The sequence below is a fragment of the Neoarius graeffei genome, chromosome 14 (assembly GCF_027579695.1).
Source record: "Neoarius graeffei isolate fNeoGra1 chromosome 14, fNeoGra1.pri, whole genome shotgun sequence".
Taxonomy (NCBI): domain Eukaryota; kingdom Metazoa; phylum Chordata; class Actinopteri; order Siluriformes; family Ariidae; genus Neoarius; species Neoarius graeffei.
In genome coordinates, this window is record NC_083582.1 from 54,972,295 (window position 1) to 55,097,818 (window position 125,524).

The 125,524-nt window shown below is 41.1% G+C and overlaps 4 protein-coding genes across 4 annotated transcripts in view; 2 read left to right on the forward strand and 2 right to left on the reverse strand.

The window, feature by feature from the left end:
- Positions 1–21,182: 21,182 nt before the first annotated feature.
- On the reverse strand, positions 21,183–43,784 carry rab40b (RAB40B, member RAS oncogene family). Its single transcript, XM_060940061.1, has 6 exons — positions 43,207–43,784; positions 29,558–29,618; positions 28,874–28,934; positions 26,359–26,436; positions 25,947–26,169; positions 21,183–22,192 (listed from the first exon to the last, which is right to left on the reverse strand). Exons 1-6 carry the CDS (start codon positions 43,346–43,348, stop codon positions 21,921–21,923), a joined length of 837 nt encoding a protein of 278 aa, XP_060796044.1. The 5' UTR covers positions 43,349–43,784; the 3' UTR covers positions 21,183–21,920.
- Positions 43,785–50,867: 7,083 nt separating this feature from the next.
- On the reverse strand, positions 50,868–59,812 carry LOC132897794 (cytochrome c oxidase assembly protein COX11, mitochondrial). Its single transcript, XM_060939022.1, has 5 exons — positions 59,687–59,812; positions 54,358–54,719; positions 54,070–54,225; positions 53,803–53,928; positions 50,868–51,285 (listed from the first exon to the last, which is right to left on the reverse strand). Exons 2-5 carry the CDS (start codon positions 54,658–54,660, stop codon positions 51,103–51,105), a joined length of 768 nt encoding a protein of 255 aa, XP_060795005.1. The 5' UTR covers positions 54,661–54,719; positions 59,687–59,812; the 3' UTR covers positions 50,868–51,102.
- Positions 59,813–64,427: 4,615 nt separating this feature from the next.
- On the forward strand, positions 64,428–115,873 carry stxbp4 (syntaxin binding protein 4). The gene is made up of 22 exons (XM_060939023.1): positions 64,428–64,489; positions 65,672–65,745; positions 65,978–66,073; positions 66,161–66,230; positions 66,435–66,509; positions 68,098–68,189; positions 68,553–68,652; positions 69,016–69,148; positions 69,297–69,403; positions 69,498–69,726; positions 73,315–73,393; positions 77,470–77,573; positions 78,025–78,121; positions 78,296–78,408; positions 78,865–78,954; positions 80,222–80,287; positions 87,401–87,577; positions 88,920–89,033; positions 89,705–89,751; positions 103,255–103,397; positions 115,444–115,501; positions 115,714–115,873. Exons 1-22 carry the CDS (start codon positions 64,428–64,430, stop codon positions 115,820–115,822), a joined length of 2,235 nt encoding a protein of 744 aa, XP_060795006.1. The 3' UTR covers positions 115,823–115,873.
- A 9,462-nt stretch (positions 115,874–125,335) lies between these two features.
- Positions 125,336–125,524, forward strand: part of hlfb (HLF transcription factor, PAR bZIP family member b) — a 6,152-nt gene continuing 5,963 nt past the window's right edge. Inside the window, exon 1 of the mRNA XM_060940062.1 lies at positions 125,336–125,524. This exon is cut by the window's right edge and continues 242 nt beyond it. The gene's annotated coding sequence lies outside the window, so the exon portion shown is untranslated.

Consider the following 125,524-nt stretch of genomic DNA (forward strand, 5'->3'; position numbering starts at 1 on the left):
GGAGTTTGCATGTTCTCCCCGTGTCCGCGTGGGTTTTCTCCGGGTGCTCCGGTTTCCCCCACAGTCCAAAGACATGCAGGTTAGGTTAACTGGTGACTCTAAATTGACCGTAGGTGTGAGTGTGAATGGCTGTCTGTGTCTATGTGTCAGCCCTGTGATGACCTGGCGACTTGTCCAGGGTGTATCCCGCCTTTCGCCCGTAGTCAGCTGGGATAGGCTCCAGCTTGCCTGCGACCCTGTAGAACAGGATAAAGCGGCTAGAGATAATGAGATGAGATGAGATGCTGGACAGTCACACATCAACTCTGATTATTTTCATACATTATACTGCATTGTTTAAAAAAATCCATGTCACAGTCATATTCTCTTCATCCCAGCAGATTACTACTCACCTACACAACAGTAAAATAAGCATATGAAAGCAGCTTGGTAAGTCTGCTTCAAAAACCATACACCTGACATGATAGTAATTACATTCCCGTCTAACTGGAATAAATAAGATGGGTTTCAACATTGATAATGGCAACTCCATTACCAGTTATTACCTGCTTGGCAACGTGGACTGAAGCAGACGTTAACTGATGCATTAGACACCCTACAAATACATCTGCATGCAAATTAAACTATAAAATGTTGACGCAGTTTCTTCCTCTCAAGCGTACAACAAAATCTAATAACTACAAATAGTAAATATTTATATGAGCCAAGCCTTCGGAAAAAGTTAGGAAAGCTTTCAGATTTGGTGCTCGTACGGTACCTACTTTCACAGCTGCATGTATAATAAAGGAGAATTTGTTGATAGTTTATATAAAGTTTGTGTGAGATTCATTTATTGAACAGGTATGCGTGGTTCATATAAACCACAATGTCGGCATGGACAATGACAATGATGCACACACAAAACATTCTTCAAGGTTACACACAGGCATCAGAGGACACACAGATGCACAATTGCATGCAGATGTAGACTCACAAGCTATTACATGAACGCTATGTAGTCATATGTATTTGTCAAGCTCTCAGATTTCCCTTATGAATATATAATAAATCCTAAAAGCTTGAGCAAATTCATAAACCATGCAGCTTTCTCCACTGTGACCTTGTCTGGTTTGATGTAGTACACTGTATATTTGCAATAAATGTGATGATAATCATAATCTTTATTTGGATTATATCTTGAGCAAGTCCTTATATTATATTAATAGGAATAGTTGCTCTAAATAAACACACAACAGTTTGTGTCTGCCTTTGCCATACGTATTTAATTGTCCTCTCCTGCATGAATTGCATCCCTTCACATGAGACAGTTTGGCTGTAACTAATCCTTAGTCAAGTATTTGTTCCGGTTAAAGACATACATGTAGTCATGACATATAGTTCTTTTTAAGATACATACTTTACACATGAAAACTTTGCTTGTACTCAAATACCTATAAATATAACCATGTAGTCTTATGGCATTAACATTTATGTAAATTAAATACCGGACATCATGTTCATAAATAAAAAAATATTGCTAATGACATTACAATCCTCAGTGTGTGTTACTCCATTTATAACAACTCTGCTGCCTGCATTGCATTTCCTTCTGTCTAGGAATACTATTACTATAAGCTGACAGCGAGCAGCACACCTGTTACCGCACTATAAGTCCTGCTACACAGACATCACCTTTGAAATGCAAAAACAGTCTCTCTGTGCAAACAGCAGGTACAGCAGCGACTCTGGAGCATCAGCCGACGCATCCCAAATCGAGATCTGTGTTAATATCCATGGCTCATATGCACATACAGAAGGAGGGTGTTTGCTTACCTGCACCGGCTGAATGCATCCGAGCCTGACCTCGAGCAGTATGCACTTTCTCTGCAAGTGTCTTGGGTTCCCTTTTTTCTCCCCTCCTTTTTTGTCTCTCTCCTTTGTTGATCTCTCTCTCTCTCTCTCTCTTGCTGTCACTCTCTTTCTCTTCTCGCACTTCTAGCACCAATTCACTGGTGTATCAGCAGAAGACCTTGCAGGGGCTGAGATCCTTGGCACAACAAAAGTTGTGTCTGGTGAGGACAAAAAAGGGAAGGAGGAGTTTTTGAGGGAGAAGTGTCCCAAAAAAAGGAGAACGGCAGATGTTGGCAGATTCATTGCCTCACGATGGCAGCAAGCAGTATCTGGAAGACTGCAGTTGAGATTTTTGACTAGGAAAAGGTACGAGTGCAGGTGGCAAGGTGAACCGAGTTGAGAATGGAGAGTCCCTGCCAGGACTGTGTGTGAATATACGTGTGTATCTGTCTGAGAGAAAGAATAAAATTTTCATGATTTTTTTTAAATTTTATTTGCCCTTGGTCATCAGTTTTAGTGTCTGGATTTGTGTGAATGGCGTGCAGTAAATTGCCATATTTACAATAAATCTTTAGGTTTTAAGTGATTTTGTGTATTCATAAGGAAAAAAAAACCAATGTGTTAACTCATACACTGAATGTGAGAATGTTTACTCCAGACCAACCCTTCATCATAAATTAGCCACTACTTTCTTTTCTGTCACTAATCTACTTCTCTAGCCTTGAGGGAAAATAATGCTAAAGGACAAGGAGACTTTAAACAACAACAACAATAGTCAATAATTTAAAAAGATGATGACAAATGAGAGAGATGGTGTGATGTCTGACCTCTTCTATTCCAGCTGCTGTTGTCTTTTCTGAAAAGTGAAGCAAAAGTCCATGCAGATGTAGTGTATCTTGGCAAAGTGAAGTTTTTTTTTTTTTTTACAGCTTCCACCCTTTTCAGTGAGGATATGATTTGGTCCAAAATCCAGAAAGTTAATTTAGTCACACAGAAACAGATTCAGTCATTTAGCTGTGATTTTCCTAAAGCTGTGGCTCCAGTTTCTCAGTCCAGAACCAGTGCAGCAGTGACGATGGAAATGCATGAATAAAGGAGCAGGTTGTGGAGTTTTCGGTCTGTGTCCAGGTTCTGTGGTTCTGTGCTTCAGTGGCATGTCAGGGATGTTCAGGCACTTGCTGCTCCCCATGCGATGTAACAGCTTCTGAGCCCTGATAATCTTGCTGTACGGATTTATCCTCCTCTCCTCCCTCCCATGCTTCCTCCTCACTACCACACTCTACACCCCTCCCCTTTCTCCATCTCTCTCACTACCTGAGCCCCTCCCCATCACTGATTCTATACTCGTACTCATTAATGGAGTTCTATCTATCTATCTATCTATCTATCTATCTATCTATCTATCTATCTATCTATCTATCTATCTATTAACATGCATTGCTACTTCTCCCGGTGTACCTCTGTGGCTTATGAAGTTTTGGAATTTTAGCCCCTCTCCTTTCTTCCTTTATTTCCTTTTTTTTGGTGATGACTATAAAGGTTGGTCTTCCATTTTGTGGATTTTCTCCGTAATCCCTTTTTACCACCTGCACTGCCCGACACACACACACACACACACACACACACACACACACACACACACACACACACACACACACACACACACACACCTTTCTGACCTTGCTGGTTTCTCCTATCAAATATAGTTTGTTTTCTTCAGACATACTCCAATCTCACCCTTCAAAATTTGCAGTCCCTGTCTGGCCTTTACAAAAATCAACATATACAATTTGCTGAGTTAAATCATATAATTCTTTTTGTCCATGATAAATATTGTGGTTTGGGAAAGTAAGAAAATGTCATATGTAATCAAGCTTTTTTTAGTCTGTCTATAATGACGTGTAAAAATAAATCTGCTTAATGCTTTGATATCCTTTACTTCTCCTTTACAGTTGAGGAAAAAACCTGAGACACTGTCATGTTACTCTTAATACTGTTTTTCACAATAGTCAGGTGTTTCTCTCTTCTTTTTCATTTTAACAGCCCCCCCATTCCCCTTCCATTTTCTACCCTGAATTCAAAGGAAAGTCTGTAGATTGTCTGAAGTTCTTTGTTCATCGCATATCTTTTAATGAAAGCTAAAAATGCAGTTGAGTTATTTTTGAGCAGACCAGGTGATGACATGTGAACAGACCAAAGCAAGTCATATAACATAAATACATGACTTTTGTGACTTGCTTTGGTCTGTTCACAAAGTCATACTGAACTTCTTTTATACTAATTTCTAAAAAAGATTATTCTATTTTATCATCCCATATACACTAGGATTAGTTTTCAAATGGCTGGCTCATGACCGATTTAGTGGATTTGTGGCAGTAATTCTTGATTTAACTAATAAGCTAATATAAACTGAGACTCATTAGTTGTGTTAGAGAAAACAAAATGTTTACTGCAATGTATACATTTTATTTTGTACCAAACTAAAAGATGCACAATTACATGTCTGTCAGCTTAAAGATATTATAATCAATCAAACTGAAAGGAGAACAGTGGGCAAGTTATAATGATGATGGCATTTCACTGCTGTTCTGTGTTTCTGGAACATAGCTGGTGGCCATTTCTGTGCAGCATGTAATGACTAATTCAGTGCAGTCCAACTAACACATAGCACTACTATCCATTGCTTTGAGCTATAATAAATTCATTCATTAATTAATTCATTCATCTTCAGTATGCATTTCATGCTGGTAGTGGACTTGGCATCTATCTTTGGGAACACTGGGCGGCACGGTGGTGTAGTGGTTAGCACTGGTGCCTCACAGCAAGAAGGTTCTAGGTTTGAGTCCAGCAGCCAACGGGGGCCTTTCTGTGTGGAGTTTGCATGTTCTCCAGTGTCCGCGTGGGTTTCCTCCGGGTGCTCCGGTTTCCCCCACAGTCCAAAGACATGCAGGTTAGGCTAATTGGTGGCTTTAAATTGACCGTAGGTGTGAGTGTGAATGGTTGTTTGTCTCTATGCACCAGCCCTGCAATGATCTGGCGACTTATCCAGGGTGTACCCCACCTCTCGCCCATAGTCAGCTGGGATAGGCTCCAACTTGCCTGTGACCCTGCACAGGATAAGTGGTTATAGATAATGGATGGATGCATGAGAACACTGGTCATGATACAGGAATACACCCTGGATAAACACCTGTTGCTATAATAAATGTCTTGTTTTTGTAGTGATCAAAACAGTATGATCTCACAGTTGTCAATTTGTACAGTTTATATCCCTCAAGCCATGTGAAAAGTTAGGAAAATTAAGTTAGCATTCAAAGGTTTTCTTACAATTTTGTTTGAAGTCAGAAAAAGCAAGCACCCTTGCAGAATTAAATACATTTAACTTGCATTCTATACAAGTTATTATATTGTAATGTTATCAGTAAGTCATAACAACAGCAATCCATCCATCCATTATCTGTAGCCACTTATCCTATTCTACAGGGTCACAGGTAAGCTGGAGCCTATGCCAGCTGACTATGGGCGAGAGGCGGGGTACACCCTGGACAAGTTGCCAGGTCATTGCAGGGCTGACTCATAGAGACACACAACCATTTACACTCACGGTCAATTTAGAGCCACTAATTAGCCTAACCTGCATGTCTTTGGACCATGGGGAAAACCGGAGCACCCAGAGGAAACCCAGGCCGGCTGCTGGGCTTGAACCCAGGACCTTCTTGCTGTGAGGTAACAGTGCTAACCACTACACCACCGTGCCGCCAACAACAGTGATATATGTTGTAATGTTCCAGGAACCAGTATTATGCAGGGTCACGTGCTATGACACAATTATGTAAGTCCTGGGTCCTTCGAGTACACTTCTTGTCACATGGAAAAGCCTTCAAAAAAAGCTTTGGTGTGGTCTGGTGTTCTCACGTGGCTAAGGTAGAGTCTGTCAGTCTGTCAGGTCTCTCAGCAGTAGAGTGCAGCACACCCCAGGCAACAGCTGCCTGACTCAGTGCATCAGATGGACTGTGAGAGAGAGAGAGAAAATAGAAAGGGTCTGGAAATATACAAATACTGCTGTTCATTGTGACATATTTTGCTGCATATTTTTTGTAAATCTATAATTAGAAAGTCTTTGTTGAGAAAAACACTAGAAAAAAAATAATGAATTAGGGCTAACCCTGCAGCCAAATTTCCAGGAGTAACATCTGACTGCTGGTTTGATCAGTGGGAGCCATAAAAGTTTGCAAATGTTAATTTGGAGACTTGAACGTATTAGGCAATATCAAACTTACATTGATTACATCAATTTTGAGTCAATTAAACATTTGTTCATGGTTTTCCTTTGAAAAAAATGTTAAGGTCCATTCTAGGGATCAATCTAACACTAAATTAGTCATTTTGAAACATTTTAAGAAATATCATGGCAGTCTCTAAAATCTTGGTCAACTGCATACAATGAAGCTGAATGTTTCTGAGTGGCTTGGTGGTGTAGTGTGGAGCGTTGGCACTTCACACCTCCAGGGTCCTGAGCTCAGGTTACTGTCTGTCTGGAGTTTCCCAAGTTTAATCTGTGTTTTTTTTTTTTTTATTGATTTCTTCCAAGTTCTCTGGTTTCCTCCCACTTCCCACAGTGGACTGACATGTCATTTAGGATGTGTCTTGCACACGGTATTCCTAGGATAGGCTCTGGATCCAACGCAACCCTGATCATTAGTGAATAATTAAAGGAGCATCATGGTAACTAGGAGAAGAACACAATCTTGTTTCCCATCGCATCTTCTTGCTCTCATCTATAGGACTTAAACCAAAAAGGAGTATTATGATTCCTTTATGGCTCTTTAATACAGTTGATGATGACTCTGTGACTGCAGACAACTGTCACTATTTTTCGCACTCTTCTGAGCAGGACCATCACCGTCCCACACTTACCGCCTCTAATCCCTGGTGTATTAAACCCAGAAATGGATTAAAAGCTTCTTTTCATATTCATCTATTTATTTCTAAGGCTGATTGATCTTTCATATCAAGTGTTGAAAATTTACACCTGATTTAGCCAAATACTTTCACAAATGTTACTTTGTGTTCCCTATTTTATGTTCAGGCATTAAATTTATTTTCAAATCTTCCCAATATCATGAACAAAATGACTTAGGAGCTTAATATTGAAGCAGAGTATTTGGAAATGAAAGAGATTAGTGAAGGTGTGAATCCTCTCTTGACTAAACATGAGGCTGTTCACAGCTCAGTCTGTGCACAGATTTTTGCCACACTTCCTATGTGACACATTTAGGTTCCAAAAATACTTTCTGTATTTCTCTTGATCCTCCACTATGATACATCTGTACTGAATGTCTTTCTCCACTGCTCCATCTGCTGACTGGTGATACTGGAGTAAACAGAAAACTTCACAATAATACATAATTGACTCTTGTACATCAGCAACTACGAATGGATAATCTATGCAAAAACAAAGTCTTGTCTGTACACCAAAAAAAAAATTGGAGTGAGATTTACTCAAGAAAAGCAAGATAACAATCTTGACACATAAAGTCTTCATAAATATAACTAAGCATATTTTAGGTAAGGTTTACACCTGATAAAAAATATCTGCACAAAAATTGTAGGTAAAATTAACTCGCAGTTTTCTTTCTTATAAGTAAATTTTACTCAAACTTGAGTTAAGTTGCACAAATAAAACAAGTAAACCAAACTTTTGTTTCTCTAGTTTGAGAAAATTTTACTTTTCTATTTTTTTACGAGAGTCAAATCTCAGTAATGTAAAGAAGTACACATACTTAAAGTTAGCATTACTGCTTATTTGCCACTAACATCTTAATGGTTCCAACCAGAAGTAGCAATCAAATGGATAAATGCACTTGCAAAATTGTTGAATGAAAAAAGGATTCTAAGTTGAATGAACAAATTTCCCTTCTAATTGTTCAAGTAACTAAAAAAAAAAAATAGTTGAGACGCCTTTCCTTGGCCACAAGTTCATAGGAATTGGAAAATTAAGTTAAGTGAACTTATATATTCAAGTGCTGATTGACGCCCCTTAACCAATGCCACTGCGCATGCGCACTTCACAAGTTCGAAAGTTTCAACGGTCGGGTGGAGTGAGAAATCCGTGGAAACTGACACGAGACGTTGTATAGGAGTCTAGAGTAAGCTTTCCTCAACAGAGGCCAGGGAATTCCCTCCTTGTATGTCGGTATTTGTTTCTGTTTGTGTAATAATAGGCAAAGTGAAGTAGAACTTAAGTGTTGAGAGGTTTGTGTTAACTAAAAAATGTAATGCACACTAAATCATTGTAAAAAAAAAAAATAGTCAAGCCAACTTAAAAATGTAACGCAACCTTCTGCCAAAGGATTTTGAGTAAACTCAACTTAGAACCATGATGCGCCAACTTGCTCTTCTAAGTTAATTGGCATTATTATTTCAATTTATTTCAACTAAACAATTTGTTGGACTGAACTTCTAAAGGCAAGTTGTGGCTCAGGTGGATAAGGTGCCATACCATAATTCTAGGGACCTGGGTTTGATTCTGACTTAAGGTCATTTCCCTGTCTCTGCAGTGTCCTATCCAATAATGGTGGAAAAGGCCCCCAAAAAAGAATAATTTAGGATAACTTAATGTTTTTTGTGCCAACTTGCTTTTCCAAGTTAATTGGAATGATTATTTCAATTTATTTCAACGTCATAATTTGAATGCACTGAACTTGCTAAATAAAGTAAGGTCAACATAAAATACTCATCTGTGTCGACTTAAAAGAGCAAGTCAGCACAACTATTTGGCCCGGAGTTGAGTTTACTCAAAATCCTTTGGCAGCAGGTTGCGTTACATTTTTAAGTTGGCTTGACTAATTTTTTTTTACAGTGTGGCAGAACTAATATGACTACTTAACACACATTCATATAAAACACTCTCTCTCTCTCTCTCTCTCTCTCTCTCTCTCTCAAACATACATCTGACTGAGAAACTAAGAATGAACCAAGAAAACTTTACAGCAACAGTTAATCTTTCAAAACCTTTCATAATAGAATAGCCTTATGCCTTAAAGCCAACACAAAATAAGAAACATTGACCACAACCCACGCATAATGTTCAAAAAGTAATGTTTAAAGTGCAAAGACATACACAAATCAAGTTCAAAACAATACCCCTACTTTTGCATACAATCCCTTCAAATAAACGTTACTTCTTTTTTTTCTAGTTTTGTAATCACTTGCAAAATAACTATAACCCAGTAAAGTAAGTCAAATATATAGTTTTGGTTTATATATATATATGTGTGTGTGTGTGTGTGTGTGTGTGTGTGTACATCAATTATTTTAATACAGAACTTTAAGCAATTGTGGGAAATAAGGCTGGACCAGCGGACATTTACTGGTAATTTTCGCATTTGTCCATCTGTATTTCAAAAGCATCAAACTGGATGGCCCATGAAAAATTTTATAGATATGGGTCTACTTCTAATTTTCTTACAAATGTTACACTGGGCCAATACATTATGTCATAACACAGCCTGTGAAATGGGGGCCCCCGCAGGCCCGTCTTTAAAAATTCATAACTCGGCCACCGATGGACCTAGCCTTGCCAAACTTTACAGGCACCTTCCTTTCCCTGAGCCCTTTCAAACCAGCACAGGCACTGCCCAATCTGACATCAGCAGCAAGCGTGGCCTGATCCAACGTCAGCAGCAAGCGTACAAGCCCTTGCTCCAGCTGCTCGCACGTGCAAGGATTTAAAAATGCATAACTCGGCCACCGAAGGTCCTAGCCCCGTCAAAATCTACAGGCACCTCCCATTCCCCGAGCTCTTTTGAACCAGCCAGGCACAGCCCGGTACAACCATGCTTCAGCTCATTATTCACCCCCAAAACCTCTGCGTGAGCGCTGCTTACTGAAAACTTTAATATGAGCCATGGCTCAAGCCATCCTTTAAAAATTCATAACTCAGCCACCGAAGGTCCTAGCCCCACCAAAATTTACAGGCACATCCCTCTCTCCAAGTGGCACACTAAATAAGACAATAACAATACACTCAGGATTCACTGTTGTTTTTATTGCACGATGCAGTTGAGCTAGTGTTTTAGGGTTGGCAGTATCTGATTAATCCAGTGAGTTGATTAAGAGTTCAGTTTACATGAAACTTTGCAGTACAGTATTATGTTAAGTGCCAAACTGCCAATCAGCAGTTATGTTGTTATTATTATGTGCATTTTTAAAAATTCATAATAAGAATGACAGTCAGTCATATGCTTTGAAAGATGTAGATTTATATTTTCATAGAGTTTATATTTTCTAAGTTCTAGTCCAGCAGATTTTAGTCTGAATGCTAAATTATATGACCATTTCTAGTTTTGAGTCATTTTAAAATTCATTTTGTTACAAAGTTACTTGGAACCTCGTACTCAAAATTTTAACTCTATTATGTAAGAATAGTTGTATAGTTAATTACTAAATTTCTGATAGACTTATTATAAACATAGTATAAAAATAATCATTGTTGACATAATGTTTCATGAGTGTTATTATAGTACCTACAGTGGTGCTTGAAAGTTTCTGAACCCTTTAGAATTTTCTATATTTCTACATAAATATGACCTAAAACATCATCAGATTTTCACACAAGTCCTAAAAGTAGATAAAGAGAACCCAGTTAAACAAATGAGACAAAAATATTATACTTGGTCATTTATTTATTGAGGAAAATGATCCAATATTACATATCTGTGAGTGGCAAAAGTATGTGAACATCTAGGATTAGCAGTTAATTTGAAGGTGAAATTAGAGTCAGGTGTTTTCAATCAATGGGATGACAATCAGGTGTGAGTGGGCACCCTGTTTTATTTAAAGAGCAGGGATCTATCAAAGTCTGATCTTCACAACACGTTTGTGGAAGTGTATTATGGCACAAACAAAGGAGATTTCTGAGGACCTGAGAAAAAGTGTTGTTGATGCTCATCAGGCTGGAAAAGGTGACAAAACCGTTTCAAAAGAGTTTGGACTCCACCAATCCACAGTCAGACAGATTGTGTACAAATGGAGGAAATTCAAGACCACTGTTACCCTCCCCAGGAGTGGTTGATCAACAAAGATCACTCCAAGAGCAAGGCGTGTAATAGTCAACGAGGTCACAAAGGACCCCAGGGTAACTTCTAAGCAACTGAAGGCCTCTCTCACATTGGCTAATGTTAATGTTCGTGAGTCCACCATCAGGAGAACACGGAACAGCAATGGTGTGCATGGCAGGGTTGCAAGGTGAAAGCCACTGCTCTCCAAAAAGAACATTGCTGCTCATCTGCAGTTTGCTAAAGATCACGTGGACAAGCCAGAAGGCTATTGGAAAATGTTTTGTGGACGGATGAGACCAAACTAGAACTTTTTGGTTTCAATGAGAAGCGTTATGTTTGGAGAAGGGAAAACACTGTATTCCAGTATAAGAACCTTATCCCATCTGTGAAACATGGTGGTGGTAGTATCATGGTTTGGGCCTGTTTTGCTGCATCTGGGCCAGGACGGTTTGCCATCATTGATGGAACAATGAATTCTGAATTATACCAGCAAATTCTAAAGGAAAATGTCAGGACATCTGTCCATGAACTGAATCTCAAGAGAAGGTGGGTCATGCAGCAAGACAACGACCCTAAGCACACAAGTCCTTCTACCAAAGAATGATGAAAGAAGAATAAAGTTAATGTTTTGGAATGGCCAAGTCAAAGTCCTGACCTTACTCCAATCGAAATGTTGTGGAAGGACCTGAAGCAAGCAGTTCATGTGAGGAAACCCACCAACATCCCAGAGTTGAAGCTGTTCTGTACGGAGGAATGGGCTAAAATTCCTCCAAGCCGGTGTGCAGGACTGATCAACAGGTACCAGAAATGTTTAGTTGCAGTTATTGCTGCACAAGGGGGTCACACCACATACTGAAAGCAAAGGTTCACATACTTTTGCCACTCACAGATATGTAATATTGGATCATTTTCCTCAATAAATAAATGACCAAGTGTAATATTTTGTCTCATTTGTTTAACTGGGTTCTCTTTATCTACTTTTAGGACTTGTGTGAAAATCTGATGTTGTTTTAGGTCATATTTATGCAGAAATATAGAACATTCTAAAGGGTTCACAAACTTTCAAGCACCACTGTATATCTGAGTACCAGTAAGTTGTAACCAACTAGAACATCCTTGGCCTCCCATACTTTTTTTTCTAGACATGGAACTGACCTGTGTGTGCTACTGTTTTCTTGGGTATAACTTTAAGCATGTTTTTCTTGAATCTTCTGACATTTTCTTGTAAATTATATTCAATTTGTAGTGTAATTAGCAACTAATGTCTAGTGTAATTTGGCCTTTGCAGATCACAAAAATGTGCCTGGAAATAGCTGAGAAGCCATCTCCAGGCATCTGAAGCCCTTCAGCTTCTGGGGCCCAAAGGCGGGCCCCGGACCCCCGGCCGCGTTGTTCCAGGCCTTTGGCCCATCATTTGGACAGGCTTAAATTTGGATGGACAGACAACATTTCAGACTTGTCTGTCCTGTGAGTCTCCTTAAAATTCCTTATTTCCTACACTTAAGTAATCCTATTGATATGCTTTCATTTGTAAAAATCACAGATTTCTTTTTGTTATACTTACTGAACCACTGAATAATTTTTTTCAACGTAGCAGCCATTTTTAAACTCCACCCCTTATGCATATTAGCTCACCCTATTAGCTGGAGTGCCAGGAATATGCAAATGACCTCATGAATATTTATGTTAAGTTGCTTTGGTGCTCAAGCTGTGAGAGTCACCCTTTTCTTCTGGTGGAGTGCATGGCACATCAGAACTCAAAATATTTCTGAAACCTTTAGATAAAAAAAAATAAATAAACCTTGTTCATTTAAAACCATAAAAGGTTCAAAAATAAATACAACCCCAAATCATCAAAAGTTGGAATGGTATGGAAAATGCAAATAAAAAAAGAAAGCAGTGATTTCTAAATTTACTTTGAATAGTATTTCAGTACAGACAGCATGAACCCAAGATATTTAATGTTTTGTCTGGTCAACTTCATTTAATTTGTTAATATACATGCATTCCTGCGTTTCAGGCCTGCAATACATTCCAAAAAAGTTGGGATGGGGTAATTTAGGACTAGTAATGAGGAAAAACAATTAAATAATGATGTGATTTGAAACAGGTGATGTCACCAAGTGATTGTACTCATGATTTGGTACAAAATCCGTAACAGGAAAGGCCAAATCTTTGAGGAGCAAAGGCTGAGGATCTCCAGTTTGTCATCAAATGCATAAGAAAATAATTGAAATGTTTAATAAAAGCAATGTTCCTCAAAGAAAGATATGAAGTGATTTGGATATTTCACCCTCTATGGTGCATAATATCATTCAATCATTTTTTTTTAGACAATGAATATCCTGAGTGAGTTCATTTGGAGAAAACACCGCTCATGAAAAATTCTTGCCCAATATTGTGGCTCAAAGTAAACTTCTTTGATTAGAATATTAGTAGTTACTAATTAATTTTTCCCCCTTTTCCAACCTTTACTACAAACAGCGACTTGGCAGGAGCCCTTTTCTTCTTTTCACGCTTATGCCATTCCAGATTATTATTATTATTATTATTATTATTGTTGTTGTTGTTGTTATATTTTTTTTTTCAGGACGTGCACACTCCCATTTTGTTATCTAATTTCCATAATAATTATCTTAAAATACTTTGGCACAGTTCTGTTAAACTGGAATGAGACTGAAAATGATTTTGGCAAGAAGAGACAAATAATGCACAGCACATCTCTCTCTCTCTCTGACAAGGGCAGAGTAGTTATTTGGATCAAAATGACCAAAAATTGACAACTGGACAAGTTTAATGATCATAAAGCCTGAGGTGGCCCTTTCAGAAAGTGTTTTTTTTTTTCCCCTACTGGCCAGATGGCAGTCTGCTAGGCTGATGAGTTTTGGCTCAGTGTGCACAGACACACCTGCAGACTGTCTGTCTGTAGCTTCTGTTCGCCACACTTGGAGAGATGAGGGTGAGGACAAGACAAAGTGGTCAAAATATATTGACTCAATAGCACCATTTGAACATCACTGCCTGTAGTGAACATCTAAAAACACCAGTTTGCAATGGGTCCACTGTGGGTATCAAGTTGTCTGGATATTTGCAAATTAATCTGTTAATCTCTTTGAACCAAATCTATTCGGAGGCCAAATAGTTCTCATTCTCATTGCCATTTAAAACAATACCAGTGCTCCCATGTGAAGTTGAAATCTGATACAATCTCTTGTACACTCCTGAAACCTGTAGCATTCGGGTTTGTATAAGCTCACAAACACTGATAAATGTCCACTTTTGCTTCTGTTTTAGATGTTTTGGTCAAGCATTACAGCTTTAAAATGGTTCTGTCCTCAGCATTACTTTGTCAGGGTGGATTTAAGTGTTTCTGGATCTGTAAATAACTCTATATAGAGTGTACATAGAGTGTTTTGGTAAACTGGGATGTATGGATGCTGTCAGTCCCCACTCGCTTGCTCACTCAAGTTTGTTGACGGTGTAGTGGCTGGCTGCTTTATGTCCCGGGGCTCCCTCATGCCTGTGTTACCTTCTGGCTCTCTCCTTTTAGTTATGCTGTCATAGTTAGTTGCCGGAGTCCCTGCTTGTACTCGGTGCAATATGTATACTGCTCCTACTTATTCAGGTGACATTGGGCATACCTAACAACCTGTGTTTTCTTTCCCTCCCCCCCACCCCAAATCTGTCCCTCTGAGTTACATGGAGTCAACAGGAAATCTTTTGGTGGAGACCTCGACTGGCTATCGTAGCCTGCAGGGAATCGGCCGTCAGACATTCTGTTGCATGTCCCAGACCCGGTGAAATGTAACTGAATTGTCTGGGCCAGCCCTAAGGGTCCCATCTGCATCTCATCATTGCTGAGGAGTGTGCTCCCATCACCCAATCAAGCATCCAGCCAGAGCAGGTCATGATATTTTTTACCATATTAACATGCCATTGTTGTGTGTTATGCCTGATGTAAAGACTCTCGTCTCTGCGAGCCTACCACACAGATTTAATACTTGTCATTTTTAGGGCATACCTAACAACCTGTGTTTTCTTTCCCCCCCCAATCTGTCCCTCTGAGTTACATGTTGATCCTGGGATTGAGATGCTGGCCTCTTCTGCCCCTCGGACCTGCTTGATCCATCCTGGTGCCCTGTGTCTGGTCGGAGTTTTATCGCACCGCTCCTGTGAAGGACCCCATTAGGACAGTTGAGGGTTATACCTGTTAAAACTGTTAATATTATAGTCAGGCTGTCTGTTGTTGCCCAAATGAGGATGGGTTCCCTTTTGAGTTTGGTTCCTCTCGAGATTTCTTCCTCATGTCATCTGAGGGAGTTTTTCCTTGCCACCGTCGCCACAGGCTTGCTCATTGGGGATAGATTAGGGATAAAATTAGCTCATGTTTTAAGTCGTTCAAATTCTGTAAAGCTGCTTTGCGACAATGTTTATTGTTAAAAGCGCTATACAAATAAACTTGATTTGATTTGATTATATACAGTGGTGTAGTGGTTAGCACTGTCACCTCACAGCAAGAAGGTTCTGGGTTCAAGCCCAGCAGCCAACGGGGGCCTTTCTGTGTGGAGTTTGCATGTTCTCCCTCTGGGTGCTCCGTTCCCCCCACAATTTCCCACAATTCAAAGACATACAGTTAGGTTAACATGGGGTGGCCTTGGGCTGAAGTGCCCTTGAGCAAGGCACCTAACCCCCAACGGCTCAGTGGGCGCTATAGCATGGCTGCCCACTAGGGTTGCCACCTGTGTCTGACAAAAATCCTGGACATTTCAACCATCCAATTGACCTTTTTGCTTGTAAGCAACGGCGCCCTTCGCACATCTAACCCAAGACAAAAATCGCCCTTCTACGCTGAAATTGTATTGCTCTAATTAGTAAAAATGACGCTTTTGCTAGTTATTTGTTTAGTTAATTGCTTTACATAATAAAGCAGATCTTCATTATTTTGGTTTATTTCCAACAGTTTTTGGCTGTGGACACCTGGGAGCAGTAGTGGGCACAGGTAAAAGGGGAATACATAATTAAGTTCTGTTTGTTTGCTTATGTGGAATAAAAATAATTTTTCATTGTATCTAAGAATACCTGAATGTAACAATGTAAGGTGTAGTGTCAAACAGCTTACCTGATTGCTTAGAGTGTGGTGTGTGCTTTGCCTGTGCCTCTGCTGCTTGCTGCTCTTGGCTAAACAAATACATAGGAGGACATGTAACTGATATAACTGGGCACATACAGGAGTATGTACTACACTACACTATTTCATTTAATTCACCAAAACCTTACCTAATCTTCCATTTATATTTGGTGTTTTTCTTTGCTGCTGCTATGAGTCCTGGCTGATTTTCAATGAATGTCTTGAACTCAGTACAGGACAACTGAAAGTTTAGCCTGACTTGAAGCTCAGCCTTCACCATTGCAACAGAGAGTCTGTTTCTTTTATCAGTCCAAGCATCCTCCATTGCCCCTTTTCCACCAAAGCAGTTCCAGGGCTGGTTCGGGGCCAGTGCTTAGTTTGGAACCGGGTTTTCTGTTTCCACTGACAAAGAACTGGCTCTGGGGCCACAAAAACCGGTTCCAGGCTAGCACCAACTCTCTGCTGGGCCAGAGGAAAGAACCGCTTACGTCAGCGGGGGGGCGGAGTTGTTAAGACCAACAACAATAACAAGACCGCGAAAGATCGCCATTTTTAGGCGATGAGAAGCAGCAGCTGTACAAACGCGAAGTCAGCCATCATCATTATTATTGCTGTTGTTGCTGCTGCTGCTGCTTCCGTGTTGTTTTTGCTTTGATATTCGCGCCAAGGTTTATGCAAACGTAGCGACGTAAGTGACGTATACAGCGACGTAAGTGACGTATACAGCGACGTAATGACGTGGCTCCGCTTAGCACGGCGAGCTCGGAAAAGCAAACTGGTTCTCAGCTGGCTCGCAAGTTGAAATACACATTTTGCCCATTATGTACAAAAAACCGGGACATTCAGTGTCCCGGATTTTTTTTTTTTTCCGGGACAGACCATGAAAATCCGGGACAATCAGGAAAAACCGGGACAGGTGGCAACACTACTGCCCACTGCTCTGGGTATGTGTGTGTGCATGTCTGTGTTCACTGCTTCAGATGGGTTAAATGCAGAGAGGAATTTCACTGTGCTTAAGTGTACATGTGCTATATTCCTGCCCTTCAGCTGTTTCAGAACTTGTGTGTTTAAGCTTGTCGATTAATTTCCTGTCACTTCTTTCTTTCTTTCTACATCTTATGCATGCGTAATTCAGCATTAAAATCCCACAGACTGTATTATTTGCAAGAACCCCACATTATTAAGTCATGTCTATGTTACTTCTGATTTACTTGCAAATTCCGTATTTCTCAATGGAAGTGACTGGAAGTGACTGGCACACTTTCATTCCATATTTTAGATGTCTTCTTGAAGAGCCAGCAAAGTTCAAGCCATTCGCTGAACACACAACACAGTAATGTGGCAAGTATGCCATCTGCTGGCTCTTCAGCTCAAAACAATGATCTGGTAAGAGACTGAACATCTTTTAGAGAAATTACTGTATATAAAATATTTGTTTGCAATACTCTATCACATGATTTCTGTACTGCCAGTGAATAAACATTACCGGGTTTCAACAAAATGCTTGCAGTATATATGATTATTGTCAACTGTGATCTTAAGTTCAAAGGGGTAGTTTGTAATAAAACTGTTTATAGACCTATAATAATGATGCATACTGCTACTACTACTACAACGTACTACTACTACTACTACCACTAATAATAATAATAATAATAATAATAAAGTTAAATTTCTATAGCACCTTTCACAATCCCAAAGTCGCTTTACAGGAAGGAGAGGAAGAAAAAAGGACTAAGCAGTAAGAGAGGAAGAGAAATGTTCATGGAAGAGATAAGTCTTGAATTGAGATTTGAAAGTAGAAAAAGAAGAGCAGTCATGAAGAGACTGAGGAAAGGCATTCCAGAGTTTGGGGGCAATGGCACTGAAGGATCTGCCCCCTGTGGTGGAAAGTCTGGTGCGTGGGACAGCAAGGAAGTTGTTGCTAGAAGTCCTTAATGAGTGAGTGCAGATGTAGGGGGGTCAATGAAAGATAATTAAAATGTGTTTTGCAACATTACAATGGAATAAGTTTTGCTAATTTCTTCAGACTTAAGACTTTGGTTTACTTTTTTTATTCTCACTAGGATATTAGCTCTGCCCCACCAAGAACAGAGCTGCTCCGTCCTGCCACAACTCAACTAGTTTTAACAGAGAGTGGATCAGTTCAAGTGAAAGTTAAAAAAAAATATATTATTATTATTAAACTGGGGGCAGCACAGTGGTGTAGTGGTTAGCATGGTCGCCTCACAGCAAGAAGGTCCTGGGTTCAAGCCTAGTGGCTGGCAAGGGCCTTTCTGTGTGGAGCTTGCATGTTCTTCCTGTGTCTGTGTGGGTTTCCTCCGGGTGCTCTGGTTTTTCTCACAGTCCAAAGAATGCAGGTTAGGCTAATTGGTGGCTCTAAATTGACCGTAGGTGTGAATGGTTGTCTGTGTCTATGTGTCAGCCCTGCGATAACCTGGCGACTTGTCCAGGGTGTACCCCATCTCTTGCCCATAGTCAGCTGGGATAGGCTCCAGCTTGCCTGCGACCCTGTAGAACAGGACAAGCAGCTACAGATAATGGACGGATATTATTAAACTGTAACAAATAGCTCAATATACTATAAGCGTGACAAAACAAGCAAAAAAAAGTGTCATGGCTTTTCTTAACAGAATTTAAGATGTTAAAGGATATTTTCATATTTTGTCACGCTGTAGTTAAAGAAATAATAGTCTGCACATATCTGGAGCAATTATCAGCAGCTTGTGGGATCTGGGCATGATATGAAATCAAAAGATCTCAGCTGAGTTTTTTTTTTTTTTCAGGAAATCTGGGCTGAGGGACGTCTCATCTCATTATCTCTAGCCACTTTATCCTGTCCTACAGGGTCGCAGGCAAGCTGGAGCCTATCCCAGCTGACTATGGGCGAAAGGCAGGGTACACCCTGGACGAGTCACCAGGTCATCACAGGACTGACACATAGACACAGACAACCATTCACACTCACATTCACACCTACGGTCAATTTAGAGTCACCAGTTAACCTAACCTGCATGTCTTTGGACTGTGGGGGAAACCGGAGCACCTGGAGGAAACCCACGCGGACACGGGGAGAACATGCAAACTCCGCACAGAAAGGCCCTCGCCGGCCACGGGGCTCGAACCCGGACCTTCTTGCTGTGAGGAGACAGTGCTAACCACTACACCACCGTGCCGCCGGCTGAGGGACGTGCTATACTTTATCATCCTAATAAACTGCTCTGTAGGGCTGAGGTGTGCTGAAATGGCTGCATCCTAAAGAGTATCCAGCAAACACGCCCCAAGATTCAGCCTGACTCAAGACTCATGGATCTTCTAGTCAGTGCCCCAGGGTTTTGACTTTTTACAACACTGAAAGGGTGTAGCTTTCTAACTTATGTTGCTCTGCAATAACAGACTAATATATAGCAGTTTAATTTTTCTACCTTTATAGTTATAGTATAAAATTTATTGTGTAGGGTTCCTATACTCAGAACCAAGGCAAGTTGTACATAAAATATTTAAGAGACTTGAGAAATACTGTTCTATATGGCTTTATTTTAGACACAGTCACTGGATATGAGGAGTCACATGCTCTGATCGACTACTCTACTACTAGGCTATCAGCTCATATACCGTGAGTAAATGGCGGAGCGCGTTTCTGAACCACCCGCCGAGGACAAAATGAAAACTCTACTTGAAAACAAAACCCCAAAAAAGCAACAAAATATGGAATAAAAGTATTTGATGGTAAGAAAGTATTTTTATTTTTCAACAATTATAACATTTTTCACAAATTGCTACCCTCATTTTGCCCGTTTGTTTACATTCTAAGCAGAAGTGATTTTGTCAGATGTTTTGTATAAAGTTTTTATTTATTGAATTTGTAAAAAATAAAAAAATGTTCCGTTTCTCAAAATCCAGTGAATGTGGATATAATAAAACAGTTATTCCACTCAATCTAGTCATACATGGCTTATAGGCAACTCAGCACTACGCACCTCATCGGCTATCAGCTCATGTACGACTCAATTTCGTGGAATAACTTAAGTATACAAAAATCCCTGGAAATTTACACCAAGGCATAAATGGCACAAACCTTTGGAGGTGGCAGTGACAAGAATCGGTGAGTAGCAGGTGGATAAAATACTGTTGTGGCAAAGAGTGGCACTTTTGCAGACAAAACATGCTTCACTGGAAAGAACAACATTCAGTACATGTTTGAGTACATCATCTGGCCTCTTATGCCACTGAATTTCACGGTTAACCTAACTATGCTACTTATGATGAAATAATATACACTAAGTAACTTTAAAAACGCACATTGATAAAACTTGCTGAATTCGTGCTGAGTTTATCTCAAGAAGAAAAGAAATATATCACAATGGAAAAATAACTTCGTTCCGCCCGAATAAGTTCCAAATCTGTGCTCAAATCAGAATTTAAGGGAGTTGTACTCAATAACGTACAATATGACTCGGGTAGTCAATGACATGGACAGGCTTTAATTTTCAAACAAATTTTGCATACACTGTACACACACAATCTTGCCTATAAATACCCGGGGGAAATGATGGGAAAATTGTCATTATTGAAAATGCCAAGCCCGGCACTTCGGTGTTCATCATTCGACCATTTTCCGTTTGAGTCAGCGTTACAGACAGACGGGGAGCACCAGGGATCGTCCACGCCCTGGTCAGCCTCGAGTCACGACGCCAGTTCAGGATCAGCACATCAGGCTAGCTCACCTCCGTGACAGATTCCTGACACCCTCAGTCACTGCTGCTGAGACCCCTGGACGACACAGACCCAGAATCTCCAGCATGACGGGCCGAACATGGACCAACTGTCACTTTGAATTTTTTTATTGTGAATTAATTCTTGAGTTTGACAATAAATGTCCTTTATCGATGTTTCAAGATGTGTGTGCATTACATACAATATCATAAATTTCAAATATATGCATGGATCTAAAGTGATATCGTGTTGAATTCCATTGTGCGTTTTTAAAGTTACTTAGTATATGTGAAACATAACAGTAATACCTCGTCAGTTGCAAAGCTGGGGTGTGCAAACTTTTGCACACAATTTTAATGTTCTTGACCTGGAATAAAGTGATAACTTGATTGATGCATGAAAAAAATAAATCAAGCAGATGAAATCTGGTTGGTAACAAACACACTTTTATTAAAAAGAAGAAACCTGATAGCTAGTTAGGAATCACTGTTGATCTGCAGTGTATTTGAAATATTAGTGTTGAATTGGTAACAAAACGTGTTAGCACTGATAAGCTTCTTCAGTCTCCCATGTCTTTGGTGTCACTCCATATAAAATATTACAATACTGGTCACTGTTCATGTGCATTACAATAATTAAGAATAACAACATCGTATCAAACAACATGACTTAAATACACAATACAAAGAGGTGCATTTCTCAACACTGACGTTCTTTCAATGCATGTACCCTGAAGAGCATTAGAATAAGAGTAAGAAAACAAGCTGGTATTATCAACTAGGTCCACTGTAAAAAGAGAGATTTAAAAACAGGACTGCTTTCACTGCCACTGTGCTTAGTCTGAGTCCAGTAAAACCGTTTATGTCCTCAAAGCTAAACTGCAGTGCCAACATAGTTTAATCCCATCATCAATTACAAACAGGATGAAATATTCTGTACATATATGAACAACACGGTGATGTAATGGCTTGACACTAATCCTTTTTAAACGTCTGTTCAATCTCTTTGAGCAATCACGTTGAGATATAGATACAGATGAAGGACGCATCCCAGGCATCTAATGAAAATATTATGGACACTGTTAGCCACTGGGAAGCATCTTTCACGTCAGTGAAACTCTATAGACTTCAAGTCGTGAACTGTAACTGTGTGTCGATGCTGTGGGTGCAGACCGTGTCATTCAACTATGATATCTTGCATGTGGTCCTTGTACAGCTTTGTGACGGGCTCAGGGGTGGGTAGATGAGTTTGGATTTCTTCGTTCCGTTCCTCTTCGCGCCGCTGCTGGCTATGACGGAGTAGGAGCGTCCGTGCATCATACGGGCGTTGAGGCCGTTGGCCATGGAGAAGGACTTCAGGTGACTCTTTAAGGCAACAGGAAGTGGGAGTTTGTCCACCAGGTGCACAGGGGTGCAGGAGACGATGGATCGGCAGCACAGATCCTGCAGACTCAACACTGCACACAGACAGAGACGCACACAATCTGATGATACACTCCCTACCGTACATTGCTCAATGCTTATTGAGTGTCCATGTCTTCAAAAGATATGCGACTTGTTTGCCTGCAAACAAAACAATACTTCTGTATTATAAAATGTGCTCAGTGACAGCTGGAGGTGATATTAGAAGGGAAGTTAAAATCTAATATCCATCAATAGCAATGAAGCCATTAGGGCTGAGTAATGCATTATATAAGAAAGCATCACTGGTGAGACAATAAGAATGGTGTGGGGGAAAAAAATATCAGACTCACTTTTTTTTTTTTTGTTAAAGCGTGTATTGCTCTACTCAGTGGCAAACTGTTACTATTAGAGCTGGGACTTCAGCTCAGCCAAACCTTACTCAGATACACCTAAAAAGCAACAGGGCAAAAGATTTTGCAAGGGATTAGCAGCAGGCTGCCAGGTCGTGCCACTGTGTGCAGCTGTCGATGTTGATTTTAAAAGTAACTAAGCAAATTACATAGGGAAATGAATACTTAAAGTGCCATTCCACCATTGGATGTATTCTCATCTCATCTCATTATCTGTAGCCGCTTTATCCTGTTCTACAGGGTCGCAGGCAAGCTGGAGCCTATCCCAGCTGACTACGGGCGAAAGGTGGGGTACACCCTGGACAAGTCGCCAGGTCATCACAGGGCTGACACATAGACACAGACAACCATTCACACTCACATTCACACCTACGGTCAATTTAGAGTCACCAGTTAACCTAACCTGCATGTCTTTGGACTGTGGGGGAAACCGGAGCACCCGGAGGAAACCCACGCGGACACGGGGAGAACATGCAAACTCCACACAGAAAGGCCCTTGCCGGCCCCGGGGCTCGAACCCAGGACCTTCTTGCTGTGAGACGACAGCGCTAACCACTACACCACCGTGCCGCCTGGATGTATTCTTTGGCATAAAATACAATATATTTTATGACATGACTAGACAGAGAAATCTTTTAGCTTCAAAATGATATATCAAACATAATTTTTTGACAACGACAAGTATATTAATTTTGCGACCAAAGTCACCTACCCTTTTAATTTCCACGCGGTAGTGAAACGTGATGTCATCGGCAGGTTCCCCTTCTTGTGTACCACGTCACGTGTGACGTGGCACAGATTATCAGCAATGGCGGATAGAACGCGATTTCCACTTGTCGATTGCTGTGCCGATATTCACCATCGACCGTCTCCTTTGGGCATCACTTGCTATTTTCCTTCACTTCTTTTCCGAAGCTGACAATCGCGTTCTATCCGCCATTGCTGATAATCTGTGCCACGTCACACGTGACGTGGTACACAAGAAGGGGAACCTGCCGATGACATCACGTTTCACTACTGTGCGGAAATTAAAAGGGCAGGTGACTTTGGTCGCAAAATTAATATACTTGTCGTTGTCAAAAAATTATGTTTGATATATCATTTTGAAGCTAAAAGATTTCTCTGTCTAGTCATGTTGTCATAAAATATATTGTATTTTATGCCAAAAAAAATACATCCAATGGTGGAATGGCACTTTAAGTAGGAGTGAAAAATACTGTGCCGAGTGTACATAGAAGAAGAACAGGCCAGAGACAGAAATCTTAGTTTCTCGGTCGTTAGCCTGTGCTACTTGCTCTTGAGAACACTGGCTTGACCGCTTTAACAACATTTGCCAACACTACTGATGAACGATTCACGGTTAAGCTAGCGCTGGCCTTTGAGAAGGCAGAGGGTGATAAATTTTTGGTCCCTCTCACTATAAATCAAAATCTGATTGGTTAATTCATCGGTCACTTCCTACATAAACATACACTGCCATGGCCTTCTGTCCCGCCAATGAAGTCCTAACCAGTGAGTGAGCCAGCTCTAAACTCTTCTCAGCCTAGAGACAACAAACAAAAAAAAAATAAATTATAAATAAATAAATAAATAATCTCATCGGATAACTCAATTTTAATGCTTGCAGGACAGTAACCCTTTCATTTCTGAAGCAAATTTGATAGAAAATGAGGCCGAATTATAATTATTCTCTTCTGATTTTAATGACATTGTGAAAGAATGAAAGAAATTAAATAATATAACATTTGAAATGCTGATATGTCTGGGCCTTTCTGAAGGCCTAAGAAGGCTCTGATGGTTCCCCTCTGGCTTTACTGTTTTCATGCTGTTTTCCTCCAAACATCAGGCGCAGGAATCAGAAAAGCTGTAACCTTTCATTCAAACCAAATAAAGATACTAAACTCAGTTCTCTTGTCTATCTTTTTGCGTCAGTTGGACAGTGTTGTACTTTGAGCAATGCTCAGTTCATTATCTCATCTCATTATCTCTAGCTGCTTTATCCTGTTCTACAGGGTCGCAGGCAAGCTGGAGCCTATCCCAGCTGACTACGGGCGAAAGGCGGGGTACACCCTGGACAAGTCGCCAGGTCATCACAGGGCTGACACATAGACACAGACAACCATTCACACTCACATTCACACCTACGGTCAATTTAGAGTCACCAGTTAACCTAACCTGCATGTCTTTGGACTGTGGGGGAAACCGGAGCACCCGGAGGAAACCCACGCGGACACGGGGAGAACATGCAAACTCCGCACAGAAAGGCCCTCGCCGGCCACGGGGCTCGAACCCGGACCTTCTTGCTGTGAGGCGACAGAGCTAACCACTACACCACCGTGCCGCCCCCAGTTCATTATACTCATGACTATTTCACACGCGCTTTCTCAATCATTGCTGGTGACGTTATGGATGTGTCAGCGACACGAGCTGAAAATATCAGCACCAGTGCGGATGAAGTGTAGGGGGTGTTTGACTCCGTGTCGTTACCTGATTTCAACTGTACTGTCACTAGCTGCCTTCAGCCTTAAGACTTCCATTAAGAGCAAAGAATATGATACGGATGCAAAAACCACCCCAGACCATTTTTTTTTTTTTTACTGTATTTTGATAAAACGTTTACTATTGGCCCCTGGGATGGTTTTTGTTTCAAAAGTATGGAACATGATTTTATTCTGTTTTACAATAATTTTAAGACAGAACACATTTAAGTCAACCAGGAACTTAAGACACAGCCGTAAACAGAGCATGCATCTGTTGGTTTTTTAGGCTGTTAAAAGGACTCACTTGGGATAAACTTCTTACCCATTAGTGTGAAAACTGTAAGTAAATAAAGGCTGGCTTGGGTTATTAGGATATATTAAAAACAAAAAGCTTATTTATTGTTCATGACCACAGCCAAAACAAAACTTTAAGGCTTACAGCCACAAAACCAACCCTAAACTACCTTCTGTAATCATTTCATTCTGTTTATGTTGGATCAAACAGCCTTGCTTAAATCCCAGGCCATTACTTTGGAATTTAACCACTGGGTGTCTCCAAAGTGGCTGCCGAAGTTTTGCATGCTTTTGGTTTACGAAGCATTCTTTTGTTGCATATGTAATTACCGTGTAAAGTTATGAGGTCATTTACTAATAACTAAATGAGATTTGAAACTAAGCCTGTTTAAGTTTATTTAAAAATACATTCCAGAAGACTGCACTTTACATATTTTGTGGATGTGGACATGCGTTTCTTATTAATGCGCTTAAAAAATAATAATAATAAAAAATAAAAAAAATCCCCAACACCTTTCTTTGGTCTTCTATTTAAATTCCTACCTTCACACGCAATGCAATTAAACTCCCAAGCTATTGTGATACTTTAGGCTGTGAATAATTAAATAGTTTGGTGCTGGTACCTTTGTTAGGTCTCCAGAGTCTCTCCATGCCGTGGCGCATTAGAACTATGCGAGCCAACTCCGTGAAGGACTCTGTGATGTTGAAGTTACACAGAGGGCTGACTTCGAAAAACGTGACACCCAGCCGCTCAGCAAAGGCTTGGGCATTTTCAGTCGTCACCTGACGTTTGTAGGCCAAGTGCAGACGGTTCCCCACCAGGATCTTAGGGACTCCAGGTGCATGCTGGGTATTAATTTAAAATTAAAAAAAAAAAAGCCACATGTAAACAAAGACACAAGCAGTCTTTCACAATTTTCTGCACCTCATGCTGTACACACACACGATGATTCCCATACTCATTTCATATTACAGCACAGATTTGCTATGAAAAACAAACGAAAGCAGAAGAATAGGAAGGAATTGATGTTTTACCTCATCAATCTCTTTAATCCATCTGTCAATTCCATCAAAGGACCACCGATTTGTAATGTCATATACAAGGATAACACCCTGTGAAAACCACACGCTGCATTACATTAGATATACAGTATTAGAGTTTGACATTATATAAATACAGTATATATTGAATCCTTCATTTTGATTGGTCAGATGACTGCGTGATGATTAACGATCCTGATTAATTTTCTAGAAAAGCAGCTCTGACAGTACTGATGGCTGCCAGGTTTATATTAATGCTCATGTATAGTAACAGCCAATTCACAGGTACTTATATGACGGACGCCCCATGATGATCTTAAAGTGCTGATGACACGTTTTTGACATCTTTGGCGATGTTTTATAACATAACATAAAAAGTAATTCCCGATGATCCATATATTAATTCACGAAGGTGCCTATTTTACAAGTTATGATGATAAACGCGGCTATTTGGGCAAATTTGACAAGGCTGCGGCACCCAGGAGACGGAGGAGGAGGAGGAGCTATATGACGTCAGCGAAAGAACCTTCCTCCTAACTTACCAGTTTGTTGTTGCGACAGGTGTTCAGTTTATCATTATTAGTATTTTTATTAGACATTATTATATATATAGTTATTATGCCTTCGCGTTGTGTTGCCGGCTTTTGCTCCAAAACCTACAAGGATGGGGTAAGTTTATTCAAGTTTCCCAGAGATCCCGAGCTGCATGCGAAGTGGGTGAAGCAAGTCAGGCGCACTCGTGACAAGTGGGAGCCCTCACCAACATCCGTCCTGTGCTCTGAACACTTCGATTTGGATTGTTTTGACACCCTTCCCAGCTTAAAAGAATCTCTTGGGCATGCAGTTGAGCACAAACGTGTGTTACTACCATCAGCAGTGCCTACACAGTGTTGCCAGACTGGGAGGTTTCCTGCCCAGTTGGGCGGTTTCAAGTGCATTTTGAACATATTTTGGGCTGGAAAACGTCAGCAGTATCTGTTGCCAGATACTGCTGAAGTTTTCCAGCCCAAAATATGTTCAAAACCCACCAAAATGCACTTGAAACCGCGCAACTGGGCGGGAAACCTCCCAATCTGGCAACACTGCCAGTATTCCGGAGGGGGTCTACTAGTAGCTATGCCGGATACAAAGACAGTCCTCCTGTCAGAACATGTGTTGTGAAACGACATAAGATAAAGGTACATAGAGCTATAGATTCTACATGATAATCATAAATGTAATCATAAAGTCAGCGTGATATCAGTCATGTATTTGCTTGTGAAAGCTTGCGGCTTTCATGTAACTGCCACCTAGCAACGAGAGGCAAAGGGTAAAGAGGGTAGGCTATCATAGATTCTATTCGGAAGAGATCAACACAATTCTAGACTCCCAGAAGAGGAAGAGCTAGCACTAGAGAGTTCACCGGCGTTTTCATGTGCCATTTCCATTGAGTAGAACCAGAGCAGAACAACCAGTGAACCGCAGCGTGTTCTCCCGCTGACGTCACAACATGACCGCGAGCCACGGACCCAGTTTTCTTGCGCTGTGCAATTAAAAGTTGGATATTCGCGTAACAACAGCTTCTTTTCACGTAATTATAACAGAAATCTAGCATGTTTGCCATGTTGTATAGTTTATTTAAGAAATTGCATAGAGTCATGTTCGTGTCATCAGCACTTTAAGACAATAATAAACTGATAAAAAATATATATGTTATTTAACAAAGAAAAGAATCATTGATATGGTCACGGGGAAGGAAATGTTTCCTCCGTGAGAAAAGGCTTCAGGACAGAGGACTTTCTGGTTTCTTAGTAACATGACAAGCTGTGCATTTTAATTTCAAGCAAGATAGGGGGAGGAGGAGGATGGAAAAAAAAAAAAGACCGGTAAGGGAATGACTGTTTAAAGCTGCTCTAATGTAAAGCAATAACAGGGACTGACTTGTCTCGCAAACGTTCGACAACATTAAAAAGTTAATAAAAATCAAAGTGTCGTTCATTAATAAATTAAAAAGTTGTAAGCACTGGCAATTTGCCGTGGCAGAACAGCAATAAAACTTGTCAGAATATACTGTTATCACACCACCCTGTTTTATTCATCCTATTAACCTCCCAGGTAGCACAGAACTCTGAAGGTTATAGAGTATACCCACTTACTTTATGAACGCTTTAATGAGAGATCCAGTAATATTTCTTTATTAGCTCCTACAGAGCGGACATACCCAGTTTACCCTGTGCATAAAATAGCACACAAAGAGTGGTGTGACGATTTCCTCTCATTGTGGACAAGATTATGACACGTGTGTATGGGCCTGACCACGGGAAATGTCACATTAACAGCAGCGACCCACCCCTGTTTAACCACATACCACACAGTTTGAACAGGAACTGCTGATCTCTGGGTGGAGCGTTTCAAAACTCTGGATGAATTCAACAACTCCTCCAACACACAATGCCCAAATCCTCCCTCTCTCCCTCAGCTTGTTTTTCAAATGTAAGAGATTTACTGGGAAACCCATCCGAGAGCGTACCTGTGCTCCTCTGGAGTAAGAACGGAATATGGTGCAGAAACGCCCCTGTCCAGATGTGTCCCTGCAAAATAAACACCATCACTCTCAATCAGTGAAGTATTCTTGTGCTATGGAAAACGAGCGCGTCCACGGGCCAACAGCAGTTCAGATATTTCTCTGGCTTCATTCTGTCCTGTGCTTTGGAAAATAAATGGGTTCTGGGGGATAGTGAGCAGAAGCTAGACATACAGTACATGCCTCTACAAGCATCTCATCACTATGGATAAAAGCATGAATTATTTGTAATCTTTCTTCACTTAAGTGCTTCATGCATGGATATACAGTGCAAGTAATAAATTTACGGTGGACTAAATATTTACATAGTTCAATATAAAACTTGCGGGAATGCTTGGCTGAACGTTTCGACAGTGATGGTATAATTTCCATACTTGGGCTCATACACAGATTTCTGGCATATGATCATACTGCAAAAACCACGGAGCACTGCAGAATATTCTGCTCATGATGCTACAACTGCAGCAACAAAAATAACTGTTTAATGGATCCAAATATTATTACATAACACAATATATATTTTATTTAAATTTTGTGCATTTTTTTAAAAACATGTACGAGATACTTGGACTTCTGTCTAATTTATTTCATAAACTGAGAGTGAACTCATTCTGATGGTGATCTACTCACCAAAGCTGCAGTTTGACTCTACGCCCATCAAGCAGTATGGTGGTGGTTTTACAGTCAATCCCTGGAGAAGAAAACATAATTGAAAGGTGAGTATCCTATGTACACTGCCTGGCAAAAATACTTAAGCCTTTGATTGGATAATTACTGCAGTGATCAATGTGTTTCAGGTGGCAATATTATTTCAACCCTAACTGATGCAGTGAGTAGTTTCTCATTTCTTAAATAAATAAATAAATAAATAAATAAATAAACGCCAGAAGACGTATCCTGTGGTCATGGCAAAGATGTTACAGTGTTTCAGAAGGGTCAAATTATTGGCCTGCTTCAAACAAAGAAAACAACTAAGGAGATTATCAAAATTACTGGAACTGGGTGAAGAACTGGCCAACGCATTATTAAAACCAAAAGAAAACCACTTGTTAATGAGGCTAATCAGAAAAAAAGGCCTCAATTTACTAGGGAGCATAAAGATTAGATTTTGGAGCAACTGAAAAAGGTTATGTGATCCAATTCGTCCAGATTTATCCTATTCCAGACTGATGGGTACGTCAGGATAAGACAGGAAGCACAGGAAATGATGCACCCTTCACGCACAGTGCAGTTTTATAATCTGGGGTGGATTCAGTTGGTCAGGTCGAGGCTCAGTAACATTATGCAGCAATAAAATAAAAAGTCAGTTGACTATCTGAATGTACCGAGTTACCAGGTAATCCTATCAATGGATTCTTTCTTCCTTGATGGCACAAGCATTAAATTAGAGCTCAAATTGCAACAGAGTGGTTCAGGGAACATGAGGAACCATTTTCACACATGAACTCCCTACAGCCTAGGTCGCAACCGGCCGTACGTGCTCCTACGGCCGGGCTACGTTAGTCTGGTTAACACCAGACCATATCACAAGTGAAATATGGTCTGGAATCCGCCTATTGAATTTCTCGTAGGGGAGGTGTGGTTTACGATTGTCAACGGCCGTTTATTGGACGTTGCGAATGTCTATCATTTGGCGTATACGTAGCCCATGGCCAATCATGGCAGTTGTACCCGGTGACGTAGTTAGAGCGATGAAGAAGACGAAGAAGAGAAGAGAAGAGAAAGAGAAGGCAAAACAAAAATAGGAAAACAATGGCACCGAACGATTACTGCCGTTTGTGCAAGACAAAGCTTGATCGAAAGTTTGGTTCGTATCGCTCGCCGCCATGTTAAATGTGATCCGTAAACAGTCCCAAATAAACTACAAGCTTCCGTTTGTCGAGTAGTATGCGTCACCATCTTTCCACCCCTCCCCACTCTCTGATTGGCTCCCTAACTCAGGCGAGCCTTTAGACCATAGTTTCCATGCTGTCTTTTCAGATCGGAACGATTGTGCAAAGCAGCATGGGATTTCCCAGGCTAGGGCTACGTGCAAAAAACGAAAGAAACGCACGGAGGGCACGCGTGTGACGTGCTGATTTTCGAGCCGTAGACTGGCTGCAGAAGTTCTTTGTCATGTTAAACAAACTCTACGGGCGCTTACGTTTTTTTCAGGTTGCAAGACAAACTTACGGCCAACGTGCGTCTTTCTCCACAAACAAAAAAACCGCAGCGATTTGGGAAACGCCAAAAATCGTGCGGCCAAAAAATCGTATGTCCGGTTGTGACCTAGGCTTACCACAGAGTCCTGACCTTAACCACACTGAAAATCTTTGGGATGTGCTGGAGAAGACTTTACAGAGCAGTTCAACTGTCCAGTCATCAAGACAAGATCTCGGCAAAAAATATAATGCAACTCTGGATGGAAATAAATGTCGTGACGTTGCATACAGTTGTTGAAACAATGCCATGGCAACTGTGTGCTATAATCAAGACAAAAAGTGGTCCAATTAAATATTAGTGTGTGCGAAATTATTTTGGCCAGGTGGTGTAATTAATTATGAACATTTAGGTAATGATTTACATTCAGATTTTCTTACCTAAAAATATTCACTACAGTGGTGCTTGAAAGTTTGTGAACCCTTGAGAAATTTCTATATTTTTGCATAAATATGATCTAAAACATCATCAGATTTTCACACAAGTCCTAAAAGTAGATAAAGAGAACCCAGTTAAACAAATGAGACAAAAATATTATACTTGGTCATTTATTTATTTATTGAGGAAAATGATCCAATATTACATATCTGTGAGTGGCAAAAGCATGTGAACCTTTGCTTTCAGTATCTGGTGTGACCCCCTTGTGCAGCAATAACTGCAACTAAACGTTTCTGGTACCTGTTGATCAGTCCTGCACACCGGCTTGGAGGAATTTTAGCCCATTCCTCCGTACAGAACAGCTTCAACTCTGGGATGTTGGTGGGTTTCCTCATATGAACTGCTCGCTTCAGGTCCTTCCACAACATTTCGATTGGATTAAGGTCAGGACTTTGACTTGGCCATTCCAAAACATTAACTTTATTCTTCTTTAACCATTCTTTGGTAGAACGACTTGTGTGCTTAGGGTCGTTGTCTTGCTGCATGACCCACCTTCTCTTGAGATTCAGTTCATGGACAGATATCCTGACATTTTCCTTTAGAATTCACTGCTATAATTCAGAATCCATTGTTCCATCAATGATGGCAAGCCGTCCTGGCCCAGATGCAGCAAAACAGGCCCAAACCATGATACTACCACCACCATGTTTCACAGATGGGATAAGGTTCTTATGCTGGAATGCAGTGTTTTCCTTTCTCCAAACATAATGCTTCTCATTTAAACCAAAAAGTTCTATTTTTGTCTCATCCGTCCACAAAACATTTTTCCAATAGCCTTCTGGCTTGTCCACGTGATCTTTAGCAAACTGCAGACGAGCAACAATGTTCTTTTTGGAGAGCAGTGGCTTTCTCCTTGCAACCCTGCCATGCACACCACTGTTGTTCAATGTTCTCCTGATAGTGGACTCATGAACATTAACATTAGCCAATGTGAGAGAGACCGTCAGTTGCTTAGAAGTTACCCTGGGGTCCTTTGTGACCTTGCCGACTATTATGGCCCTTTTCCACTACCCTTTTTCAGCTCACTTCAGCCCGACACGGCTCGCGTTTCGACTACCTCAGAGCAGCACGACTCAGCTCGCTTCAGCCCTACTCAGCACCCAAAACTCGCACGGTTTTGGAGTAGGGCTGAAGCGAGCCAAACCGAGCCGAGTGGGGCTAGGGGCGTGAGGAGACACTCCCCTGTGCACTGATTGGTGAGGAGGAGTGTCCTCACATGCCCACACACGCCCCGCGAGCACGCTGGGATCTGTAAACACCGTAAACCCGGAAGAAGAAGAATTAAGAATTACGAGAATTTCTGAAGCCTTATGCGCCTCGCCTCATCTATACGCTCTTGCCAGTATCTGTTGGAGGTGTTGGTGACAACAAGCCACAGCACCAAGACCAGCAACACTAACAACTCCAGGTCCTCCATGTTTATTGTTTATTATCCGGGTCGTGAGACTACCGCTTAAAAGGTCACTGATGTCACTGTTTGCGCCGCCTAACAACATCATGTGACGTCCACCCACTTTCGCTAACTCCACCCAATGTGTCCACCCACTTCCAGCCAGCACGGTTCAGCGCGGTTGTAGTCGAAATGCAACTCCAACAGCCCCACTCAGCCCAACTCAGCATGGCACGGCTCAGCCCAACTCAGCTCCGTTGGTAGTGGAAAAGCGGCATTGCACGCCTTGCTCTTGGAGTGATCTTTGTTGGTCGACCACTCCTGGGGAGGGTAACAATGGTCTTGAATTTCCTCCATTTGTACACAATCTGTCTGACTGTGGATTGGTGGAGTCCAAACTCTTTAGAGATGGTTTTGTAACCTTTTCCAGCCTGATGAGCATCAACAACGCTTTTTCTGAGGTCCTCAGAAATCTCCTTTGTTCGTACCGATACATTTTCACAAACATGTGTTGTGAAGATCAGACTTTGATAGATCCCTGTTCTTTAAATAAAACAGGGTGCCCACTCACACCTGATTGTCATCCCATTGATTGAAAACACCTGACTCTAATTTCACCTTCAAATTAACTGCTAATCCTAGAGGTTCACATACTTTTGCCACTCACAGATATGTAATATTGGATCATTTTCCTCAATAAATAAATGACCAAGTATAATATTTTTGTCTCATTTGTTTAACTGGGTTCTCTTCATCTACTTTCTGGACTTGTGTGAAAATCTGATGATGTTTTAGGTCATATTTATGCAGAAATATAGAAAATTCTAAAGGGTTCACAAATTTTCAAGCACCACTGTACACAAGTTAACATTATATCACAGCAATATGAAATTCTCAAGTCTGATTAATCAGACACAACATTGCTCTGTCAGTTCTGGCTGTGAGGCAGATCACAGGTTGACATTTGGTTTATATGCACTTGTTCTATTATTTTGTTTCTACAGTAACAGCTAAGCAAGTGTATGATTTGAGGGAATGTAAGTGATAACAGGAATCGAGCAGTCATGCAAGAATAAATATAAACTTACCAAAAAAAAAAAAAAAAGTACATCAGTATTGAATTAATATAATTGTTGGCAAACTGGCAACACTTTGGGATGCACTGTTATAGAAAAATCAACTTCAGGATAGTAACGTCATCACAGAATAATCACAGCCACTGATATGACAGTTCCTATAACAGCATGTTCTGAAGTGTTTTGTTCTTCACTTGATGAAGTCTGAACTCCAGCGTTAATGCACCATTACATCACAGGCATTTAGCAGATGCTCTTATCCAGACCAATGTACAACATACCCAGAGCAGCTTGGGGAGCATTTGGAGGTTAGGTACCTTGCTGGTCTAGGGAATCAAACCAGCAACCTTTGGGACCCAAAACTGCTTCTCTAACAATTAGGCCATAGCTGCTCCACTACTACCATAAGTAACAAACAAAGTAACAGAAACTGAGGCCCTGTCCACACGGCAACGGATTCAGGTGAATCTGATAAAATTGTTTATCGTTTCGGCCTGGCGTCCACACGGCACCGGCGTTTTGGGTGCCCCAAAACGAACTCTTTTGAGAACGGGTTCCAGAGTGGAAAAATCTGGCAACGGCGTCGTTGCGAAGTCATCTGGATGAGTAGGACGGATTTGTTTACGATGACATCACAACCACATGACTGTCAGTGCTTCATGCCGGGTAGAAGTGTAACGAACTCGATGCGAGTTGTCAACAAATCCTATAACTTGGTTCATGAAACGCGCTTACAAAATATTTTCACTGCTTTCCAAAAGCAAAAACAATCCCGCCAGCAAAAATAGGGAAAAAAAAAAAGGAGCGATCTCACCTCTTCAGATGTTGGTTTAAGTCCGACAATACATTCCTCAAAAAGGGCATAGAAGAACAAAGTAATCCATCAACGTGTAGCATTCAATTTATTCCGGACCATTAAAGAATTCTGGAGGATATCAGAATGTTGGCGTACCGGCTTCCATCTACCCCCATTCATTCCTCTTTCCGCGTCTTTCGTTTTACGCTACTGATTAATAATCAAAACTTTATGTGGCTGATGCTACAGAAGAAGGGGTTTATGCGCATGTGTCTACTTCTATTGTTCTGGTGTCTCCGATGGGACCGTCTTACAGCGCACGTAGAGGTGTGGCATGTGTATTGCATCGTTTTCAGCAAGTGTTGCGTTGCCATATGTACCTATTTTACTGATCCGTTGCCCACGTGGACGCAATATTTTAAAAAAAAATTCTCGTTGCCATTGTCGTGTGGATGTAGCCTTAAAGTTCATTTTGTTCAAATGTTAACTAAAATGCGCTAACCATTTTTCTCATGTATATATAAAAATAAATCCACATTTGCATAAATTAAATAATAGCACGTCGGTAAATACTGACATGACAAGCATAACTTTGGTCAATGAGCATAAAGAGTGGAACTCGCCATTCCAGCATTTAGACATGCAACATTTTGGATATTTAAGTTATTCCATGAAATTGAGTTGTACATGAGCTGATAGCTTTCCACAGTCACTGGATTTTGAGAAACAGCATTTTTCTTCTTAGCAAATTCGAGAAATAAAACTTTATACAAACCGTCCGACAAAATCATTTCTGCTTAGCGGACACGTGACAAATTGCATACGTGTGTAGTAAAATATTAAAATTTTATTTTTCTTTGAGGTTTTGAACCAATTTTTTTTTAAATTCCAAGAAATTTTAAATGCTTAAAGATGAAGAATTTAAACAAACTGGCGAAATTACAGTAGCAATTTGTGAAAAATGCTATTATAATAATAATAATAATAATAATAAATTATTATTGAAAAAAAAAGATATGCTCTTACCATCAAATACTCTCATTCCATATTTTGTTGCTTTATTTTTTGGGGTTCTGTTTTCGAGTAGCTTTTATTTCGCCCTCGGCTGGTTCAGCAACATGCTCCGCCATTTTGTTTTTCTCTACTCATGGTATACGAGCTGATAGCCTTGTAGTAGAGTAGCCAAATCAGAGTGCACGATTGCTCATATCCAGTGAATGTGGATATAATAAATTACCTATATACTTATTTTTAGGGGCGGCATGGTGGTGTAGTGGTTAGCGCTGTCGCCTCACAGCAAGAAGGTCCGGGTTCGAGCCCCGTGGCCGGCGAGGGCCTTTCTGTGTGGAGTTTGCATGTTCTCCCCGTGTCCGCGTGGGTTTCCTCCGGGTGCTCCGGTTTCCCCCACAGTCCAAAGACATGCAGGTTAGGTTAACTGGTGACTCTAAATTGACCGTAGGTGTGAATGTGAGTGTGAATGGTTGTCTGTGTCTATGTGTCAGCCCTGTGATGACCTGGCGACTTGTCCAGGGTGTACCCCGCCTTTCGCCCGTAGTCAGCTGGGATAGGCTCCAGCTTGCCTATGACCCTGTAGAACAGGATAAAGCGGCTAGAGATAATGAGATGAGATACTTATTTTTACTCAAGGATGACATGAATATTGGTGAAAGCAGGTATTCGTTATTTGGCTTCTTTGGTTCAGTGTTTAGGCAAACATCAATTAATACGATGGTTGACTATTTACCAATTTTTATTGCTTATACATTTTGAGGTTCAGGATTTGTTATTGATAACCAATTCAAAAAAAAAAAAAGTCTTAATGTAAACCATTAAGACTTCAGAAATATCTGAAGTACAATTCAGAGTATACTTCAGATATGGTAAAATTTACTTTTATTAATTATACAAAGCTCAACAAAGATAAAAATAAAAATGCAAAAATAGGGAAACAAATGTCTATTTTAATTGCTTCACAATTCATTCAGTGTTCCACTGCTCACACCAAGCTATCTTTGGGCAACCACAACTAACAAAGGAAACACTTCAGATGCTTCTTTTTTAGTAGTACTTGGTGTCATATCTGTGAGGTTTTTGGCTCCAAACACAAAACACACACAATGATTACTTGGACTACATTCCTTGAGGACAGCCAGACTGAAATCCAATGCTGTGGATATATACTCTTATCTTTGAGGCATATCTAAGTGACAGGTCTGGGTTACGGATCAGTCACTGTCTGAATGGTGCCATCATAATCTCCGCAGGCATTAAGGTGAGCCTGAGACGTGGAAACCAGAACCAGTCTGAAGATATGCATTAAACAGAACATGTCTTTATACAGAACAGTGCACAAGTCAGTTAAACTTTTTAGCAGAACATGATGCGATCCATGATAAATGACCAGTCGTCAGGGATTTTAGAAAAATAAAATGAAGGCCTTCCTTTTTGAAACAGTGGATTTAAATTAAATATTTCATTTAGTTAAATATTTCGCAATGAACCACAGCAGTCCAACTGACAACAAGGTTTGATGGTTTAGGTTTTATAACGAGGGACAGCAGGCTTTCGTCTAAACGGGGCAATAGGGGCGCTGCGCCCTCTTACTCTCGGTGTGCGCCCCCTTACCGACTCTGTGAAAACATCCCAGCAACACTACGTGACAATGTGTCTGATCATCAAATACGTTATAATTGCTCCAAAAATGTTCCAATCATAGTAGATACACCGCCAGACGGTGCAAAAACAATCCGAATTGGCGTTTTCCAGACTGAGGCGCCATGTTGTTTAGTTGTTTACTTGTCGCGGCTGCTCTCGCGAGATTTGACATGGGTTACATACAAGGTCAGCTGACTTGTAGAGCGAGATTTCTCAAGACTGAATGACCTTTCACTCTACGGCGTGGGAACTTTTGACAGAAGTAGTTCGCGAGTTGTTTTTGTTGACACTTGGGCATTTAAAGATGTCATCCCGCGGCACGAAGCGGAAGAAAGCCAAAGACTGTCCGGGGCAGAAGAAGATTACGTCTTTCTTTTTCAATGTTGACAGACAATTTGTTACAATTTCCCTCTCAGACAGCCTCAGAATGTCCCATTGGAGCATTTTTCAAAGGCTTTGCACGGCGGGGGGGGACAACCGGCACCCCCCCCCCGCTTCGCTCCCTCGCCATGGTGAGTGCCCTCATACTAAATTTTTCTAGAAAAAACCCTGGACAGTAAAACAAAAAAAAAAAATCCAAGTGCCTATTTCTATATTGGAACACATTAACAAACAAACAAGCAACCAATTCGCAAAATGTCTTCAAAAATCAGGCTGTTGAGAAGCTTTGTAATATTAACCCACGTGATTTGTGTCCAAAATTCTGACTGCAAAATGCAGCCTTCCTGTTTGTGTAGGCAACCTCTGATTCATCGACAGATTTTTTTTTTTCTCTCTCTTCACACCAACTTGCTCCATCTCCCTGTACAATTATTCAGTCCACATCTTTTCTCTTCCTTCACAGAACACAGCAACAAGGCCTGGTCATTATCTGAAAGGATGACACACAGACAACCAACTGGAGAGAGGTGGTAGGAAGCTGCAATCTGAGGTACTGTAGGTGATGACGTTCTCGAGCTCAGACTCACAGAGCCATCACCAGCACACACTCGCTGGTACAACAAAACAGACCAAACCACAACACAAACTCCCTTTGTGTTCCCTCCATCTTTGAAGAGAAGGATCGTTTTATTAACCAAGTAGCACAAACAAGCCAGAGTTTTCTCCGTCTGACCTTAGTGTTAAGTTCAGATAAAAACGCTGAAGAGAAACGTTTGGCTTAAGCCTCAGCTCTGAGGTTTCTTTCACAGCTTTGCATGTTGAAAGCTGAGAAGCTTCATTTGTTGATGACGCACTGAGGAACAGGCCATGGAGAAAGGCATCTTTCTATAAACATTCATTCTGAGAACACAGCCTTCCAAACAGGGTCACACAAAAGTGCTTAGACAAACATCTGTATATTCTACGCTTGTATTGCCAGCAAACCTTGGCTGTGTTCACACTCCCACTTGGTTCATCTTGTTTAGTGCCTGAGTGCAGAAGAAAGCAGAGTTATGTAAGTGGTTATGACAATCATAATTGTGCCAGACAGAAAAGAGCCTTCTGTGAGCTGGCAGGTCCGCACGGTTATCATCTACCCCATATTAAATCCAATCTGTTAAACTAAATCACAGGACTGTAGCCCTAGTGTACTCACTATCTGGCTCTTGAATATCTTAGAGAGTCTGGTTTCAGAATAATACTATCTTGGCAGCTACATGTGGAGGCCTAAGGAGGAAAAACGATGCCAAAGATGAGGCACGGTGCATGAATCAACTGTGAAATTTCAAGGCATGGAGGAAGAGGGTGGCATAATGTTCTATGTATGCATCACTCTCCCACCAGGAATCTAATCTTGGATCTGTTTGGATTCAGTATATCCTGTGTCAATAACAAAGTGCAATAGGCTTGTCTGTTTGTAATTGCTGATCAAAGGTTCTACATGAAGCAAATCCAACCGGCAACTCTTCTGACATGTAACTGTAATAAATCGTCCGTTTCCTTGTCTGCATTTAACACCTACAAAATAAAACATTGCGTTGCTGGGCTGAACATGAAACGGCTATGAAAGGGATTCTTTGCTCTTTGACATGGAACAAAGCAGGCTGTGATTCACAGTAAACGTTGACAGACGTAACTAAGTCAATCAATCTGTCATCAATCTCCCATCCTACACATCGGCATTGTAATCCATCATGTGTAAATGAGTCAGAGTGCTCCAGTAACACTTGGACTTTGATAAAGTGCATTCTGAAGATGACCCTTGTTAAAACTAAGTGAAATACTAGGCATTTTAAAGATTGCAACAATTCATGATGCAATAGGTCACGCTGACAATGGAACAGAAGGCAACAGCGCATCTGAACAATCCTAATGTTTACAAAAGGACTACAGATGGTGGATGGGTCACATTTTAACAGGAGCAAAACAAGCTCATGTGGAGCTGTGTCAGGAAAACGCAGACTTAAAATAGGTCAGAAGAGGTCTGTTCTACCAAGATATTTGTAACAAACAAACAATCTCTACACACATATACCCCAACCACACATCTGAGGAGACAATTTATAAACAGGGTTTAGTAGATGCCACCATTTCCATCTTTTACATCATTTTCCCTTTGGTGTTTCACTGAAACGCACAGGTCTCAGAGGAGCAGTTCTTATCCCGAGCAGGCCATCTGCTACCAGAGTTCAAGTCCTAATCGTAAGTCACTCTCTGGTCCCTAATCTTTATGTACATGCATGGTGAGTGAACTATCAACTTAGCCATTATCTGTAGCCGCTTATCCTGTTCTACAGGGTCGCAGGCAAGCTGGAGCCTATCCCAGCTGACTATGGGCAAGAGGCAGCGTACACCCTGGATAAGTCGCCAGGCTATTGCAGAGCTCGCACACAGAGACAAACAACCATTTCATACCTACAGTCAATTTAGAGCCACCAATTAGCCTAACCTACATGCCTTTGGACTGTGGGGGAAACCGGAGCACCCAGAGGAAACCCATGCGGACACGGGAAGAACATGCAAACTCCACACAGAAAGGCCCTCGCCAGCTGCTGGGCTCGAACCCAGGACCTTCTTGCTGTGAGGCGACAGCGCTAACCACTACACCACCGTACCGCCTGATGAGATAACGTTTCCAGAGAGAGAGAGAGAGAGAGAGAGAGAGACAAAAAAAAAAGGCCATGTATTGCTCCCTGGACTGTTTCTATCTGTTTATTGTAAGCTACAGCACCTCATTGTATCTACAATCACACTGAAGTTAGGATTACAATATAAGAGTGACAGGAAACCTTTTGGGAGATGTTTAAGGAACTTTTTTGGACCTACATTTGAAAAGTACCTGGAAATAAACTTATCGATCATGGATGTACACAAAGAGCTTCTCAGGGGAAAAAAATAAACAAACAAACAAACTCACTCACAACACAAAAGTAGGCATGGAAAAGGAGAAAAAAAAGGGGGGGCACAAAAACACAATACATCTTAGTGAGGTCTATGCTTGAGAAAATGTCATAGTTCATATCACAATGCTGAATATCTCCTACACTATTACTAGTTTTTTTTTTTTTTAATTCTCTCTTATGTTCTCCTTTAATGCTTCCATAAAGTACAGATAAACCACATCATTTTACTGAACTTTTTTGGACCTACACTTTAACAATACCTGGAAATAAACTTATCGATCATGGATGTACACAAAGAGCTTCTCAGGGGGAAAAAAAAACAAGAAAGAAACCTTTATTCGTCACATGCACACTTCAAGCACAGTGAAATTCATCCTCTGCATTTAACCCATCTGAAGCAGTGAACACACACATGCACACACTCAGAGCAGTAGGCAGCCACACCAGAGCGCCCGGAGAGCAGTCAGGGGTTCGGTATCCTGCTCAAGGGCACCTCAGCCCAAAGCCGCCCCATGTCAACCTAATTGCATGTCTTTGAATTGAAAAGGAAACCCACGCAGACACGGGGAGAACATGCAAACTCTACACAGAAAGGCCCTCGCCGGCTGCTGGGTTCGAACCTGGAACCTTCTTGCTGTGAGGTGACCGTGCTAACCACTACACTACGCAAAACAAAACAAAAAAACCCCAATACAGCTTAGTGAGATCTCATCTCATCTCATTATCTCTAGCCGCTTTATTGGCAAGCTGGAGCCTATCCCAGCTGACTACGGGCGAAAGGCGGGGTACACCCTGGACAAGTCGCCAGGTCATCACAGGGCTGACACATAGACACAGACAACCATTCACACTCATTCACACCTACGAACAATTTAGAGTCACCAGTTAACCTAACCTGCATGTCTTTGGACTGTGGGGGAAACCGGCGCACCCGGAGGAAACCCACGCGGACATGGGGAGAACATGCAAACTCCACACAGAAAGGCCCTCGCCGGTCACGGGGCTCGAACCCGGACCTTCTTGCTGTGAGGTGACAGCGCTAACCACTACACCACCGTGCCGCCCTTAGTGAGATCTATGCTTCAGAAATGTCTTATAGTTGATAATCACAATGCTGAATATCTCCTACACTATTACTAGGTTTTTTTTAAATTCTCTCTTATGTTCTCCTTTAATGCTTCCATAAAGTACAGATAAACCACATCATTTTACTGAACTTTTTTGAACCTACACTTTAACAGTACCTGGAAATAAACTTATCGATCATGGATGTACACAAAGAGCTTCTCAGGGGGAAAAAAAAAACAAGAAAGAAACCTTTATTCGTCACATGCACACTTCAAGCACAGTGAAATTCATCCTCTGCATTTAACCCATCTGAAGCAGTGAACACACACATGCACACACCCAGAGCAGTGGGCAGCCACACCAGAGCGCCCGGGGAGCAGTCAGGGGTTCGGTACCCTGCTCAAGGGCACCTCAGCCCAAGGCCGCCCCACGTCAACCTAACTGCATGTCTTTGAATTGAAAAGGAAACCTACGCAGACACGGGGAGAACATGCAAACTCTACACAGAAAGGCCCTCGCCGGCTGCTGGGTTCGAACCCGGAACCTTCTTGCTGTGAGGCGACAGTGCTAACCACTACACAAAATAAATAAATAAATAAATAAATATTGGGGGGCGGCACGGTGGTGTAGTGGTTAGCACTGTCGCCTCACAGCAAGAAGGTCCTGGGTTCAAGCCCCGGGGCCGGCGAGGGCCCTTCTGTGTGGAGTTTGCATGTTCTCCCCGTGTCCGCGTGGGTTTCCTCCGGGTGCTCCGGTTTCCCCCACAGTCCAAAGACATGCAGGTTAGGTTAACTGGTGACTCTAAATTGACCGTAGGTGTGAATGTGAGTGTGAATGGTTGTCTGTGTCTATGTGTCAGCCCTGTGATGACCTGGCGACTTGTCCATGGTGTACCCCGCCTTTCGCCCGTGGTCAGCTGGGATAGGCTCCAGCTTGCCTGCGACCCTGTAGAACAGGATAAAGCGGCTAGAGATAATGAGATGAGATGAGATAAATATTGGGGGGGGGGCACAAAAAAAAAAAACACAATACAGCTTAGTGAGATCTATGCTTCAGAAATGTCTTATAATTGATATCACAATGCTGAATATCTCCTACACTATTACTAGTTTTTTTTTTTTAATTCTCTCTTATGTTCTCCTTTAATGCTTCCATAAACTACAGATAAACCACATCATTTTACTGAACTTTTTTGGACCTACACTTCAACAATACCTGGAAATAAATGTCCCCGTCATGGATGTACACAAAGATGTTCTCAGGAAGGAAAAAATAAATGAATAAATAAATAAGACAACACAAAAGTAGATAGTGAATTATCTTTAATGACTCACCCATGTTATATCCATAAGGAGATTCTGTAGCTCCATCCTGCAAACTGGCCAAAATCTCTCCCTTGCCCACATCACTGTCTCCCACTAGCAGGAATTTCAACAGGAAATCGTACGCTTTAGCTGGACTGCTCCTGTGGCTCATCTTCACCGAGAGCTCACTCCCATGGCTCAGTATGGAGCGGCATCGTTTATTTCCTTTACTCGGTCTGACTCTGTCTTTTTCTCCAGAGCTTTCGTTGAGTATCTTTTGCTCGACGCTTCACTTTATTTCCCACACACACACACACACACACACACACAGAGTACAGCTTGTTCTGATATCGGTGATGCTGTCGAGGAATTACCTTCTCCTCACTGGGAATAAAGACACCGCGACGGCTACATCAGCTAACCACTGTTTATACATTTCTCTCAACATTCGTGTGAACTACAGCTTATTCCTCCACACGGACACAACATCACCTCCTTCCACTCTGCGCGCATAAAACTTATGCTTTCTTTATCTGCTTTGTTTTGGCTTCCCAGTCCATTGAAGTTGATCTGCTAAGATTCCACTGTAGCTCCTCTCAGCCAGAAGGGGGAGGGGGGAAGGAAAAAAAAAAAAAGGAAGGTCGTCCCAAGCTCGATCCTGATTGGCTCTTCTCTGGAGTTGCTAGGGCAACTCTGTCCTTTCAGTAGTTATAAAACGTGTCCATCAAAATCCATATCTGCGTTTTAAGGATAAGGAGTGGGCGTGGTGAACAGCGTCGAGCCCTTATAAGCGCTGATTCCGGTGCAGTAGTGACGTCAGTGACTCAGTTCATTTCAAAGCGCATGAGCGCTTTGTCAGACTGATCCCGGGTCAGAGCGCGCTCTCCGCTCCGCGCGCAACGTGTTGGGTTTGTTGTTTTCCGGGGTCTGAAGAATGACGTAGACTCCTGGAGCACAATACCAGACGTTATCGTTTTTGTTTTGTTTTGTATTGTGGTCGAAAACAATTCACAAAGTTCTAATCAAGAGTCAGGACTGACATGGAGATGGGGATGAATTTTATACCAGTGATTAAAAAAATAATACTAATGAAAGAAAAGATCAAAGGAAAAAATGTATATATTCTCCTTAACCTGGCTTTTACAATGGATTACGTCATTATCACTCAAAATATCAGTTAGCAACATTCCATTAATGATATTTGGGTCTACATTTAGTAGGCTTGGACGTATCGGGGATGTCATCATCATCATCATCATAACAAACAAACAAACAAACAAACAAACAAACAAAGCTCTGAGCTTAGAGATTACAAAATCCTGTTTTAATATTCGATTCCGCGGAGTCGTTAAATATTCCCTCAACGACTGTTAACAATAACCAACTGGATTTTTTTAATAAGCTATAAATGAAATTAAATGGTGTCACTGTGCATTACACTCACTATGAGTGAATGGTTACACATGGTTAAAATGGCTCTTGTGCAATACTATCTGGGTAATACTAGTAATAATACCTTTGTAATACACTTATGTTAACTATATATCTGCAAACCTGTTAATTTATGCAAATTTGTTAATTTTTTTATCTCTAAATTTATAGTTTATATATCCTTTATTGCATTCTTGGTACTTTTGCACTACTCCTTCACTGCCTTATCTTTTTCTCTTTATATATTTTGCTGCTGTAACGATGTAAATTTCCCCTTGTGGGATAATAAAAGGCTAGCTTATCTTATGAGGTCACATCTACACTTGCTGCTTAGCCAAGCTCCTAAGCTCACTTTGTGGGTTGTAAACAGAAACATTGATAAGCTTAAACTCTGTATCTGGGCATATCATTATCGCACCTTCATCTCTTATGTTTATCAATGTACCATCTTCCATTGATCGCTTGAGCTTGTTTCACTCCAGTCTGGCTCATGTGATGTTATGTAAGGAAGGGAAATGTCTCTAATGTCTACAGTTGCGTAATCTTCCAAATCATACAACTCCGAGACTCCTTGTCCTTACGACAGATAAGCTATATTATAATGTATCATATCGCATTATTATCAAACATAAGCCTGTAACAGCTTATACATAATACTATACTGTACAGTATAATACAAATCTATGGACTTATTTCTCAGCGAATTGCTTCAAAACAGAAACGTGCGTCTGTTTCGCCATCTAGTGTTCAGACAGAAGTCATTCAACTTACATGACCTTCAGTACTCGGATGGGTTGGTCATTCATTCATTCATTCATTCATTCATTCATTCATTCAAGAACACAACAATACAATACAACGTCTCGTAGAGGAAAAAAAACAAGCATATTTCACAGACTTTTTTATAGTGCAATAATAATATAGTATTTTTTACAACCCCGATTCCATAAAAGTTGGGACAAAGTACAAATTGTAAATAAAAACTGAATGCAATAATTTACAAATCTCAAAAACTGATATTGTATTCACAATAGAACATAGACAACATATCAAATGTCGAAAGTGAGACATTTTGAAATTTCATGCCAAATATTGGCTCATTTGAAATTTCATGATAGCAACACATCTCAAAAAAGTTGGGACAGGGGCAATAAGAGGCTGGAAAAGTTAAAGGTACAAAAAAGGAACAGCTGGAGGACCAAATTGCAACTCATTAGGTCAATTGGCAATAGGTCATTAATATGACTGGGTGTAAAAAGAGCATCTTGGAGTGGCAGCTACTCTCGGAAGTAAAGATGGGAAGAGGATCACCAATCCCCCTAATTCTGCGCCGACAAATAGTGGAGCAATATCAGAAAGGAGTTCGACAGTGTAAAATTGCAAAGAGTTTGAACATACCATCATCTACAGTGCATAATATCATCAAAAGATTCAGAGAATCTGGAAGAATCTCTGTGCGTAAGGGTCAAGGCCAGAAAACCATACTGGGTGCCCGTGATCTTCGGGCCCTTAGACGGCACTGCATCACATACAGGCATGCTTCTGTATTGGAAATCACAAAATGGGCTCAGGAATATTTCCAGAGAACATTATCTGTGAACACAATTCACCGTGCCATCCGCCGTTGCCAGCTAAAACTCTATAGTTCAAAGAAGAAGCCGTATCTAAACATGATCCAGAAGCGCAGGCGTCTTCTCTGGGCCAAGGCTCATTTAAAATGGACTGTGGCAAAGTGGAAAACTGTTCTGTGGTCAGACGAATCAAAATTTGAAGTTCTTTATGGAAATCAGGGACGCCGTGTCATTCGGACTAAAGAGGAGAAGGACGACCCAAGTTGTTGTCAGCGCTCAGTTCAGAAGCCTGCATCTCTGATGGTATGGGGTTGCATTAGTGCGTGTGGCATGGGCAGCTTACACATCTGGAAAGACACCATCAATGCTGAAAGGTATATCCAGGTTCTAGAGCAACATATGCTCCCATCCAGACGACGTCTCTTTCAGGGAAGACCTTGCATTTTCCAACATGACAATGCCAAACCACATACTGCATCAATTACAGCATCATGGCTGTGTAGAAGAAGGGTCCGGGTACTGAACTGGCCAGCCTGCAGTCCAGATCTTTCACCCATAGAAAACATTTGGCGCATCATAAAACGGAAAATACGACAAAAAAGACCTAAGACAGTTGAGCAACTAGAATCCTACATTAGACAAGAATGGGTTAACATTCCTATCCCTAAACTTGAGCAACTTGTCTCCTCAGTCCCCAGACGTTTACAGACTGTTGTAAAGAGAAAAGGGGATGTCTCACAGTGGTAAACATGGCCTTGTCCCAACTTTTTTGAGATGTGTTGTTGTCATGAAATTTAAAAATCACTTAATTTTTCTCTTTAAATGATACATTTTCTCAGTTTAAACATTTGATATGTCATCTATGTTCTATTCTGAATAAAATATGGAATTTTGAAACTTCCACATCATTGCATCCCGTTTTTATTTACAATTTGTACTTTTCTCCCAACTTTTTTGGAATCGGGGTTGTATCTTTTATTTTATAAAATAATATATAAAAATACTACATTATTATTTTATAGTACAATAAGAGTACAAACAACAACAACAAAAACTAGGGGGCATAATATTAAAAAAAAAAAGGAGCCACACCATACAACTGGAAATGGGTTAAAACAATAATGACTTAGAAATCTGATGAGAAATACTTCCAGCCACCTTCCAGTCTTTTAAACCAAGTAATACAGAATAGTACAATTTGAATTCATTCATAAAACAGGAAAATGAGGGTTTGTTTCCTCTCCATTTGCTATAACGGATGTGATATTTGGCTAAAAGTAAGACTATGTTAACAATTTTGGAGTTAGATGGGCTTAAATTATCCATATACAGTTAGGTCCATATATATTTGGACACTGACACAAATTTTGTTTTTTTACCTGTTTACTGAAACATATTCAAGTTATAGTTATATAATGGACATGGACATAAAGTCCAGACTTTCAGCTTTCATTTGAGGGTATCCACATTAAAATTGGATGAAGGGTTTAGGAGTTTCAGCTCCTTAACATGTGCCACCCTGTTTTTAAAGGGACCAAAAGTAATTGGACAGTTAACTCAAAGGCTATTTCACGGGCAGGTGTAGGCAATTCCTTCGTTATGTCATTCGCAATTAAGCAGATAAAAGGCCTGGAGTTGATTTAAGGTATGGTGCTTGCATTTGGAAGATTTTGCTGTGAAGAAAACATGCGGTCAAAGGAGCTCTCCATGCAGGTGAAACAAGCCATCCTTAAGCTGCGAAAACAGAAAAAACTTATCCGAGAAATTGCTACAATATTAGGAGTGGCAAAATCTACAGTTTGGTACATCCTGAGAAAGAAAGAAAGCACTGGTGAACTAATCAATGCAAAAAGACCTGGACACCCACAGACGACAACAGTGGTGGATGATCACAGAATAATTTCCATGGTGAAGAAAAACCCCTTCGCAACAGCCAACCAAGTGAACAACACTCTCCAGGAGGTAGGCGTATCAATATCCAAATCTACCATAAAGAGAAGACTGCATGAAAGTAAATACAGAGGGTTCACTGCACGGTGCAAGCCACTCATAAGCCTCAAGAATAAAAAGGCTAGATTGGACTTTGTTAAAAAACATCTAAAAAAGCCAGCACAGTTCTGCAAGAACATTCTTTGGACAGATGAAACCAAGATCAACCTCTACCAGAATGATGGAAAGAAAAAAAGTATGGCGAAGGCGTGGTACAGCTCATGATCCAAAGCATACCACGTCATCTGTAAAACACGGCGGAGGCAGTGTGATGGCTTGGGCATGCATGGCTGCCAGTGGCACTGGGTCACTAGTGTTTATTGATGATGTGACACAGGACAGAAGCAGCCAGATGAATTCTGAGGTATTCAGAAACATACTGTGTGCTCAAATGAAGGGATTCAAATGCAGTCAAACTGATTGGTCGGCGTTTCATAATACAGATGGACAATGACCCAAAACATAAAGCCAAAGCAACCCAGGAGTTTATTAAAGCAAAGAAGTGGAATATTCTTGAATGGCCAAGTCAGTCACCTGATCTCAACCCAATTGAGCATGCATTTCACTTGTTAAAGACTAAACTTCAGACAGAAAGGCCCACAAACAAACAGCAACTGAAAACCGCTGCAGTAAAGGCCTGGCAGAGCATTAAAAAAGAGGAAACACAGTGTCTGGTGATGTCCATGAGTTCAAGACTTCAGGCAGTCATTGCCAACAAAGGGTTTTCAACCAAGTATTAGAAATGAACATTTTATTTACAATTATTTAATTTGTCCAATTACTTTTGAGCCCCTGAAATGAAGGGATTGTGTTTAAAAAATGCTTTAGTTCCTCAGATTTTTATGCAATCATTTTGTTCAACCCACTGAATTAAAGCTGAAAGTCTGAACTTCAACTGCATCTGAATTGTTTTGTTCAAAATTCATTGTGGTAATGTACGGAACCAAAATTAAAAAAAATGTTGTCTCTGTCCAAATATTTATGGACCTAACTGTAAAATAAAATAAAATATGAGTAATACTTAATGAAGGAATATTATATTTAAGAGATACAGTTTCTTATTCAACCAAAAAAGTTAAAGGTCCCATGGCATGAAATTTTCACTTTCTGAGGTTTTTTAACGTTAAAATGAGTTCCTCTGACCTTCTTAAGTCACCCCAGTGGCTAGAAATTTCATAATGTGTAAACCAAACTATGCCCAACATTTGAGAATGGCACGTCAAAACGGCGCGTTGATAAACTCTTCCCTTGCCTACGTCAGCAAGGGAGATGATCCCCACGCCCCCCCTCTGGATTCCCACCCACTGTATGGATTGCCCGCCCAGCTCAAAAGTTGCCACCAAACATGGAAGTTGCGCTGTACATGGATGTGACAACACAGAAAGCAGTCTGTTTTTACTGCCGACGGGAGAGCCCCTGAAGACGCAGTGGCTTAATTTTATTTACTTCAATAATACGCCGTCGAGTCTACCTAAGACGGTGTATGTTTGTCGGAAGCATTTTCCTGATGAATGTTTCCACAACTTGGGACAGTACAGGGCAGGTTTTGCACATCAACTGTCACTGAAGCCTGGGTCCGTACCAAGCATCCCTGCCGCATCAGCCACAAACACTGAACAAGTAAGTGTATAACTGTTAAGTCATTTTGCCGTGTTTTAAAATCGGTGCCACGTTAGCCTTGCAATGGCTACATTAGCTGTGCAGCTAACCGCTTCCTGCAGTTAGCCAGGTACTCTGCGCTACAAAACCAAAAAGCATCCAGCATGCTCTGTTATAATAGCCAATCAAAACAGTTTTTACAAAGACACCCACATTCTTTTTTTTAAGTCACTCGTTCATTTTATTTGTTTGTTCAATAAAAACCCAAACATTTGTTGAATTTATTTTATTTCCTCGCGTCGCACCTTAATGACGTCAGCGCGCGGTATTTTTCCCTTCGCGGTTTGTTCCTTCTCTCTCGCCATAGTAAGACACCCACATCCACTTGTTTTGACCCACTGGAGGTAGCGTCACAGTGCTGTTAGCCAATCAGAGGTGACACGTTTACATGTCATGAATATTAATGATAAGACCCGCCCCCACCCTCTACCCTTCCCCGCCTCCTGCTTCTCATTAGCAAAACGACGCACTAGGAAAAGCGCTGAAATGGGGCTTTCTCCCAGGAGGCTATATCTACGTTCCAAGGGTTCATTTCGAGAAAGGCTGCGGATATAACATCCAGAAACCTCCACGAGCCCGTTTAAAGCATCAACAAACCACCATGCCATGGGACCTTTAAGTCCAATGGCATGAAAAGAACAAATGCTCCAGGGTTTCGTCATCAGAATTACAAAAGGTGCACAAATCAACGACAAATTTAAATCTTTGCTTAAGAAATTGGGCTATTGGATATATATTATTGATTATTTTAAAGTGAGTCTCTTTGACTTTAGGTGGAATAGGCGATTTTATGAATTTTGAATGAACGTTAGTCATAATGGATTGTGTATATTAGGCGATTTCTTGAAAAAAAAAAAGCTCTGCTATAATCATGGTAAATCTTTTGTTTCATAGCATCATTAATTAGTCTGTTGTTGCACTTACCATCTATTAACTTGCAATCATTCAGTTTTAAAGCTGGTAATGATGTAGTCACGTCAGAGTATAAAAGGGTATTTCTGATTAACTGAAACAGAGATAAAGGGATCAACTCTGTAAACCTTATTGAAATCCCTATAGGAACACCAACTCGGGTGATTTATTGCACTGTAGAAGTCATCATGTACATTACAGCATTTCAGTGGTAATTCAAGTAGAGCATCAGAAAATAGTCAGTGCATTAGCTTCAGTCTGAACATACTGACAAGAATAAAAAAGGCTTTAGCAACTGACCATTCTCGAAATATGGTTTATTTGAAATGTTAAATCTCGGAATTATACAGTATGTGCTACTGGTTTAACTGTAGCCAGGAAGGGGTAGCGTCTGTCCTTCTTTGGCTTCAAAAAAGGTATAAGAGAGTGTAATTGTGTCAACTCGAGCCATCCTGGGATCGTCATCAAACTCTGGGTCAATGTAAAAGAAAACAGGCATGTCCACCTCTTCCTGAGGGTTTAACCTCTGTTCTTCAAAGCAGAAGCACTGTATTGGACAAAAACACTCAGCTTAGTTTAATGGAAGCAATAAGAAGAGGAACTTAAAAACAACACAAAACATATAGAAAAATCTAGAATGGGAATGAATGGGAAATTTTATAGCTAATATGATCTTTAAGGGCGTCCAAGATTTATTCTGTACTAAATTCTGAGTTGACTTGCTTTTAGTTTAAACATCTTTCATCAACATTTGTTTCCTACATTACCCATAATGCCATTCAACTACCTGTTGATAGTGTTGCCAGTGGGATTGAGCCTACATATTTTGAGCTTCATCTCTAAAGAGAATGATGCAGTGGCACTTTAGTCCTTTAGTCTGTCCAGGTCTCTTACCTGCTCATCTGTATCCTCTGCTCAAATAGATCAGGTTCCAAAGCTTCAACTTTCACACTGATAAGATCATTAACACCATCATGCTTGTCATCTCGTGGCTTACCAACTAGCCAAGCTGAGTCTTTGCTGTAACTTAATGCAACAGCTTTGTAGAGCTGTAATGCATTCTAATACTTCGAGTCTAACAGGTTGTCTCTTCTCCTTTGAGATCACTAAACATTTTTCTCTTATTAAAAGCTATTGTAAAGCCATCAAGCCAATGTCCCTCTGTGATGTCAGAGTGGCACACAACCGTAAACTTGTTACAGGAATAACAAAAATACAGAACCAACCAACAAATTAGAACCAGAATCAGTAAACATATCACTATTTCAAAATAAATATATTTCATGTTTTTTGGGGGAGGAATTTTCTTTTTCTCTGAAAAAAAAAAAAGGAGCATAAAAAATAAACCCAAGTTAAAAAAACAAAATAAAACAAAACACCCCCCCCCCCCCAAAAAAAAAAATGTAACTAGAACTGTGAGTAAACTCACTATAGAATACCCTTTGCTTATGAGCCCGTCATCATATATTGCCATATGTAAGGGAATAAATTGAATTATCTCCCCTTTGAAACATCGGACCAGGACTATTTTCCTTCATGCACATCTTCAGGTGGTATACTGCAACTCTGTAAAGTTTCATCAAAATCCATCAAACTGTTTAGGAGGAGTTGTGCTTACAAGACACATGGACAGACGGACAGGGTGATTCCTATATTACTATATAAAGGACTATATAGCGAGCTCATTGGTAAAATGAAAAAACGCTTTCAGACACTAGTCCGTCACGCTGGTATTTATGTCATTACTGTTGCACAATTAAAATGTGCCATATCAGCCGGCTGGTGGGTTTTCAAAATAATAAATACATGCATGTATTTTTGTGATAAATACATATTACACATTATAAATACAATAATTAATAAATACAAAGTACCTGCATCTTTCAGGCTTTTTTTTTTTTTAAATCAAGGCTGAATACTTTCTTCTTTGCTGCTGCCTTTTATTAAATCACATTTGAGACATTTAATTTGACTTCTTTCAGCGCAACCGCAATGCATAATGGGATACATTGCTTGGTCAGTGACCATCGGTTGTACACTACTTTTCGTGATGCATTGTGGGATACTTTGAGTGCACTATTTAGGGTGTAATAATCCTCACTATCGTGTCGGACAGCACTACAAAATGGCATCCTCACTATATAGTGCCCTATGGAGCTCTTGCAGTCACGTGACCGAATCCCGGCTGGAATGTAAACAGCCGCCATCTTGTCGGTCAACAACACAGCTGAATATTGTTGCACTCGTGTACAAAATGGATCAATTTCAACCGATGGACTACACGGCTCATTTTTCTAATGAACAGATAATTAGATACATGTCTAAAATAAACGACCTACAGATTAGTGACCCTTATCGATTACCGGACGTAGTTTTCACGACCGTGTCAGTGGATATTGAATTGCCAGAGGTGGAATACCCAGATGTGTATAATTACCTCATTAACTTTCCCTCGCTGTTCAGTGGTGAAGCACTGCGTGCTTATAAATCTCTGGACAGTTATCTTTACAGAAATTCAGGATTTGTCAGCCCCCCTCAGATGTGGCATCTTGTAAACAAGAAAATAACAATCCTCATTGGACGGGTAAGTCACTTAAGTATTGAGTACTAGTACTGATACTAGATATATCAGTTGTATCTCGTATAGCACTGACCAGCCGATAATGGTTGAATATTTTATATTATCAGTTCGATCAAGTATCAGTAATCTATCACTATTACTGTATATATGGTATACCTGATAGCAGCAATCCATTTTGCACGCCTGTCAGGGTCCCGTGGCAGCCTATGAAACTTTCTTCCCGATTTCTGACCTCTCCTGTTGTGGCATTTATATGCCATACAACTCTCCGGCACTGTGGCACGGTAATATTTGCAGATTTGGGCGAAAAACAACGAAAGTCAGTGTCGGTAAATTGCGATGGCGGAAATATGGCGTTTGACCGACAAGATGGCGTCTGTTTACAGTCTGGATCGGCTGTGACGTCACATGCAAGTGGACTATACAGTGAGTAGGGAGCGATTTTGGACACAGGGCATTATTATGTTACATTCTCTACATTACCTGAATCTTGTTGAAGTACTGTCCAGCTTCAAATGGTACAACATTGTATGTAGCGATTCCTATCACAGGTTTATCCGTGGGATTCTGGGCTGTGTAAAATGCCAGGGCAGTTTCTCCTGGCACAATCTGAAAAAAAAACAAGCACTCAGGTCAATCTAGAATGAAAGAAAGCTCTACATGACCGGTCTCATCGACATTACTATTATGATGATTGTATGAATATTAATTTAAAAGCACAAAATATTAAGTAATAATTCATCATCGCACATAGATCTCTGACTGTTGAGGACGAAAGTTCCACTGGAGGCTGGCGTGTGTGTCAGCATTGAAGGTGACTTTAAGAATGCGGTCCTTAACCGGCTTCATTGTCTCCACTAAATCTGTATCGTGTCCTGCTGTCGCTGTGCCTCCCAGTCCAGATGCCTGAGGGACAAAACGGATCATTGCTAAACCATCTGCAATCAATTTGGTTACAGAAGAAGTCCGTGTTAGACTATTTTGATGTTCGCCTAAATGGCCGGCAAATCTGCAACGTTAAAGACATCCAGCACTGACCTGGCAGTACAGTCTGTAGAGTGGGACAGCGGCATATGACATGCCGATCATTCCAACTCCAGCTGCTGCAATATATGTTAAGATGGTCTTGTTTTTCCGCTTCCATTCTTCCTCCTGCTGTTGCTTCTGCCTGTGCGTTTTAGCTCCCCGTGTCTGGGTGACAAAGCGCTGAGGGGTTCTCCTGACAAACAGCTGGCTGCTGGAGGTTGCTGCTCCTCTGACTTTCAGGCTTTTAACACATTTCTGGGCTTGCTGGATATAGTGCTTTGCACAGCACTCACGGAAAGCAAAGGACAGTAACATTCCTTCCAAGATGGACAGGAACTCCTCTTCAGGACCGTTCTTTCACCAGGTTGTAGCAGCTGAAGCACAAAATAGTATACAGTATTGGAATAATGTTATAACCTAATAATAAAGAGAAAAACTTTACTGTGGAATATTGAGTGCTAATATGTCTAATTACTCTTCATTGAAAGAAAGCTCACATAAATTAGAAACATAATTAACCATCAAAATATCTCCACTATGCTTAAAACGTTCTAAGGTATCACATGAGCACTGACTAGTATACCTTATAAATATCTGTACAGTAATTTTATAACAATGTACCAGTATTTAAACTCATGGTTTCCAAAGTGTGGTCAATCCACGGGTCAGGAACACTACATACATACATGCATATAATCAGCCCTGTCAATAACTACTGGCAGTCGGAGATCTTGCCGCTGATAAATGCTCCATCACCAGCGACTCACAGTGCCCCCCCCCCCCCCCCCCCAAAAAAATATAAATAAATAAATAAATCTCATTATCTCTAGCCGCTTTATCCTGTTCTACAGGGTCGCAGGCAAGCTGGAGCCTATCCCAGCCGACTATGGGCGAAAGGCGGGGTACACCCTGGACAAGTCACCAGGTCATCACAGGGCTGACACATAGACACAGACAACCATTCACACTCACATTCACACCTACGGTCAATTTAGAGTCACCAGTTAACCTAACCTGCATGTCTTTGGACTGTGGGGGAAACCGGAGCACCCGGGGGAAACCCACGCGGACACGGGGAGAACATGCAAACTCCACACAGAAAGGCCCTCGCCAGCCACGGGGCTCGAACCCAGAACCTTCTTGCTGTGAGGCAACAGCGCTAACCACTACACCACCGTGCCGCCCAAATAAATAAATAATTTAGAGAAAAAAAAAATCTGTTTGTGTATTTTGTTGCTGGGGGGGAATCACATGGTTTGTTTGACTGAGATCTTTGTCATTAATGAAGAACAAAGTTAAGAGACAAGTAAAAAGTGACAATAGTATAAAATCAAAGTCCCTCCCATGCCAGGACTTGATCTTCCCAGGCAGTCTCCTGTTCCAGTACTAACCAGTCCCTTGAGTCACACTGGGCGGTGCAGACCTCTGTTTCAGTAGCCCTTGGCCTCTCGCCTATATTACATAGCTAGGGTTACAGTGTGTGTGCACGCGTGCACGTGTGTGTGTGGAGGGGTATTCCTCTGGTAACCACGAGAGTTTGACTCCCCACTCGCATCTGTATTGTGGCGTACCTCACCAGATGGCAGTAGGCACCATTTTGATAATGGTCTTTGGTATGACCCAACTGCAAGTAGAACTTGCAATCTTCTGGTCGAGAAGCAGACACACTAACCACTAGGCCAGCTCGTGGTAAAAATCCAGTTCTATACGCAACAGGCAATAGGATATGTGACAATAGCATAGCACCAGCATTCCACGATGGTCCCATAATCGAGGTATCGAAGTTTTGTTACAAAAGTAAAATTCTACAGAAAATGAAGGCAATTGCACACATTCGGCTCACGACAGCCAATATGTTGAAGTGGCAAGTGGACATTACTGACGACTTCGTCAACTTCATTACTGACTTCAAGTGAACATTACTGAAATCTAACGTTGCAAAAAGATCCAAAACGCAAGGTAATTAACACTGGACAAGTCTTGCAGTGACTGCTATTAGCATATGACAAATTATGCACAAAAAAAATGGATCGTGTCTTTACAATTTTCTCCAGATCCAGGACAAGTTTTAGAGAGATAAGGCAAACAAGCAATGCTTTGCTATATAAATATATGGGCTTGCAAGTATAATAGGGGAGAGCAGGGACACTTGGGACAGTTTGTATTCCCATAAATTAATTTCAGCCAATCTGGTTTTAAATGACATCAGAAGTTAGATGTTGCCTGTTAGAGTAACCTACTTCCTTTGGGGCCACGAAGCTGGACAGTGCAGTAAGGTCTGTGCACTTCAATATTTTTGTTAACCAAAACTTGTATTTTCTACTTCACCTCCACTCTATGGTGTAATGTATGCTGCTGAATTCAGGACTTGTTAGGAATTAAAGTCCGTAGCCTACAGTTACCAGATATAGTATTATTTATTAAAATTCTGAGGGGAAAAAAAAACACTTAAGGATTTTTTTTTCAAAATGGTCAGATGGAGAGAGCTGGGACAGTTCATCATGTTCCAGGTTTTTTTTTTTTTTCTTGTGGCTTACAAATATAAAATTGCTTAAAATTTTTTGTTAAAAATGTGGGCATGTACCTACATGAGGATAAAGCTTATTTCATTCCTAATTGAAAATGAAGCAGTTTTGTCTAGTCAGGTTTTGGGTAAACTGACATTTTTCTATTGCTGTACCAGCAGTGTGTGTTCATACAGTTCATATGGTACAGGTTTTGATAATAAATAAAAATTGAACATGTAGGCCTAGGTATTTTATTTGTGTTCCACGTCTCTCCACTATTGCCCCTTTTCCACCAAAGCAGTTCTAGGGCTGGTTCGGGGCCAGTGCTTAGTTTGGAACCGGGTTTTCTGTTTCCACTGACAAAGAACTGGCTCTGGGGCCAGAAAAACCGGTTCCAGGCTAGCACTAACTCTCTGCTGGGCCAGAGGAAAGAACCGCTTACGTCAGCGGGGGGGGCGGAGTTGTTAAGCCCAACAACAATAGCAAAACCGCGAAAGGTCACCATTTTTAATCGACAAGAAGCAGCAGCTGTACAAACGCGAAGTCATCCATTATTGTTGTTGTTGCTTTGATGTTCGCGCCAAGGTTTATGCAAATGCAGCAACATAACTGACGTATACAGCGATGTAACTGACATATACAGCAACGTAACTGACGTATACAGCAACGTAACTGACGTGGCTCCCCTTAGCACCCCGAGCTATGGAAAAGCAAACTGGTTCTCAGCTGGCTTGCAAGTTGAACAAATTGTGAACCAGCACCAGCACCGAACCAGCCCTGGAACTGATTTGGTGGAAAAGGGGTATATGTCCCAAGTCTCCCAACATAATGTTCCACGTTTCCTCTCATAGATAGATTAATAATAATAATAATAATAATAATAAAAAAATGTGAAGCCTGAAGGCCGGTATATATGTGACAAGCTGAGAAACTAATGTTGTGGTAAGAGGGTATAGTAAATGCTCTCTAATGCAGTATGAACGTGACGCTACCTGCAAAGAATTTCACACAATCTACAAAAGCTGTAAACTGGTCCCAGGTCTCCCCACTCTCCCAGATGGGGTATCATATGAGTAGTGAGCAGTTCCATATACAGGGTGTCCCCCCCAAAAAAAAAAAAATGTACTCACTCAATGCACTTATTGTAATTTAAAGAGTGAGTAAATTTTTTGGGACACCCTGTATATAAGATAAGTTAACCCATGATTGACCTATAAAACCTGCAAATAGGTCAAATTGGCATGAAATCATTTGACAGGCTTTACTTTCATTTTCAATAATTTTATATTTTTTCACATATTACCCACCTAAATCATGAGATAAAGAACATTTTGTTTACTCAGAGATGCACAATGTTGTATTGTGGATCACTCAGAATGCACCATTTTAAATCTGTATTTTAAAGTGCATATCACAGGTAAATTCAGGAGTAAGATCAGTGTAATTCTCTTATTTTATATTAAACTTTGGTCAAATATCTGTCACATTTTGCATTTTGTGCAATTTTTTTGACCTTGCGCAATACCAGAAAAATTCAGTTGAAATCAAGCCATTTGAGGCGAATTGGTCCGCCTCTGAAAAAAACCTGGCGTTTGGATTTCCCGGCAAACATTGATTTTCGTGACGTCGCGTGCGGGACGCCTCCCTCTGAATCCTACGTCAGCGCTGGTTTGTTTATGAGAAAACAACCTGGTGGTTTTCTGCAAATTTCTTCAACGTTATCGCGTAATTATTAAAATGGTTAACAGATGTATCGTAGGAGGGTGTAGCAACACCAATCTTGATGGGATTAGTACTCATCGTTTCCCAAAAGACCGGACAATGAGAGAGAAATGGGAGCGCTTGGTCTACACAGGCTGTGCACTGAAACTGTGCAAAGCTCGCGTAGCCTGCTGGCGCTTCCGCAGGTGACGTCACGAATCTGGCTCCAGACTCCCTTGGGATTTTTCCAGACGCGTTTTGTTATTTTATTTTTTTCTGCTGTAGACAGATGGCCTTGTGCAAAATTACCCTTCTGGATGAGTGTGTAAAGGGACATGCTTTCATATAAAAAAAAAACGAAATTGGTCCAGACCTGGTGGTTTGCACTTTAAGGATTGTCCAGGTGAGGACCCCCGGAACCCTCGCTTTTTTCACATCACAGTGGCTTTGGGTCTGTCTATGACTCTTTTCCAAATACTCCCTACTCCAAAAGTTACTGACAGGGCTGATGATATACATGTTATATTAAGTATTACTTTGATATTATTATTATTATTAATTAAATTTATTTGTTTGTCCAAAGTGGCTAACATCTGGACAGTTGGATTATGGTCAGGTAAATTTAATCATAATCGTATTATTTAAATCTGGGGTTCTCAAACTGTTTGTAGCCAGGGACTAATTTCATTGTTACATTCTACAGACACCTGTGACACAGATTTATCTCTCACTCACTCACACACACACACACGCGCTCCCTCCCTCTCTCTCTCTCTCTCTCACTCACTCACACACTCACTCACTCACTCACTCACACACACTCTCTCTCTCTCTCTCACACACTCTCACTCACACACACACACACACACACACACACACACACACACACACACTCACTCACTCACACACACACACACACACACACACACACACACACACACTCACTCACTCACTCACTCTCTCTCTCTCTCTCTCTCTGATGGAAGGTCATACAAAGAGAAAACTACATAGCTATCTAGTTTATCGCGTTCATTTTACCTTTGCTAACAGTTAATGTCGATAACCTGCTTGATATACTGTATTGGAGTTATTAAACAGATTTAAGATAATGTTAGAATACAAGAGAGTCTTACCTAAAGCAAAACACAGCACTGTTTACAACCCCTTATAAACCTGCAACCTGTATCATATAAGTTGGTCCCACTATGTCATTACTCCCCCGAAAACAAGCGCTATAACATTAGTTCCGAGAAACTGCTTCTTCGTCTTCTTCGCCGGACACTTGAAGCTGTGCATCTATACTGCCACCTCGTGTTCTGAAATGAAATGATACAGCATACATTGGACTAAACTGCTGAAATGATAGAGACGCTGCACTTCTTCACGCAGTTCACTTTTCCTGCCTGTCTGTTTGACGGACAGATAATCAATTTATGTTTAAATATCTGCTATATTTTTACCAAGAGTGTTTAGAATTGAATTTAGTTTTATATGAGCAAGCCAACCTCTGTTTGCCCTTTTCAGTTAGCTTTCTGACTATTGATAGCTGTTGGAAATACATCCATCCATCCATCCATCCATCCATCCATCATCTGTAGCCGCTTGTCCTGTACAGGGTCGCAGGCAAGCTGGAGCCTATCCCAGCTGACTACGGGCGAAAGGCGGGGTACACCCTGGACAAGTCGCCAGGTCATCACAGGGCTGACACATAGACACAGACAACCATTCACACTCACATTCACACCTACGCTCAATTTAGAGTCACCAGTTAACCTAACCTGCATGTCTTTGGACTGTGGGGGAAACCGGAGCACCCGGAGGAAACCCACGCGGACACGGGGAGAACATGCAAACTCCGCACAGAAAGGCCCTCGCCGGCCACTGGGCTCGAACCCGGACCTTCTTGCTGTGAAGTGACAGTGCTAACTACTACACCACCAAAATACATTTATAACTCCTTAAAACTATTTAATTAAATCTACATGTCTACATCGTATACTTGTGAATATAAGAGAAATAAATATGCAACAAAATTATTAATTCACCATCATGAATTGTTTTATCCTGGTCAGTTGGATTCTGAGAAAATCCCAGGACCACTGAGAGCAAGGATTGTACACCCACATTCACAGCTAGGACAATTACACAGAACCAGTCCCCACCTACTGACATGTTTTTGGAAGGTGGGAGGAAGAAAGAGCACCTGGGGGAAACCCACACAGACACACAGAGAACATGCACAGGAAGTGCATACGGACAGTGAGTCTAACTCAAGATCAGGATCAAACCGGAGACCTTGTAGCTGAGAAGCAGCAACACTACTTACTGCACCTTCATGCTGCCTTTACCAGACATAAACAAACAAAAATAAAGAAATGGAAAAACCAATATATATATATATATATATATATATATATATGGGCGGCACGGTGGTGTAGTGGTTAGCGCTGTCGCCTCACAGCAAGAAGGTCCGGGTTCGAGCCCCGTGGCCGGCGAGGGCCTTTCTGTGCGGAGTTTGCATGTTCTCCCCGTGTCCGCGTGGGTTTCCTCCGGGTGCTCCGGTTTCCCCCACAGTCCAAAGACATGCAGGTTAGGTTAACTGGTGACTCTAAATTGACCGTGAGTGTGAATGGTTGTCTGTGTCTATGTGTCAGCCCTGTGATGACCTGGCGACTTGTCCAGGGTGTACCCCGCCTTTCGCCCATAGTCAGCTGCGATAGGCTCCAGCTTGCCTGTGACCCTGTAGAACAGGATAAAGCGGCTAAAGATGATGATGATATATATATATATATATTTTTTTTTTTTGTGTGTGTGTAGAATGTTGTTGACACAATTTTATTTATTATTGACACAAAAAGTGTAAACTAGAGTGCTCCACATACAGGCATGGACAAATTTTATATAAAACAGTTATTCCATGAAATCAAGTCGTACATGAGCTGATAGCTGACGGGGCGCATAGCACCGAGTTGGCTATAAGCCATGTATGACGAAACTGACTGGAATAACTGTTTTATTCTATCCACATTCACTGGATTTTGAGAAACAGAGCATTTTTATTTTTATTTTTTGCAAAGTTGATAAATAAAAACTTTATACTAAACATCCAACAAAACAATTTCCGCTTAAATTTTAAACAAACAGGCAAAATGACAGTAGCAATTTGTGAAAAAATGCTACAATAATAATTATTGAAAAATAAAAAAGAGACAGTCTTACCATCAAATACTTTTATTCCATATTTTGTAGCTTTTTTTGTATTTTTGAGGTTTTTTCCTTTTCTTCTGTATTTCTCTATATGTCACTCATGAGGAAATCAATGAACTGATCAATTTGGGTACTTTTTGTTTGTGAATGTGTCAGAACAATAAAAAGAACTTCACATGTTGGCTTAAAGATATGAAATTAATCTTCTCGTGTTAAAAAAACTCAAATTTATCATACAAAATACATTGCAGATCTGAGTGACATATTTACTGATATTTCATTCTGATGACATCACTCCCAGTGTTTTCCCGCTGACTAGATGTGCATTGTCAAAATGGTGAACCGGTTCAAAATGAAAATTTTTTTTGAGTAACTTGCATTTTTTGTGTGTGGATGTGTTGATATAATATAAAGAACAGTACACGGTGGCGCAAGGATATGAAGTTCACTTCTCGTTCACTTTGCTCACTCGTGATATATACATTCACCACTCGAAGATAAACTTCATACCTTCACGTGACCAATGTAATACCATGTTTTACAACCCCGATTCCAAAAAAGTTGGGACAAAGCACAAATTGTAAATAAAAACAGAATGCAATAATGTACAAATCTCAAAAACTGATATTGTATTCACAGTAGAACATAGACAACATATCAAATGTCGAAAGTGAGACATTTTGAAATTTCATGCCAAATATTGGCTCATTTGAAATTTCATTACAGCAACACATCTCAAAAAAGTTGTAACAGGGGCAATAAGAGGCTGGAAAAGTTAAAGGTACAAAAAAGGAACAGCTGGAGGACCAAATGGCAACTCATTAGGTCAATTGGCAATAGGTCATTAACATGACTGGGTATAAAAAGAGCATCTTGGAGTGGCAGCGGCTCTTGGAAGTAAAGATGGGAAGAGGATCACCAATCCCCCTAATTCTGTACCGACAAATAGTGGAGCAATATCAGAAAGGAGTTCGACAGTGTAAAATTGCAAAGAGTTTGAACATATCATCATCTACAGTGCATAATATCATCAAAAGATTCAGAGAATCTGGAAGAATCTCTGTGCGTAAGGGTCAAGGCCGGAAAACCATATGATCTTCAGGCCCTTAGACGGCACTGCATCACATACAGGCATGCTTCTGTATTGGAAATCACAAAATGGGCTCAGGAATATTTCCAGAGAACATTATCTGTGAACACAATTCACCGTGCCATCCGCCGTTGCCAGCTAAAACTCTATAGTTCAAAGAAGAAGCCGTATCTAAACATGATCCAGAAGTGCAGACATCTTCTCTGGGCCAAGCCTCATTTAAAATGGACTGTGGCAAAGTGGAAAAGTGTTCTGTGGTCAGACGAATCAAAATTTGAAGTTCTTTATGTAAATCAGGGACGCCGTGTCAGTCAGACTAAAGAGGAGACGGACAACCCAAGTTGTTGTCAGCGCTCAGTTCAGAAGCCTGCATCTCTGATGGTATGGGGTTGCATTAGTGCGTGTGGCATGGGCAGCTTACACATCTGGAAAGACACCATCAATGCTGAAAGGTATATCCAGGTTCTAGAGCAACATATGCTCCCATCCAGACGACATCTCTTTCAGGGAAGACCTTGCATTTTCCAACATGACAATGCCAAACCACATACTGCATCAATTACAGCATCATGGCTGCATAGAAGAAGGGTCCGGGTACTGAACTGGCCAGCCTGCAGTCCAGATCTTTCACCCATAGAAAACATTTGGCGCATCATAAAACGGAAAATATGACAAAAAAGACCTAAGACAGTTGAGCAACTAGAATCCTACATTAGATAAGAATGGGTTAACATTCCTATCCCTAAACTTGAGCAACTTGTCTCCTCAGTCCCCAGACGTTTACAGACTGTTGTAAAGAGAAAAGGGGATGTCTCACAGTGGGAAACATGGCCTTGTCCCAACTTTTTTGAGATGTGTTGTCATGAAATTTAAAATCACCTAATTTTTCTCTTTAAATGATACATTTTCTCAGTTTAAACATTTGATATGTCATCTATGTTCTATTCTGAATAAAATATAGAATTTTGAGTCTTCCACATCATTGCATTCCGTTTTTATTTACAATTTGTACTTTGTCCCAACTTTTTTGGAATCAGGGTTGTGTATATATATAGAATTAAATATGAAAATATAATTAAGGTTAGTTGAATAGCTGACTATAGACAATAAATGGATGACTGTTACAAAATAATTATTCAATACCAATGTAATAAATATGTAGAAATGTATATTTATAGTTGTATATACAGATTTATCTGTTATTTTAGCCTGAATGTAATCCCATCAACAGTGATATTTTCAGACAGTTTGCTATGTGTAATGTATGCCGATCTGTCTGAGCTGTTTGACCTTTACATATTCTGTTAACATTCCCAGCCTGATGTTTGTTTGCTGCTTTGTTACAGTATTGGAGAGAGCCTCATTGTCAGCGGTGGCGGTGAACAGAGAGGTAAAGCACACCATGTGACTGCTGGGTATCAGGGGAGATTAGTGGATAGGTAGGCGCATGTCTGTAACTGTCTGTGTAGATTGCTATGTCTCAGTCATCTTGGTCCGTCCTGATTTGAACTGTCATCCCCCCGACCTGGTGATGAGGTTGCCTCTATAATATTTCATCCTCTGTTTTTGGACCTGCAATGTCACTACTGCCAGAGTCAGTGGAGGCAGAGCACTTTGACGGACTATCCCTGCTCTACTGGTAGGTTGTCCTTGCTTTAATGTAATGATCTGGAAAAGGTGTGCATGTCTTTGAGTCTAATTTCACTCCTGCCTGATGATAAGATTTAATCTTCTTGGGTTGGGTTGAAAATGTGGCAGTGGGATACTCTCTGAATGACTGTAAGGGTTAGGTTAGCAGTGCATGTGTAGGTGAAGAGGATTTGCAGTGTTTATGGAGTTGAAGTCGGATTTAAGCACGCACACAGACTGTTTGACTCTGAAACCCTACAATTATTCAAAGCAGAGTGCAGTCACAATCTGTTTGTACTTATTTCTATATAAGGAAGAACACACAAGGACAAGATATTTTGTCATGGGAAATCCATGGTACTGGAATTCTGTAGAATAGAATTGTTTAGATGCATTATAGACTGCATGCAGCATGGTTCCTCAGCGTGTATCCTCACGTGGCTCAGTTAAGTGATCAGTTTTAATGCTTCATCTCCCACAACACATCTGTTATATTTAGTAAACCCAGACCCTCGTGCTGATTCTAGATTAAACTAGAATGCATTTAGTATGTATTCAGAGGAGGGAAGAGTTCACTTGAGGAGGAGTTTAAACACACCAGGTCAAACATGGAGCAAACCATCTTCGCTTTGGTGTTTATTTCCACCTTGGCTTTACCCAAACTTGCATGTCTGCAAAGCTAATTTTCATGATTTCCAGACTTTCACTGGTTCCTCACACTAATTTCACACATTAAATGCAATAAGGAAAAGTAAAAATTCTCTTATTTATTTATAACATTTGTTTTTAAAAACAACAGCAACATTAAAAGCACTTAAAGATCTGCATTTAATATTCATTTTGAAACCACCAGAATCCAAGGGCTAGATAATAGTACAGCTTTTGAAAAGTGTGTTCTTTCTGGCTGTTACTAGGGCTTAATTTACACAGAGATCAGATTCTTGTTTAACAATTTAGAGGCACATGTTTTCAATATGAGCAGAATTTACTTATGAAGTACCCCAGATCAGCATTCCTTAAATAACGATTAGGTAGTGATTTTGAATTATCGAACAATCAATCGCTTAACTCCGTTTAAAACCCACTGCTGTTCCTTTCAAATTTAAAGTTAGCTATTTGACGCATTTTCAGCTCTTTGTTTCACACTGTACAAATATAATTAGAGGATAATAATATTAAAGATGTTTTTCAGGACAATCATGGGTCCCCACGGCATTAACCGTGCTGTGCAAAGACTGGAATTCTCTGACTGCAGACAAGGACTTGGTGAGAACTAAAAAAAAAAAAAAAGGCTTCAAAAAAGCATGTTCATTTATTTTACCATCAGTTTATTTGTTGATTCATTATAAAATGAAATAATTATTCAGTTCTATGATTTACATTGTTTCTACTGCAGCTACATACAGTAGATGATAATAATAATTACAAAGAGGTGTTACAAATGGAAGGTACGTTGCACTGGTACTACAACCTCCAAACCTTTGCTTTTGTCTGTCAGGGGTTAAGATTATTGGAGGTTACAGAGGGCTGAGCGGTGAGGAGTTTGGGATTTTCATTAAGCGAGTGTTACCTGGTGGCATTGCAGCACAGGATGGTATGTTGGACTTTAACACACATCACATATCTGTAACTGAAATAACAATATTTCAAATAATGAATTTCTTAATTCTATTTCTGCCAGGACGACTTAAAGCAGGTGACCTTATTTTAGAGGTCAACAACATGAATTTAGCAGGCGTTACAAATGAAAGGTAAACATTTTAATACAAAGAAAATGAGGAATGCAATATTGATGAAGATGAACATCATGCACAAACAATCTCTGCTCTTATACACGCTGTAAACTGCTGCTCAAACTATATTATGTCATGATCTCATTAATTAATTACTTAATTAACACACACACACATATATATATATTGGGTAAAGGAAAGCTGTGTACTGTGTTTTGTCAGGGCAGTGGATATTCTGCGTATGGCATCAGCCACAAATCACATGTCTCTTCTGGTCGCTCGCGACGAGGAGTCCAGGTACATAAAATCTTTCAGCCATGCTTCTTATGATTCATTTCATTTATTTATTTTTTGATAAGATGTCTTCGTCTGTGGTCCATGTTATAAAATGGATGTTGGCTTATGCTAGATCATGAAATGTTAGTTTTTCAGGTCATCATCTGCATTAATCCTGTTAGTGGGAGAGAATGCAGCCTCTTGATTTTTTTTTTGATATAAGTCTAAAAATAGTCTTAATACATTAAGTACATTAAAGACTTACATTTAATTAAGACTGTTGTAGCATTTTCTTTACGTTCTGCCCTCTTAAAAGTAATTACTTTACTGGGGAAATATTCCTGAACACACACCTTAAGTCAGAACCAGATACGATTCTGGTTTACTGTTATATAACAATCAGAATTTGGTATCAAGGACATCTGTCTGAATCTGCTGATGTTCAGTTGAGTTAATTGAGTTGGCATTGTGCAGGGTGCTGTGACTCTCTGTGGCAAAACACACAGCTAGAGCTAGATGCATGTTGACGTATTAGAGCCACTGGTCAATCAAATGCCACCTGGACTTAATGTGCAGTATAAGAACAATCCCGACCCTATGAGGAGGAACATTCCTGCTGATGGACAACTGGTCATTAAAATGTCTATGTTTCAAACTGAATGCTTGCTTGGTCAATGATTTGCTCATTTGTACTGTATAGTTTATGTGTTATACATGACAGTCAATCCATCCATCCATCCATCCATCCATCCATCCATCCATCCATCCATCCATCTGTTTAAATTTAGAAGAAGATTTTCAGGATATAATTATTATTCTGCTTATCAGACTGTTTATTTGAGTGTTATATTTATTTGATGAAGAAAAGAATATGAATAGTTAGATCTATTCTCAAATAATAATAAAAAAGCAGTTTATTTTAAGTGGTACAACTGGCAAACAGTGATCAAATCACAAAGTAATTATTCCAGTTCCACTGTCTAAAGCTTTACTTTAAACTTCTGCAATAGATTTCATAGGTTTCGGGTTCGAACCTCATGGCCGACGGGGGCCTTCCTGTGTGGAGTTTGTATGTTCTCCCTGTTTCTGCATGGGTTTCCTCCAGGTGCTCCGGTTTCCCCCACAGTTCAAAGACATGCAGGTTAGGTAAAATACCCAGCAACTGGGGTTGCACAAGACAGTGCATATTTAGTGCCAGTCCTAAGCCTGGATAGACTGAAAAAGGTTGCGGTAGGAAGGGCATCTGGTGTAAAACCTATGCCAAATCAAATTTGCGGACCATGATGATCTGCTGTGGTGACCCCAAATGAGAGCAGCCAGAAGAAGAAGAAGAAGAAATTTTATATAAAACAGATTGGAAAGTGCATCATTCATTAGCATTGACAGTAACCTAGTGCAAATGTTTTGACACAAGCTATAAACAGAAACATCCATGGCTGATGTGGATTGGTTGCTTCAGAATATATAACTCCTCCATCCAGACATGACTTCTGTTACACTTGTAAATATGTATGAATGAATGAATGAATGAATGAATGAATGTATCAATGAATGAATGTCAATGAGTAGGGTAGCATCGATGAAAAATTAACTATGTGTATTTTCTTAGGCGTGAGTTTGCTGAGCTCATGGAGAAATATGGCTCCAACACCAATACAAGTTCAGGAACGGGCAGGATTTCTCCTACTCTGCTCTCTACAGGTATTTTCATTATGCTTATGTAGAACATTTTGGAATAATTGACAAAAACTAAAGTCAGTTTTGAAGTTTTGCAGGTACGCATGCTTTTAAAGAGTCTTCATTCACCTTTAGATTGTCGATATAAAACTACACCTGGAATCACAGTGCTAACAGACAACATGACACAGCACAGAGCTACAAATTTAAGTGACTTTCCCTTACCTCTGACACTGTACCCTTCAACAAGGCACTTAATCCCTCTGGGCAAACACAGGAAAGAGCAAGGGCCATTAAGTAGAAATACATCCTGTCAGTTTATAGAGGGCTTGTTTTTCTTTTCTTTTTTTGGTCAATTTGTTAATTAAAAATCAGTTCTTTTTTCAGGTAAACTAACGGACACTGTATCATCGTCATCATCATCTAGATCAACAAGCCCTCAGATCTTGAGTCCTAAAGACTGTAGCACAAACCCACAGGTCTGCTGGTAAGATCTATACCGTGGAACTTTGCACATAAATATTAATAATTACATGTAAACTAAGGTTAGCTTACATTTGTATTGCTGCCTGCTTTAATTCATTTGAATTTCACTGATTTACTTGGTTCTGTGTTTTTATTTATTTATTTTTAAAATGTAAGATCTCAAAACTATCCCAGGCGTCAATTAATAGACTGCTAAGTTAATCATGGAGTGATTTTGAAAAGCTGTGTTCCTGCAATGACAGATGTTTGTCCTGCACAGGTGGAAAATCCTGCAAAAGATTAGTTCAGCTCAGAAAAATAAATCCGCTTGTAAGTAATTATATTGGCCACAGTTGTCGTTCTTTTTTTTTCTCAACTCCCTCAGCGACTGCATGATTCAGCTGATATGTGTTGCAAAGGGAACAGGACTAGGCTTGGTCATAAAAGGTGGCGCAAACCGTGTAGAAGGGCCAATGGTGTTCATTCAGGAGATCATACCTGGAGGAGACTGCCAAAGGGTGAAACTCTGCATCAGTTGCCTTAGCTTTTAGATAGAATATAATGAAATGTTTTTGGATATTATATCAGGAAATGAATTGTCAAAATGTTTCACTTTGAGTAAGAAATTTAATTATTGATTTTTTTTTCTGCTGTGTGTCATGTCAGGATGGAAGACTAAAAGCAGGAGATCAACTCGTATCAATCAATAAAGAGTCCTTAATTGGAGTAACACATGAGGAGGCCAAAAGCATACTAACTAGAACAAAACTCAGGTAAAAGATTTTTTTTTCAATGTCCACGCTCATATTTTTGTTTGCATGCTTTATAAAAAGTCTTTAAAGTTGATTGCATGTGATATCCACTCAGACCTGACCCGACAGTGGAGATAGCGTTTATCAGGCGGCGGTCTTCCTCTGGCTCCAGCAGTGGTCCACACAGCCCCATTTCCCTGCAACCACTATTGACTACAGGCTCCCAGCTCAGACCACTGGCCCTTGGCGGTGTAACTATAACCATGCCCGGAGGGCTAATGCCTAAAATTAGTCCTACCCCTACCTCTGGAAGTGAGACTCTGCCTTCTGTCAAACTTACTCAGGTAAGACATTGGGTAAGACATGTAGGTTTGACTGAACAAACAATCCCATTCTTTGTGAGAATCTTAATTAAACTGGACGTTGAACTTAGATGCATGTAAAGAAAAGATGCCTTCAAAGATAATGACATTAAACATTTATACATAAAAAGAAATGTACTATAAAGAGCAGCAAACAACAACAACAATGTTAATATCTGGTGTGACAACCCTTTGCCTTTAAAATACATCAGGTACACTTTGTGAAGGTTTATAAAGAAATTGGCTAGTATATTTTTCTAAGCATCTTGGAGAATCTGCTACGGTTTTTCTGAAGTCAATGACTGTTGCATTTGCTTCTGTTTTTCCCTCACAGCCTTCATTCGGTTTTTTTTTCTGTCTGAAAAGTGGTCTATTATGTAAAATGTTGCCGCCTTTACTGATATACAAACCTTTTTCTGTGACATTTAAGTCTTAATGGAATAAAAATAATGTTTGGAAATCTAAAATGTTTTTACTTACAAAACAGTAAATGCAGAAGTCATAAAATAGTCACCTATGTGTATTGGGGAAAAAAATCAGGGATTAAAAAAAAAAACCCCACCAACAATGCCTAAGGTTTTTGACAGTACTGTACCTGATGAAGTGAATAATGACAGAGATAATAAACCTTTATGATATGTTCAGGCCAGGAGTCTTCAATCCTATCTTCAAAAAGCCAGTGTGGCTGGGTTTCATCAAAGCAATTAAGAGAAACACCTAATAAATATGTAAAGAACAAGAACAAGTAATTAGATTAGATTAGATTAGATTAGATTAGATTAGATTAGATTAGATTAGATTAGATTAGATTAGATTAGATTAGATTAGATTGAACTTTATTGATCCCTTTGGGAGGGTTCCCTCAGGGAAATTAAAATTCCAGCAGCATCATTACAGGATAAACAGAGAATAGAAAATAGAGAAAACTTCTAGACAAATTAAATTAAATTAAATTAAATTAAATTAAATTAAATTAAATTAAATTAAATTAAATTAAATTAAATTAAATTAAATTAAGTATTTACAACCCCGATTCCAAAAAAGTTGAGACAAAGTATGGTACAAATTGTAAATAAAAACAGAATGCAATAATTTACAAATCTCAAAAACTGATATTGTATTCACAATAGAACATAGACAACATATCAAATGTCGAAAGTGAGACATTTTGAAATTTCATGCCAAATATTGGCTCATTTGAAATTTCATGACAGCAACACATCTCAAAAAAGTTGGGACAGGGGCAATAAGAGGCTGGAAAAGTTAAAGGTACAAAAAAGGAACAGCTGGAGGACCAAACTGCAACTCATTAGGTCAATTGGCAATAGGTCATTAACATGACTGGGTATAAAAAGAGCATCTTGGAGTGGCAGCGGCTCTCAGAAGTAAAGATGGGAAGAGGATCACCAATCCCCCTAATTCTGCGTTGACAAATAGTGGAGCAATATCAGAAAGGAGTTCGACAGTGTAAAATTGCAAAGAGTTTGAACATATCATCATCTACAGTGCATAATATCATCAAAAGATTCAGAGAATCTGGAAGAATCTCTGTGCGTAAGGGTCAAGGCCGGAAAACCATACTGGGTACCCGTGATCTTCGGGCCCTTATATGGCACTGCATCACATACAGGCATGCTTCTGTATTGGAAATCACAAAATGGGCTCAGGAATATTTCCAGAGAACATTATCTGTGAACACAATTCACCGTGCCATCCGCCATTGCCAGCTAAAACTCTATAGTTCAAAGAAGAAGCCATATCTAAACATGATCCAGAAGGGCAGACGTCTTCCCTGGGCCAAGGCTCATTTAAAATGGAATGTGGCAAAGTGGAAAACTGTTCTGTGGTCAGACGAATCAAAATTTGAAGTTCTTTATGGAAATCAGGGACGCCGTGTCATTCGGACTAAAGAGGAGAAGGACGACCCAAGTTGTTATCAGCGCTCAGTTCAGAAGCCTGCATCTCTGATGGTATGGGGTTGCATTAGTGCGTGTGGCATGGGCAGCTTACACATCTGGAAAGACACCATCAATGCTGAAAGGTATATCCAGGTTCTAGAGCAACATATGCTCCCATCCAGACGACGTCTCTTTCAGGGAAGACCTTGCATTTTCCAACATGACAATACCAAACCACATACTGCATCAATTACAGCATCATGACTGCGTAGAAGAAGGGTCCGGGTACTGAACTGGCCAGCCTGCAGTCCAGATCTTTCACCCATAGAAAACATTTGGCACATCATAAAATGGAAGATACGACAAAAAAGACCTAAGACAGTTGAGCAACTAGAATCCTACATTAGACAAGAATGGGTTAACATTCCTATCCCTAAACTTGAGCAACTTGTCTCCTCAGTCCCCAGACGTTTACAGACTGTTGTAAAGAGAAAAGGGGATGTCTCACAGTAGTAAACATGGCCTTGTCCCAACTTTTTTGAGATGTGTTGTTGTCATGAAATTTAAAATCACCTAATTTTTCTCTTTAAATGATACATTTTCTCAGTTTAAACATTTGATATGTCATCTATGTTCTATTCTGAATAAAATATGGAATTTTGAAACTTCCACATCATTGCATTCCATTTTTATTTACAATTTGTACTTTGTCCCAACTTTTTTGGAATCGGGGTTGTACATATACAAATATAAAAAAGAATAAGATATGGAAAAGAAGAAAGAAGAAAGAAAAAAAAAGTCCAGCAGGAGAGGTATTGCACATTATATTGCACATTTATATTGCACATTGTCCAGTATTGCTTTTTGTCAGGCTAGGCTAGGCTAGGCTACTGCTCATTCCCATCCTCTGTCCTCCTGTTACCCTTCCTCCCCCTGAGAGAGGAGGGGATTAATTAAACATGAAGTCAAGTCAAGTTTATTTGTATAGCACTGTTAACAATAGACATTGTCGCAAAGCAGCTTTACAGAAAATTAAAGACTTTCAACATGAGCTAATTTTATCCCTAATTTATCTCCAATGAGCAAGACTGTGGCGACAGTAGCAAGGAAAACTCCCTCAGACGACATGAGGAAGAAACCTCGAGAGGAACCAGACTCAAAAGGGAACCCATCCTCATCTGGGTGATAACAGATAGCGTGATTATAAATAACTCCCTTCTATAACAATGTCTTATATAGTCAAAAAGTATAACCAGGAAAATCATAGTTTTAACATGAAGTCTGTTTTGTTAAAGTCATAAACTGTTCATTGATGGAGACTTGAGTGCAAAACTGTTCACAACTGCAGTCCTCAAGTTAGCAAATCAACTGTAGTCCTCAGACATACAGTAGATGTATTACTGTAAGTGACCAGAGCCGTCTTCCAAGTGCGACTTTTGACTGTCTATATGGGGCCGTCCTCTACAGGGGCGATGTGGAAGTATCAGGTCAATCATGTAGTATCGGTCTGTTTGGTTGTAATAAAAGCCCGTAGCCATACTGGACCTTCACTGGACTGGACTGCTTAAGATCCACTGGTTTAGGTGGGTCATCAGTTTCTGTTGTAGCTGACAATGAAACACTTAAAAAAAAATCTGTCTCATACTGTTTGCCCCCTCTCTCTTTGGTGTAGGTACGAGCAGTACCAGTAAAACCAGAGCTTCCTTCAGTCACTACCCCTGACAGTGCCTGCACAACAGTGGACAACTCGGGTACTGCAAACCCTTATCAATGTAGCAACCAATCATTTCTATTTAAATAGGAACTGGATTAGCTCCATACATTTAGGCCTGAATGTTCACTAAGTCTGATTTTGCTAACTGATGTTTTAGAAGAGTAGAGCATTAATTAAAAAAGAAAATCAGAAAATATTATATTCTGGAGCAAGGAATAGGACTCATGCGTAACCTGGATTACATGTCCACTAGAACAAACATTTGGAATGTACTGATGAGTGTTTATTATTAAAGATAATCTAGTCAACTGGTGACTGCATTTTCAGACTAAAATGGATGTTATTAACACTTTAATTTCAGCATAATCCACCGGGATAAGACAAAAATAAACTGATGTCACTGTGGGTCAGGTACAAACTGTGTTGTTGAGGAGCAGCATGACTGAGGGTTTTTTTGACATCTCTTTGCCTAAAAATGTGCAGAACTTTCAGTTCATACTGTATACATTACAACACACACATATACAATGTCTTGAAAAAGTATTCATCCCCCTCGGTGTTTGTCCTGTTTTGTCACATTACAAGATGGATTTAAAATGGATTTTTGGGGGGTTAGCACCATTTGATTTACACAACATGCTTCCAACTTTAAATGTGAAATTGTTGCTTTATTGTGACACAAACAGTAATTAAGCTGAAAAAAATAGAAATCTGGAGCGTGCATAAGTATTCAACCCACTCTAAAAGTCAATACTTTGTAGAGCCACCTTTTGCTGCAATTACAGCTGCAAGTCTCTTGGGTTATGTCTCTATTAGCTTAGCACATCTAGCCACTGGGATTTTGCCCATTCCTCAAGGAAAAACTGCTCTAACTCCTTCAAGTTAGATGGGTTGCGTTGATGTACAGCAATCATTAAGTTATGCCACAGATTCTCAATTGGATTGAGGTCTGGGCTTTGACTAGGCCATTCCAAGACATTTAAATGTTTCCCTTTAAACTACTCCAGTGTAGCTTTGGCAGTATGTTTACTGTTTCACTGTCCTGCTGGAATGTGAACCTTTGTCCCAGTCTCAAACCTCTGGCTGACTCAAACAGGTTTTCCTCCAGAATTGCCCTGTATTTACTGCCATCCATCTTTCCTTCAGTCCTGACCAGCTTTCCTGTCCCTGCAGATGAAAAATATCCCCACAGCATCATGCTGCCACCACCATGCTTCACTGTAGGAATGGTGTTCTCAGGGTGTTGGGTTTGTGCCACACATGGCATTTCCCATGATGGCCAAAAAGTTCAATTTTAGTCTCATTTGACCAGAGAATCTTCTTCCATGTGTTTGGGGAATCTGCCACGTGCTGTTGGGCAAACTCCAAACGTGTTTTCTTAAGCAATGACTTTTTTCTGACTACTCTTCCATAAAGCCCCACTCTGTGGAGTGTACGGCTTAAAGTGGTCCGATCGACAGATACACCCATCTCTGCTGTGGATCTTTGCAGCTCCTTCAGTGTTATCTTTGGTATCTTTGTTGCATCTCTGATTAATGCCCTCCTTGCCCGGTCTGTGAGTTTTGGTGGGTGGCCTTCTCTTGTCAGGTTTATAGTGGTGCCATATTCTTTCCATTTTGCTATAATGGATTTAATGGCACTCCCTGGGATATTCAAAGTTTGAGATATTTTTTATAACCCACCTCTGATTGATACTTCTTCACAACTTTGTCTCTGACCTGTTTGGAGGCTCCTTGGTTCTCATGTTGCTTACTAAGTAGTGTAGCAGAGTCAGGGTCCTTCCAGAAGAGGTTGACTTATACAGACATCATGTGACAGATCATGTGACACTTTGATTGCACACAGGTGGATCTTAATCAACTAATTATGTGACTTATGAAGTGAATTGGTTGGACCAGCTCTTATTTAGGGGTTTAATATGAAAGGGGGTGAATATCTATGCACACTCCAGATTTCTGGGTTTTTTTTTTCATTTTAATTATTGTTTGTGTCACAATAAAACAACAATTTGCACCTTTAAAGTTGAAGGCATGTTGTATTAATCAAATGGTGCTAACCAGGGCAGGAATTTCACGAGGGCCACGAGGGCCATGGCCCTCGTGCCCTCTCAATTTGGCCTTGTGCCCTTAGAAAAAAAATATCTGCCGTAAGGCCACAGTGGCCTTGATGCCCTGCGGTTTTGCGGTTTTGTAGTCTGCCTCGTGACTGCCAATAGGCTTTAACATCACCTGCATCTATTGAGAAAAAAATACGTCTTTTGATGACATTCTGGATTCTTATTGGGCAACTCATCAGTGGTGGATCAGACTCGAGCCTGGCATGAACTGCTCCGACGTGCTATAATGACACCAATCTATCACCAGCCAACCAGGAGACTTAATCAAACGCATCCCCTGCCACTTGTGTCCGCATCTGAGACGTTGAATTTTCACAGAAGGAGGGAAGAAGTTGTCTGAGGTAAGACTGTGTGATAAATTAACGAACGAATAAGATAGGAATTTCAACATATAGGGCTTAAGTTTGTTACCATTAAATAAGCATTGCTTGTACAGTAACATTATGTCGTTACAAAATTGACCCACTTTTAACATGCCAAGTACCGACTGTAGCCGGTAACAAATGCTAATTAGCTTGCTGTCAAAAGTGCAAAGACAAATTGCTCTGTGTAAATTAGGAAATGGCGCAACTTCCTCTGTAGCCGTCAACGGACAAGCACGGACTTGTCTTGAGTTTTGAGCCAATCACAACAGGGCAGCACTGTGGCCTGAGGTAAAACATGATAGTTTAAAGTTTGTTTAAATTACAAAAATGAGTACACCCAATGACTGTCTCATATACTCTTCATATACTCATACTGTTTAAGTAATGCAATAAAACTAATCTTTAAAAGTGGTATTTACTCAAACTGTCTGCATAGAATGAACTTTGGGGTTAACAGTGTAATAGTGTTGCAGTGTTCTGCAAATTTGCAATTTAATATTTCAGATCCTGAGACATGAAAGTGCTATTTTAAAAAATAAAAGGTCAGAAATGTTTTCTTTGTCGTCTATTTAGTTCATTTTATTTCCTCAATAATTTTCCTTGATTGAGAAATCGGTCTGGGCTCTTATGGGTTAATCAGTAGCCTGCATGCTAGTATATGTTCCATTTACAGTCAAACATTTTGATGGACGCCAGGCTCAATTTTGATTAATCAAAAATCTGCATAGTAGTACAATCTGAAGATGCTCTTGCACATTCGGTGTCAATCGAACAAAAATTATGGGAGGATATAGGTTTAATAAATTTTACAATTTTTGAAGTGAGTGATGGATTGATAAGTTTAGATGTGTTCAATATTTTCTTATCTTCAGACATAATAGTGTAGGAGATGTTTCTTTACCTGCTTGATAGTTTCAACTGAGACTCCAGTCTTCCTCAGAAGAGTCATTAGTCCTTAAATTAAATTCATTATAGATGTGAACTTAATCATTGTTTTATTTTATGGCCTTGGTGCCCTGGCTTTTGGCCTTCGTGCCCTCAAAAAATTGACAGCACAAAAGGCCAAGTGGCCTTGCCCCTAAAATGACGAAATTCCAGGCCTGGTGCTAACCCTCCAAAAATCCATTTTAATTCCATCTTGTAAAGTGACAAAACAGGACAAACACCGAGGGGGATGAATACTTTTGCAAGACATTGTATGTGAGAAGCACTTTGGAACTTTGTAGCTGAATTAATGCTGTAGATTTGTTAATATTTTTGTGCAAATACAGAAACAAATATGTTTATGCCATTATACTGTACTTTTTTTGAGTTTATTGTTGTGTATGGAGAACTTGAATACAGTCGTAAGTGTGGGTGTTTTAGTCCCTTTTCTTGATTTCTAAGGTAACTGGAGAGAGTCAGGTGATATTAGTGATTGCTGTTCTTGAGGAAGGTCCCATATCTCTGTAGAGAAGTGCTTTGTGTCTATGGGAGCTCGGGGTAAAATGAAAATAAAATATGTTTAATTTTGCCAAATTATTAGAGACTAAAATATACTTGCAATATTGTAGTTTTCAAGGCATAGTTAAGATGATATGATCCTTGGATATCCATATTAAATATATACTTTTCATCTAGTTTTGTCTTCAGATGTCACAACTGCCTGTAAGTTCAGCACTATGGTCACGGGCACTCAGCCAAAACCTTCCTCACTCACATCGAGCTGCCGAATCAGACTGGAAAAGCTGGAGCAGGTTTGTTCCTTACCTCATGCAGGTCAAATGCAGGTGAAGTAACCAGTATACAATAACATTTCATTCTGCTAACCCATGCTCTCTCTTACACTGAGCCATTACTGCTGTGTATCATGTGGAAACAAATTAATGACTCTGCTGGATGCTATAAAGATGAACGTCATTAGTTTGCTCTTGCTGTGCAGTAATGGGAAATTTTGATAGCAGCTGTTCTGCAGCTTTTCCCATGTTCAGTCACACCAGGCCATGATTATTTCACTAGATTTCATTTAAAGTAGTTTTATATAGCTATATTTGTTTTAAATTCTTTAAAACTGTTGTACTTTGAAAACGTAAAAAATACATGTTGAAAAAAATGATGAGAACATGAAAAGGAAGGCGAAAGTATGAGAGTGAAAGGAAATTACACTTTGACTGAGTTTTTGTAAGAAGACACTTGTCGTATCCCCAGGCACTGGAGGTTATGGGCTTAAAGCTGATGGAATCTCAGCTCCAGACACTGAAAGAGAGACTTCAGGTGGACCAAGGAGGAACCGTGGCCTATGGAGGTGAGGAATCTCAGGTTCATTATTAGCCCCATTCTGCAAGCTGATCAAATCATGGTAAATAAAAATATAAAACTTGCGCTTTTTTGTGATCATTGGAAATACAACGTACAATACAGAACAGTCGACTACATGTTCGCTAGAATACGTCATGAGTTTTATTTTGTTGTGAATCAGATTTTGAGACTCTGACGAAGGAATTCTTGAAGTTGACAAACAAATCCGGTGTGCAACAGCAAACATCCAGAGTCACTTCTGATGATCTGACGGACTCTTCATCAAACCCACAGGTACAGATTTTACATTTTACTATTTAAAATGTTGTGTTCCAAAACACATCTAAAAGGTTTAAATGATATAAAAGGTATTATGTTTATTTAAAAAAAATAAAAGTACTGTATATAAGTATGGAGCATAATTGATACTATTGACTGGAGTGAAAATGATGCTATTACTCTGTGGGTAAGATGCCACTTTCTTTCTTGTGGATTGAGGGAAACTATTCAATTGTGGCTGTGTGTAAACGACTCTTTAAGGAAGAGTTCGTGTCTCCTCCACATGTGTTCAGATACAGTGACAGAACTGAAAGAACCATGTATTAATCCTTCACCATCCTTGCTTAGTAATTGTGCATTAGGGGAGAACTAGCTAGTGGGTGGAAATTGGCAATGACTAAAATTAGAAATAAATGGTGCAAGAAACTTGGTGGACTTGCTGAAAATATGTTTCTCTGTGTGTTCTCTGAGGTACCAACATGTGACTCTGATGACCTGGATGAGATGGAGAGAATAAGAAAAGATCACATTGAAGCCTTAAGAGAAATAAAGAGACTGCAGGTGAAATTTATAATTATAAATAATATCAGTTTATGTACGGTAGACATGCGGATGGTTTGTGCAGGCTTAATTCTTATTGTATTTAAAGGGAAACTCCATACTGAAACACATAAATAGCCACTGAAACGAACAGTTAGAGGTTGTCTGCCATATTGACATCACAAGGGGTTAATAAAAAAGCAAGAGCTTATTTTCTCATTCACCATTTTTTAAGCTAATTTTTAATGTAATATTAATTAGAAAAACAATGTAGCAGGAGTGGAGACAACAAACACCGTACATAAAATAGCAGAATAAAAGCAAGAAGAACTTTATTCATCGCACGTACACTTGTGAAATTCCTCCTCTGCATTTAACCCATCTGAAGCAGTGAACATACGTATACATGCCAACACACAAGTGAGCAATGAGCACGCACGCACGCGTGTGCGCACACACACACACACACACACACAGCAGTGGGCAGCCATGCTAACAGTGCCCGGGGAGCAGTTGCGGGTTCGGTGCTTCGCTCAAGGGCATCTCAGCCGAAGGCCGCCCCCAAAGTTAACCTAACCTGCATGTCTTTGGACTGTGGGGGAAACTGGAGCACCCGGAAGAAACCCACACAGACACGGGGAGAACATGCAAACTCCACACAGAAAGGCCCCTGTTGACTGCTGGGCTTGAACCCAAAACCTTCTTGCAGTGAGGCGACAGTGCTAACTACTACACCATTGTGCCGCCCAACACCACCATACCGCCCTAAAAATGAATAAAAGCAACACAATTATATATCTGACATATGGCAGATATTCGGCTTGGCTAGTTAGTGTTCTGTGAGATGAAAAGCGTGATGGTATTGATGGTGGTATCATGAAGGTTGAAGCTTTAGAACATTGTCTGTTTGAACAGAGTGTACAGATGAGGATATGAGAGCAGATTAAAGGACTAAAGCACTGCTGCATCACTCTCGAGTAGAGATGAAGCAAGGGATAAATGCCACTAGTGCTTCAATCAGCAGGTAGTTAAATGGCATAATGGTGAAAGTAGGAAATGGTTAACCAAAGTGAAAATAGTCAAACATATCAAAATAAGCTTAAACATGTCTAAATAATCTCAAACTTAAAAGAAAAAGTCAACTCAGAAAATTAATCTTCGATACACTGAAAAGCAAGTAAATTATAAAGATTTCCAAGTGGTTCCGGGTGGATTTCCCTCCCTTTATGTCTGTAACTATTTACAAAGGGGTCATTATTTGGATTTAACTTAAGTTTAACTCCAACAGGATAGGGTGGCTGAGTCTGAGGCCCTTTGTCAGGAAATGCAGCAGGAGCTGACTAAAACCAAGCAGGTGAGGGCCTGTCACTTCACATCAGATCATTTCATGATTATATTTTATATTTGCACAGTTTTCAAAGTGCCCCTAGGGGGAGCTCTCTTCCAGCTGCCTTGCTGTTTTACAGTAAATCCAGTTTTGTTTAAAAATAGCAGCTTTTTTTTTGGTGAAGTGGCTATTGCTGAAGGTGCAAAGTATGCATACACATCTTTTTGGCATATCTATATAAATATCTGAAAATATTTTGTGTTTATATCATACGTCATTCATACTGTACTTAAATGCTCCATTCTTAGTATTATGTGTATGATGGAATAAGCTGTCCTGGGTTCAGGAGGCATGTACCACCCACTGTATGTGGGAGTTGGAGTGTGCAGGGCACAGTAAAGATTGGCGCTTGTGTGTAGAAATAGTTCTCTTCAGTGAGTCATGAAAAATGGAATCAACTCCAAGCAGCGTTATCAGTTCAATATGTTACATAAATCACATTAGTATGTCAACTGTAATCAAATATGATTAACACCAGATGAAGGTTTTGAGTGATTGTATTGGTGTATTGATAGAATGCATAGAGAGTTACTGAGCATGTTCATCGTCTTCAAGATATTCAGTGGGAGATTGTCACATAAGTTTTGAAGCTCTTGTTGGAATGTTAAAGAAATCCCCCAGTGAAGAGAACACATATAAATATAGCTATGTGGGTATTTTATGTATCACATTATTCATTTTCACAGCCACTTGGCCTGAAAAGATACCTGAGATTTATCTTTTTATTCTTCGTCCTCATCCTTCTGTTATGTATGTGAGAATATTCCAGTACTACATCTGGTTCAGCTGATCTTTTTTTTTTTTTTAAATTCAGTTATTACCATTTAAAGATGAAGAAAGGAGGGTTGAATCACTGCTCTTAATAATATAACACAAAATTTGTTGCAAGAACATGCAGTGTATACAATTATTCTATTATAATATGCACAAATGGTCATAGGTTAAAAAAATAATTAAAAGTTTAAAACATGTAATGTATTCAGAATTATGTACAGTGTTGTGGGCAGTGTTGAGAAAATGAAAAAAAGAATGGAATTTAATAATAATAATAATAATAATAATAATAATAAGGGGTGGCACAGTGGTGTAGTGGTGAGCACTGTCACCTCACAGCAAGAAGGTCCTGGGTTCGAGCCCAGCGGCCGATGAGGGCCTTTCTGTGCGGAGTTTGCATGTTCGCCCCATGTCTGCGTGGGTTTCCTCCGGGTGCTCCGGTTTCCTCCACAGTCCAAAGACATGCAGGTTAGGCTAATTGGTGGCTCTAAACTGACCGTAGGTGTGAATGTGAGTGTGAATGGTTGTTTGTCTCTACGTGTCAGCCCTGTGATGATGTGACGACTTGTCCAGGGTGTACCCCGCCTCTCACCCATAGTCAGCTGGGATAGGCTCCAGCTTGCGTGCGACCCTGTACAGGATAAGCGGCTACAGATAATGGATGGATGGATAATAATAATAATAATAATAATAATAATAATAATAATAATTCACTAAATACCGAAACCTGAAAGTGGAGATTGAAAGACTATGGGAAAAGAAAGTCATGGTAGTGCCAGTTGTGGTCAGAATGCTGGGAGCAATACTCAAAGACTTTGAAAAACATCTGAAGACATTGGAGCTCAACAAGATCACACCACGACAACTTCAGAAAGCAGCATTACTAGGAACTGCATACATCTTGTGCAAGTACCTCCAAAATTCATAGGTCCTTGGATAGACTCAAACTTGGGGGTCCAAAACTGCCAGTTCAAGACACCCAGTGGACTGAGTTTAGCAGATAATAATAATAATAATAATAATAATAATAATAATAATAATAATAATAATAATAATGGAAAGTAGAAAGAAAGAGAAAGTGCTTGGATGAGAATTACATAGGTAACTGCAATGTATTACTTACTGCATCAATAAGATATCTAAAATAGCATTTGTTGTCCTGTTTTTATCTAATTGTATAGAACATATTCAAAGAATAATGAAATGAAAGGAACCAATAATTACAAACTTTTGAATGCGGATCTGAGCTGCATGACCCTTTTGACCATGTGATTTGGTCAATGCAACCCATCTCTGCACTTTGTCATGCTGAACACAGTGATGGATTGGTGATCTCAGCACCGCACTGAGCTCCACTAATTACAAAGCTGAAAGCAAAAAGCAACCAAGAGGGAGCGCTGAAAGCCCAGCCTTGAGGAAATGAGAATTTATTTTAAAAGCCTACTCTTCTTTCAAAATCTGGATCTGCCTCTCTGAATCCGTTCTGCTCTCTTCACCCCCACCTACACTTTCTGTGCTATATATGCCATTAGAGTAACAGGTAGGCAGACAGGCTGCCCAGCAGAGGAGCAGCAGGCTTTTAAGCTTTCCCTTTGGAGATGAGTGTGCCATCCACGCATTGCACCAGGGCCACTGAGCCCTGAAAGGTGTGTGTGTGTGTGTGTGTGTGTGTGTGTGTGTGTGTGTGTGTGTGTGTGTGTGTGTGGTGGGGGGGTGGGGGTTGAGTTGTGACCCACGTGAGAATGGGTATGTGGTTCAGGAATGAGGTGTCTCCAATAGATTCTTTTATTGTGATGTGTAGCGTGTGTGGAGTGCTTTGAATAAAATGTTCCTGAATTTAACATAAAGAATTGAAATTACAAATGTATTTGTTTGACGGTCTTAGCTATAAGTATGGCTTAGACATAGTGTGAATGTTTGCAACAGTATTGAACATTAGTACTGAAGGGTCTGAATTATAATTAGCTTGTGTATATTGATTTGTATTTTTAATCAAATCTTCCTACGCCGCTATCTCTATGTAGTAATTTTCCTTTATAATTGCATGATATTATCGTGCAAAAACAATGTGTTGTATAAAAATAAAATATGTGATAGAGACCTGTGACTGCTAAAAGGATGGTGTACTGGAGCTTGTGGTTTATTTGGACTTGAGAAGTTGGCAGCTGCTGCATAAGTTTTGCAGAGATTATTCCTGCCCTTAGTGGGGCTCCTTATAGCACATATCTTATGCACTGGCGATTGATCTCATCTCATCTCATCTCATCTCATTATCTCTAGCCGCTTTATCCTGTTCTACAGGGTCGCAGGCATGCTGGAGCCTATCCCAGCTGACTACGGGCGAAAGGCAGGGTACACCCTGGACAAGTCGCCAGGTCATCACAGGGCTGACACATAGACACAGACAACTATTCACACTCACATTCACACCTACGGTCAATTTAGAGTCACCAGTTAACCTAACCTGCATGTCTTTGGACTGTGGGGGAAACCGGAGCACCCGGAGGAAACCCACGCGGACACGGGGAGAACATGCAAACTCCGCACAGAAAGGCCCTCGCTGGCCACGGGGCTCGAACCCGGACCTTCTTGCTGTGAGGCGACAGCGCTAACCACTACACCACCGTGCCGGCCAATATTGTTATCTCATCTCATTATCTCTAGCCGCTTTATCCTTCTACAGGGTCGCAGGCAAGCTGGAGCCTATCCCAGCTGACTACAGGCGAAAGGCGGGGTACACCCTGGACAAGTCGCCAGGTCATCACAGGGCTGACACATAGACACAGACAACCATTCACACTCACATTCACACCTACGGTCAATTTAGAGTCACCAGTTAACCTAACCTGCATGTCTTTGGACTGTGGGGGGAAACCGGAGCACCCAGAGGAAACCCACGCGGACATGGGGAGAACATGCAAACTCCGCACAGAAAGGCCCTCGCCGGCCACGGGGCTCGAACCCGGACCTTCTTGCTGTGAGGCGACAGTGCTAACCACTACACCACCGTGCCGCCCTCAATATTATTATTATTATTATTTATTATTATTATTATTATAAATGCACATTCGATGAAACAATTATAGATTTTACAAAAAGTTAAGCACAGGGGCGTAACTTTCCTATATTCAATTCAATACTGATTCTGATCAAATGTAATACAATGTTCTGTCAATCCAATGTACATGTACAAAGTCAAAGTTGTAACAATAAAAATGGTACAAATCCAAAAAGCCTGAACAACAACCCAACTTATATACAAGCTATATACAGGTAGACAGTTCAAGTTCAAAGTTACTTTTGGTCGTAGTTAATTGTTACATTGCAGATGTTCAAAACAAAAGAGCTTTGCTGAGTGAAGTCCACAAGTGAAGTCCTCTTGTAAAAGTCTCCGTCACTTTTCCTCACCTCCAAGTAGAACTTTATATTTCTGTTATTGGTCTCTTTTCCAGTTTTTCGATGTCTGTTGGTCTGTTTTTCTCTTGTACATATGTGTGAAGAATATCCAGTGGAGTTTTTGTAGCCTTTTGGGTGTTCAGCGTGTCTTTCTCTTTCAAAATTCTCTCTACATCTTCTGCTTTTAATGAAGTAAATCTTGCGGCCATGTTTGTGTACAAACTGTGACAGCCATTCACTAGTGCAGAAGTTTTACATCTCCGGCGTGTCTCTTTTCCAGTTTTTCGATGTCTGTTGGTATGTTTTTCTCTTGTAAATATGCATGAAGAATATATAATGACATTTTGGGAGCCTTTCAGATGTTCAGCACATCTTTAGTTTCAGTTTTCAGTTTATTTATTTAATGCTTAAACTTAGCACTGGATTAACCTCGTCTTCTCTCTTTCCCAGCCGACAAAGAAATGATTCTGTGCATGTGCAGCAGAAAAGTTTTGTCATTGGATCTTCACATGAGCTCTGATGTGTGACGTCATGTTGTCTTGACAACGTGTAATATTATAACAATATTGCATGCTCATTCTCCACTGGGGAGAGTGGCGTAATACATGGATGATAAGCGATATGATAACAATATTGCATGCCATTAATAAACCCACTAGAAGGGAATAGAATGCATGTTTTTATTCCATGGAAAAAGTAGCCCATATGTATAATAATGTGGAATATACACTTCCTTGTACAATTGTGGACATCTATGTACTGTATAGGGACCTTTCACCAACATCACAGATTTTTGTTTATCACTCAGCATCTGCCATATTGTCGGGTAAACAAAGAAACAGAGCCGCGACAGCTAAGAATGAAAATTGAGATGACTGCAGCCAGTACAATCTCTTTGAAATGATAAAAAATTTATATTATGCCAGCAGATTGTGTTACATCCAAAAACTGAAACATGCAGGCATCACAGATCCATATAACTCACCCACAAATGTATTTATTTATTAATTATTCTGCACACGGCTCTGGGTATGTGTGTGTGTATGTGTGCTCACTTGTGTGCATGTGTTCACTGCTTCAGATGGGTTAAATGCAGAGGAGGAATTTTGCTGTGCTTGAGTGTACACGTTACAAAAATAAAGGATTCTTCTTAATTTACCCACAAATGTATTTATTCCACTTGAAAAGTGTTCGGCAAACCAACTACTGGATTTGGGACACCATGACATCCTGAACCATTTATTATTTGGGACTTCTAAATACATAGATGCTAAAGGCAGACAAAAATACAGATGCCTACCAATAATTCATGGCAGGTTTTGTGCATGCTGGAATGTTATGGGAAATTCCTAAGAAAGAAAAATACCTTATTACGACAAAGGTAAGCTCAAACGTGGACTTCTATTAGTAATAAACAAGCCAGGGCCGAGATCTAGCATATTTTATGGTGTTTAGTCTCGTCTACATTATCAGTATATAACAAACATGCTGCTAGTCTAGCCAAGCATTAGGTCTGATAAAATATATCGTGTCCAAAGCCCACATCAAGATATACATTTTAACGTTCATACATTTGCCATTTGGCTTTTTTTTTGTAGTGCAGTAGAGCTGCTAAGTATGGCACGCTAAAGTTACTAAAGTTCAGTCCATGTTACCGTACGCCAACTTATGGACTTGTTGAATGTTAACTTGAGTACACTGAGGCTAGATCCAGATCTATGGGATTTTTATAACTGAATGACCTTGAGCTAGAAAAAGTGTTAGGAGAAATAACAGGTGCACAGAGCTTTCATACTAACCTGATGTAAAATGTTCTCCACACACACGGGAATGTTTTGCTGACATCCAGTCTTCCCGTTTAACTGCAGTTCGCCATTTTTCTTGCCTTTCTGGGCTCGCCGGGAAGCTGTGAAAAGTTAAACCAGGCTTAATTCCACGTCTGTTATTACATCCAAAAGCACTACAGCTCTCTGGCATTGTTCTTTTAGATGCAACTTCTATAAGTTTATCTGTAGATGTTTACTGAATTGGGCTTACAGTCACTCGCATACACTTGTGCCGCTACTGTGCCGGTTGTTGTCAAACACAAAGCTTGCCCCGCAATATGGCCATATAAACAAATCCGCAGTTATGATGACATCATGTGAAAGGCCCCTATACACTGTATGTGTACAAATAGTCTTATACTGTTGCATCTTATAAAAGCAGTGGCCACAGAGTCACCTTATTGGCCAGCTCCTAACTGACCAGTACAGTGTTTTAATTGGGTACTAGGGAAAAGTCTTCATTACTGATTACATTAAAAAATGTTATTTATGGATAAATATTTAACTGACTTACACAAGCTGCAAATGTGATATGAATCTGTAATGGCATATGCATTCATCTGTAATGGTAGCATGTGTATTGGATTAGCATAAATTGGACCAAAAGGAAGGACGTGTCTTTCCAAAATCTTAATTTGAAAAAAATGACTCATGGCACTGGTGTTACCTGTTCATGACTCAACCATATGGCATTTCATTGGTTTGTAATTAAACTGGTCTTGCAACATTCCCCTGGTCTTTTTTTTCCCCTTCAGTTGATCACATAATTGTTGTTTTGAAATGTATTCAATGCACTGGCATGCATGAATATTTTTCTTGTATGGTCCTTTCCTGTCCATCCTTGTCCTCATTCATTGACTATAGATAAAATCAACAACATTTGTTCAAGCCCAAGTGTTACGCTTTACATTCAAAAAGAATTTTAACTGATCTTGAGCAGTGTTTGTCATGCTGGGAGCATGTGGAGAGTTTCAGAGAGGGGGGCAGCATGCTGAGTTGTGCTGTGTTGGGGGGGAGAACCCTTTAGCACCTTACTCTGTGCATTCCCAGCAGCATCATTCAGACCCTTACTGTGCTGCTGCAGGAGGCAAAAGTGGCTGTGGATGAGAGAAGATCTCTGCAGACGCAGGTCCAGTTGGCTGAGGCTGCGCAGAAGCAGGCACGGGGGATGGAGATGGACTATGAAGAGGTCATCCACCTCCTGGAGGAAGAGATAGCAGAGATGAAGTCTCAGAGAGCAGAAAAGTCAGACCAATCCAAGGTATAGTCTAGGAGTAAAAAAGAAAAACAGTCTCCCAGCCACTAAAGTAAAGACATTAGCCCACTCCTTTAACTCCCACTTCCTGTTTCCTGCTTAGATCCAGTTCAGGTTTTCCCTTTCTCCTGTACCATGAAAAGTAGGTCACTGTTTGCTTTGTATTATTCAGTAACTAGGCTGAAGTGCAGTGAAGGCTTTTAGTGTGATCTTGCTGCTTGACGTGGGTTGATGAAGAAAAATCTGGTTAGCAGCCTCACAGGTCACAGAAGAATCTCATTTATGTTATATTGTGAGATCATAATTTTTCACCAAATGGAAAGTGGAAAGTGGAAAAACATGACATACTTTATGTCTCTGAAAAGCTTACCTGCTTTCAGGCCTGGGAAACACCACAAGAAGTCAGATTTGCACATTTTTCTTGATTATAGTATATTTAAGCAGAATACCAAAAAAAAAAAAAATGCTGAAAAAGAAACATTGATGTATAGTTGCAAAAATTGTCCAAAAAACATAAATAAATGCATACCCAAATACATATGTTTTGCATCAGTATTGTTAGATTGTAGAATTTTCCTTTGGGCATTACCATTTGGATCACACATTCATGCAGGCACAAAGTGTCACTGGGTTTTAATGAAACTTCATGCATGCAGCTGATGTGATACCACTTTACGTTCTAACTCCTGTAAACTCTTTTCTTCCTTCAACCACCCCTTCCTTCAAAAGTGCTGTGTATAAAACCCCATAATATTCTACATGCCCTCTTTTTTTAATCAGTTTTATAATATTTTCCATTAAAATCTACTGTTAAATCTACCATTCATGCTAAATCCTAGGATTCACACTGGACACCACACACGGCAACATGTCTGTGTAATGTACCAGTTTAATGCAATTCATACAGTTAGTATGAGGACTACTTTTGTGAACAGAGCAGCAGCATGTTTCACTGTTATGAAGAGATTGTAACTTGGACAGTTCAAGTTTAAAGAATAATTACTGCAAAGTTCATTTATAAATGTGATATGACATGAAAGAATGAACAAATTGCAGATTTGTGTGACTGTTGATTGTGATTTTTCAGTGTAGTTCAGAATATACAGAATTGCAAAAAAATGAATGAATTACTATTCAGTTTATGCTCATGGGTGCAAGTAAAAAGGAAGAAAAAGGGAAATGGCAAGGGAAAAGAAAAGGAAAGAAAAAAGAAAAAAACAGCAAGACATCGATTTGCATCCCCCCCTCCCCCAGGTATACAGAGTGAATTTAAAAGTTATTTAAAACTGAAAGGTTTCAGATGAATGATAACATTAATACCTTCTAGTAATTTTAATATTTGACACAGGAGGATCAGGCTTTGAAGAAAACGATTGCTCTGCTTGAGTGTCAGTTAAGGAAAAGCGAAGTTGCAAAGAAAGGCTTTGAAATTTCTACTGGCAAACTTCTGCATTTTGTGGAGGTAATGTATAAATGTATAACTGTGCAATAATACTCAACTTTTCCACTCCCACTCTGTTCTGGAGTAAACAGACAATCTACTGAAACAGCTCCAATGTTTTTCAAATGAGCCTGGATCTAGAGCAAACCATAAAGCCACGGTTATAACCTTATATTAACTCTGGTCTTGACCTAAGATCTCAACTTTGCATATTTATTTCATTTCTTCTTCTTTTTTTAAGCAGTTTCCTGGACATTGCAGAGCTTAATGGATATTGCACTCGTATTCATTCATAAGGATTCTATAATTATGGATCCTTAGCTTTCTAATGAGGTTCGACATGGAACTCTCTCTAATAGGGAAAGCCCCTGTTGTTGTTGTTTTCTACACTGAACCTTTAAAATTCCCCCAGAGGACATTTAAGAGTCCTCAGTGGAGTGAATTTTAATGAATCGTCTGCAATTTGAACCAAGTATTTATTTTGTGGCCCTTCAGCACTGCTGTTCATTTACTGGACTTATTCTTTTACCATTTAAGTCAGGGAAGGTTTTATATGGTGTGTGATGAACAGACATTTATAATTGTCATATTAAACATACATAAATACTACATGTAGGAACTCATACATTAATGATATTAATGTCTAATTTTCCCCAAACTCCTCAGTTATTAACTGGGATCTTTTTTGCCAGATCATTCAAGATTTCCTAGAGCATCAAGGATCTTTCACGACTTATAGGTAAGAGAGAGTTTACACTGTAAAAAATTATAACTAGTAACTGTTGATCTCATAAAAGTTTTCAAATTAATTTGACTCTGAGCTTTGGCTTTTGCTAACTAACAAAAACTTATCTGTCCAGCAAACTTTTCTCTGTTGTTGCCTTTACAAGTATTTCAAAAGCATATAACAAGGATTTTTGTGTTGAGGTTATGGCAGACTTATTTTCCTTAATGGAATCCCCATAGATCACTGCAACGTGCATATCTACAGGATTTCTGTGTCTGAGCAGGGTCTGAGCCGTCCGCTGGCCATTTTGTGGACAGAAAGTTGATCATGTTACTGAAGTTGGATGCGAAGCAAGTTCATGTAATATTTGTCAAACCTCAGAAAAGTCAACAACAGTAGTCAAAAGTTGAAAAAACTCAAAAATATTTTGCATCTGTTGCTTTGATGGAATTTTCTCAACATTTGTTTTTACAGTGTATTTTCACCTTAAGTTTTACCCACCAGAGAAGTACACAACAGTTACCCAAAGTTAAAGAATGCTTAGAGATAGAAGTCAGTATGATCCAGGCACAAGAGTAGCAGTAATAGCACTGCTAGCAGAAATGTGCATATGGGGTTTAGCATTCTCTACAGCTCTGACTAAATTTGTATGTATTATATCTCATTGTACCAAATGCTACTTATGAGATAATGTCCTATTTTGGTAACATGATATTATGAGGTTCACAAATAGGCAATATATTAATATATAAACCTTCCTTTACAATAATGAATTAAAACATGAACTAGTCCTTAGAGCATTAGGAAATAAAATACGTTTAGTACCAGTCAAAAGTTTGTATGGCCCCTACTCATTCATAGGTTTTTCTGTATTTTGACTATTTTTGTCAGATATGCGAGGTAAGCGGATGTAAGCGCAGAAGTTTAATAATAAAGTGCAGTGTATATACTGTATATACAGTAGAGAAAACAGGCATTCAGACAAACAGTCCAAATCGGCAGGCAAAATCCAAAATGTGAAACAAGCAAAAGGGTCAGGCAAGGCACAAACAGGATATCAGAGGCAAAGCGAGAACTAGAACGAGAAACAGGCACAGGAATCAAGAAACAGGAAATCAGAAACACTGGTAGTAAGGTTCGGTAATGCATACTGATGTAGCATAATACTTCGCAAAGATCGTGCATCAGCACAGTCCTTAAATAGGTGTACATAGCTCCTTCATTGAGCTCAGGTGCCCATCGTTAATGGTGCATGCATTGGAATCTGCTCGACGCATGCGCAGCCCGGGGCATGCCTTCAGGTGCATGCGCCCCCTCTCAAAGGGCTCCCTCCGGCAGTGAAAATCCATCATTCTTTGCTCTGGTGGGGGTTTGGGCTCAGGCTCAGGACAAGACTTGGACTACTGACTCAGAATGGGCTTGAGCTTGGGACTTGGCTTGGGCAGGAATCATGCTCAGACTCCAGACTTGACTTGGGTCCTGGACTTGGTTCGGATTCAGGACTGAAAGTGGACTCAAGCTCCAGGCTGGATTCAAGCTTTAGAGATGACTTGAGCTTTGGGCTGGACTCTGGCTCCCACTCAGGAGATGACTCAGGTTTGAGCTCTGGATCTGGCTTGGACTCAGGGCTAGACTCGAGCTCTGGAGACGACTCGAGCTCTGGACTGGACTCTGGCTCAAGCTCAGGAGATGACTCAGGTTGGAGCTCTGGAACTGGCTTGGACACAAGGCTGGAAGTGTGCTCGAGCTCAGGGTGTCACAGTCCGGTCCAGTCTATCCATGTCTTAGATTGTGGGACTTCCATGCCGGCTCCAGGCTGGCTCCAGGACAGGAATTCAGTCCTGCCTTGCTGAAAGCCATTTCCTGAAGCGGCACTCCCACACCTGCTACCACTCCTCTCCCATCAGCCAGGGCTTTTTAAGAACTGTTTGGAGCTACTCTATTTGCTAGACTGTCTCTTGTAGACTTTCCTTGTCTGGCTACAGCTCATTGGTATTGTGTCTTCTTGATTCTCCCTGCCTGAGTTTCTCCTTGTTTTTTTGTCTAATTTTTCTGTCCAGTTTTTTGTCCCTGTTTTTGCCTGCCTGTTCTTTTGAATTGTGTCTTTTGCTACCTCTGCCTGGATTTCCCTTGTCCCTGTGTTCATCAGTTTTTCTGAAGCTTTTTCTGTCCTGTTTTTTGTCCCTGATCATGTCTACCTGCTCCTCTGTGTTTTTGACCTCCTGGCCTGTTTTTTTTTTTTTTACTACCGATTTTTGCCTGAGCCCTACTGTACCTTTGCCTTTCTGCCATCTACTTCATTAAAGAAGTTTTCTCTTTACACTGCCTGTTTTCTAAGCCTACTCTTGGGTCCTCACTTCACCTCAGCTCGCCACTCCTGACAGCACAGTCTGGCCAACATGGACCCAGCAGATTTTGCCCAGCTAAAAGCAGCGGTGCAGAAACAGGGAGCTCTCCTTGGGACCCACCAACAGGACATCCAACAGGTGAATCAAAACCTTGCCATCATCTCTGACACTCTCAATCTTCTTGCCACTCAGCTACAACAGCTTCAAGTAACATCTGCTCCTACACAACCTCTTCCACCTACCGCTCCTCCAGCTCCTGCTCCAGCCCTCTTCAGAGAGCCGAGACTTCCTGCCCCACAGCCATACGATGGAGAACCAGGTACCTGCAGATCATTTTTAACTCAGTGCTCACTAACCCTTGAGCTTCAACCACTGGCCTTCCCTACAGAGCATTCTCGAGTGGCCTACACCATCACTCTCCTCACTGGCAAAGCTAGGGAGTGGGGAACAGCTATGTGGGACGCCAATGCACCATGCTGCGCCAGCTTCAAGGATTTCACAGAGGAGATGAGGCGAACCTTTGATCGCTCTCTGTCTGGCAGAGAGGTAGCAAGAGAAATCATGGGTCTGTGGCAGGGTGCCTGGTCCGCTTTTGACTATGCGATTGAGTTTCGCACTTTGGCGGCATCCTGTGACTGGAATGAGAATGCCTTGTTTGACGCATTTTTGAAGGGGCTGTCAGACTCCATCAAGGATGAGCTGGTCTCACGAGAACTGCCACCTGATCTCCCCAGTCTCATGGACCTCGCCAGTCATATTGACTCCCAGATCAGACAGCGGGTGAAAGAAAGAACTTGGACTAGTCTTGCTCCCCCTCAGCCTCCCATTCCTTCTGCTGAGCCAATGCAGGTAGACTGAGTCTGCATCTCACCTGAGGAACAACAGCGCCGTCGGGATATGAGGGCATGTTTTTATTGCAGACAGCTGGGGCACTTCTGCCAATCTTGCCCTTTAAAAGGAAGAGCCCACCAGTGAGTTTAGGGGCCCTGGTGGGAAATGTCCAGAATCAGCCCCCTATCGATTGACCACTACTCCCAGTGGTCATTATCCATGGCAGTCAGCCCCACAACCTCCAGGCACTCATTGATTCAGGGGCTGACAGAAACCTGATCTGCTCGACCACCACCAAGCACCTGGGGATTCCACTACTGGCTCTGAACCCATCCCTCACTGTCCTGACCCTTAACAGTACTGGTCTGACCACCATCACCCATAGAACAGCCTCGGTCACCTTAAGAATTTCTGGCAACCACTCTGAATCCATCCAGTTTTTTGTCATGAGTAATCTCCATGTGCCCATAGTTCTTTGTCTGCCCTGGCTAACTCTACATAACTCCCATGCCAACTGGACTAACAACACCATTTTAGGATGGAGTCAATTCTGTTTATCGTCATGCCTGAGATCTGCCCTCCCTCACACCGAGCTGCTCCAGCCCACCATTGGTGAATATCCTGACCTGTCTAACGTGCCTCCCGAGTATAATGACTTAAAACCTGTGTTCAGCAAGTCTCAAGCTGTTTCCCTTCCTCCCCATAGGCCCTATGACTGTGGAATTGACCTTCTCCCTGGGACTGCACCACCTAAGGGGCAACTTTACTCTCTCTCTCTTTCTGAAAGGCAATCCATGGATAAATACATCACCGAGTCCTTAGCAGCTGGAATTATTTGTCCCTCCTCTTCTCCTGCAGGGGCAGGATTCTTTTTCATGGAGAAGAAGGACAAATCCTTGCACCCTTGCATTGATTACTGTGGGCTAAATGACATCACCATCAAGAACCGTTACCCCCTACCTCTCATGTCTACAGCGTTTGAGTTACTTCAGGGAGCCCAGATTTTCACTAAGCTAGACCTGCGTAATACTTACCACCTTGTGAGGATCAGGGAAAGGGATGAATGGAAGATGGCATTTAACACCTCCACGGGCCACTACTAATATCTCGTGGTTCCATTCAGCCTGACTAATGCTCCCGCGGTTTTCCAGGCCCTTGTTAATGATGTCCTGAGGGACTACCTTAATGTTTTTGTTTTTGTTTATCTGGACGATACATTGATTTTTCCTGCTCCCTTGATGAACACTGCATCCACGTCAGGCAGGTCCTTCAGTGACTCCTGGAAAATAAACTCTTTGTTAAGGCCAAGAAATGTGAGTTCCATAGAAGTTCTGTCTCCTTCCTGGGTTTCATTATCTACCCTGCACAGATTCAGATGGACCCCCTGAAACTCAAGGGAGTTGCTGACTGGCCCACCCTGTCCTCTCAGCGAGAACTCCAGTGGTTTCTTGGGTTTGCGAATTTCTATAGGCAATTCATCAGGAACTTTAGTACGGTGGCTGGGCCTCTCATGGCTCTAACTTCCACCAAGGTCCCTTTCAGCTGGGAGGAAGGGGCCGAGAAGGCGTTCTTCGAGCTCAAATGAAGGTTCACGTCAGCACCTATACTCACCATTCCAGATCCGTCCCGGCAGTTTGTGGTTGAGGTCGATGCTTTGAAGTCAGGGGTGGGGGCCATATTGTCCCAAAGGTCGGCTAGTGACAACAAGCTTCATCCTTGCTCCTTCTTCTCTTGTCGGCTTTCCCCCTCTGAGAGAAACTATGACATTGGCAATAGGGAACTGTTGGCCGTTAAACTGGCCTTGGAAGAATGGAGGCATTGGTTGGAGGGGTCAGACCTTCCCTTCATCATATGGACAGATCACAAGAACCTTGAATACCTCAGGACTGCCAAGCACCTCAATTCTCGTCAGGCCCGATGGTCTCTCTTCTTTTCTCACTTCAAGTTCACACTTTCCTTCTGCCCAGGCTCTAAGAATGGTAAGCCCAATGCCTTGTCCAGAATGTTTTCTCCCCTCCAGGAGGAATCGACCTCCCCTGAGACCATCCTTCCTCCATGGTGCCTGGTGGGGGCCGCTCTGTTAGAGGTGGAAACCCTGGTCCAGAAGGCCCATGAGCAGGACCCAGGGCCTAGTAATGCACCTCCTAACCATCTTTTTGTTCCTGTTTCTGTGCGGGCACAGGCGTTGCAGTGGGGTCATGGTTCCAGAATGGTGTGCCACCCAGGAGCAGCCTGGACTCTGGCAGTCATCCAAAAATGTTTTTGGTGGCCATCCATCAAGGAGGACGTCCAGAGGTTTGTGGCAGCTTGCGACATCTGTGCCAGGAACAAGACTGGCAACAGACCCCCTGCCGGCCTGCTTCCTGTTCCCCACCAGCCCTGGTCACACATAGCCCTGGATTTCATCACAGGACTCCCCAATTCAGGTGGCAATACTTGTATCCTCACTGTTGTCGACTGTTTTTCTAAAGCTGTTCATTTTATCCCTCTGCCCAAGCTTCCCACCACCAAGGAGACCACTGAATTGCTGATACTCCATTTTTCCGTCTACATGGACTCCCCTCTCAGACATCATATCAGACCGTGGACCCCAGTTCTCTGCCCAATTCTGGAAGGCTTTCTGTAAACTCATTGGTGCTTCTCGCAGTCTGTCTTCAGGTTTTCACCCTCAGACCAATGGACAGATGGAACGGGCCAACCAGGAGCTGGAAGTGGCTCTCAGGTGCATGGTGTCCAATGATGCTGCCTCCTGGAGCAAGACCCTTCCTTGGATAGAGTACGCTCACAACTCCTTACCCACCTCTGCTACAGGTCTTTCCCCCTTCCAGTGCTCTCTGGGTTACCAGCCACCACTCTTCCCCATCCAAGAAGAAGAAGTCACCATGGCCTCTGCCCAGATGTTTGTGTGCCACTGCAGGAGAACATGGGCATTGACCAGGAAAAAGCTCCTACATTCTGTCAAGATGTTTAAAGAGCAAGCTGCAAACACTGCTTGGCAGCTCCCATCTATCAGGTGGGGCAGCGGGTAATGCTCTCCACTCGCCACTTGCCCATCAAGATGGTCTCCCGCAAATTGGCTCCCAGGTTCATAGGACCTTTCCCCATCTCCAAGGTAATTAATCCCTGCTCTAAAGACTGTCTTTGCCTGTAATCATGCGCCATATTCACCCAACTTTCCATGTCTTCCAAGTCAAACCCCTTGTCTCCAGGTCTCCAGGTCCCTAACTCATTGGTATTGTGTCTTCTTGATTCCCCCTGCCTGAATTTCTTCTTGTTTTTTTGTCTAGTTTTTCTGTCCAGTTTTTTGTCCCTGTTTTTGTCTGCCTGTTCTTTTGAATTGTGTCTTTTGCTACCTCTGCCTGGATTTCCCTTGTCCCTGTGTTCATCAGTTTTTCTGAAGATTTTTCTGTCCTGTTTTTTGTCCCTGATCATGTCTACCTGCTCCTCTATGTTTTAGACCTCCTGGCCTGTTTTTTTTTTTGACTACCAATTTTTGCCTGAGCCCTACTGTACCTTTGCCTTTCTGCCATCTACTTCATTAAAGAAGTTTTCTCTTTACACTGCCTGTTTTCTGAGTTTGCTCTTGGGTCCTCACTTCACCTCAGCTCGCCACTCCTGACACAGGGCTGGACTCGAGCTCTGGAAATGATTTGAGCTCTGGAGATGGCCTGAGCTCTGGACTGGACTCTGGCTCAAGCTCTGGACTTTACTCTGGTTTGAGTTCTAGAACTGGCTTGGGCTCAAGGCAGGAAGCGAGCTTCGACTCAGGCTCCAGATTGTATTTGGTCTCAGTAGAGGACTCAAGCTCTGGACTTGACTTGGACTCAGAACTTGGCTCTAGTTCGAACTCTGGACTGGACTCAGGCATGGGCTCGAGCTCTGTCAGCGCATTGCTATGGTCCTGGTTAAGACCTGGTGGCAGGATGATGATGACATCTTCTTCACCAGGTGGTGGCAGGACAACGATATCTTCATAACCGGGCGGCAGGGGAATGATGACGCAGATGTCTTCATTGCCGGCTGAGGCAGTGGTCACTCCGTTGTCCTCTAACACAGGTTCTGGAACAGGCTGAGGTTCTGACATTGGCCTTGACTCTGGCATTGGCACTGAAGCTGGCGCAGGCACCGACTCTGGTGTAGGCTCTGATGCTCTAGCTGACCCAGGCACTGGCTCTGGAGTAGACACTGACACAGGCTCCGACACTGGCACTGGAGCTGACTCCGACACTGGTGCTGGCACAGGTTCTGGAGCAGACACTGGTGCTGGCACTGGAACAGATGCTGGTGCTGGCACTGGTTCTGGAGTAGATACTGGTACTGACTCTGGTTCTGGAGCAGACACTGATGCTGACTCTGACTCTGACTCTGGCACTGGTTCTGGAGCAGGCATTGGTGCTGACTGACTCCGACTCTGGCACTGGTTCTGGAGCAGACGCTGGCACTGGCTCTGGCACTGGAACAAATGCTGGTGCTGGAGCTGGCACCAGCTCTGACACTGGCTCTGGTTCAGGCATTGATTCAGGTGCTGGCTCTGGCTGATAAACCAGCTCTGGAATGACAGCCTCCTCTGCTGTCTCTGCAAAGGCCACTGGGGGAACACTAGAGCGACGGCCTCCTCCGCTACATCAGCCACTGGAAGGAGCTCTGGAGTGATGGTCTCCTCTGCTGCATCAGCCACTGGAGGGAGCTCTGGAGCGATGGCCTCCTCTGCTGTATCAGCCACTGGAGGGAGCTCTGGAGTGATGGCCTCCTCCGCTGCATCAGCCACTGGAGTGCTCGCCCCCCCCAAAAAAAAATTCATGGGATTCCTCCTTCTCCAAAGATTCAAACTGGAGCATGGCTAAGAATGTCCGTGAACTCCAAAGGCATGGGTGCTTGACCCTTATTAGATAATCCATCCATCTGCATGCTCATCCAGCAATAAACATGAGGATAAAGCTTACCCAGATGGGTTCTGGTGGCTTGGGCTCTTGGAGGTCTTTATAGAACAAGTCACACTGAAGATTGAATCCCATAGGGTAATATATTCCGTAGTAGGGTGCCAGGGGACTCCAGTCAGACTTCAGCTGGAAATACGAGGTGAGGGGCTGAGACAGAGAAACCCGGAAGCGGCATGAAATGGCGTACTGGAAAACTTCTGCTGCATCCATTGTAAGTTGAAGTATTCTGTCAGGTACGAGGTAGGTGGATGTAAGTGCAGAAATAAGTTTAATAATAAAATGTAGTGTGTGTGTATATATATACAATAGAGAAAACAGGCATTCAGGCAAACAGTCCGAATCACCATGCAAAATCCAAAATGTGAAACAAGCAAAAGAATTGGGTGAGGCACAAACAGGATATCAGAGGCAAAGCGAGAACTAGAAACAGGCACAGGAAACATCAGAAATCAAGCAACAGGAAATCAGAAACAAGGGTAGTAAGGCTCGGTAATGCGTACTGATGTCGCGTAATACTTCGCAAAGATCGTGCATCAGCACAGTCCTTAAATAGATGCGCATAGCTCCTTAATTGAGCTCAGGTGCACATCGTTAACGGTGCGCACGCTGGAATCCACTCGACACGCACGCAGCCTGGGTTGCACCTTCAGGTGCACATGCCACAGTGCACAGGACTGACAATTTTCTACATTGTAGAACAGTACTGAAGACATCAACACTATGAAATAACATGTGGAACATATATGGACTTATGTCTCATCTCATCTCATTATCTCATCTCATTCTCATTATCTGTAGCCGCTTTATCCTGTCCTACAGGGTCACAGGCAAGCTGGAGCCTATCCCAGCTGACTACAGGCGAAAGGCGGGGTACACCCTGGACAAGTCGCCAGGTCATCACAGGGCTGACACATAGACACAGACAACCATTCACACCTACGGTCAATTTAGAGCCACCAGTTAACCTAACCTGCATGTCTTTGGACTGTGGGGGAAACCGGAGCACCCAGAGGAAACCCACGCGGACATGGGGAGAACATGCAAACTCCACACAGAAAGGCCCTCGCCGGCCACAGGGCTCGAACCCGGACCTTCTTGCTGTGAGGCGACAGCGCTAACCACTACACCACCATGCCGCCTATGGACTTATGTGGTCAACAAAAAAAATGTTATGAAAAACAAGATATGTTTCATATTTTAGATTCTTCAGAGTAACCACCATTTACCTTGATGACACTTTGCACACTATTGGCATTATCTTAACCAGCTTCATGAGGTAGTCACCTGGAATGCTTTTCAATTAACAGGTGTGTCTCGTCAAAAGTTAATTAGTGCAATTTCTTGCCTTCTTAATGCATTTGAGATCAAACAGTAAATAGTAAATAATAAAAATACAGTAAATAGCCCTATTCCACAACTGTAATAATCTATATTATGTCAAGAACCGCTCAACTAAGTAAAGAGAAACAACATCCATCATTACTTTAAGACGTGAAGTATCTTTTAATGAATAAAAATAAAGTTGGTTACTGTAGTCGGTGGGGCGGCACGGTGGTGTAGTGGTTAGCGCTGTCGCCTCACAGCAAGAAGGTCTGGGTTCGAGCCCCGGGGCCGGCAAGGGCCTTTCTGTGTGGAGTTTGCATGTTCTCCCCGTGTCCGCGTGGGTTTCCTCTGGGTGCTCCGGTTTCCCCCAAAGACATGCAGGTTAGGTTAACTGGTGACTCTAAATTGACCGTAGGTGTGAATGAGAGTGTGAATGGTTGTCTGTGTCTATGTGTCAGCCCTGTGATGACCTGGCGACTTGTCCAGGGTGTACCCCGCCTTTCGCCCGTAGTCAGCTGGGATAGGCTCCAGCTTGCCTGCAACCCTGTAGAAGGATAAAGCGGCTAGAGATAATGAGATGAGATGAGACTGTAGTCGGTCTTTCACATTTCATTCGCACACTCACGTCCTCCATTTTTCTCTCCTGTTTCAAATTTGTATCCCACAATGCCTTGCGCGAACGGGGAAAGCCCACCACATGATGCATGATGTAGTATCTTGAATTGGGTCATGGTGAAGCAGGAAAAAATAGTGGAGAATTTAGGGCCATGTGGTGCTAAATTCATTAATTGTTCTATTTTAAAAAAACTAATAAAATTGGAAGTCTGTGATTTGAATTCAGTCGCTTTCGGTCCACTAAACAAAAATAATTGGGTGTCAGGGAAAATTCTTTTTATGACCTACACTTGAAAAATCTGAAAGGCAGTCTATATTTAATCATGATATTTATTAAAAGAAGAAGTTAAAAAGATGCTCATTCTTAATGATTATTATAATTAATGGCTATTAATATAATATGACTTGGTCAGAGCATCAACAGTTGTGAAGCTCATTGTGAATGTTTTAACGCCCAATCAGCACAAATACCTAATACTGTACTGTGTACAGTAGTCTCCCGCTGTACACAGTTAGCTAAACACAGACATGTAATGATTATCCATGCTGGATTAAATGGCTGATGCATCTGCATGTGTTAGTGTGTTCAGAATGGGACACATTTGTAAAGACAGAATAAGTCTACAGCTGGTTCTATAAAACAAAATACTGTTTAAAAAATGTTATTATATTTCCTAATGGAAAAAAAGAGCTATAGCATTAGTTAATGTTGTCTCTATCTCATACTTAGATACGATCTGTAAATGTGTATGATAATATACAATGTGCTGTAAGTACTACAGACAAATAATATCAATTCAAAATCAATTCAAGTCAGTTTTATTTTCAGAGCACTTTTAATGATCGACATTGTCAGAAAGCAGCATTATCTGGTTGTAGATTTAGATCCAAATTGTGAAACCCAGAAGTGACAGTAGCAAGGAAAAACTCCCTGAGACAACATGAGGAAGAAACATTGAGATCACTCAAAAAAGAACCTATCCTCTTCTGGGTGATCCCAGATAGTGTGAAATTTTTAAATAATCAAAATTTGTGTGTGGTCATTTGAAAAGTGAGAAAGTAGATTGCTTGCTAGGAAAGCTGTGTATTAGGATATGCTTGAGGCGCCAAATATTAAGGTTATAATGGGAATCAATCAATGAACTAAAAGAATTGAAAATAATCAAATCAAAACAATATGTAATATGTAAGAGCTTCTCAGAATATAACATATGCTTGTAATGCATTTAAACAACCAATACACTCTTGGTAAGAAGTATTTCACACAGCTTTCTTCTAGTGTCCTGAAAGTGTGGCGACTGTGCAATATTTCTACATTTCATAACCCTCTATCTGTGTCAGTGGGCCTGAGTACATGAAGCCCCTTCCCCACTAACATATTCTGTGTTAGGTGCCACACTGGACAATGGGGTGTAGCATTCATGCTGCCTGATCTGTGTTCCTCTGTTCCTTTCATGTCAAAGGCAGGTCATTTCTGTATAGCTTTTATAATGGAAAACATAATAGAAAAAATTACAGTTTTTTCAACACCAGAGTTTGAAGTTGACGTCGATGAGCTCAGAGAAAAAAAAATATTGGATGCAGGAAGGATTGAAGCAGGTCACAGTGTATACAGTATGTACACAGTTATAACATGTTTACAGCAGAATTCCACCATAAATGATAATTATATACATTTCATATTGCTTAAGTAATTTCCCATCAGTGGGTATTTATAGTTGTACTTTTTATCCTGGATATCAGCTCTGTACTGGTAGCCAAAGAGGTTTATTTTTATTTGCACTGTTTGTGCAACTCCAAGGTTCCTGGCTCAATCAGTGACCTGGATGTATTCCATCCATCCATCCATCCATCCATTATCTGTAGCTGCTTATCCTGTTCTACAGGGCCTGGATGTATTTCTTCACAACATTATCGGTGACTGTCTGTGTTGAGCTTCAAATGTTCACATGTTTCCTCCAGGTAATCGATTTTCCTCCCACCTCCCAAAACCATGCTACTTAGTAAATTGGCAATGCTAAAATGCCCATAGGTGTGAATGAGTATGTGAATGTGTGTTCATGATGCTTTGCAATGGACAGGGTGTATTCTTGTCTCGTGCCGTGTTCCCAGGATAAGCTCCAGATCCACTTAGACCCTCAGTGAAGAATCCAGTCATTCATTATCCCTAACCACTTATCCTGTGCAGGGTCGCAGGCATGCTGGAGCCTATCCCAGCTGACTATGGGCGAGAGGCGGGGTACACCTTGAGCAAGTCACCAGACCATTGCAGGGCTGACACATAGAGACAAATAACAATTCACTACCGTAAATTTAGAGCCACCAATTAACCTAACCTGCATGCCTTTGGACTGTGGGGGAAACCGGAGCACCTAGAGGAAACCCACACAGACACGGGGAGAACATGCAAACTCCAGACAGAAAGGCCCCAGTAGGCCACTGGGCTCGAACCCAGAACCTTCTTGCTGTGAGGCGACAGTGCTAACCACTACACCACCGTGCCGCATCTCAGTGAAGAATGCTATAATGAAATACAATCTGTATTGTGATAAAACCCATATTAATGACAACAAGATCATACTCATCTCATCTCATTATCTCTAGCTGCTTTATCCTGTTCTACAGGGTCGCAGGCAAGCTGGAGCCTATCCCAGCTGACTACGGGCGAAAGGCGGGATACACCTTGAGCAAGTCACCAGATCATCGCAGGGCTGACACATAGAGACAAACAACAATTCACTACGGTCAATTTAGAGCCACCAATTAACCTAACCTGCATGTCTTTGGACTGTGGGGGAAACCGGAGCACCCAGAGGAAACCCACACAGACATGGGGAGAACATGCAAACTCCAGACAGAAAGGCCCCATAGGCCACTGGGCTCGAACCCAGAACCTTCTTGCTGTGAGGTGACAGTACTAACCACTACACCACCGTGCCGCATCTCAATGAAGAATGCTATAATGAAATACAATCTGTATTGTGATAAAACCCATATTAATGACAAGAAGATCATACTAATATGTATAAAGTGCCGTCTATTATTTAATTTACACACCACTTCTGAACTAGAATTACTAGTCTTCTGGATAGCCATACCCCATTTGTGTTCTCTGCTTCTTCAAGCCATATAATTGAAGATAGTCATCATCAGGAACAGTGAAAACTAATAAGATGAAAGTCCTGTAGGAGAAATATAATATAAAGGTAACGGAGACCTTTTACATTCACACCACATACAGCCTGCAGCCTGTCAAGCACCTTCAATATTCCCAATTGATTAGCATCATTAGATAATCATTTCTTTTCTAATATTATTTAAGATGGAAGGGATCTTGATACCAAATACCTTACCACTGTACAAATGGTCACTGTAACGTTTAATTGAATTGAATTCTTTGGAAATAAGTACATCCTGTTTTTGTTTACCAGTGCTGTGTTACTTTTCATGTTTTGCAGTTCTGAAACTGAGCCAAAACTAGCTACAGTGTCTCAAACTATGGCTACACAAAGTGGGAGGAAATTATCTGGAATGGCTTCCACGCTTGCTCTGGAGGCTCAGGAGCTCATTCAAACAGTTCGAGCAATCATAGAGGTGGACTGTAAGTGATTTCACAGTAATTAACTGTTCAAATGATGTGGGGAGAAAGTGTTTGAAAGAAAACAGTACAAAACTAGCAGTACATGAATGGTGTGTTAGAGATGTCATAATTCTCTGATGATGATGATGATGATGAGAGATCATTATGCTTAGCCACAGCACTAGACCATCAAAAAGCCTGATTTCCAAGGGTGACATGACATGTCTCTTGAAATATTTTTCAAGATTAATAAATAAGAAGAATAAATAAGAATACATTTAAAGAATATACTTCAAATCAATTAAAATTCCATTAAAGTTATATACACAGTGTCCTCCACAATTATTGGCACCCCTTGTAAAGATTAGTAAAAAGGTTTAGGAAAAAAAATCCGCCTTTTGGTGAAGTCGCTTCATCTCACACTGAAAAAAAATGAGAAAAATCCAACCTTTATTCATTCATTCATTCATTCATTCATTTTCTCTAGCCGCTTTATCCTTCTACAGGGTCGCAGGCAAGCTGGAGCCTATCCCAGCTGACTACGGGCGAAAGGCGGGGTACACCCTGGACAAGTCGCCAGGTCATCACAGGGCTGACACATAGACACAGACAACCATTCACACTCACATTCACACCTACGGTCAATTTAGAGTCACCAGTTAACCTAACCTGCATGTCTTTGGACTGTGGGGGAAACCGGAGCACCCGGAGGAAACCCATGCGGACACGGGGAGAACATGCAAACTCCGCACAGAAAGGCCCTCGCCGGCCCCGGGGCTCGAACCCAGGACCTTCTTGCTGTGAGGCGACAGCGCTAACCACTACACCACCGTGCCGCCCATCCAACCTTTAATTGAAATTAATTTATTCAGAGAAAAACTAATCCCTCTCTCCTCTTCAGCCCAGCCCACAGGTTTTCAACTGAGATGGCCATGGCAGAAGCTTGATTCTGTGGCCAGTGTACAATTTTTTGTGTTGATAAAAACAAATCCATCATCACAAATTTTTCATCTCATCTCATCTCATTATCTCTAGCCGCTTTATCCTTCTACAGGGTCGCAGGCAAGCTGGAGCCTATCCCAGCTGACTACGGGCGAAAGGCGGGGTACACCCTGGACAAGTCTCCAGGTCATCACAGGGCTGACACATAGACACAGACAACCATTCACACTCACATTCACACCTACGGTCAATTTAGAGTCACCAGTTAACCTAACCTGCATGTCTTTGGACTGTGGGGGAAACCGGAGCACCCAGAGGAAACCCACGCGGACACGGGGAGAACATGCAAACTCCACACAGAAAGGCCCTCGCCGGCCACAGGGCTCGAACCCAGGACCTTCTTGCTGTGAGGCGACAGCGCTAACCACTACACTACCGTGCCGCCCATCCAACCTTTAATTGAAATTAATTTATTCAGAGAAAAACTAATCCCTCTCTCCTCTTCAGCCCAGCCCACAGGTTTTCAACTGAGATGGCCATGGCAGAAGCTTGATTCTGTGGCCAGTGTACAATTTTTTGTGTTGATAAAAACAAATCCATCATCACAAATTTTTTTTCAACAAAAACACGTGCCACTATTATTGGTAGCCATGGAAATTATAGTGAAAACAATGCAGCTGAAGCATGTTTCCCATTTAAATTGTAGATTTTTGAGTTGATTGGAGTAAGAACTTTCAGGCTGTAATCCATGATTTCCTAATTAACTGGGATACAATTATGAGGTGACACAGAGGCCAAATTCCCCTTAATCATCCATCAACATGGGAAAGATAAGAGAGAACACACAGACCAAATGAGGGAGAAGTGTGTTGACCTTCATAAGTCAGGGAATGGATATAAAAAAAATAGCTACTTGCCTGAAGATTTTCCAGGTGATGATAAAAAAAAGTGGACACTAACTGGAACTGTTATAAACTTGCCTGGAAGAGGACCCAAAATGAGGGAGAAGTGTGTTGACTTTCATAAGTCAGGGAATGGATTTTAAAAAAAAAAGCTACTTGCCTGAAGATTTTCCAGGTGATAAGAAAAAAAGTGGACACCAACTGGAACTGTTATAAACTTGCCTGGAAGAGGAACCCTGTCTGACACCACTATTGATGTTGAAGGTGGCAGATGTCTGGCCATTGACCCTCACGCAGGAGACAGCGTCCGAGTAGAGAAGTGACAGCAGGTCCAGAAGTTTTGCAGGAACCCCCAGGGTCTTTAAGATTCTCCACAGAGCCGGCCTATCCACAGAGTCGAATGCCTGCTTCAAATCCATGTAGGCTATGTAGAAGGGCCTTCTGAATTCCCTCCTGAGCTCTGGCAGTAGCCTGAGTGTAAGCACTCGGTCCACAGTGGACCGTCCTGGGGTGAAGCCACTCTGCTCTAGGCACTGCTTTTGAAGGTTTAGGGGTCGGAGTCTTGCGAGAAGGATGTGAGCCATCACCTTCCCTGGGACACTGAGGAGTGTGATTCCCCTGTAGTTGTTACAGTTGTCCTTGGCGCCTTTCTTCCAGAAGGGAAGGATGCAGCCATGCAGCCAATCTGTTAGGATGGTTTCGGTTTGCCAGATGCAGTGGATCAGGGAGTGTAGCCACTTGGCCACAGCTGGGTTACCCTTCAGCAGCAGCTCTGGGGAGATGCCGTCGTTGCCAGTGGCACAGCCAGGCTTGAGTTTTCTCACAGCCTTCCCTACTTCTTCCAGGGTGAGGGATCCACAGGGATGGAGTCATCCTCTGGGGCTGAGGCTGCCAGGACATTTTAAATCAAAATCTGGCTGCGTCTGCTGGGTCATCACTGGATCTTTCAGCAGGACAATGATCTGAAGCATATGTCCCAGTCAACACAAAAATGGTTCGCTGAGCACAGAATCAAGCTTCTGCCATGAACATCTCAGTCCCCTGACCTGAACCCCACTGAAAACCTGTGGGCTGAGCTGAAGAGGAGAGTACACAAGAGAACGCCAAGGACCCTGGATGATCTGAAGAGATTGTGTAAAGAGGAATGGTCTCAGATGCCCTGTTCTGTATCTCTAACCTTATAAAATGTTATAGGAGAAGATTCAGTGCTGTTTTACTGGCAAAGGGAGGTTGTAGAAAATATTAAATGCAGGGATGCCAATAATAGTAGCAGATGTGTTTTTGTTGAAAATAATTATTTCTTGATGAGGGATTTGTTTCTCATCTCATCTCATTATCTCTAGCCGCTTTATCCTGTTCTACAGGGTCGCAGGCAAGCTGGAGCCTATCCCAGCTGACTACGGGCGAAAGGCGGGGTACACCCTGGACAAGCCGCCAGATCATCACAGGGCTGACACATAGACACAGACAACCATTCACACTCACATTCACACCTATGGTCAATTTAGAGTCACCAGTTAGCCTAACCTGCATGTCTTTGGACTGTGGGGGAAACCGGAGCACCCGGAGGAAACCCACGCGGACACGGGGAGAACATGCAAACTCCGCACAGAAAGGCCCTTGCCGGCCACGGGGCTTGAACCCAGACCTTCTTGCTGTGAGGCGACAGCGCTAACCATTACACCACCGTGCCGCCCGGATTTGTTTTTCTCTGAATACATTTATTTCAATTAAAAGTTGTTTTTCTCATTTTTTCAGTGTGAGATGAAGCTTCTTCTCCAAAAAGTGAAATTTTTTCTAGCCTTTTTTACTCATCTTTATGGGGAGTCAGTAATTGGGGAGGGTACTGTAATCAGCACCCCAGTTTAACTAAAGCCGTTGAGTATACATTGATACTAGGCAAGCTACTCTTCTCCCTTACTTACACACACACACACATACACACACACATTTATTTATTTATTTATTTATTTATTTATTTATTATATAGGCAATAGTGTTTTACTGGGAAATACACCACTTGTATACTACATCTGGGACACTGAGTAACATATTTTTCAATATCTTCACTCATTAGTATATCAATGAATTGTTTTAATTAACTTGGGTATTTTTTGTTTGTTAATGTGTCTATATAATAAATAGAAAGTCACACGTTGGCTTGAAGATATTAAGTTTATCTTCTCATGTTGAAAAACTCATATTTTTCATATGAACTACATCCAGGACCCGAGTAACGCGTTTTCCATATCTTCACTCATGAGGATATCGATGACATCACTTCCAATGCTTTCCTGCTGCATGTTGTCAAAAGGGCAAACTGGTTCAAAATTAAAATTATTTTGATTAATTTGTGGAATTTTTTTTTGTGGATTTTTTTTCATAATGTCTGCTATGCTCACTCATGAAATATTTTCACCACTCGAAGATAAATTTCATATCTTTGCACCACCGTGTATAACCTCAATTCCAAAAAAGTTGGGACACTGTGTAAAACATAAATAAAAACAGAATGTGATTATTTGCAAAAAAACTAATTTGGTTAATTGGCAACAGGTCAGTAACATCACTGGGTATAAAAAGAGCATCCCAGAGAGGCAGAGTCTCTCAGAAGTAAAGATGGGGAGGGGTTCACTGCTCTGTGAAAGATTGTGTGGGCAAACAGTGTAACAATTTAAGAATAACGTTCCTCGACCTAAAACTGCAAAGAATTTGGGGATCACATCATCTTTGGTACATAATATCATTAAAGGATTCAAAGAATCTGGAAAAATCTCTGTGTGCAAGATACAAGGCTGAAAACTAACACTGGATACGTGTGTTTTTTAGGTCCTCAGCCGACACTGCATTAAAAGCAGACATGTGTCTGTCGTGGAAATCACTGTATGGGCTCAGGAACACTTCAGAAAACCATCGTTTGTGAAAACAGTTCATTACTGCATCCACAAATGCAAGTTAAAACCAGATATAAACAATATCCAGAAACACCACCACCTTCTCTGGGCCCGAGCTCTTTTACAATGGACTGAGGTAAAATGGAAAATTGTCCCGAGGTCTGATGAATCAAAAGCAGAAATTCTTTTCAGAAATCATGGACACCACGTCCTCCAGGCTAAAGAGGAGCGGGACTATCTGGCTTGTTATCAGTGCACAGTTCAAAAGCCCGCATCTGTGATGGTATGAGGGTGCATTAGTGCACATGGCATGGGTAGCTTGTACATCTGGGAAGGCATCATTAATGCTGAGTGATATATACACGTTTCAGAGCAATATGCTGCCATCCAGATAAAATCTTTTTCAGGGAAGGCCTTCCTTCTTTCAGCAAGACAATGCCAGACTGCTTTCTGCACATATTAAAACTGCATGGCTCCACAGTAAAAGAGTCTGGGTGCTAAACTGGCTTGCCTGCAGTCCAGACCTGTCTCCCATTTAAAACATTTGGCGGATTATGGAGTGCAAAATATGACAAAAGAGACGTCGAACTGTTGAACAACTGAAATTGTATATCAGGCAAGAAAGGGACAACATTTCTCTTTCAAAACTACAGCAATTGGTCTCCTCAGTTCCCAAATGTTTACAGGGTGTTGTTAAAAGTAGAGGTGATGCAACACAGTGGTAAACATGCCCCTGTCCCAACTTTTTTGAAACGTGTTGCTGACATCAAATTCAAAATGAGCATATATTTTTCAAAAAAAAAAATACAATTTCTCAGTTTCAACATTTCATATGCTGTCTTTGTATTATTTTCAATGAAATATAGGGTTTCCATGATTTGCAAATTATCATATTCTGCTTTTATTTTCAGTTTACACAGCGTCCCAACTTTTTTGGAACTGGGGTTGTAATATCCTTTATACAGGGTGTTTCAAAAAATTTGATATTATTTGAGATGTAAATATCCCAGAATGATATCAATTTTTTTTGAAACACCCTGTGTGTGTGTGTGTGTGTGTGTGTGTGTGTGTGTGTGTGTGTGTGTGTGCATATATATGCAATGATATGCCAGTTTCATCTTGTCTCTTTTTTAATTTTCACCCATAATCATATGGTGTTGGGGATGCTGTATGCATTGGTCAAATTATCTTTTCACTGTACCACATTAAAGGTACATATTAGAGTATAAAATAAACTAATAAGAGAAAAATCTCGTCTGGTTTTGGCGCAGAGTGTGAAAAGAATTAGGTCAATCCAATAAGGAAGCACAATCTAAGGTACATTTCCTGGTACAATATGCCCATCCAGTCTGAGCAGCCTCAGCGCTGCAGTCGTTGCCTGGATACAAATCTCTGAAAAGGCAATTGTCAGGTTCTTCAAAAGCACTGGATGTCACGCAGCACTCTGCAGGGATCAGGCGCCGTACAAAGACACAGACAACAGTGTCAAATTGAAACAGAAGGGGGCTTATTAAAGCAAAGCTTTCCTATTAGTTACAAATATCTTGATTCAATCAGTCAACTCTTTTACTTTTAATTCACTTTTCATTAAGTTTTCAATGTAAAGCACCGTTTTTGGTAAGTTCCTTAATAAAGTGTAATCTATATTGCAACATTGTTCAGGTTTAAGAGAAATGTTTATCTGTTGAATTTCTTTGAAATTTTTGTTCTTATCATGGCCTAATTTTGGTTCAGATATAAACTTATTAAAGATCAGTTGCTGATGGCCTCCACTGAGATTTAGAGCAGAATCATGAAAAATAAAGTAACGCATTGAATCAGAGTCTCATTTTGTTTTTTGTTGAATTGTATTTCTTTTCCATAGAGCTCATATCATTATACAGTGATTGAGATTAATTACATAGGCAAAGTTAGTAACTACGTATGACATATAGTATTTTAGTTTATATTGTTTTCAGTTTAAAGAGTCTGCTTAAAATAGAATCGGATATTGCCATGGATAATGGTAATTTAATGATGTACTAGCAGATGTACTTGGCTGGTCTAGATCATGCCTGCCTAGCCCTGATCCCGAAGATCTACCACCTTTGATGTGTTTGGTTCTTGCTTAATCCAATACACCTGATACAATTAATCACAGCCTTCAGGAGCATATAGAAATTACAGCCAGGTGTGTTGGCATAGGACTCTGTAGGGTGGAAGATATCCAGGAATAGAGTTGGGCAAGTCTCGATGATGATGATGGATGAAACAGCAGAGCCAAACTCATAAACATGTTTGCCCAAAAAGAAGTTTCTCTGTTTCTTGATCTTCATAGACTTTTCTCACTCACTCGATTTCAGTAGCTGCTTTATTCTGGTCAGGATCATAGAGGATCCGGAGCCTATTACAGATAATCTAGACTTGAGGCAGGAATGCACCCTGGATAGGACACCAATTCATCTCAGGACACTGTGTACACACACATTCATGCACACCTAGGGGTAATTGATCATAGCCAGTATACATACCAACATATTGCTGGGGTTGGGAGGAAACTGGAGAACCCAAAGGAAACCTGTATGGACATGAGAAGAACATGCAGAACATGCACTGAAACTCCACATGGACAGTTTCCTGAGCTCAGCTTCGAACCTTCATAGACAACTTAAATGCATGATAAGCTGCACACATAAATGGCATGTAACACCTGATTATTTGAAATAATCAAGAGATTGTCTTCCCTTTTCCCAAAAAGGGAAGGTATGTATACTGGCTATGATTAATTACCCCTAGGTGTGTATGAATGTGTGTGTACACAATGTCCTGAGGTGAATTGGTGTCCTATCCAGGGTGTATTCCTGCTTCAAGTATCAAGTCATAAATATATAGCAAAGTTGGTAGACGTGCATACATTTGTGACTCAAGTAAAAGTGAAAACGCTTATTTCATAGAAAACTCTGGCACAAGATACAGTACACTTAAATATAAAAATAGAGTCAAAAAATGCTAAAAGTGCCTGCACTTTACATTACACACTGATGTGTTACTGATTAAATTATTGTACCAAGATGTTGCAAGGCATATTAGCATGTGCATATTTCTATGGTGTAGCAAGGAACCAAGAAATATGGACAATCCTCAGCTAAAACAGGGTCAAATCTCACAAAATTAGCATGATAATAACTCTCATTTTTCTATCTACATTCACTGGATATGAGCAATCGTGCACTCTGACTGGCTACTCCACTAATAGGCTATACTCTACTAATAGGCATATACCATGAGTAGAGAAAAACAAAATGGCAGTGTGTTGCTGAACCAATCGAGGACAAAGTAAAAACTCTACTTGAAAACAAAAAAAAAACAAAACAAAAATAAAAAAGCAACAAATTACAGAATAAAAGTATTTGATTGTAAGAACGTATCTTTTTTATTTTTTAAGAATTATTATTATAGCATTTTTCACAAATTGCAACTGTCATTTCGCTGATTTGTTTATATACTAAGCAGAAATTATTTTGTCCAGGATAAAAATAAAAATGCTCTGTTTCTCAAAGTCGAGTGAATATGGATATAATAAAAGAGTTATTCCACTCAATCTCGTCGTACATGAGGTATAGCCAACTCGGGGTAAGCGCCTCATCGGCTATCAGCTCATGTACAACTTGATTTCGTGAAATAACTGTTAATTGGCTTGCTTGGTGACAATACATATTCTATATGTGTACTTTTTATTTGAGAGACATTCCCTTCACATCCAAGGGTTTTCCATTTGCACATATTGTATGTATACAAACAACCTATAGAATGTAAAATGTAGAAATTTACAAATAATTGCATCAAGGGATCAAATGTCCCTATATTCTTGTTGTCAGATATATTAGACTTTAGATTTGTTAGGAATTTTAATCAAATGCTTGAAGCTGTCTAATACATAAAGTCAACCTATAACTTCCAAAAATACACATATTATACCTTAACTTGTTTTCTAATGAGGAAGTAGAATTTTTTAAATGTCTTCTTAGATGCAAAAGTCATAAGTGAAAAAAAAAGAAAAAGCTAAAATAAATTCAGACTTGAAAAGTACACCTACAAGAACAAAGTATTTCATTACTTCCCACCTCTGGAATATACAGTGGTGCTTGAAAGTTTGTGAACCCTTTAGAATTTTCGATATTTCTGCATAAATATGACCTAAAACATCATCAGATTTTCACACAAGTCCAAGTAGATAAAGAGAACCCAGTTAAACAAGTGAGACAAAAATATTATACTCGGTCATTTATTTACTGAGGAAAATGATCCAATATTACATATCTGTGAGTGGCAAAAGTATGTGAACCCCTAGGATTAGCAGTTAATTTGAAGGTGAAACTAGAGTCAGGTGTTTTCAATCAATGGGATGACAATCAGGTGTGAGTGGGCACCCTGTTTTATTTAAAGAGTAGGGATCTATTAAAGTCTGAGCTTCACAACACATTGTGGAAGTGTATCATGGCACAAACAACAGAGATTTCTGAGGACCTCAGAAAAAGTGGTGTTGATGCTCATCAGGCTGGAAAAGGTTACAAAACCATCTCGAAAGAGTTTGGACTTCACCAATCCACAGTCAGACAGACTGTATACAAATGGAGGAAAATTAAGACCATTGTTACCCTCCCCAGAAGTGGTCGACCAACAAAGATCACTCCAAGAGCAAGGTGTGTAAAAGTCGGCAAGGTCACAAAGGACCCCAGGGTAACTTCTAAGCAACTGAAGGCCTCTCTCATATTGGCTAATGTTAATGTTCATGAGTCCAGCATCAGGAGAACACTGAACAACAATGGTGTGCATGGCAGGGTTGCAAGGAGAAAGCCACTGCTCTCCAAAAAGAACATTGCTGCTCATCTGCAGTTTGCTAAAGATCACGTGGACAAGCCAGAAGGCTATTGGAAAAATGTTTTGTGGATGGATGAGACCAAAATAGAACTTTTTGGTTTCAATGAGAAGTGTTATGTTTGGAGAAAGGAAAACACTGCATTCCAGCAAAAGAACCTTATCCCATCTGTGAAACATGGTGGTGGTAGTATCATGGTTTGGGCCTGTTTTGCTGCATCTGGGCCAGGACGGCTTGCCATCATTGATGGAACAATGAATTCTGAATTATACCAGCGAATTCTAAAGGAAAATGTCAGGACATCTGTCCATGAACTGAATCTCAAGAGAAGGTGGGTCATGTAGCAAGACAATGGCCCTAAGCACACAAGTCATTCTACCAAAGAATGGTTAAAGAAGAATAAAGTTGATGTTTTGGAATGGCCAAGTCAAAGTCCTGACCTTAATCCAATCAAAATGTCGTGGAAGGACCTGAAGCGAGCAATTCATGTGAGGAAACCCACCAACATCCCAGAGTTGAAGCTGTTCTGTACGGCGGAACGGGCTAAAATTCCTCCAAGCCGGTGTGCAGGACTGATCAACAGTTACTGGAAACGTTTAGTTGCAGTTATTGCTGCACAAGGGGGTCACGCCAGATACTGAAAGCAAAGGGTCACATACTTTTGCCACTCACAGATATGTAATATTGGATCATTTTCCTCAATAAATAAATGACCAAGTATAATATTTTTGTCTCATTTGTTTAACTGGGTTCTCTTTATCTACTTTTAGGACTTGTGTGAAAATCTGATGATGTTTTAGGTCATATTTATGCAGAAATATCGAAAATTCTAAAGGGTTCACAAACTTTCAAGCACCACTGTAATATGAGTATCGGGAGCATTTAATGTTATTTTTCTGTTAATTTAATAACTTTGAGGCTTGTTCACACAGTATAGTTTTGAACACAGAATGAAGGAGGCAAAGGCAGAATGTTAGCAAAGAACGGTAGATAGTTTGATGAGACAGGATGATGAGGCTGTGGGAGGGGGAAGACAGATAATCAGCCAGGAGCTGAAGGATCAGGTGAAAAGAATGGTGTGTGTGTGGGGGGGAATCATGTCTCACATGCTGGGCTGCATGTGACCTCTTAAGGACCAATGCTCACGTTTCAGCTGAGTGCTTTCCACTGGGAGGGCTGTTGTTTTCAGTTGCACATGGAAAGCCACTGTGTCCTCACCTGCTGAAACCAAAGCGGGTAGATGATGCGTAAGTTTATACACGTGACAGACTGCAGAATACTTCCTGGTACAGTCAATACAGTGGCACAGAGTGTGATGTAGTCTCTGATCAAATTCTGAGAAGCAATATTCCTGCATTTCAGCAGAATGATAAAAAAAGGTGACTTTTAAAGCATATTTTCTATCGGATTAAAACTGTGTTTTAATCATGGTTTTTTTTTTTGCTGTTGCATGTGTTCTTGCATGCTTGTTTGGGCTCATTCTGTCATCTGAAAACTTCTCACTCTTGCAACTAAGGCTCTGTTTACACTTTGAAAATGCATCTTGGGCATTTGGATCACAAGTGGGCAGCGCTAAATACAAGTGTAAATGACCACTAAGACACATTATGATCTGATCACTCAAACCAGTTGCTGAAATTATCTGGAATGTGTTTGACTACATATCTTTTGTAGTGAAAATACTAATGCGTCCTGATGTGTCCATGACAAGTATGTAAAAGGAAAATATGCAATCGATGCAGGACGTGGTGTTTTTTTTTTTTTTTTGGTGACAGCACACCAATGCAATGATATACATTGTCTCATCTCATCTCATTATCTCTAGCCGCTTTATCCTTCTACAGGGTTGCAGGCAAGCTGGAGCCTATCCCAGCTGACTATGGGCGAAAGGCGGGGTACACCCTGGACAAGTCGCCAGGTCATCACAGGGCTGACACATAGACACAGACAACCATTCACACTCACATTCACACCTACGGTCAATTTAGAGTCACCAGTTAACCTAACCTGCATGTCTTTGGACTGTGGGGGAAACCGGAGCACCCGGAGGAAACCCACGCGGACACGGGGAGAACATGCAAACTCCGCACAGAAAGGCCCTCGCCGGCCACAGGGCTCGAACCCGGACCTTCTTGCTGTGAGGCGACAGCGCTAACCACTACACCACCGTGCCGCCCCGATATACATTGTTTGGAGTGCAAAATATTATAACAATATGTTGCAGGTTTACTGTTTTTAACATAACTGTGCACAGGGCCCTTTGACCTTCTAGTGGACGTGATGTAGGCAGTAATGAAATCTGAACACAAGTGGTCAGCTGGATACCTTGGAGACACATGATACACACAGCTGTAAACAGCGCTGTGTCTTGGCTGTCCACTTGTGATCCAATTGGCCAAGACGCATAAACAGGGCCTTAGTAAAAGTGTAGCACACATAATGTGTTTCAGCTTTAATCTATCTCCTCTCAGGTTTACCCCATGGCTGGGAAGAAGCATATACTGCAAATGGAGCCAAATACTACATCAAGTAAGTTGCTAACAAGATTACTATTTATTATTCTCTCATTGTGCAGCTTTTCTTTCTATCCATTTTCTATATGTAATATTTTTTATGACTGTAAATTTGATGACTTCTGATACATGGGTCTTGTTTTAAACATAATTATGAAGATAGTGTTTCGAAACTATGATACATTTGCCAGCATATACGTAATTTGATTTGTATTTTTCTTTCCACAGCCATGTGACTCAGACAACATCATGGACCCACCCTGTGATTGACGCCTTGGGTCTGTCTGAACAAGAGGCAAACAAACCAACACACAGCTCACCAGAGTTGAAAAGTTAGACCCAGGCTCACAACAATGGCTCTTTTTCTGAAGATTATTTGTTTTATATACCAAAAAAGACTAACGACTAAAACTAAGCTATTGCATTAAATACAACTTTACGTATTGATTAAATCCAACTCTGATTAATTTTATCACTATAAAGTTCAAACACATTTTACAAGGTTACAGGGGTGTTCCATGATTTTCTGGGCCTTAGGAAATTGTAGACTGTGGTGGCTGCACTGATGCTGGTCCCCCAGAGAAGGGACCAAGGTCATTCCACTCTGGTTTTTGCTATTTTCCAGTTTTCTTTACCAAGTCTTAGATAGGGTTGCCACCTGTGTCTGACAAAAATCCTGGACATTTCAACCATCCAATCGACCTTTTTGCTTGTAAGCAACGGCGCCCTTCGCACATCTAACCCAAGACAAAAATCGCCCTTCTATGCTGAAATTGTATTGCTCTAATTAGTAAAAATGATGCTTTTGCTAGTTATTTGTTTAGTTAATTGCTTTACATAATAAAGCAGGTCTTCATTATTTTGGTTTATTTCCAACAGTTTTTGGTTGTGGACACCTGGGAGCAGTAGTGGGCACAGGTAAAAGGGGAATACATAATTAAGTTCTGTTTGTTTGCTTATGTGGAATAAAAATAATTTTTCATTGTATCTAAGAATACCTGAATGTAACAATGTAAGGTGTAGTGTCAAACAGCTTACCTGATTGCTTAGAGTGTGCTGTGTGCTTTGCCTGTGCCTCTGCTGCTTGCTGCTCTTGGCTAAACAAATACATAGGAGAACATGTAACTGATATAACTGGGCACATACAGGAGTATGTACTACACTACACTATTTCATTTAATTCACCAAAACCTTACCTAATCTTCCATTTATATTTGGTGTTTTTCTTTGCTGCTGCTATGAGTCCTGGCTGATTTTCAATGAATGTCTTGAACTCAGTACAGGACAACTGAAAGTTTAGCCTGACTTGAAGCTCAGCCTTCACCATTGCAACAGAGAGTCTGTTTCTTTTATCAGTCCAAGCATCTTCCATTGCCCCTTTTCCACCAAAGCAGTTCCAGGGCTGGTTCGGGGCCAGTGCTTAGTTTGGAACCAGGTTTTCTGTTTCCACTGACAAAGAACTGGCTCTGGGGCCAGAAAAACCGGTTCCAGGCTAGCACCAACTCTCTGCTGGGCCAGAGGAAAGAACCGCTTACGTCAGCGGGGGGGCGGAGTTGTTAAGACCAACAACAATAACAAGACCGCGAAAGATCGCCATTTTTAAGCGACGAGAAGCAGCAGCTCTACAAACGCGAAGTCAGCCATCATCATTATTATTGCTGTTGTTGCTGCTGCTGCTTCCGTGTTGTTTTTGCTTTGATATTCGCGCCAAGGTTTATGCAAACGTAGCGACGTAACTGACGTATACAGCGATGTAATGACGTGGCTCCGCTTAGCACGGCGAGCTCGGAAAAGCAAACTGGTTCTCAGCTGGCTCGCAAGTTGAAATACACATTTTGCCCATTATATACAAAAAACCGGGACATTCAGTGTCCCGGATTTTTTTTTTTTTTTTCCGGGACAGACCATGAAAATCCGGGACAATCAGGAAAAACCGGGACAGGTGGCAACACTAGTCTTAGATCTAGCCCATTCACCAATTCCAAGAATTTCCATTCTTCAGAAAATTAAAACAGTGTTAATCTATGAAGTCAAAATATGTACTATCATGTCTTGTCGCCAGACAAATCTGTAAGAAAGAATCTGCAAGAAACCTGGTTTCAATACACTGTATCTTTGACTGACATACACATAATACCCAGTTAGTTTAGTTAACAAGCTGTCTCTAGTAAATCTGCAATGGACAGTGTTTATTATTATTCGATTTTTCTAGCTGGCTCTTGAAATCTTTCCAGATGAATGCAACACTGTCCACAATTCTCATCTCTAGCCGCTTTATCCTTCTACAGGGTCGCAGGCAAGCTGGAGCCTATCCCAGCTGACTACGGGCGAAAGGCGGGGTACACCCTGGACAAGTCGCCAGGTCATCACAGGGCTGACACATAGACACAGACAACCATTTGTCCACAATTCAGTACGACATATTACTTACTTTCATATTGCATTTTTGTGCAGTCTGATATTCTCAACACAGCAAAGCAATACTTATCTGTTAAAATCCTATGTGGCGTTTATAACTGTTAAGAAGCATAGCACACACGTGAACATACATACAGCTGCATGTGTGGATGTACCCTAAGCCTTATGTTGAAGGTTTGCTTTTCTAAGTGCTGATTTACTTAAAGCTTTTATTATTTAAACATGCCTAACAATAGCTTTATAGTAGAAACATATGTGTAGATCATTGATTAGATATGTTCCCTGTATTAGTTGGGAATATATTCTGATTATTTTGTGATGGAAATAAAGTACACCGGACAACAGAATATTATCATTTCCAGTTTACTTTCTGCGCAGAGTGTTACGGGTCTAGCTATTTCTGAGTTGGAAATGTACAGAGTGTACAGTTGGAACTCAATACACCAAATGCTCAGGGCCATGTGTATTGATTTTTTTCCCTCTCATTCTCCATGTTGTTAAATATATCTGCTTCCAGGAATCGAAAATCACAGAGATCACACATACTGTACCATCCCTCTCACCCAAATTAAAGATGGGCTTCCAACAAAATAGACAAATACCTAAAATCAAGCATTGAACATAGCCATGTCTTGTGCTATATACTGTATTTTTTGAGCTATGAAATAAAATTACATATGGCTTTCAAGTAATGCACATAAAGGCTACCATCTAAATATTGGGAGGCACGGTGGTGTAAGTGGTTAGCACGGTCGCCTCACAGCAAGAAGGTTCTGGGTTCGAGCCCAGCAGCAGGTGAGGGCCTTTCTGTGTGGCGTTTGCATGTTCTCCCCGTGTCTGCGTGGGTTTCCTCCGGGTGCTCCGGTTTCCCCTGCAGTCCAAAGACATGCAGTTAGGTTAATATGGGACGGCCTTGGGCTGAGGTGCCCTTGAGTGAGGTACCTAACTCCCAACTGCTCTCCGGGCGCTGTTAGCATGGCTGCCCACTGCTCTGGGTATGTGTGTGCGCTCATTGCTCACGTGTGTGTGCATGTGTGTGTTCACTGCTTCAGATGGGTTAAATGCAGAGAGGAATTTCACAAGTGTGTGATGAATAAAGTTATGCTTTCTTTCTTTGCTTCCCTTCTTTTTTCCTTAATTTATTTTAAATATTCTTGGGTGGTGTAGTGGTTAGCACTGTTGCATCACAGCAAGGAAGTTCTGGGTTTGAGCCCAGTGGCTGACGGGGGCCTTTCTGTGTGGAATTTGCATGTTCTCACTGTGTCTGCGTGGGTTTCCTCTGGGTGCTCTGGTTTTCCTCCACAATCCAAAGACATGCGGTTAGGTTAACAAGCTACTCGAAATTGCCCATAGGTGTGAACATGTTTGAATGGTTAAGAGGAGAAAACCTCTATAAAATAATCCAGTAGAAGGCAAAGGGAAACCACTAATGCTTCCCTAGAAACTTGGACCTGCTGTCAGGCACAACGCTAAAGAAGAGAAGTGTTCTAGAAACCCGTAAAAAGTTCCATCCATCATCTGTAGCTGCTTATCCTGTGCAGGGTCGCAGGCATGATGGAGCCTATCCCAGCTGACTATGGGCAAGAGGTGGGTTACATCCTGGACAAGTCGCCAGGTCATTGCAGGACTGACACATAGAGACAAACAACCATTCACACTCATGGTCAATTTAGAGCCACTGATTAGCCTAACCTGCATGTCTTTGAGAGAAACCGAAGCACCCAGAGGAAATCCACGCAGCCACGGGAAGAACATGCAAACTCCACACAGAAAGGCCCTCATCAGCTGCTGGGCTCGAACCCAGGACCTTCTTGCTTTGAGGCAACAGTGCTAACCACTACACCACCGTGCTGCCATCCTGCAAAAGTTAAAAACTAAAAATATGTTAGAGAACGTTTCGAGGATAAGAGTTTTGATATAAATAAAACATTTTTAAAAAATTACGAGACACTAAAGCTTTCTGTTTCCTGATGCTACTGTATAATAAGTCTAAGTCTAATAAGTTAGAAGAAACCTTTATTTGTCACATTCACACTTAAAGCACAGTGAAATTCATCCTCTGCATTTAACCCATCTGAAGCAGTGAACACACACACACACCCAGAGCAGTGGGCAGCCACACTACAGCGCCCGGGGAGCAGTCAGTGGTTAGGGCACTTCAGCCCTAGTTAACCTAACTGCATGTCTTTGGACTGTGGTGGAAACCGGAGCACCCAGACACGGGGAGACATGCAAACTCCACACAGAAAGGCCCCCGCCAGCCACCGGGCTCGAACCCAGAACCTTCTTGCTGTGAAGCAACCATGCTAACCACTACACCACCGTGCCACCCGAGTTGGCTATTCCTGTACAATTATGTCTTGGGTCAATCAACTCAGCTACTGTACACCCCATCCATTTATTCTGGCCTTTTCACTCTCAGTTAGTTGTTAGTTAGTTGTTGGCATCCGTCAGTCAGTGATGACTATGGGGTTGGGCTTTAGGAGGTACAACCTCTACTGTGGCTGTAGAGGCCAATCCTTGATCGGCACTGTCGACTGCAGCGAGGACACATGAATGTTGCATTATTGATGGGCTGCTGTTGGAATTGCCTGTCCTTTCTTCTTTGGCATTGTTCCGCTGCCTTGGCTCTCACGTTCCCCTCACTTTTGGTCAATCCGTGGCGCACCAGAGACCTCCAGACTGACCTGTCTGTCGCACGAGTCTCCCAGTTGTTGGTGTCGATGGCACACGCCTTCATATCGCGTTTGCAGACGTCTGAGAAGTGAAGGAAGGGCTGGCCTGCCTTGCGCTTACCACTTGACAATTCCCTGTATAACAGGTCTTTGGGTATTCGCCCGTCATCCATCCTGTGAACGTGGCCCAACCAGCGAAGACGTCGCTTGCGAAGCAAGGTGTACATGCTCGGTATGTCTGCTTTAGCTAGTACTTCGTTGTTGATACTTTGTCTTTCCAAGTGATGCCGAGAAGCCTACGCAGACATCTCATGTGAAAAACATGAAGTTTCTTTTCGTGCCGTGCATAAGTGGTCCAGGACTCGCTGCCATAGAGCAGAGTGCTTATGACGCAAGCTTGATAGACTTTGCTTTTGGTGGAGACAGTGAGGTGTTTGCTTTCCCAGACACGCTTTGATAATTTAGCCATCGTTGTTGAAGCTTTTCCGATACGTTTGTTGATTTCAACATCCAACGAGAGTGTGTCGGTTGTAGTAGATCCAAGATATTGGAATTGGTGGACGACTTCTACGTAAGTTTTCCCCATGAACTGTGATATTTGGTGGCGCTGGTGTTGCTTGGCCCATGATCTGCGTTTTCTTCTGGCTGATTCGTAGACTGAACAGGTCACATGCACTAGAGAAATCATCCATTAGCCTTTGAAGACCTTCTTGAGCATGAGAGACGATGGCAGCAGCATCGGCAAACAACATGTCTCTGATAGTGACTTTTCGCACCTTCGACTTGGCGCGCATATGAGCAATGTTGTAGAGTTGGCCGTCTGATCTTGTGTGGAGAAAAACGCCGTCATTTGATGTACCGAAAGCATGTTTCAACAGAAGAGCAAAGAAAATGCCAAAGAGGGTTGGTGCTAGTACGCATCCTCGTTTCACCCCGCTTCTTACCCCAAACTCTTTGGAGATGATGCCGTCGAACTGCACAGTACTCATCATGCCATCATGGAAGATGGCATGATGAGTTATGATTGACTCTCAGTTATGATTCACACTACTTAGAAATGCTTCTCATCTCCCGAGTTGCACTCTCAAGTACAACCCCAATTCCAAAAAAGTTGGGACAAAGTACAAATTGTAAATAAAAACGGAATGCAATGATGTGGAAGTTTCAAAATTCCATATTTTATTCAGAATAGAACATAGATGACATATCAAATGTTTAAACTGAGAAAATGTATCATTTAAAGAGAAAGATTAGGTGATTTTAAATTTCATGACAACAACACATCTCAAAAAAGTTGGGACAAGGCCATGTTTACCACTGTGAGACATCCCCTTTTCTCTTTACAACAGTCTGTAAACGTCTGGGGACTGAGGAGACAAGTTGCTCAAGTTTAGGGATAGGAATGTTAACCCATTCTTGTCTAATGTAGGATTCCAGTTGCTCAACTGTCTTAGGTCTTTTTTGTCATATTTTCCGTTTTATGATGCGCCAAATGTTTTCTATGGGTGAAAGATCTGGACTGCAGGCTGGCCAATTCAGTACCTGGACCCTTCTTCTACGCAGCCATGATGCTGTACCGGTAATTGATGCAGTATGTGGTTTGGCATTGTCATGTTGGAAAATGCAAGGTCTTCCCTGAAAGAGATGCCCTCTGGATGGGAGTATATGTTGCTCTAGAACCTGCATATACCTTTCAGCATTGATGGTGTCTTTCCAGATGTGTAAGCTGCCCATGCCACATGCACTAATGCAACCCCATACCATCAGAGATGCAGGCTTCTGAACTGAGCGCTGATAACAACTTGGGTCGTCCTTCTCCTCTTTAGTCTGAATGACACGGCGTCCCTGATTTCCATAAAGAACTTCAAATTTTGATTCGTCTGACCACAGAACAGTTTTCCACTTTGCCACAGTCCATTTTAAATGAGCCTTGGCCCAGAGAAGACATCTGCGCTTCTGGATCATGTTTAGATACGGCGTCTTCTTTGAACTATAGAGTTTTAGCTGGCAATGGCGGATGGCACGGTGAATTGTGTTCACAGATAATGTTCTCTGGAAATATTCCTGAGCCCATTTTGTGATTTCCAATACAGAAGCATGCCTGTATGTGATGCAGTGCCGTCTAAGGGCCCGAAGATCACGGGCACCCAGTATGGTTTTCCGGCCTTGACCTTTACGCACAGAGATTCTTCCAGATTCTCTGAATCTTTTGATGATATTATGCACTGTAGATGATATGTTCAAACTCTTTGCAATTTTACACTGTCAAACTCCTTTCTGATATTGCTCCACTAATTGTCGGTGCAGAATTAGGGGGATTGGTGATCCTCTTCCCATCTTTACTTCTGAGAGCCGCTGCCACTCCAAGATACTCTTTTTATACCCAGTCATGTTAATGACATATTGCCAATTGACCTAATGAGTTGCAATTTGGTCCTCCAGCTGTTCCTTTTTTGTACCTTTAACTTTTCCAGCCTCTTATTGCCCCTGTCCCAACTTTTTTGAGATGTGTTGCTGTCATGAAATTTCAAATGAGCCAATATTTGGCATGAAATTTCAAAATGTCTCACTTTCGACATTTGATATGCTGTCTATGTTCTATTGTGAATACAATAAGTTTTTGAGATTTGTAAATTATTGCATTCCGTTTTTATTTACAATTTGTTCTTTGTCCCAACTTTTTTGGAATCGGGGTTGTAAAACACCATCACCAGTACCATTACTGTACCAGTACCAGTACCACTCCCACCAACAACAACAAAATCTGTAGAGCTGCATATTGATGAGCCCAGCTTTGAGTTTGCACATGTTGCGCCATGTGGCTCAGAGAGTCGTCTCTCATCAAGACCTGCTTTCAACGTTTATTGCTTTAGCAACCCGTTGTCAAGGAAACTTCTAGAGGGGGAAAAATACGTGACAAGATTCATGCATTCCAGCATAAACGTCTACCCACAACATAGTTTGCAAAAGAAAAGGAAAGGAAAGAAGAGTTGTTATTACTGTTGTTTGTTTGTGATCTGGGCAGAAAAGCCTCGCTGAGCCTGATTTACAGTGACGCTTCTCTCGAGCAGCGCGTGAGTTTCAACGTGACTGGTGAGGGGCGGTCGCACAAGCGCGCGCGCTCTAATTGGATAAAAGTAGGTCAAGCTGCTCAGATCACGTGACCTGACGCTCCCAGCACGCGCCCGGTGCGTGCCAGTGGCTGAGCAGTTTGTGCTGTGTTTATTAACCCTTTGATGCAAAACATGGGTCAAAAGTGACCCGGCTGAGTTTTTATCTCCTATATCTTTGCAATAAATTAATTCCATCATTCAGTATTCAAGGTATTCTTCAATTAACTTGTTTTTGATCCTCATACATCCTTATTTTATTTTTTCCTTTCTTACTTTTTGAATAAAAACCCTTCTTGTATCACTACCCTTCTAATGCACAACATGGGTCAAAAACGACCTGCATTCATTTTCCAGGTTATTTCATGTATAGCTGAGTGTTTCTATGATATACTTTTGAAATAAATTCATTTTGTCATTTACTTTTTTTCAAATATGCAGTTGTTTTTGTTTAGAACAAATCATCATTTTTATTTTTCCTTTCTTAAGTTATGAACAAGCACAGCTTTTGTAATTCTACATCAAGTTTACACACATGGGTCAGCTCCGCACAGCGCCCTTTGCCCATCTAATACATGTAAGTAATGTTTTTCAATTGTTCTAACATTCATTTCATCTCATTATCTCTAGCCAGGATCGCAGGCAAGCTGGAGCCTATCCCAGCTGACTACGGGCGAAAGGCGGGGTACACCCTGGACAAGTCGCCAGGTCATCACAGGGCTGACACACAGACAACCATTCACACTCACATTCACACCTACGGTCAATTTAGAGTCGCCAGTTAACCTAACCTGCATGTCTTTGGACTGTGGGGGAAACCGGAGCACCCGGAGGAAACCCACGGGGAGAACATGCAAACTCCACACAGAAAGGCCCTCGCCGGCCACGGGGCTCGAACCCGGACCTTCTTGCTGTGAGGCGACAACGCTAACCACTACACCACCATGCCGCCCTGTTCTAACATTACCTTAGAAAAAAATTGATTATGTTTAGGTTCCCTTGAGAGTGAGTACTTGTCAGAAAGTTACAAGTAATTACTATTAGCTACCTAGCTGTTGACATATTCTACTTTAGTTAGCTAATTTTATTGTAGTTGGCTTATAGTTAATAAATAAATAACTGGCCCCATTCACTGCTAAAGTAATTACTTGAAACAAATTATTATTATTATTATTATAGTATTAAGACATTTAATTTTAAATCACACTTGGATGAGTAATATAAAAATTATTTTTTGTTCATAAAGCAGAAAAGAAAAAATTAAATTAATGATTTGTGGTCATTAAAAACAAGATATTTAAAGAATACTTGGAATATTCAATCATAAAATAAATTGATTTCAAAAGATAGAGCAAAGAAAAACTCAGTCAGCACCTGGAAAATGAATGCGGGTCATTTTTGACCCATGCTGTGCATTGGTGTGCATATGTTTTGCATCAAAGGGTTAAGCATGCTTGAAAACAATGAAAGTGAACTGCACTGCACTGCACAAGTTTGGATTAGTGGAAAAGAGGTTGTGAACTCAACTCTTATGGTTAAACGAGGGTTTTTTTTTCATCTCCTGGTTCTTTGCTCGTAGCCGTGTACACCTACCATGATCAGTGTAATTTCATTCAAACCCAAGTAGTCACTTGTCACATTTGTTCCTGATTTGTGTGTGTACAGCTTCCATGCAGCTGGGTAGTCGGTCCAGCCTCTCGAGCTTTGACGTCACACGCCTCAGTGTTCACACATGGAAGTGATCATTCCGGTCCACTGTACAGTGTAAGGTCGCAGAGCCCGGAGCTCACAGAGCAGCAGGGGATCTGACCCAATATCCAACTGTCGCTCGGGTTT

What these genes read in the sequence shown, in the direction of transcription:
- rab40b (XM_060940061.1), bottom strand. Translation starts at nt 43,348, where the DNA reads ATGAGCCACAGGAGCAGTCCAGCTAAAGCGTACGATTTCCTGTTGAAA. An exon ending in CTTACTCCAGAGGAGCACAG is followed by an intron (nt 26,437 to 28,873) that starts GTACGCTCTCGG and finishes TGGTTTTCACAG; the next exon opens with GGTGTTATCCTTGTATATGA. An exon ending in GGATTAAAGAGATTGATGAG is followed by an intron (nt 26,170 to 26,358) that starts GTAAAACATCAA and finishes ATTAATACCCAG; the next exon opens with CATGCACCTGGAGTCCCTAA.
- LOC132897794 (XM_060939022.1), bottom strand. Translation starts at nt 54,660, where the DNA reads ATGTTACTGTCCTTTGCTTTCCGTGAGTGCTGTGCAAAGCACTATATC. An exon ending in TCTACAGACTGTACTGCCAG is followed by an intron (nt 54,226 to 54,357) that starts GTCAGTGCTGGA and finishes TTTGTCCCTCAG; the next exon opens with GCATCTGGACTGGGAGGCAC. An exon ending in CTCAACAGTCAGAGATCTAT is followed by an intron (nt 53,929 to 54,069) that starts GTGCGATGATGA and finishes TTTTTTTTTCAG; the next exon opens with ATTGTGCCAGGAGAAACTGC.
- stxbp4 (XM_060939023.1), top strand. Translation starts at nt 64,428, where the DNA reads ATGTCACTACTGCCAGAGTCAGTGGAGGCAGAGCACTTTGACGGACTA. An exon ending in ACTCTTCATCAAACCCACAG is followed by an intron (nt 78,409 to 78,864) that starts GTACAGATTTTA and finishes GTGTTCTCTGAG; the next exon opens with GTACCAACATGTGACTCTGA. An exon ending in GAGAAATAAAGAGACTGCAG is followed by an intron (nt 78,955 to 80,221) that starts GTGAAATTTATA and finishes TAACTCCAACAG; the next exon opens with GATAGGGTGGCTGAGTCTGA.